The sequence below is a fragment of the Chiroxiphia lanceolata genome, chromosome 7, assembly GCF_009829145.1.
Source record: "Chiroxiphia lanceolata isolate bChiLan1 chromosome 7, bChiLan1.pri, whole genome shotgun sequence".
Lineage (NCBI taxonomy): Eukaryota > Metazoa > Chordata > Aves > Passeriformes > Pipridae > Chiroxiphia > Chiroxiphia lanceolata.
The window spans coordinates 21,083,522-21,194,487 of record NC_045643.1 but is presented as its reverse complement, the minus strand read 5'-3'; the positions used below and the strand labels follow the sequence as shown (position 1 = coordinate 21,194,487).

Below are 110,966 nucleotides of genomic sequence, written 5' to 3'. Positions count from 1 at the left end.
AACAGGGTGCCTTCTCTGCCAAAAGTCAGACTAGTTTAGATGGTTCTTTAGGTAACTGAGCTGATTGAGTAAAATAGGCAATGTCAGCTTTATTCTATGAATGAATCTTTCCAGACCTGCCATGGAACATGTCCAAAACCAGCTCAAGCAGATGCCCGCTGAAACTGTGTCAGGAGCTTATCTGCTAAAAGATATCAGGAAAAGTGAAAGCCAAGGAGAAGTTTACTGTTCCTAGGGAGGTTTGAAGTATGCATATTTCATTTCCATTTTCCCCTACAAAGTGCATTACTTTTATTTTTCACCAGGATCTGATATGTGCCTATCTCTAGTTTTCACGTGGAGTCAGTTGGGAAAAGGGGAGTCTAGCATAGCATCCTCTGATAAGTCTCTGCCCTGTTTAAATAATGTTGTTGCAGCAGTTACTGTGGAAGACTTCAGTGGAGGGCTACGGTCAGTGGCAACCTTGTACAGAGCCTTCACCCCAGAGCCAACCCATTGCCCGTGTTCAGTGTGCTACAAGACAGAGCAGCGGAGGTGAATTGATGCAGTGGGTCCTCATACTTTTGTCATACTTTGGAAGTGAGGCAAAATTGTATTCCTCTGCAGAGGCAATCAACACCATGGGAATAAGTGTTTGCTTCCTGGTCCTGCACAGGATGGGAGAACAGCTGAAAGACAGTGTGTCTGCATTTGGTATAGGTTCCCTGACCATCTCTTTGTCTACCTCTGGCAGACTGATGGCATGGTCACTCTTCAAAAGCTCTCTATATATGCACTGCAAGTGAGTCATGGATGTGCTAGGAGGGCCTTCCAAATCCATGAGAGGTGGTGTGGTGTGACGCCGCAGTGAGGCAGGCATTGCGGAGAACTCTTCCGAGTCTGCTGCACAGATGTGGACAAGATACTCTGACCTAAAGAGGTCTTCTGAACTGCTTGGCAGCAGTCAGCTAGAGCAGGTGAGGTATTGCAGTTGTTCCCAGAGTTCAGGGAATTAATGCATTTCCAGTGTCCAGCTGCTGCATAACTAAGGAAACAGAAACAATTTAACAGCTACTCCAATTTGATTTCATATTAGGATTCCATTTTTCAGGGAGCAATAGTGAGAATATATCAAATTGTTGACCCTGTGCAAGCAGGTTTCAACATAAATTAATTGTCGTGTAAAAAAATGAATTTTATGTTTACAGTGCTATTTGTCACTGAAATGGAGGCTCAGTTAGAGTCTCAGTGATTTACTAAAGACATTTTAAACATAATGTCCAAACAATGGTACATAAATTAAACATGATGTAATTGAGTGTAACACTAAGTGGCTCATCACTGTTGATTCATGTGGAAATCAGTGAAATTTTACTGATCATTATGCATTCATTCAGTATTAATGTAGATACCATATGTGATTCCATAGGGATTCTACTGTTACTAAGCGTTCATTAAGTTTTAATGTACCATTAAAAAGGCATCAAAAGACCCATCTAAAAATACTGCCACAAAGGTAGTTCATTTAAAGAGAGTTAAAGCAGCATGTTTCACTTTAACATTGCAATACAAAGTAAGTTGATAATGAATCAGCAGAAATAGTTCAGAAGAAAATAGCATTTAATTGCAAGCCAGACTAGAAAGAATGTTTGAACTAAAGGCAATACATTCTCCCTGTATTTCTGGACAGATACCTGTATTCGTAGGCAAAAGTATTTATCATGCAAGTGCATGGTCTCTAAGTTGAAATTAATAAACAAATATCACAGTAAACTAAGCAACCTATATATATCATATATATCTACATATAGCAACATATATATAATATCCTTAAGATTTTAAGCTCTTTTGTTCACTGGCCAGAGAACTGAAAAGATTGCCTGTGATTCAGATGATCACATTTGTGAATAAATAGGACTTAGCAAGATTCTATTCAGCTGGATATTTAGTGCTTTAGAAGTGTGACCACAAACTTCTCTCAAACTCTTGATCTTGAACACGTGTCCTGCAGGTGATTTGCTACAGCTACAAAAGGAGGTAGATTCAAAAAATAAATGTGTCTAGGAGAAAAATACTCTCTTCCCAAGATATTGAGATAAATGACGCATAAGGCATGCTCAGACCTATATCTTTGTTTTGATAAACCTTGATGACATTTAACTGATTAACTGGCAAAAGTGTATAAGTTTCAAATGCCTATGGTACAACTTCTTACCTTATGTAAGGATATGCGTGGCACAGAGAACATGAATGGCGATTGATGAGTTAATGTCTCTTTCAGAAGAACAGTTGGAGGGGATTAAATTAAGCTACAAAGTGGAAGTTCACAACAAACAAACAAACAAAAAGAGATGGTTCTTCAGACAGCGTGTCATTAAGTCAAAGAACTCCATGTCACACTGTGCTGTGCAGCTGCTCAAAATTTACAGGAGTTGAAAGAATGAGTTGCTGAGTTTTGAACAAGACTAATTCAGACTATTAAATACATAGAAACCATCTTCACTTTAGCATTCTCAGAGCCAAAAATTGTGGAAGGTTGAGCATGCTTTTTATATTTTAGAATCTTATGTTTTTCCCTAGGCATAAATTTTTCATCCTTGTCAAAAGCCAGGTAACAGGCTAAATGAACCCTCAGTTTGGCCCAGTATAGCTTCAAGACTATTGCTTGAAGATACAGTGATTAATCTTGCCTCTGTATAGCAACTTTTGTTTTCAAACATGGTTATGTCATCCTGATCAGTCTTCCACTTTTGTTTTTTACTCTAAAGCAGCCCCATTCCTTTAATCTTTCTTGATATGGTTTCTAAAGGTCTTATAACTCGTTTTATTCTCTCTCGCCCAAATTGCCTTCCACCATTAGGTTAGCACTCTAAGAAGTCAGAATTCAATTTAAAATATCTGCTGCTTTTAACTGTTTGGGTTTTGGTGGGTTTTTTTTTCACTTGGAGATTATGTTGCTTTTACTACTGATGATCAGGCAACTCACATTTCACATCACCACCAAACTATGTTTTTAAAGTAATGTAATAGTTACACAAAACAAGACACACCTTCCTTTTCCTGACAATATAGTCTAGCAGACCCTTCCTTACACCTTCTTATACTTTTATCTTTAGTTGGTGCCAAAGACTACGCCTTTTACATCTACTGAACTTCCAAGGACATCTGACAGCCTAAAATATTTCTTTTCACCATGAATTTTTTTTTGAAAGGCATTAATAGCAGACACAGTTTGAATAAAATAAAAAACAAATTAAACTCGCCATTAAACTCACTAATTTCCAGGCAGAGCCCTGAAGCCCACTTTTCCCCAGACCTCGCTCTCTCAAGGTTCCTCTTCCTGATGGGCCAGCCCCAGGTGAACTCCATGCATACAACTTGTGCCTGTATCTCACAGTAGCTTCTGATAAAGCTCTTAACACAGCTCACTGTAGAGCTCTGGTAGAGGTCTCTTACACAGATGTGTAAGAGGGGTGCCATGCACTTAACAGCAGCTACACAAACTGGAATGCCCTCCTCTTTCTACCCCTCAATTGTCTTGGTAAAGGGAGATTCAGGTAAACGGTCCCTCTGAGACCTTTCTGTCCTCAGCATGCTGGAGATGGTCAAAACATGCAACTCAAAGAGCTGGGACCACCAGCAGCTTGACTGCCTGTGGGCTGTATCCCAGCAGACCTTCTGACCACTCAAGAATTGCCCCTCGTACTAGTGAGCTTTTGATAAGGGGTAACAGGCTGATAATCCTAGAAAGTCCGGCACCTAACTGCAGCTGCCTGGGTGCCCATCTTTCTCCCAGTCCTCTGCAATTTAAAAAGGAAGTCTTCTGCATTTCACTTCTTGAGCTTTTGCTTCACGTAGGTGCTGGAATTTAGGATTGCAGCAGCTTGACACACATACCATAGGGATTTCCTGGTTTGCTAAGTGCACTTTGTAGCTGCAGGTGGCCAAATACACTTCAGTTTGAAAAGCACAAGTGCTTAATTAGCTTTTAGCAATTGAAGAAATTAAATAGTGTCTGCTGATGGGACGAATCATGCTGTTTAACAAAGGTGACCAATTGCAGCTCTTCCTGCATTCCATCTCCCTATTCAGTTCAAGTATTTAATTTAGAAAACTGCAATCAGCTTAATTATTTAAAATATTATTTTTACTGTATTTTTGATAATTCAGAGCTATATAAAGCCTTAAGCAACTGTGAAATAAATTCATTTTTCCTTCCTTTACCACTTCAGATTAAGTGTGATTGTAGCTATCGTGTCTTACTTCTTGCTCAGGATCACACAGGGGAAAAAAAAGGAAAAAGAGAGATTAAACTTAACAGGCAGACACATATAGCTGAGGAGAAATAATGAAATTCTGAGTCCAGCTATAGTCATTTTTTGTTTGGTTTTTTTTTTAACTAGAAATATATTAACCATTAGTAAGTACTCTCGTGGTTAATGTACACCAGCACTAGCACACTAAGTACACTAGTACTTGCAAATAGCCCCTGTTGGCCAGATTTCTATTTTAACAGCTGTTGCAGCTGCAGGTTCTGTGGATTTAACTCTCCCTCTGCCCTGAGCTGATTGTACACTTCAATGCCTTTACTGCTCTGGATGTTCACTATCACATACCCAAGCCCAGTCTTCAATATTCCTCTTCTTTTAACTATTCTGTCACTTGTGAAGATTGTCTTGTGTATACTGTCTTTTAGCATATTCCTGTTGCTCTGGCTATGATGATATCAGTATATCACAGACAAAGCAAGGTCTGCCCTGCTGAGTACTTAGGACAACTGGCAAAATAGATGAAGAGGCTGAAGAAAACTCTATCGGTGTAAAAAACTAGGAATTTCTGAAAAATACATTCTAGTCTTCTCTTACATGATACGTAGGGTGTCATTGTTTTGTTATGTGTATTAATAGCAACCCAACTCTTTCTCAGTAAAGAGTGGACATCAAGGGTATTGTATCAGTAGTTCTGAGAAGTATTCAAATTACTAAAGACAAACCTAAGAATTAGCTTCCCACCCTATGCCTAAACTCCTATGCCCAAACTCCTGTTTTAAGCATTGTTTCGGAATGCCCAGATACTCATGGAAAGCAATGCTTTAGAAATCACCAAGCAGATAATTTGTTGAAACAGAAGACAATTGTAACAGCTGCTATCATCAAAACAGCTACTAAAAATATACTCATTGTACAATCACAAACTGGTAACTAGTAAACACCACTGGCATTTCTGTATAATGACACTGCTGTGTTATGGGCAAAAGACTCTTCTCAAAGCTTAAAGGTTCACAGAGGAACTTGCAACTTACATCCAAAGTCAACTCTTTGGCATTCGTTTTGGCACTAGAATTGTATCTATTTCTGTTGGGAATAATACAGCCCTTGTTATTTCCAGGTTCATATATGCACAATCACTCTGAAATAACATTACCAATACAAGTAGCTGAAATTTCCTAACAGTTTTAGTGTCCTTTTCAGATACAGTTCTTTCTCCTTTTCCCAGTGCTAAGAGATTTTCTTCCATCACTATAAGAGCAAATGCAGAACATCCTGTTCTGTGCAGGATTGCATTTTCATCTTTGTGCCAATTACATGAATGGCTATCAGGAATTATCAGGCTTTCAGAGTTAGGCTTTTAGTTTCTGGCTTGTCCCACATGCTTCAAAAGGGTACAATGTCTGTAGAACCCTTAAGGTAAAACAGAAAACATAAAACATGAGGTGAAGGGAGAAGCAGCACTGCCTATTGTTAGACACTGATGAAGAATACCAAATTCATTTAACATCTTCCAGTGGGAAACAAGTGAAATAATTCCTCAACTGATAATTTGCCTTTAGATTACTCCTTTGCGTAGAAAACAGGGGAGGAGCAGAAATATGTTTCTGGCTGTCCTCAGAGACGTGCTGATTCTCCAGATCAAAAAAAGCAAAACATCTTTTTCTCTACTTTATCCCTTCTCCTTCCCCCTCTCATTATTTTTTTCCCCTTAAGTGTCTTGAATAATTTAGGAATAACTTAGTCCATTAACAGTCTTGGTGGTCTTTCCAGGGTGATGGAGGGACGGGAGAAGGAAGTGCTCATCTCTTTCACTTAAACACTAGTAGTTGTGAGGCTTAATTCAGTTAAAAAGAAAAAACTATACATTTCTTCCAAATATGCTCCTTGAAGACATAAACCCATAAACTTAAAAAAAAAAATGTAAAGTGCTTATGTTAACAAGTAGGAACAGCTGACAAAAAATAATGCAGCTTTACCTACAATATATCGCAACAGACTCTTGACAGAGTTCCTGTGTTAGTTCCCATGCCACATAGCTCTTTCAAGGGAGACAAAACAAAATTAAGTATTTAAGTTTGTAACAAGTGTAGTTTCTCGTTATTTGCAAATTTCATGTCATTTTAACAAGAACACCTTCCCTCTCACAATGCTACCTAATCAGAAATTTTAAAGAAAAAAAAATCTCTTATCTTATTTTCAATTGGATTGTATAAAATAATTCACATAGAAAGCATCCTTTTCAAGGTTTATCATCAAAATAGACTTTATAAGCAATCTGTCTACAACAAGTGATGTTTCATGTACCCCATCAGAGGCCAAGCACTAACACAATGTCACAGCTTCTGAACCTCAGACCATTCACAGCACCCACAAACAGTTGTCATGCCTGTGATTACAGCAGCTCTGGTCCAAACACACTATTTTGACTTCAGCCTCACATTCTGTTACCACAGACAGACAAATTAAGACACATGTTCCCTTCTGCAAAGAGCTCTGTTTGGATACCAATCCATGTACTTAGTCATTTCCAGTTAGTCTCCTGTCTAGTTGTAGTTATCCAACACCTGATAGACACAGCCTGGCCAAGAATTCAAGGAAGTACACCCTGCTGCTCAACAGCATCTTTCCTTTGTTTCTATGTAATAGAAGTCTTCTCAGCAACTGTATATTAAAACAGGATTCTAAGCAGCTCCAACTGAAAATGTTTGCTTTAGCTGGTAACAAGTGCCTGTAACAAACCTTAAAGTATTCACAGAATCACAGAATATGCCAAGTTGGAAGGGGCCCACAAGGATTATCAAGTCCAACTCCTGGCCTTTCACAGGACCGTCCCCAGGAGTCACACGATGTGCCCGAGAGTATTGTCCAAACACTTCTTGAACTCTGTCAGACTTGGTGCTGTGATCACTTCCCTGGGGAGCCTCTTCCAGTGCCCAACCACCCTCTGGGTGAAGAACCTTTTTCTAATATCCAGCCTAAACACCCCTGACACAACTTCAGGCTGTTCCCTTGGGTCTTTTCACTGGTCCCCACAGAGCAGAGATCAGTGCCTGCCCCTCCTCTTTGCCTCACAAGGAAGTTGTAACTGCAATGAGGTCTCCCCTCAGTCTCCTCCAGGCTGAACAGACCAAGTGACCTCAGCTGCTCCTCATACGGCTTCCCCTCAAGGCCCTTCACCATCTTCATTGACCTCCTTGGGACACTTTCTAATAGCTTCTTATATTGTGGTGCCCAAAACTGCCACAATATTTCAAGATGAGGCTGCCCCAGTGCAGAGCAGAGCGGGACAATCCCCTTCCTCATCCGGCTGACGATGCCCCCAGGACATGGTTGGCCCTCCTGGCTGCCAGGGCACTGCTGAGTCAACATGCCATCAAGCAGGACCTCCAGGTCCCTTTCTACAGCACAGCTTTCCAGCATCTCATTCCCAGTCTGTATGTTCATCCAGGGTCGCGCCATCCCAGGTGCAGAATCCAGCACTTTGCCTTGTTGAACTTCATATGGTTGGTGACTGCCCAGTGCTCTGATTTGTCGAGGTCTCTCTTAGCTGCTTTTATGTTATATTTTCATCCTTTACCTAGTATGTGTGATACACTGCCTCTTGGTCCACATCCACATAATTTTCATGTCTTCCTTAGAGATCTTCATATTGCCTGCTAAAATAATGCTAAAATTACAAGCAGCTAGAAAAACTAGGGCACTGATTACTGAATATATGTCCCAGAAATGGAGACATCAAGTTGCTTAACATCTTTCAGCTGCAAGTATGAGAGTTCTTGCCTTGATCTTACAACCTCTAGTCACAAGAATATTTCCAAAAGTTATCTGGCAATGCTGCCCCAGCAAAACTCTCCCTTCTGCAGGGTACATCTGTAGTCTAAATTTTATTCTTCTGTAGAATAAATTAAAAAAAGAAATCTTCTATAATAACAACTAACAAGATCTCTTTGCTTTTCTAGCCCTCCTTTACTTACAAAGCCCTGGAATGTAAACTAGATGAAGATGGCATTGTGCTACATGGATACCTGCTGCTTCTTCAAAGAACTCTTAACAGTAAGCCACAGTGCACCTTCACTGGGGTCAGCTGTTTTGTTCAGACAATTACACTGACTATCACTTACTTCAATATCCTGACTTTCCTTCCTAAACATTTTGACTGCCATGCAAAAGGAAGGGGATTATAAGAAGTATGGCATAACTAATTGCCTCCTGTTGGAAGACAGCTGTGATACATGTTGTGCAAACTGTAAGTATTCTTGGGCCCAAAACCAAGTCTGTTTACTGTGCATGTAAGGCATCCATAATAAAAATTTACTGCTGTCTAACCTGGGCTTGCAGTTACTAGAAACACTTACTTGAACAAACATGTCAAGTTCACCAGCAAGAGTTTCTCTAGCAGAATTTAATAAAAGAGTATAAGAAAAAATGAGTCTCTAAAAATACAATAGCAAGATTTAAAAATGTCTTACATACACATGTTGGAAGAAGAGGGAAAGAGAAATTTTTGCTAAACAGTATCACCAGCTACTAACAGAAAGTCTCATTAAAGAGTTTCATAGTGCTATAGCATGTGTAGACATTTCAGTTATAAAGCAAGTTCAGTGACACAGACAAGAAACCTTAAAAATCAAGCGAGGTGGTTTTAGTTTAATCTCTGATACATAAGATGATATTTACCTTCAGGAGTTCACATGAAAAGGTAGTTTATTTTTAACATATGAGACTAAGACACATATAGTACAGTTTTGTGTTCAAAACCAAAGCAAGCAACAAAGCATGGTTATTTGAACTTTGCCCAAAACAAGAATAATTGGACTCTACTGATTTGGTTGAAAAAGTGAAACATCATACCGACTTGTATTACCACAGATGGAGATTAAATTAACTTTATAAAATAACTTTGGTCACCTTGGCAGAGAATACCAAGGTTTGAGAAATAACCTGTAAGATCCTTGCAACCAAAGTACAATTAAGGAGACTCCTTTTGCAGTGCAACCTCTCTCTGGCAGTTACAGATCCGCATGTTGTGTAGGAACGCTTAAAACACAGACTACAAATACCACAACAAACACAAACACTGGAACCCTGGGAGTGAGTTACAACTTTCAAGTCTGTCCCTCAGGATGCAGTGAAATCTAGAATGTAAGTCCCAGCTGGAAACTAGAAAAACCCCCACACCTCTTCTATCTCACTGTTTTCAAGTGAAGGTTGAAGTGTTCTTTCGCAGTCAGATCCTGAAACAGATCTTTTGAACTACCATGTGGGTTCCCCCACCCTTGGATTAAGCCCTTGATTGGAGGCAAAACAAGGAAGAGATGGAAGTGGTAACACACACTGACGGGGACTAAGATACAGGAGAGTAAACAGGAGAGAACAGCAGTGAACAAATGTCCATCAACCTTCTTTATGAATTTTTATTTACTAAAATGTTCCTTAAAGAGTTTCAGCATTAACACTGTTACTTGTTATCAATAATTGACTCTGTACGTGGAAAGTAATTAGACCTCTTTGAGATTATTGCACAAAAACCTGGCAGCAAACAATTAATAACCCTTTGAAATGCACATATAGATCAGTTTCTGAAATTCAGTTAGAGAATGTTTCTAAAGTACAAAATATATTGTTAAAGAATAGAAACGAAATACAATTACTTTTATTTTAATCAAGTCCAGCAAGAAAATATTTTAAAATGGCAAATACCCCAGCAGTTCCTGCATGCATCCATAATCTAGCTATTTTATCATGGGTGTTATCATATTTCCACTCCCTCCCCAAAATGTATAATCTTGACAAGAAATTCAAAATAGGTAAAATATAACACAATGCATTCTCTTTTAATATATATTCCCAAATTGGTATTTAATGCTTAACCTATAAATAGACAGTCTCTGACACAAGCATGATTTGTAAGTGCGTTATTGTGCTGTTTTAAGATTAAAATATTTCACATGAATAAATCCAAAGCAGTTCATTCTTTAGTTATACTTCAAGTGAAAAAAAATAAATTTCTTCTATTTCATTAAGTATCAAAACTGGAATTTGCATTTTATCAGTATGTGAGTATCTGCTGATGACTACTTCAATATATATGTAATTCACAAAAAGCATTGCTCATCTGAGTGCTAGGTAAATACTATATACAGATACCCAAAGAGAAATGTCATGCGGTGCTACTGTTAATAAAAGTTTTTAAGTAGTACAAAAATTTTCAATAATTTATATCCTGATTTTTTTGTGTGTGTGCTACCAGGAAAAAATTACAGGAGAGTTAAAAAAAATAATCAAAATATGTATCTCAGTTACTCTCTGCTAAAGGAACAAAACCATCTATTTTTTAGACAGATACAAAGTATTGCATTTAATTAAGATATTCTAGTAATTACAATTTTAATTTAATAAAGGAATATGGAGGCAGCATGTGGTAGATTTAAGTTCTTACAGTCTGTTAAAGTAATACACAATTGAAAATTAATGATATGATCTAGAATTCTTAGGTTGCTTCCAATCTGTAATTTCAGCATAGTGCTACATATTGTTCAGTCTTGAGGCTAAAATCAAGAATCTTTGATTCTCTATCATAAGCAAAGCTCACCTGCATCTTTTCTTAAACCTTTTTAGCAGCATAGTCAGCTTTATTAAGAGGAAAAGGCAAAATATTACCATAATTTACATATGCTAATAATCTTTCCAAGGCATCAAAAGACACAGCTTGAAATCCTTATAACTGCTGACAAAAATATATTAACATACACTTGCATTTACACTTTCAAAAATTTGTAGTTAGTGTAAAGTTGGCCTATGAAGCAGTAGTAAAGTGCAAAATATTTGGTATAATATCTACTGATTAGCTTTTGCTTCTGTGGAATACAAAGGATTAAGTCTGGCTCTTCCATTAACAGCTATGGTGTTTGATGGAGGACCAACCTGGAGGCAGGGGAGAGAAAAAAAAAGAAAAAATATTAATGAAATATTAGCCTAACTTTCTATATCTTTCTCTCTACAGTATGTTACACAGTATTACTTCAAGGAAACAGAAATACTGTTACTTCAGTTAGCATTTTTCTCATTACAGTCAATGACCTCCAATATGATTTCCGTACAAAGCATATATACTACAGAAGTGGAAATATAAGACATTACTTAAAAACATATTTTATTAAAAACATATTTTATCCTATCTAAAAATTCCATGTATAACTACTCAAAACATGAATAATTTTTAGTCCTTCTCCAGACCCAGTTGCAAAGAAATACTTGAAAAACATCACTAAACTAAACACTTTTTATTAACTATTGAATAACTATTCTTTCTAACACTCCTTTATACCATGGTAATGTTTCTTTTATCAAGAGCAAACCATATCTTTTATGATAGATAGCAAAGGCCTGACTTTCAGTGGAGCTGCATAAACCAATGATTCCAACTGGAGTTAATGGGAGCTGTGGAGGCTCCACAGCCATGAGAACCACATACCAAAGCACAGTTTACTAAACACAATGAAAACATTCTCAAGAGAAAAAATGGTTAAAAAGAAACCTCACTTGACCCATTTTAGGTTAGTAATTACTGAGGGCCCTATTGAACAGGAAAGACCAACAACACAAAAGGCCACAGATCTCAGCACTGCATACTCACAACATATTAAGTAAAACAGAGGGTGAAAAAAAAATTAAGGAATTTGTCTAGTGGTGCCAGGATTTTATTTTTAATGATTCTCACACAGAGAGAAGCAAGCACCTGACAGACCTCTCTCACAATTCAAATGGATCAGATTATCACTCTTCTTCCTGACTGCACTACAATACTGGAAGATACGAGGTGAATGCATTTTAAAAGTCCTTTCAATACTAAAAATCACTTTTATGTGAAAAGGAGTTATTGATACAAAAGGTTTCATTCCTCCATCCTCCTACTGCCAGTTCTCCATGTTAAACATAAAATGAGACCAAGTTTTTGTTAAATTTGCCATAGGCCAAGAAACTTCTTTCTGCTGTCAGACATACCTGTACCACAGCATATGTGCTCTGGGTGAGAGTGAGAAGAACAGCATGTACAATTTTATGTTTGGCAAAACTTCAGTGAGTTCTTCATTACATTTTGTTTGTGTTCCAGGGGGTTTTTTGAGGCCTGTTTCAGGTTTCTGTGCTGCAGACTGCTCTTCTTTATGGTTACGGCTTCTTCATTATTATAATTTCTCCTTAAAAAGTACAGCCCTCTCCTCACCCCAGCCTCAACACATAGTACACTGACAAAGGATATATCCCACCCATAGAAGAGAAAGGGAGGGGAAAACTGACTTCAGTTATCATTTCTCTCCCTTTCCACAAGCCATTCTTGTACCTACACTGATAAAGGCTATATGGGTCAAATTTACAAGAAGGACATTCGTATTAAAAAAGAATTAATAACTACGTAATGAAGCTTTTCCTTGTTTTCTTTCTAGTAGAAATTGTTTTCTTGAATTTTGAAAAGTACATTATGGACTTTATTTTTTAGAACAGTTACAAGCAACTGGGCCAACAGCCATGCCTATGCATATTTCCCATAGAATCATAAAGCAAAGGTGACACACTACGAAAAATGAATAAAGTTCTGTATTATTCAGAATGTAATTATGCATTGGAGGAAAAAAAAAGACTTGATGAAAATACATGCAAACAAAATCCAAACAGTATTTCTGGTAGAACAGACAGATTTGACCTCTAACTGATTCCGACCAATACAGCATTTTCTTAAATCTTATACTGTTTTTAAAGTGGCTGTAGTTAGTGACATGTAGTTAGAAGTAATACTACTCGTATTATGTACCATTTTTACTGACTAGAGATCAAAAACTACTTGAGTATGCCTGTAACTTTTCCAGGAAACTCAATATTCCTGTTCAGTGTAGAAATCATGGGGGGCCTATAAGCCTCAGAGAGGCTGTTGCACCACTACACTGAAACAAAACCTTATGTATGAAATGTTCCAACATCTGACCATCCAATGAAAGAATTTGACCCTTGAGGGTATCAAAGACTTCCATAAAACAAACAAACAAAACAATCCCTTGTATCTACCCACCACACATCATTTGTTTCTTTCAAGTTTCAAGCGGAAAAGGGAAAAGAAAAAAACTACTGAATTTCTTTAACCTTCTGCAATGGGAAATTATTTCTTAATACAGAATGCAAAATACTAATGTAAGATCAAGAAAAGTTTGTTTGAAACTATGATTGTCTGGTTGCAAATTTAAAACAGTACAGATTTTTTAAGTGTGCAATGTTTTATCCAATGAGACATTTATAGGTTAATTTTAGGAAAGAGAAAATAAAAATTAAGCCCCAGTTTTAACCAGAGAGGGTGGGGGAAGATGGTCCTACAAGGACTGTTGACAAAACATTGAGAAATGTCTTAGTAATGATGCCAAACAGCAGCAGGAGGCTTGAAGAACATTTAAGAATTATCTGATGAAGTCTAATAAATAGGAAAATAGTCTTCAGAGCTCTGTGTTATCTGCCTGCAAAAGATTGCAGCCACTTCATGTCTAGAGTGAAGCTGCTTAGCAGTTTTCTAAAGCCATACACTCTCAAACATAAGTCAGATATTATGAAAGATATGCCTAATTGATAACCTAGAGAATTGTTTCATTTCAGAAAGATTTGACTACATTTGTACTGTTTGAAAATACAGACATTTGAAGCTCTGCGTGTGCATTCACCAGTTTATTCTGAAAAACTGACCCCTCTTCCTCACCTCGTTTCCCATTGTTAAGAGACCTCCTGGTAGCACTTTGTGCCAAAGCTAACTGCTTTTAGTGTCAGGCATTAGTATGGCAATTTTGGAGGAAGTACCATGAATTCATTGTTATGGATGCAGTGATGAAAACTCACCCTTTTCAATTTGGCAGCAGCTTCTCCAGAGCGGATTGCAGCCAGCAAGCTCTGGTGGATCTGTTCTGGGTCAGAGCGCGGGAACGTCATCGCGGTTTGTCTCTTAGTGACAGGGGGTGGGTGGTCAGTGGAAGCACCTGACTGCGCCTGACTCTTCTGCTCACTATTCACATTGCTGTCTTTCTATAAAGGGACGAAGTGGGAGGAAAAAGAAACCAAAAAATTTTAATCTGAATTAGTTATAAATGGAAAACTGAGTCAACCTGGCACAAGGTTGCATAGCAAACTGCTGCCGTTCTAGTGTTTGGTTGATTCAAGATTTCAGAGACCAGCCACATTCCCACTGGAATAGTTTCTCCCTCAAATAATTATGCCAGCAAAATTTTATGCCTCCGTTCAAGTGTGTTAGTGGCATGATCACTTGAAGCCAAACTAATCACACCACTCAGAATTAAATTTAAGAAATTAACACACAGAACCATAAGGAACAAATGATAAGCACTCCAAGCATAATAATAGGTATACACAGGATAAATGACTATTTAATTTACAGTTCTTTAAAGCAGGGGAGGTTGATTATGGCAAGAAATAAACATTTCAAATCATCTGAATTATATTGTTCTCATTTTTACCATTCTCTGTATTCATGTACTTCATTATAATGCTGTGCTACTGCTGAACACCACTGGGTGTTTTCACTGTATGAATACAGCGCTTTCTGACCAGGAAGTGGTTCACAGACAAGCCTTTAGAGTGGTTGCACTAGATGGCAGTGGATCAACAGTCAACCAGTATTAGAAATAAAGTTTACCTTGTCCATTAGACTATTTTGTGGCCCCGCTGTTAAGGTCTGTAAGGAAGGGCTTTTCACTTGAGGCATGGAGGTAGCTGAGGAGAATTCAGCTGCCAAAGTGGCAGAGGAGAGTTCAACAGGAAATTCCTCTCTAGGTGCCTGGCTAGTGATTGTACGCGTCTTATTGAATGATTGCGACCTTTTGACTGCAGAGGAGACAGCAAGAGCAAAAGGGGATGGTCTTGAACTGGAGTATGGCTTTGGAACTGCAAAAGTTCTTAGAGTTTTTAGGTTCAGTGGTGCTGGAGGACAGGGGGGATAAATTAAAGGTTTATTGCTTTTAACAGGAGACGTGGAAGATTCAATGTTTTTTCCATCATCAACTTTTTCTTCATCTGCTGGAGGAGAGGAAATACTTGTTTTATGTAAAGCCAAAGAAGTCAGATCAGGTGATGAGGTTTTTTTCCCCATCTCTGTATTCTTAGCTTCATTTTGAATTGAATTAGGAGCACAAATGGTACTTCTGGCAACTGCAGATGTCACATAATGACCTGAAGCTCTTCGTTGCATCTGCAGATAAAAAGAACTAGGCTTTGTTGTAGGACTTAATGCATTTGACTTGTCCTGAGTCTCAGAAGAAGCATTTGTATTATCCAAGCTTAGCATCAGTGGGACCCGCTGCTTGAAAGACTCCTTTTCCATTTGGTTGCTCTCAGTAGTAATCTCAGCTCCAGAGGTCACAGTATGTTCAGAAATGCTGTTCACTCTCTGCAGCAGATCATTCGCTGCTTCAGCTTCATTTTGTGAAGCAACCTGTAAATGACCTACACTTTTTGACAGATGAGGAATTTCAGCTTGCACTACGAATTCTTTGGGGTCTTCATGCTTCAGAGAATCTTCCAAAGTAGATACCTCTTGATCCTTATGATCTGATGGAACTTCTGGTTCCCAGCTCTTCATTATTTCTAAGAATTTTGGAGGCACTATTTTATAAGTAGTCATGCCAATTTTTGGTATGTAATCCCTTGTAATTTCATTAGCAGGCTTGGGTTTAGGTCTGGTGTCCTGTCTATAAAAAGGGTGACCTTTTACAGAAAAGTCATCTGGAGTTTTTGCAGTTGTTTCTGGTAAAACAAAATTACTGCCATTTATACAGACGCGACTCTGGTCTTTTATGGGAATTATATTTCCATGGGTAACTTCTTGTGTCTCAAGATTTTGTTCTATTGACGTATCTTCATCCCCTTGCTGCGTTCCATGCATCACTTGAAGAAGGGGGTTGTTTGTATCTGTGTTATGTTGAGGGACCAGTTCTCCGAATGTGGATGATTCAACACCCTGAGGAACAATAATTTCTTTCTGAGTAGACCTTCCCAAATTGCTATCCGAAGGACCTGTCTGGATTGCAACATCCTGAGTTTTTACTGTATCCAAGCTGCTTTGATTTGTTTTGTCATCTTGCTTTTCTGACATCAGTTGAGGATAATTCCTATGACTTACAGAGGTGTCATTTTTACATGCCTGGAAGTTTGATAGTCTGTCAACTTCAAGCTTGTTATTTTCTGTAAAATCTACTGGTTTAATTTCAGCTGTCTGAAGTTCTTTCCCTTCTTCTTTTGTTGGAAGGAGTTTTGTATCGCTGTGATCTTTAAGTTAAAGAAAGATTCCAAAATTAATACAAATGCCAAAAAGATTCAATCTTCCTCCTTACATCAAGAAGCTCTGCATCTAATGTATTTAACTACAATGATTGGCTTCTCACTGACATTAAAAATTTCCTTAACACTTACTTTTAAAAGTTATTTAAAGATATATTTGACTAATATTGCCAAATAGTAGTATTCTAACTCACGTATTCTTCCTTAATAAACAAGCTACTGGTGCAATGCATTGATTTAATAGAAAAAACTATTCTAGAATCATTTAAAAAATGCTAATGAATTTCAGTTGATTATATAGGCATTGGTGACTCAAGAGCTCAAGGACTATTCAATATCACGTTAGATACAGCTTTTATTTAGTTCCACACATTTGTGGCTTCTGTTCTTTAGTTTTAATGTCACATCTTATTTGTCAAATTCACCTTATGTATTTGTACATGGAAACAACTGAAAAACATATGGACAAGAGCAATTTTCCAAAACTATTTTTCCTACTCTTTAGTTGGTCTGATAATTCAATTTTCTACCCCTGGACTAAACACGTGATCGTCTCCAAAACATGGGAATATTTGACTCAAATTGTTTTAAACACAATATTGGGAAAAATTAAAGTCTTCAGGAATAAGCATTTGAAGTGGTTATTTTGTGGGGGGAAAAAAAGTCCTCATTTCAAGTACGTTATAAAATGGAGGGTAAAATTTATATCACATATAAACAGGACTCATGCAGTGTTGTTATGATTTATTAACAGAGCTGTACTGAGTATAAAAGACTATGGAAGGCCTAATATATAAATCTGAAAATCAGTGTCACAAAAGGGTAAAATAAATCAGTCAGGTCACTAAATCCACAGAAAAATTTATGATCTATTAGATGCACAGGATGTCGTCATTTCATTTCAGATCAGCGTGTCACTTTCTTCTATTTGTGCTTAAAAATATTTGCATTTTCATGCAGAAAACTCACACTAATTTCATAAGCAAAGACCAAATGATGGCCTCTTCTTCTCTGCTGGACTATGGTACCCATGTGGCAGGATAACCTTTGTGTCCAGCCTTCCCTCTCCTTGGCGCTGTCCCACCCATCCCGCCCTACAACAGCATGACACAGCTTTGACTACTGCTATAACAAAAATATACCAAAAATACCCACTCCCAAAAAAAACCCCTGCATCCAATTCTTGCCACCTCATCTCAAAGAGAATACACCAAAGCTAGAGAAAGTGTAAAGAAAATAATCTGAAGATAACAATTCAAGAGTTGACTGTATTGTCATTTCTTCAAAGGAATAGAAAAGTTCTCTTCAACCTTGCTTTGAAGTATTAAAAACGAGTGGGAACTACTCACCATTGGTTTTATTTTGATCTAAAATTTTAAGCTTCCTGTCTTTTTCAACTCCAGCATCCTCACTGCTTATCTTAGTCTGTAGTCCTCTGCAAAGCACAACAGTACATTAAATATGCTGATATTATTCATTTCAGTAAACACGAGAAACGATGCAAGAGAACTGGCAATATTCTCCAAACACAGATGGACAAAACAGAATTGCTCTGCCAAACACTGGAATACTCGACAGAATAGATTATTTTATTTTTTATAAAACAAGAGGAAATGCTGCCATGATATTCTACCAAAATGACAAGCAGCTCCACTTGCTTCTGTGAAAGCAGATGATCAGTTTTCCTTTCTCTTCTCCCCCTCCTTTTGCTTACACATGCAGTTTGAACAAGCCCCTTTCCAGTAACAACTCCTTTTCAGTGAAGCCACAATGGTTTATCACTCATATAACAACATTAGTGTGAAGTGCTCTGTCATCCCTCACATCTAAAACGTGCCCTTGATTGTGTCCACACCACAATACACAGGAAGCTGCATGAGATGCTGACTGTATGAACACATGAACTGTGCAGTACAGACTTTTCAAAATAGTCCCTTTCCAGAAATACTTGGAGAACAGCGAAGAAACATCGACCAAGCATATTTTTGCATACTAAATATTTTGCAAATGCATATAGTATCTGTTCCCCTCACATCATGGGGGACAAGGGAACTGCACAAATGTTGAATAAGGGAGGTGGCGGGGGTGGGGATATTAAGTCCTTGGCTTAAAAAGGTAAATGAAAAAGGCAAAAATACTTAAAATTTCTCTACAAAAAGTTATTAGAACTTCCACCTTCCATCTTTGCACTTTCTGTAGTTAGAAATACTGGCATTATGAAGATTCCAATTCACTTGCCACATCAAATGCATTAGTTGTCAGAAACCAGTGCCTTGAGCTGACACACCTGCTTTGAATCATTTAAAATGATAAATTTCTCAATAACCATCCATGCATATGCTGCTTTATAGTACCAAATATACTGTAAATGTCCAATAAACCACTGAACAGGAGTGTATGCCCTCAAAATTATTGTTGGAAGAAAGTTAAAGCTCAGCCCAGCACTCTGTACTCTTGCTTATCTTCATTCCTTTCAACACAGCTGAGGGACTGAGTATAACTATTAACAACAGGCTGAATTGGTCTTTTAACAGAAAAAAATACAATCAAAAACCACCAAACCCAAAAGCCACAAAGCACCACAGAGTATCATTACAGAAATTAGTGGTTTTGACTGGAATATTACACATATTTCCCTGCTTTGATCAAAGAAAGTACTTCTGAAAGTAACTAGATCTTATATAAAAGATCTGAATTATCAAAAGTTTTCCAGAAATATAATGTCAGAGAAACCCTAGTCCTCATTTTGGAGTCCCTGTGATATTTCAGGAAACAACTGCCAAACTCTAAAACCGGAGCACAGTACAGGCTTAATGATACTCACCAGGATTATAAGGCGTGAAAGGCTACTGCAAATTCATCGATAGGGTGGGGAAGAAACATCCCCTGGACAACTACCCAAACTGGTCCAATAACAAAGGTCTGACAAGTTCAAGACAACTTATTAGATCCTCATAGAGGAGACACACCTAAGCAACTGGGACAATATTTGTCAGGACAGAACATCAAAGATTTTTGCAAAAAAGTCACATTTGGCCTTGGACTGACAAAAAAGTCCCTACAGATACAAGTCAAAGCACTCCTTACTGCCCTGAAAGTTCTTCAGTAGTAGGGCAGTCACATTTTGGCTTCAGTACAATAATTGAAACAGTTCTTTCAATTTAATTTGGGAACAGTAGCCAGTTTAGTTGCCCCAGGGAACAGAGAAACAGTGAATTACATTAACACAATGGGACTTCTCTGGACAATCAACATTTATTTCAAGCAGGCACTAACTCATGTTGGGAACCTGCTGAGTCAGGTACTTTAACAAACATGCTGAAGGGCAAAGGTACAGCATCAACAGAAGGGAAAAAGAGCGGTTAAGGAAACTAATGTGTTTATTCTTTAAAAAAGCAGAATTAACTTGTTTTCCTGAGAGCAAATGGATTGAGACAGGTCAAGACAACATATAAGGAAAAGAAAAACTAAAAATTAAAGCCAAAAAAGATGCAAGCAATAGATAACCATGCCCAAAAAACCAGAAATGGCTGATCTACCCGTTTTTCCCCATCTGTAAGAAAGAATTTGTGTATTTTTATTTAACTAATCAATCCCAATTTTTTTTGCAGCATACTGCTGTAATAAATAGAGTATTTTAGAGCTGGGTTCAGCTTTTCTGGGGTCCAGCTGTTTGAGTAGTAAGGAAAGGGAGGTTTAAACAGAATAGCCTACAGAACACTTCATTGTCATTTTTGTTGAAAAGCTTCATGAATTACTGTGCACAGAAGAGTGCTGCAATGAAAGCTAAGCATATTAAAGCTCATCCCTCTCACAATTCTCTATTCTGTGCTCCACAATAAAACAGCACTGCGTTTTATTTGCCTCCCCCATTGCCTCCCCAGTGCTCCTTTCTTTGTCACAAAACGTACTTACTTGCCATCTGTGCTCATATTTTCTTGTTTTTCTTCCTTGAAGCTTTGTGAGTTGTCTACAGAAACACTGCCAGGAACAGGAGTTGATGGAGCAGGATCATTTTTTTCATTTTCCAGTGGTACCTCAGCAGAGCTGAAGGCTACAGTAACCTCTCCTGTCCTGAGAGAGGTATTGGTACTTTCACTGTTCTCTTGCTGTTGCACACTTATCTCTTCCCTTTCATCAATTTCTTCCAGGTTGTGTTCTGAGCTCCTTACACCTACACTCAAAAAAGAAAACAAAAAAGCAAAAAACCCAAAACCCAACAAAACCCCAAACAGCCCACAGCTCTCAATGCAGGGCGTAGACACAAAAGGACTGTTGAAGGCAGTCTAAATAGTTTGAAGAGGGAAAATTGACTTTTTTCATAACTCAGGTAAGTTAAAAAAAAAAAAAGAAGGAGGGGAAAAAAAGAAGAAAAAAAAAAAGAGAGACCCATTCAGACTTTCAACTTCACAGTATTCTCTAGTTCTTTCCAATTCTCTCTTTTTACACATCTGGTTTTGCATCTGTAACTATTGTATAACATTTTCCTTGTTTAACCCAAGTACTGGATTAAGATACATTAAAATATATTTAACATTCTCATAATCCCAAATTTCATGGGGGCAGACAGTTTCATTTCCCCAGATTTCTTATACTTCCATTAGTTCTCCAGTGAGTTTTAAAACACATAGTTTCTCTATAATAGAGCAGGAATGTTAAAGAACTAAAGAGCAAACCAAATATCAGTGTTACCTGTGGTTTGAACAAGTTTCATCATCACTATCAAAAATTTCCCATAACCATCCTAAGTGTATTAAAACACAGTTGGAAGTGTCTTGTGCAGTGTCTCATGTTACAGTAGGAAAAAAGTTCATAGAAAAGTGTTAATCCATAAAAATACTGACATTTTGTAGCCAGAGCATAGTTAAACTAAAAGGTTTAGTTACTGGATTAGGACACACGTAAATCAGCGTACTTGAAATTGAACTGATAAATGCACCTATTTCGATTTCCAGAAGGATTAACCATCACTACCTTTACTTCCCTGCCAGCAATATATTCCTGTCACAAGATGATGATTCACATTTATCAAATATTAGTAAGTACGCCATTCAGTAAAACCTCTTGGTTTTTAAACTTACGTTCTATATACAAAGATAGTAATTCCATCCATATAGTGCAATATGGTGCTGTGGAAGAGTAACGGGAACAACCGAGTGCGTTTTGCCTGACCTGTCAGCTTTGGGTGCACTGATACCTGTCAGCTACAGGCTTTGCACTTGGGCAGTTACGTTTGAAACTTTCCTAAGTAGTATCAGTAAATTTCCAAGTGTGAACCAAGCCAACAATCGAAACAAAAAGCAAAGAATACTGGAAAGTCGCAGATTCCAGAACACAAAAAAATCTTATACTCTTTTTTTTTGTAGTGGCTAAGATCCCAGTACTTCTTGAGAAGTACACTGTTGTAGAAAAGTAATAAGAGAACTGTCTATATTAAAGAAAGGCTCAGTACAGAACAGAAACTTTGATTTTCCCAATAGGTTCATTAATTAAGAGGTCAGTAATACCAAAGTTACTCATTCACTGTTACAGGGCAACTACAAAAGCCAAACACTTCACCATTTAATTCTTGGTATTATATTACATTTTTGTAATAATGCTTTGTAGTTACACATTAAGCAATGTGATGAACATGTGCCATAGTGCTGAATGCAGAGGTGATTTAGACCCCCAGGGAAAGAAAGGCAAGACTGTAAAGTGGTGCACGTGAGCTCCTTCCATGTGGTTTCAACACAGGTACATACAAATATGCCACACTGGTATTACAGGGACTCTTAAGAATTTACTAGTCACGAGGGCCTTTTCTGCCTCTTACCTGCTGACAACCCCTTTATCTTCACCTAGGGAAAAGTCATACCCAGCAGTCTCATACTTAAGGAGATCATTTTATTGATGGCAGCATTACTTTATGTGTGCAAAGATAAATATATATGTATATCAGAATGCACAACAAAGCATAAGAGAAGGTGAGCAAACATCAAACCTGCTAAGACTATTCCACAGCCCATAACTGGCTCTCAGGAATAGTCTCCTTCACTGGTGAGAACTATTATGCCATGGGCCTGAGCCATCACCACCCACAGGAACAAAGACTATGATTTTCAGTCTAAATACTCTATGGAAACCTGAATTATACAAACAAAGCACAGCCAGGACTTCTGACAAGAGAAATGGAAGCATTCTCAAGTTGCTATGGCTTTGTGCCCAGGCACTGTTGTCATCTCTCCACTGCTTTTCCTCTGGAGAGGAGTGTAACAAAGGCTCAGTTGTATCTATACTCATGGGATGGAAACTTTGCTTGGGTTGGTAGGAGACATTCCTGACATTCCTACTATATGAAATTCTGTTCTTTGCTGTGCTAGAAGCACTTCCAAGCTTTGGAGTGGACTAACCTGACCTACAAATGGATAATACCAAACAAAACCAACCCTCACACTTTTTCCAAAGTGCTCTACTTCATTTGCCAGTATTAGATCAGCCTTGCTTGCTAGTGGGTTTTCATCTATTACTGGATCTCATTCCAGGCTTGGGCCACCACTGCTGCAGCAGAATAAAGTCTGAATTCATTTGATACACAAACAACATTTAACTACCATCCTTCACGTACATCATGCAGTTAACTCCCCAGGGGAGCAGTTCAGATTTTGACTTGTTTCCAAACCCTCAGCTTTTATATGCAACATATCGCTAGGAAGAACTTACAGCAATACTGGCTACACACCGTTGCCTTATTGCTTATACACCCTATATGTAGTTCCATATGCAATATATATTGCATTTGTATCTGCATATAGTTTATCCTCTCTGAACATTCGTCATTGGGTTTTAATTAGCCCTAAAACAACATTGTTAAAGCCTCCACTGTGACACTGATGATATACCTGATGAGATGACTGACAAACCAACTGCAAGTCTCCTTTGAGTAGTAAGAACAGTCTTTGCCTTGCAGAGAACAGGCTGCTGCTGCTCTGTGAGCTGTTATGCTCATAAACACCGAAGCCGGAAAGCCTGACTACATCATGCAAATCTGCTCTTGACTCTATAGCCCTTAACAAGGTTCTTAAGAGATACTGTAACCAATAGGATTATAGCAAGGGTTTTGTTTGATGGAAAGTTATTTAAAAATCTGTAATTTCAAAATATTTTTTTTAACACCATTTTACCTTCTTCTCTGGAAAAAAAAAAAAGACTAAGCATTAATTAAATTTTGGGAAGGGGAACAAAAGTCATAATGGAGAAAGAGAATTGTTGTTTATAATCCCAAATGTTCTAATTAATTCTCTGTCAAGGTTTATTCTAGTAGATGTGTGCCTTCAAACTATTTTTGTCAAGATACAGGCTTTTTACACCATGGGAAAGCTGTCATTTCACAACAGAAATGTTGCCTATTCCATATTAATATAGTTTCACTTAATGTATATGTGTCTAAATAGTGCATAGCTAATAGACACCAAATTGAATATTTGTAATGGTTTGTTTTAAGGTAGAAGGTAATACTGTATTTGCAGCTTAGTTTTTTTTTTTGCTTATTTGCAGAAGTAGCAATGGATAAGAGAACTACTTTGGAATGCCAGTCACAGCCAAACAAAACCTCACAATGCTTCCCAGAAGCCCAACAATTAAAGCAGTATTAATCCAAATGGAAGGAACTGCAGGCTTTTTGTAAAGTTAAAACTATGTCCAACTTGACAATTAAAGAGATATTGAACTATTTTATCCATTTAAAACAATACCCAAATGTGTATAATTTTCAGACCAGGCATAGGACAAGTGTACTGCAGCTGATCGTGCCACAGGTTAATATGGCTTTCAAAGCAGGAGGGGCTTTGCTAAAAGGACCCTTTATACATAGGCCTCAGGACAGTTTCAGAGATGCCACCAGAGAGCAGCAGTATCCCATGAGAAAAAGAAAAAAGAGGCAATGAAACTGTGCTGTGTGACTTGTATCTACATTTAAAAAAACTGCACTACATTAAGTGTTCAGCAAAGGCCATTGCATGAAGACAGCAGGAGAACTAGAGAATGACACCTGTCACTAATTGCAGAGGTTAGAGCTCAACATAGACTGTTTAAGTCCAGTGAAGATAACTACATTTTTCTATTTCTTTCCATTACAGCTTAAATTGGAATATTTAATTACAGGACTCAAATGCCTCAAGTAGATGTTCCTAAATCTATGGAAAAACAAACAGCCATTTCTATGAAGTTCAGGGCTGTTTATTTACATAGCACTGGAACATTACAGTGATGGGCACTGCAGAAATTCTAGCACAGATCTATAATCTTAAGATAGAAAAAAGTACAAGAAAACCAAAAAACTTAATTTTAAATCACAGTATGATAACCTTGCTTATCATCTTAGACCCACTGCATGTAGATAAACAGTTTCCAACACAGAAAATTAAGAAATAGTAAACATAATAAACATAACTCACTTAGAATTGATTACTCTCCTTCATCTGCTACAACTAGGAAAAGGAAAGGTTACAGCTTCATTACATCTTCAGCTTCAGACTGCACAGTATAGGTTCATACTCTCACGTATTACGTTATCTATTCTTTCTATTTAATGTCTTTTCTGACAATTTAAATAAATTGCCCTAAACACAAACCAAGCCCAACTTTACTGATTACTGATCTTCATTTTTTATCCTTTGCCAGACACCTAGCATCCTAGCAGGTGACTTTTTCAGTTTTTGTGGTACATTTGTGTTTTCTTGGTCCAACCAATTTGACTGGTATCCTGAATAAAACAACTGGAGAACTAGCACAGAAACTGAGTGTTTAGCCTCATATAATGCCAGTGGCACTCCACAGGCTTAGCATTTATAGATTTCATTCTTAGTGTAATGCATTGAAGAGCGATTTTTCCAGACTGCACTGGCACTGATTATTCTAAAAGCTTTTAAAAATTTTAGAAGACTTTTAGATGCTGTACCCAGTATCTGAACCCTACAGTCTGGTGCTTACAAACAAAAGTACTTCACAGCACAAACTGCCTAAATTAAAAAAGCATTATGTTCAGCAGCTAAATAATTGTATTTTAAACAGCTATACTTTATCACATTTTTTCCATAACACCCAACAAATAATGTATGAACAGCTATTTATGCATTCAGTTTATATTTACAACTTATGTTTTCAAAGGCTGTTCAGATGACAACCAAAAGGCGGGTGCATATTTGCTCCTGCCCCAGGTTACACAGGTCAAGGGCAGCACAAGGCAGGGTTCTAAAAACAAGACTGGGCTTTAGCTTTTGGGAGATTTGTTATGAGGTACAAAAAAATCATATAAATTATGTCTAGTTCTTCTCTACAACTTGTGAGGGAGGTGGAAAAACAGGGATAACATTTAGTTTATTAAATGTAAAGCACAGATACCAGTACAAAATATATTGTATGTGTTTCTGTAGATATTAAAAGTAAAACATCTTTAGTTTAGAAAGCCATATTTGTACTTCAAGGGAAGAATTAAAATTAGTTCTATTCTTATTACACATCTGCACTATAGTAATTTATTGCTATGAATTATCATAACTTGCTATGAAGTAGATTTTGTCAATGCTTTTGGAAAAAGAACCAACCTGTTTCAGGCTGCATTTCGGTGGTTCTTCCTTCCACTTGAGTGGAGGTTGATTCTGTTGTCTCCATTACTGCAAAAAGTGAAGCAACAACCTCTTTTTATTTCCTCTCAATTTCTGCACCAACAGAAGTTCTAGATAAATGGTTAGATTATGGTTTTACAGACTACTGAGTTCTTCAAGAAATACATCTTCTCTTAAGCAACTATTGCGCACTGTCACATTTCCCAGATATTTTAATCTCAATTCGGTATTTTTGAACCAGAGAATTGAATTTTTGATCAAACAGAAGAATCACAAAAAAACAATATAAAACTTATCTCTAAGATTCTTCTTGTCGGTCCATTTCCTGTTATACCCTCTCTGACACAGAGAAGCTAATCTTTTCTCCCCACCCCAAGCAGTCCATCTGAACAACACAAACACAACTCTATACTTAACCAAACTATAATTAATTTGACATTGTCTGTGTTTTCCTGATCTGCGTGCTCTAAATACCTGCCTTTCTCACACTTGTGGGAAAATAACAGAAGACTGGTGAGGAGGACTGTAAACATGCTCAAGTGATTTGCAGCAGGGGTGCAAAAAACTACATCGGTGATACTAATTGTTGTTTAGCCTTGTGTGTTTGACAAGCAGAACACCTGCGTTTAGATAACATAGGCCTGCGATAGATTCACAAGGCACCTTATTGAACATGCTGGAGATCCCTGCCCTGCTGTGGGAAAGATCAAAGCACAGTGGTTGGTAAACTCCTCCTGGGCGAACCCCTGACACAGAGGGAAAACAGCAGGTTTGTCAGTCCCCTCGCAAAGACTGAGCTCTGCGTCCCTGCTCCGGTGCCTCTGCCCAGGTGTGGCTTTGAGGTTTTCCCTGTTGGTGAGGAAACAAAAATTAATTTACCCTTTGCATCTGCAGTTCTGTGGTTGCTCCTGTGTCCTTCCTGTGCCAGTTCACACACACTACGTGAGCCAGTCCCATAAACCAGCTCCTTACCACATGAAGAGGTTTGGCACTCATATTTTAACTTGAAATTCTTGTCTCCTAAGGTGGCATTGCTTTAATGTTTAGCCAAACAGCTATACTTTCTGTTGCCTTCCAATTAAACAGCAAAAAAGATTACCAGGCTCATTACTGCTTTCACTTTGATCTTCTGGTGCTCTGGAGGGTGGTGAGGGCGCCTTGCGCTTCATCCTCCTTAGAGAGGAGTTCACGGAAGCAGTGTCACTGAGCGGCAGGGAACCTTTCCGTACTAATCCTGGAGGGGCCTGGGAAGGGAGACAGGGGAGGAAGATTATTAGCAATCAATGAAAAACAGCAAAATAGCTTTAGTAATTATTCTCCAGAAGTATTTATAATATACATTTGGGAAAGAGAGAATATATATCTATTACCAAACGTATTATGTTTTTCATCTTAATTCCTCCAAGGAGTTGTTTAAAAAAAAAAAAAAAAGATTTTCTACAGTAATTGAATATATTCACAGAGGTGCAACATAGATCAGTGAAAGAAAATCAGTTGTTACATATAGTATAAATGAGAATTTGAATTCTTTTATGCCCATAGGCTATTCTACAAACCCAAAATAATTCTTTTCTAAAAGTAGCTAAAATCATTGTAGAAAGAGGCTTCACCTACACTCCACTGCAATGACAGAACGCAATGTTTCCTTCTCCATTCCTTCAACAGCAGTCCTAACTGGGCTGTATACTAAATTATTAGAAATTTATTTCCCCTCTTTGAAATACTTGAACTTTCATAGAAATTTTTGGAATGCCCAATTTTGAAACTCATATTGGGAAGTACAACTCTCTTATAATACTTATCAAAGTTAAATTTTAATAGTTGCAAAACAATAATTATAGTACCTACTGATGTTGCAGTGTAGTAATGTCCTCTCTACTGTAGCAAAAATAAAAAAGTTCTTAATTCGTAAATAATAAAAACCATTAAAAATGGACAAAGGATACCTGTTAAAGACCTTATATTTTTATGATATAGCAGCCCAACTGCATTTTAAGTTGTTGTAAAAACACATTCTGTCTCACAGTGGTTGTAAATTTGCCTTATGCTGAAGAAACCTTCTATATCCACATCTATTACAATGACAATGTTCAGGATCCCAGCAATAAAGGAATGCATTTTGCACTAGACACAGCTGTCTTTTTCTGTAGTAATTCTAATCCCTATCACTTTCTACTCAACAATATGATAAAATTCAGCAGTAACACTCATTTCTGGCTAGAAGGATCCACACAGCTACTGGATGGGGGGGTCATCTTCAGAGAACTTCTCTGTGCTTCAATTAACTAGCCCACTTCACAAAGCACAATATCGAGGAACAGAGATGGTATAAAAACACCTACAAATTCTTGTTTCACTGGCAATCCTTTTGAAAGCATCACAGACAAGAGAACTGTTGACAGTGTTAATTTCCATGGAATAAGATGCTAATATTTAGAAAGCTACCACTGAACAGATACATATCCTACAGTAAGCAGGATATTAAAGAGCAAAAGCTAGAGTATTTGATTGTACACAATCAAATCTATAAAGAAAATTACAAGAGAAAAGATACTGGCACAAGATGTCTGTCGGGCAGTGTTTGGCAGTTCCTGTTAGATCTCAATAGAATACTTGAATGAATAAACTGGAATGATGAAAACTATCCTCTGAGCCACCCTGGGCATGCTCGGTCATTTGATTTGTCCCACCTTGATACGAGGTATGAGAGATCCATAGATATTTTACTGGACTGTAAGGAGCAACACTGTCCACAACGTTCACACAATTCCTCCAGACATCACTCCAAAAAAAAAAAAATCACTTGCCAAAGCAAGCAATTCAAACCTTTTACAGCAAAGCAAAACTCAGGGCTTTAAAGAGAAAACACAAAGCACAAGGTGAAATGTTCTTTTAAGAACACCAGAGGATAGGGACATACTCTACTCCTAATTAAAAATACTTGCATACTTGAATAGTCTTTAAACAAGTCAGTTTCTTGATTAAAATGTCACACAACAAAAATCACTTTGCACTTTTATAGTTTCATATTCACAGTTCCCAAATAGTTCTTAAAAAGAAAAAACAATTAATATTCAGCCTTTGAATTTATTCAGGAGATGATGTCAAATACAATATTATTTCCCCAAATGAGGGGTTTTTTTTTGCTAAAGTACTTCCTCCTTGCATTTGGGCAGCTCTATTTGTCTCCTCTCTGGTAGCTGCTGGCTGCAGCCCCTCTGTTCTGCACAAAGACACGTTTCTCTGCTCAAAGGTCTCACCCTCGTCTGCTTCACACAGGCTCCCTCAGCTGACTCGGCTGGCTCAGAGCTCTGCACACACTCGCTCAGCCAAACAGATGTCACCAGAGTTCCCTTCTGCACAGAATGAGTGTGTGTGTGGGGGGGGGGAATAATGTTCTCAGCATAAGAGCACAAATGCTACTAGAAGATTTTTATAAGCCTTTCTACTGCCCTTTGCATCCAAAGAAACAAACGACTTGCAAAGAGAGATTTCAAGAAAGAACTAAATGTTCCAGTTGAGGTTCGAGTGCTGAACAGATTTTCTCAGGAATTATTCAACATATGAATATTAAGAGCTTTCAAATCCTAACAAAGGCTGTAATGTGAAAATAGTACTTTAAACAGATGGAAAAAAATTAAAATAATGTTATTAAGACATATCTGACAAAGTTGTGGAATATATACATCTGGGTATTCATGTGTCATACCACCTGCCAATAATAACCAATGCTTTATCAGTTACATTTAAATTAAAATTCTTTTTAGAATCATTAAACTAATTAACTATGCTTGTGCAGAAACACCAGTGAACGCTGTCATAACTTCCACAATATATGCCAGAGTTCTACTTTTAACACTGTACACCCTCCTCATCCTGGAACAAGCAAGGGTGAATATGAAAGTTTTTAGTCTCAAATATGTACAGACAAATTTGGCACCAAATGCCACACTACCCCAAGCAGACATATATCAGTGCTTCCCAAGTTCTAGCCTCTGTAGGCAGTGGCAGACGTGGTCCTTGCCCTTCTTAGCAATTCAAAAAACAAGTAAAGGTATTTAAGCCATAATAATTTTGCAGCTGGAATGGAAGAAAACATAAGTATTTGGGAAAGAATATAGTAGTAGCGGAGCATTTCAGTGTGCTGGAAACCTTACCTCACATACCACCATTACCTACCTCTTTTGCTCCATACATATCTTAGTTTAACAGAGGACATAAAGCCAACTGTATCAGGTATGGATATCAAAGCACATTGCTAGCCATATTGCTAGTATTTCTTTCTCCCCTTTGTACAAGTATGCAGGCAAATGGATGTCCAAGGTGTAAGAGCAAAAAAATGTATTTGCTCCTACATTGAGTGTATCCATGCTCTCAGTTTCTATTGCATGACTTAAGCTTCCCAAAATAATTAAACTTAGACAAAGTACTATAGAGGAAGTAATATACCTCTGATCTATTGGAAAGAAAGTACATACAGAATTTATTTGGAGCAACTCAGCTGGTGATATTCTGTCCAAACACACGATATGACTATTATCACCTAGGATTTATCTGCACCCTTGCTGGTACAGAGGCAAATACAATAAAGGGACAGGGTTATGCATTTGATGTACTGAAAAGTGGATGCATGCAACATTCAACCACCAATTCTGAAACATCTCAGAATAACAGCAAATGATTCTCATGCAAACTTCAGTACAGGTAGTCCTGAGCATTGTCTTCTCCGAGGTAGCCCTGACTCTACTCAAAAACTCCCTGATGTCCATCGTACTCACTGCCTCATTGCCCAACTTTTCCTTTAAAGGGCTGACCATGAAGCTGAAGGCAAGAAAGGCTCTGGTTTAATTTTTTAAGCGTGGAACTCATCCCTCCCAGAAATCCTAACTAAGCTATTCTGTGACAGTGGCTAAAAAAAATCTTTTCAGAAGTACTTTATTGTTTAGCTGGTTCTCATCCTTTCCCTATTCTCCCATCTTCTCCCTTGCCTTTCTTTTCCAATGGGTAGACTGGAGATTTAAATTTCTTTAGGGTTAGGGTTGTGTAAATAGACCACTCTTGTGCTGCAGGAAGGTCTCTGGAAATGTCTCAGCACTCTTTCAAGGAGGAGCTTTATTATCCAAGGAAGTATCTTATAGGATCCCCCTCAAGAGTTCCCTTAACAATATGTACCATTCAGTCCAAATTCATTAATTAGATGATATTTATTGGAAAGTGGATACTAAAAGACAAAATATTTTATTTGAATTAATTCAAAACACAGAGCACATTTAAATCCCAAGCTCTGTGTTTTCTGATAAATCACTGTGCAATCAAGTCAGAATGAAACAGAAGTCACCTTAGAAGTCTTTGGCATGCATTTCCTAAGGGGGCTGCACAGAGTAGTACAAAACAGAAAATCCGCACAAAAATATAATTTGTTCTGTCCTCTCTTTGTGAGCTATTCAACTTCAGCCAAATCACTTCAGATGAGTAAGAAATGTCAGTACAAAATAATAAATCTAAGCAATTTTTTGAGTGACAGTCAAGCAGTCATACCTTACTTTTAGACATAATAGGATATTAATCATTTAAAGTATGTTGACATTAATAAATTATTTTCAAAAAATTTGAATTCAATTAAAAGACAAACATAGTGAGGTAAAAAAAGATCATTATTTTATTCTCTCCCCCAGGTTCCTTTTATTAAAATTCAGAAAGAAACCTTTGTCTTCTTCAAATGATAAATGATAAAGCTTTTCAGCAAGACACAATACACAAAGACAGAACTTCTGTTAAACAGTGCTCTCTTGTGGTTCTGTGCATCAGTGAAAGACTAAATCATTGTATAAAGATAAAGGAAGTCACAGTCTGAAATTTGTCTCCAAGTCTAACTCAAAATTAATCCCTCAGACTTGTATTTTAGTTCTGCATTTAATTTTTCTAGTATGCCAATAACCTCACATCAAAAAATAACCTTTAACTGTATTCACAGCAAAATATGAAATAAATAAACAAAAAAATTTTAACCTTGTGCAATGCCAGGATATGTGCAATGCCTCAATTCTACCAAATTCTATTGGCAGAATTTTTTCAAGTCATGGGATATATAGGTTACTTAAATATGTAGCCCACATCTCATAGCTTCAATAAAATACAGCCCTATTTGATTAAAATAAAAACCTTACTTTGACTTGTTGGGAGCACAACAATGTTTAGACCGCTCCTCAAGATGCCCACCTTTTTCTAGCAACGTAAAGAACAAACTACTTATTATCCCATGTAACTAAAACATTAAAAATTAATAGAAATATCACAACATCAATTACTAGATATGATAAAGCAAGATAATGTTCTCACATATAAGTATATGAGAACAAAAGAACAAAAAGGTGCTTACAAGACCAACTTATACAAGAAGTTGGGTTTACCTTTTCAAAATACAGCAGCTATTTTGGATCTGAAGTTTAAAAGCAATGCATCTTTCAATTTCTATAGTTATTTTCAAGCTAAAGTTTTTAAAAGCAAGTACTATACTTTTATTTCCCATTTATTTCGAGCCTCATCATATACTAACAACAGGGTTGTCAGGATTATTATGTCTATACCTATGAAGAGAAGTGAAGGAAATGTAACTAACCTGTGCATTCCTATCAAAGCTGTTGGATTTCACAATATCAGGTGCAGGTCTGACTTGGGCTTGTGAGAGTTCCTGGGGAGCACTCTGGGAGTTTGGCATAGGTGGCAAAGGAGCTCTCCGTTTCTTCGGCATTTCTGATGGCAGAGTGTTGGAATCATACTGCTTGCTGACAGTGTTAGATCTAGTGACAGATGCTGGCCTTGGCTTGCTCATCAATGGAGTTGCCGGGGCACTGGCAGCCTTGAAGTGCGGGAAATAAAAAGAAATCCAAGTTGCATATACTTTCTGGAAAACAATCAACAGTATTGATTGTTCAATATAAATATGTTTCTAGAAGTTTTGCTGATACAAAGTTACACCTTACTTGGTCTCTTTTCTTCTTGTTTCGTTGAAAAAAGCTGAAAAATCCTTTGTTTTCTTTCTCCTTCAGAACATCTATGTTTTCAGATTGGTAGGAGTCTAAAATAGAAAACAAGAGTTCTACATGTTATTTCATGAGGATATTATTTCTCCTGATTCTTCCTATTTCACTGAGTCATAAACCTCCTGCAGTGATACACAAAACACATTGTAAATCACCTATACTAATATTTTTTCTAGGTGCTGCAAAATGAAGAGGTCTCCCACCATCCATGTTCCTCCTGTCCTTCTCAGAACTCAGGTCAGATGAGTTTCAGCAGCTCTTAATACCCCTAGCACTTACTCCAGCCCATCCCGCTTGTCATATGTTATGGTTCATACAACAAAGGTTGTAAAAGGGAAAAAGAGCACAGTCTTTTCAGCCCTCCATTCCTGACAGCATAAATTCCTGGCAAAGTGTCAAGTGGGACAACCTAGGCCCCAGCCTGCACACAGTGTGAGTATGGAGAAAGATCACCCAAAGCCTCGATCGGTCCTGCACACATAACTAACTGGGTGGTAGTCACATTCTGGTGGCTTGCAGAATTTGTCCTCCTGACATTTTTTTCAGAGAATAACAGAATATTCTGAGTTAGAAAGGACCCACAAGGATCACTGAGTCCAACTCTTAAGCGAATGGCCCATATGGGGATCAAGCCCACAACTTTGGTGTTTTTATCACCAGCTGAGCTCATCCTGGGTTTTATTCATGCAGAGGATTTGTAAATGTAATAGTTGTCTCTTTTTTAATTTTTTACTGGAATGAACTTTCTTAAAGAAATCCCATTGAACGCAAATGCAATGAGCAACAGAAATCAGAAAAGCTGGTACAAGTATCAATATAAATGTAATCCTTAATGTAATAAATTGATCTAGGGTAAAACTATAAAAAAATACTTTTTATATAGCTGGGCATATCCATTTCTGCACTATCATTTTAAATATGCATTTAAGATAGGACAGACATATTACTGGTGTCACAGTTAAGCAGATATTACAATAGGAGCGGGTGGTAATGTCACATAAGTGCTACAGTTTCACCGCCTATTTCAGTAAATCATACCTTGCAAAGACCGTAAATTTAAATCAACTGGTGATGTGGCTACAGAAAGACAAAAAGAAAGACAGAAAATATGAATCTGAATCAAGGATGCAGTTACAAGTTATAAACACAGAAAGCCAAGCTGAACCTTCAACATTAACTGGCTATTTTGCTGAAATAAAAGGATGTGTATCTTTACTGCCTAATACTATGAGCTATTCAAGAACTTGAAACTGGAGACATGCAACACAGACTGGAATCTTGTTTGTAAGGAGGGAGGCTCCACTTATATTTCTGAAGCAAAGAGAAAAATCAGTACTTAGAATATTTTGCTCTGTAAGTTTTGGATTGTCAGGCAGTCCAAACTTGGAAGACAAAGAGGAATGTAAAATCAAAATGTGTTAATCAAATAAAATTTGAATTGAAATTCTATTAAATAAAAAGTATACCTCACCATTTACTTTTATAAAGATAACTGAATATTCAGAACTTTGAACCTGTCTGCAAAATTGAAATGCTGAAACTACTTTGTATTAAGAACTGAAGAATATCTAAATTTCCTAGTAGGGCACTGCCAATATATGTCCTTGTATGCCATCCTAAGGATTTCTGGCTGTTGATACAAGTGAGGCACAAGTCATATTGTGCAAAATGCAGCTTTGCCAGTCTGTAAATGAAAGCAGTAGGTAACCAGACAACAAACGAGACAATGCACTATGGGCACATGTAGTCAAAGTAACATGTTTAGACAACTTAAAATACATTGTTTTCCACTGGGGAAGAGAGATGTTTCATTTTTGTTTTCTCTACAGAAAATGGACATATTGCCCAAATCTGTCACTCTGACCTTTAGGAAGTAACTGAGAGAACTCTTAAAACTGTAACCATCAAAGAGTAACGTTACCATATTTAGGTAAAAAGAGGGGTAAAGACACAAACAAAACCCCAACAAACCCCCCAGGTTTTAGAGCAGAAATAAAGTGAAACAAATACAATAGTGGTCAAAACCCGGAGTCAATCAATACTACTGCTTTCCACATTGAGGTAAAATTTCCTGTAAGAAATGTCTAAAACAGATCAAACCACACTGTACAGAATTCTTAATCATAGTACAATAAATCTGTCATGAAAAACAGAGCTGTCCAGCTGAAATTAAAACCTGGACTAGGAATGTCTGTACAAAGATTAGGAAGTTCGTTCATTGTGCCTGTTGGACCGCAATTAAAAAGACCATTATTATTCCTTCACAACCTATAAAATTAGCAAGCAGCACTCAGAAATATACATAAACACCATCAGAATATTCTAACACTTTTAAGATTTTAAATAGTTTTAAAGCAAAACTCATTTCTCTAATGTTTCTGTTCATTTTAGGTTATCATGATCTTATGTCTATGAGCTAAGGGAAACAGAATGTGGTTGCATTTTTTGGGGAAGGTGTGAGGGAAGAAAAAAAAAAGCTTTGCTTTTAGTGAGGATTTGTACTCAGCTACCTTTGTTGCTATTTAACACTTGCTTAGAAAATAAAACTTCTATACAGCACTTCCAAAAACAAAAGTCCAGGTAAACCTGTCTCAGTTTCAAGTTTGTGGAAGACTAATGAAATATATATTAAATTGCTAGAAAATAATTTCTTCATAAGTAAAAAAAAACCAATTAAATGTATACATTATTAAAATATTAAGCAAATATCTTTTATATAATTGCAATTTAGAAAAGTATCTTACCTCGACTGATATCCATGGCATATAGTTCTCTTAGTCCAAGGTCATTAAGAGATTTTGTCACATCAAGGGGTTCTTGAGACTGGTAATTCTTCAACAGCAGAGTGTGTGAAGGATCAAACTCACATTTGCTACAGATAATTGGTATGAGTTCTTGAAGGGGTGAATGTGGACTAACTCTTACGACTGTCTTCTGTGTCTTCTTGTAGTTTATCACTACCCTTACCGTTTGCTAAAGAGAAGAAAATTCCAATAAATACCAGTACAAATTCTGAATGAACTGGCATTTTTACAACAGCCTCAGAATAACCACAGGAACTCCACTTATGGCCAACTTCACCAGTGTTATAGGTTCAGAGTCACTGCATGAGAAACTAAGAACTATTTTACTATTCCCTGTAATGCAAGGAAAAGACACGTGAAGCAGTCTGCTTCTCCTTTAGCACCTGCCATGTGCCTGTGCAGCAGGGTATGCCTGGGGTGAAGTGCCCTGTGAGGTTATATTAGGAGCTGCAGAAGTCTGGTGATGAGCCAGGAGTGAGTGTGTGCACACATGTGTAGAAGGAAGGTAAAAGTGCAGGAGAAGAGCACTTCTAGCCCTCTGCTCAGTGCTTTAGATAAATTACAGTATTCTTCTATACAGTAGAAGGACAAAGTTGGAAGGAAAGATTTAGGCAACATTCAGAAGTTGGTTTAGTACTTCTAAAACTTTCTGCCTTCTTAAGAATATATAAATAAAGCCAAGTAACAAGAGAGTACAGTATGCATTAAAGGAAAATGAACATACAGTCAGAAGGGCACATATATCACAGCATGACAGATTGTACAAGATGTTGATTTTCAGTCTGTGGAAGGCTGTACTCAGCCACACTTCATCTGCAGAAATTTTCAAAATGACAGTAGGGTGGGGAATTTCAAATAAGATTGTAATATTTCCTTCTTTTAGCAGCAAAGACATTTGCTGCAACAAATTCAAATATATTTTACCTAAGAGGAGGTTATCGAGAACATAGAGCAAAGCATTTCCCAGCGCTGCAAGGTGAGAGGATGAGACAACAGGAAAAGCTGAAACAAGAGGCTGAGCTACCAGTTCAACATGTTGAATACAACAGTGACTCTAATTTCTCAATATGCTTTAACTTTAGTTCTCACCTCTGGTATAACTGGAGCAGGTTTCTTCTTATCTATTTGTTTTGGCTTTAAAATCACCTTTTCCACTTCAAGCATTCCCACTGGTGTGTTGGGTTTGAATTTAATCTGGCTACTTTCTGCTGATACCAACTCTATAGTATAACTTGATGGATTTAAATGATACTGTGCACAGAGAAAGACCAGCAAGTCCATCATCGGCTTCCTGTAAAAGACATATGGAATTGTCACAACAGGTGACAATTAAGCAGGTTATAACAATAACATGCTGCTAAACATTTAATAACATGCTGCTAAACATTTAATTTAGCTCATCCCTTCTCTTCCATGATTAAATAATTACTGCCAGGTACCAATTCTAAAAATCTTCAAGTTTTAAAAAAATGGAATTAAAAAGAAAAAAGTCAATCCCCCAAAAAACCACTAAAAGGAAAACAAGACCAATTTGCACAAAAGTATGCCAAGTGCTTGAGCAAAGGGAGAAATTTTTGCTTGTGTGAAGCAAAGCTTTCCTGAGGTCAACAGGGACATGTGGATTAGCCACCTCATTTGACATTTAGTGGGAACTTTAACAGTTGTGATAAATGCCCTGATATTCATTAAGAACAGTTCTCTCCTGAAGCTTGAAATTTTTATATTTGTTCAGAGTTACAAGGGACTTTATTTTCAGAAAGTCCCTTGTATGAAGGGATGAGAATGAGCTTTTTGGAAGGAGCAGGAGAAATAGAGTTTGAGGAAGTCACCTTTTCAAGGAAGTTTTGCATTAGGGATCCTAAAATTCTCTAGGTCTTTAGTACAGACAGAGGGAAAGAAGTTAAATGACAATACAGCGGGTGGATACAATTTCTTGAGAAGCTCTGTATGATGCATCAGATGTCCTTTCCACAATGAAGCCTGGCAAACTGAATTTGTCATATGTAGTCAGTAATTTTATGTCCTTGTTCTCACAGTGCTCAAGGAAGAACATGCAGAACAGCATATTAAGACATGCTGAGCATTTCCAGTTGCTATTGAAATAAATTTCTTAAATTGTATTTTAAAAAGAAGTGTCATAAATGTTTAAATAAACCAAAGGTAAGGACAGTATACTAACTTTGCATGTTACAGCAACTGAATAAGGTTATAGTACTATCAGATCATTCCTCAGTAATTTTTTTGAGTTGGGTAACCATCTGTAAGGACAGTTTCTTTTTTACATTCTCTGTATCTCTCAGTTACAGCTACAAACACAGAAATCCAGCACCTGCTCTGTCTTACAAGTATATTATGAAAATAATTTAAAAGTCTGTGAAGCAATGAAACGGTATGTTGAAAAGAATGCTGAAGTGTCTATGAGAAAATTAATACAGGGTTTGGCTGGTATGGCTTTATCAGAAATCTTAAACTCTAGATGTAATCTCATAACAGATGCAAGCATCCTGGTAGCATAGCCAAATGTGGAAATAGAGAGCTCCTACAAAGAGGACTCAGGCCAAGCAGAATTCTAGATAACAAAGAACATGAATATGTTTATTAAGTAGAAAGTTAAAACAGACTTTTCCTATTATACAGTTCTGTAAAAAGAATTAAGAATGTCTCAATGTTAGAAATTACTGTGAACACTGAATTTTTCCTCCCTTTAGTTTACCCTAGAATATCATTCCTGTTTTCACTTCGTCTTTGAGATCAAGTGTTCCTTAAGCAAACTGTCTTCTCATCTCTGGCAGCAGGGCTGGACTCTGGTGCACATGCTGCACTTCCAGAAGATGGAAACTGGAAGCTGACAGATACAGATACTACAGACATATTTTTTCCAGAGGAAAGCCTGCTTTAGGGGCAGAAGAACATTTGCCTCAGGAGACAAAGGCAGAAGGAACAATAAGACAAAACAAAACATACAGGAATCATACTCCAATGTATCAAAAGTAGTTATCAGATGGTTTGAAGAGGTACAGAAGAATGTCATATATTCCCATGCTTTCATTTGGATGATATATATAGTAGTCTGAGAAATACCATGCCAAATGCAGAATAATACCTACTTCTCCCTCTTCACATAGCTAAACCAGAGAGTTTATTTCAATTCATTTCCTGCTAGAAGAAAGAAGAAGGAACTCCTCTATTTCTTGTACTTCTAATCCTTAATAAAACAAATACATCCATCCCACCCTAAAAAAGGGCTGCAAATGCAAATCATATCATTCCCCCATCTCACTGGGGGCTGGGCACAGCCAGGGAGGAGAGAGCCAGAGGTGACTGCAGATACTACTTCTGCAGTGACCTTTCTGGTTATCAACATATCCAATAAGCTACCCATTACTTTCTTTCTGGTGCATTTTTATACACTGACTAGCTTTAAAAGCTGCTCTTCAGTTATTGGAGAACAGTAAGAACGCCAAAGATGACCAGTGTGAGAATTCCCAAGCAAAGATCACAGAAAGCCATCCTATAGAAATTCACCACAGTGACAGGGGCAAGCCCTCACATTAACCAGTGACACAAGAAGTGACAGAATGATAAGTGAGAAACAGTTGCTCACAAACAAGACAGGTACATGCAAATTAGTACATGAGAACAGTGAATTTAGTGCAACTTTAATTTCCATTGGTACTTCCAGAAATGACCTGCTTTACTGGAAGATGATGGACTTTAAGTACCCCCATCCTCCAGTGGAGGCCAAGAAGTCTTCAATGACTGCTTTAGAAAGGTATCCTACGGTGGTACAAAAATCAAGTTTTTCTTGTAATCACATCCTCCAAAACTTGTAAAACTATTTTTGCTAAAACCTTCAAGGATTGTAGATAGGAGAATACATCTATCACAGTAAATTTAACAGCTTCCATAATTAATATTTAGTAAAATGCCAGAAAGTGGCCATCAGCTGCCTCAGACTACATCATCACTTTGTCCTGCTTTATCTAATTTCAGTAAAATACTTATTTTCAACTTAACTTCATTAAGTTACTTAAGTTCTGGAAATCTCTGATTTTAAATATATTTACATATTCCCCCACCCCTTCATCTCTCATCCATTTTCCTCTGGTTATTCCTGCCTGACTAAATAACAATAAAAAGTGTCTAAAAGCAGCCTCTCATTACATAACATAGTTAAAGGATGAACCTTTACCAGAATGTATCAAACCATGTTATGTTTGTGATCAAATGTATAAAGGTGTACCTTCAAATACTGAATCAAGTGTTTAAAGGAAAAACTGCATCAAACTTCCACACTCCTCTCCAAAAACAAGGGCTAGAAACTTGCTACTTAAAAAAAAAAAAAAAAAAAAAAAAATTAAGATTCTGATACAATCAAACTTTAGGAACAAAGCCTTTTCATCGTGAAACTTGCACTAAGCACCACTGAACAAAGAAAATTGTCAATAATCACCAAAAGTATTCCTAGGTAGGGATGGAATATTAAAAAAAAAAAAAAAGAGAGAGAGAGAAGAAACCTACACACACTGTGGTCTGCTATAGATCTCCAACTACTTAATTAGTGCGGCTTCATGGTCTTCCTTGAAAAAAATATTTACTAATCCTATTCGCTAAAGAGAAAAAGACATTTGTTGTTATGGAGAACAAGAAAACCCACCAAAACTCCCAGAATTTGTTACAAATCAATTTAAGTACAACAGGTTTAGAAAAGTAGGGCAACACCACAAAGCTTGTTATTCAGTAGGTAGCTATACAGAGTAAACCAACAGTTTATTAATGACTGAAAATACTCCAGAATGGATCAAATGAAAACTCACAAAGGACTCATATAAAACAAATTCAGCAAAGCTAACGTCTCCCTAAAAGGCATCTGAAACTGAAGTCCTGAACACACTACCCTGCAAAACTGTTTGACACACTGTTTCCAAATTAAATGAATGTCACTATCATATTGGCCCTTGAAATTGCCAAGTTAATTTACTGATGCATACAACTGAAACTAATTACCCAATTTCAAGAAAACTTTCTCAAACTCTGCATTTCTTCCCTGTGGGAAAAAAAAAAACTAAATTAAAACGATTAGGTTGCTAAAAAAAAAATTAGTTTTTAAGTTGATTTGTTTTTTTTTCTTCTTTGGTTGCTGAAAATTCTTCAGTCATATGCTGTAAACTCACTCTGAAAAACATTCCAATTAAAAAAAAAAAAAACAAACAACTTCACTCATTTCTCTATTCCTGTCTCAGAACAGTGTATCTTCACTTCCTCCCACTCATTGCTCTTACCATGTTTGTGGGGGGGGGAGGTTGGTCACTGTTTTGAGATAACTGTTTGCCTGGATCCCCCTCCAGGAATTCTGATGTTAGGAGAGTGCACACATCACTGTCAGATTCTGAAGAGCTGAACTGAATCCCTGTTGCAAACTACTACAAAGTATAAATTGGTGTTGAGGTTTAAATAAGAGAATCCACCCATGCCTGAAGTTTCAGAACGAGGGATGAGTTATTTCAGTTCTCCTTCTTTTTCTCAGTCTTTCACTTCAGTTATTTGACATCAACACAAGAATCAAATATTCTTCTATCTTGTAATCTTTTCGTCTAAAATTCCTTCTGAATTTCATTCCGATCCTCTTTTGCTTACTCATACATACTCAGGATTTTGATCTCTGTAACACCTTGCTTTGTGCTGCATAGTTCATGCTATCCATTATGCCAAAACAGAGGGAGCAAACCAACTCAACTTTATCTGAACTAGAGAAGTTTCTTCTAGTGGACTATAGAATTTGAACAAATGGCTGTTCAAACTCACCATTTTGCTTTTTCTAGTACAAGATTTAAAAGGTATTCTCTCCTCAGGACATTCGAAGTTGCTCATCTCCAATTATGAACAGGAAAGAGACAAATTACCAGTTTGTCTGTTTATGTCATTTCTAGAGGGATCTTGCCTATTTTTTCACAAAATATTACTATCAAGAGAGAGCAAAGTTAGACTAAACGATATGCAGGTCCTGCATAGTATCTCCTGTCATTCCGAGTGAGCTTAGCAGTGCTAATATTGGCTCTTATTTGCAAGAGAGAGATTTATGAACTCAATCACATCCAGTATCTGGATTGAAAAATCCCTGTAACTGCGGGATAATAAAACTGATTGGGAAACATATGCACTTCCTGATAAGCCTGTGAGGCCTGTCTTGAACACTGAGTAATTATACACAAGGTAATCTGACCAAGTGAAGATACATGCAACACTCCTTTCCAGCACTTTGTTCTGAGCAAAGCACGAGGGAAGGCCACAGTACTCATCAGTGTGGACAAAGGGAGAGAAAAGAAGAAAGAGAAGTTCCTGACAGCGTACACATGGCATCTCACCTTTAAGAAATTTTAAAAACAAAGGAAGGTACTGTATTTCCAGACTCCAACATTCCTTGTAAACATGCTGGCAAGAACACCATAAAGCATCAGGTAGTCTCTAATTATTTCAGAAAATTTCTTCTGGGAAATAAAATCTCAGATATAAGTTATCCTGAAAACCACACAGAGTCAAGGGGAGGTGTAAAAAAAAAACCACAGAAGTTCATCCACTGCAGCTCTGGTGAACAAGCTCACATTTGATGCCTAAGCAATGACCTCATGAACTCTAGCAAATGACACAGTGTACAAACTAACTCAAGCCAGACTTTATCTCTCATTAAGAAGTGAAGTAGGTATAACCACACATTTACATCATCTGGTTTGAATGAATAAGTAAGTAAATCAATCTTCTTGCTTTCAGTAGCAAAGACACGGTGATACAGTAGCACAAGCACAATACACAAACAGGTTTGTTTATTACAGCTTAGGATAGCAACAAACTAGCATCTGAGTTGATGTGATCCATACACAGCCTTGAATAGCAGCCTCCTTAGTAGACCTGCTATGATAATTAACACAACGTTTTAAGTCCCAGGATTTATGATTTCAACCTAACAGTAAATGTTTTATCTGGGAAAATTCAGTGCATCATACAAAACAGTATTTTATAGAGATTTGTAGTGACCAGAAAAAACAACAGTTATGGTTACACATCCTGAGGGGTGCCACACAGAATTTCTGAATCTCAAAAAAACATTCTTCCCAAATGGTAGATAAAAGTATAAAGTAGATGTTTCCATATCTACCCAAAATCATAGCAGAATAACAGAATCATTTAATTTGAAAAAGATCTTTAAGATCATCGAATCCAGTCATTAACCCAGCACTGTGAAGTCCACCCCTAAACCATGTCCTTAAGTACCATATCTTCATGCCTTTTAAATACCTCCAGGGATGGTGACTCAACCACTTCTGAGCCACCTGTTCAAATGCTTCATAATCCTTACCATAAGCTAATTTTTCTTAATATCCAGTCTAAACCTCCTCTGGCACAACCTGAGGCCATTTCTTCTTATCCTATCATTTGTTGCTTTGAAGCAGAGACTGACCACAACCTCACTATAACCTCCTTTCAGGCAGTTGTAGAGAGAGAAAAGGTCCCCCCTGAGACTTTTTTCCAGGGTAAACAATCCCAGCTCCCTCAGCCACTCCTCATAAGACCTGTGATCTAGACCCTTCACAAGCTTCGCTGCTCTTCTTTGGATGCACTTTATTCTCAGGCTTACTTAACTCAAGTATTTTACCAAGTGATTAAAACCTGGATGAAGGTTGAAGTAAACTTGAGAAAGAAAAAAAATTAAACAAAAATTCTGTGTAACATACCTCCCGTTAACTGTAGTGTACTTGATCACATCTCCTGGCAGGACCACTGATAGTTCAATATCTTTATCGATTACATTCTCTTTCTGTTCCATGATGAGGTTGGTTGACTCTATGCTACCAAATGGAGAAACAGCAGTGGGTGTTGCTTCAGAAGGAGGAAGTGGGGCTTTAGATTTTCTTCTGAAATAAATGGATAAAAATTAAAAGTCAATTATGTATTTATACATATGATTCCATACTGACAGACTAGCAATTCTCAAAACAGGAATGAATCACACTTTATCCACAAAGAAAAAAAAGGAAAAGAAAAAAAAATAGGCCAATAAACATCAAGCCCAAAACGAGAGTTTTTTATATGTACCTTGAAAAAAATAAATAAGTTACTTTTTCTACCTCCGTTGCATTATGCAAAGAACCCTAATTGTGTATTCTCCAAACGGACTTACTGGATTAGTATAAACAGAAATACTGTACTATGCAGTATGAACCCAAATTGCAGTGCCAGTGTACTTAATATAGAATAGATACGGGAGGAAATAGTTATATTTTTCCTCCCAAAATTTTTCTTTTTATTATTAAAATTATTCAAACAAATCCTACAAGCTCCACATTATTTACCTCTATACAGTAATAAAATAACAGTATAACCAATTCTACTGTGTTGTAATATTTATTGACATTTCAGTCACAATCTGCTTTCACATATTCTCATCTATGCTGATTTCCTATTTTAATTATCTTGATACCTTTCCCCATCTTAGTGACTAGCCAGTGTACTCTTGAATGCAAAGAGTGATAACTAAATAAGTTTCACTTTAAAAAAAGTCCAAAACAGCATAAAAGGAAAACTCTCTACATCTCTTAATATATTTATGTTACAGTAAATTCTGAAGGCAGCACTCTCGTGTCCTACGACATAATAGTTTCCATATAGTCTACTATATGGAAAAGATACTATTATTAAGAATTTTACCGTTAGAAACAAAATCAAACCACAGTGAAGACGCATTACCTCATGAGACCTTTTTAATTTCTTATAAGCATTCTTTTAAAAAGCTTGAATGAAGCCACATTTACAGAAAGTTAATATATTTCAAACATAATACACAAAGTTTCCAAAAATACACTTGTCATTTAGATTCTGGAGCTGTACCAAAGTTTGTTTACTTTAAACCTAACAAAAGAAATTAACTTCTATAATTGTCTGACAGAATTAAAACAAAGGATCTAGCGTACAGCAATTAGAAACACACATCTTTCTTGGGAAAACAAAGTTTAAAGTCACTCACAGTGAAGAGCAAACAAGGTCCAGAGCAGCATTGCAAAAAACGACTGAGTACTGAGACTTCACATGACTGACCTGTTGCTGAAAGTGCTTAGAGTTTTGAACTTCAGAACTCCATGCTGAATAATTAACTATTCACAGCCCCTCAGAGCTAATCGAGAGCACTCACAGGCCTCCCAACACACTGAATGAGGATCTGCATTCAAAATTTATACCACTTCTCTGTTAATGTTTTAAATTAGTTTGGTGTGCTCCACATACAATTCAAGACGTGCAACATGAACCGAAAATTTAACTTTGGCCTCTAAAGCAGCTTGCCTGTGTTGTTGCAGGCTTACGCAAACATTGTAAAAAGCATGAATCGAATTTCTTTTTACTCCTCCCCAACTTCCTTAGGGGTTTTTTTGTATGATTTTTAGCTTTTGCATAACTGCTAAATATAAATTATTAGCTAATACAAAGCATCAATACAACTATTAAAAAGAAATAAAACCCCCGGAACATAAAAACTCACCCTACAGCATCAATACCAAAAAAAAATCCAAACCCAAATTGAACCAATACTGCTTGTCCCCTTCTTTACTCTTTCTCACATCTTTAAGTGACTTCAAATGACTGTCAAAAGGTATTTATCACAACTGAACTCAGAATTTAATCTTTGAAGAAGTGTCACAGAGAGACTTGTTTGCAAATGCTAGTAGACTCTATTTTCCATTGAGCAGACAAATGCAATTTTATCACTGGAACTCTACTATTACTAGAGAGTGCTTAATGACACACAGCAATAAATGCATGGTACACATCAGAAATATGGCTTTACTCATACAGTGTCTAACTTACACTGCAGAGAGCTAAAAACTGACCAAATATTCTTATCAAAATATGTGTGCAACAGCTCCATGCATTTATAAAGAACACATACGCACATGAGGTCAGGCAGTCTAATAATATTGCTGAAGCCTCACATCCCCCACTGTAGAGCCTGGTGCCCCACCTATCTCTAGCACATCTGCATGAGCTTTATGATTAGTTATGCTTATGTCTTCCACCCCAAACAAAGGAAGAAAAATCCCCAAGTGTACTTTCTCAGAAGTCACACCAACTGTCTGGCAACCTCTTATTAAACAACAGGGATTCCAATGCTTTCGTTTTCTGTTTCCAGATAGCATGTCTCTTTTTACTTCCCTTCTCACCAATTCTCCCATCTCTCTTTCTTAGCCCAAAGTACTTGCATTTGGTCTTACAGCTTTCTCATTATTTGAGTTTGTCTCTCTACCTTCCCAGAGCAGCAGCTGGTAGGCTGGGCTGCACTCCCAGCCCCAGAGCTGGTACCAGATAGCAAGAACAATTCAAGTGACCATGATTACATATACGGGTGATGGTGGAAATACACTTGCAGGGACAGTTTTAAACTACAGACCCCCTCCTCTCCCTATTTTGCAATTCAAGAAGCTGACACAGGTGGTTTTCTCACCAAGGCATTCTCCACACATCACTTTATTCAAACACCAAAAGTAACTCCAAGTCTACACTATCATTTCAAATACTTCATCATAAACAACAAACAAAAGCCTGGTTCTCTCTTGCTTCTTCACCTTTACCAGATACTCAGCAAACCGGGAGAGCAGTTGATTTGTAATGATTTTGTTAAAAAGACAGAGTTGTTAAGCTAGTTTCTTCTCATGATAAGGGAACCCATTATTTTTAGTAAGACAAAATACAATCGTAACACAGAGAATAATTCCCAGTCATATGAAAACAACACTTCAGAAGCCAGAAAAAAAGTGTTCAGTAAATAGTCTCACTGACATCACCTTTCATGTTCAGATAGCTTCCAGATGTTCTAGGACCTAAGCAGACCTGTTCTAATTTTCAAAGTAAACCTTAGAAGAAGTTAGAACAACTAAAAACCTGCTATTAATTTTCATGGCTACTACAGAATTAAAGGAAAGCTGCAGGAAGAATCAAAGTGCAGTTTATTTAGCTACAACAAAGAAGAAGTTAAAAGAGAAATTTTAATCGAATGAGGCCACAACTCACAATAAGAACTCCTCTGGGAATTGTGCTGCAGTATCCTACACAATGTGGGTCCTCACGCATTCCTTGTCCCCAGGGGTCCCAGCCCCATCAACTGCCTGACCATACCTACACTAGACATTCAAATTGCCCAGTCTCAACTCTGTAAGGGATGTGCTCCCCACTGTTTATAATCAGATAAACAATCAGAGCGACATATTATCTTCTATGTAAATCTTCTCTAAACAACTGCTTAAGACAAAACAGAAAAATAAAAAAATAATTAAAGGTTCTTCCTAGTCCTGGAAAAGGCAGCCAGAGGAACACCCACAATGCTCTCACAGGGACCCATATAAGGTGGTGCAGCCTGGGCAAAGTTTCTATTTCCCTTGTTACCAGAGCACCTGGAGGCCACTGTTTATGCCAAGTCTTTGAGCTGGCCCTCATCTTGAAGAGATTATATTGTTCTCCAGAGAACTGATTCACATCTCTTAGAAATTCACATTTCTGAAGTCCCACCTGCAATTCCTGCCGTCTTTTTGACAGAATACAATTCCTATATTAAAGAATAAATGTAGATAGAAGACATTATCATTTTGTTAAGAAAAACAGTACATCTTTTTAAATCAAATGCAAGGCCACAAAGTCAATATTTTATCTGCTTCAGATCCCACTTCTACAGAATAAAGTGTCATTGCTGTATCTCAACACTTTTGTTGCTTGCCAAAAAAAATAAAAAAAATAAAGAGTCAGTGATCTGAATGTGTGGAAGCCCTTTTTAAAATAAAGGTCTGACACAGTAAATAAATAATGCATCTATTTATTTGATTTTCAAAAAATTCCTGTTGTTAGAAAGTTACAAACAGTATATTTTTAACTATCAGTAACTAGAAAAAGTCACTATAAAATAATGAGAAATACTTGAACTGACAGTGACCTGGATATCCCAGTTGTCACCAGCATTTCCTTTCAATAAGAAACACTTTCCAGAAAAGAGAGGAAATCTATCTGCTGTATTTGTGTACAACCAAAGGCTATAGCATCAAGCAATATTACTGTTTACAGTGCTTAACTTCCCATTTGGAACGCAGTTACATAAGACCCTACACAAAGACAGCTTGATAGCACTCTCACTGAAATTATTTTGAACCTAATCTCCAACATCAGAACCTTTTCTCAAGTTTTCTATAGCAATCACCAAGAACAGGAAAGGTCATAAAGATCTCACTTGCAATTCAGTCATCTCTAAGGTACTGAAATAGTTCATTAAATATAGTACAATAAAAAGTTTCTAAGCACAACAGGTAGAGTTCAGTTGATTAAGTTGATTTATGGCAACATCAAGAACACTGGCTTATACAAAAGCACTTTTTTTTTTAATCAAACTTTACAAAATGCCCCAAGTACAAGCAAAACTTAGTGTTATTTTCACTCAAAGTCAGAAAAGGATCTAACTCTACTAAAATTACATCAAGAGAGAAAAAAGGCCACTGCAATAAAGCTTCTTCTAGAGCTTTGCTTGTCTTTGACCTCTCACCTCAAGCAATTATTATAATGCTTTTGACTATTACAATAATGCTGCTTCACTGCCACGCCACAGTAGCAGACTGCCAAAACCTCACACAATCTTCTCAAACAAGAGTTCAGGCCTACATTAATAACATCAATTTGGGATTTTTTTTTTACAATGATACATCTGTTTTTTTTTTACAATGATACATCTGTTTTGGCCAACAGGTGTACAAAATATTTAGGCCCCTAGTTTCATGCATAAGCATTCCCACACCAATACTCATTTTTAATACTCACAGAACAAATTTGTCTTCTACACTAAGTTTATTCTGTTCCGTGTTTGGGGTTAATGGTTTCAGTGCAAGTCTTCAAAATCAAACACTACTTGCTAGGAAAAACCTTGGAGACAACTGCAGCATTACTCTCTGATCTGCTTATGCTTATCATAGTCCAGCAAATGACTGAAGTTATCAAGGCAAGTCACTCAAAAAATCACTGCTATATATTTCAGGCATATGAATAGAAGACCTCTTTAAAAATAAATTCTGTTCATCTTGACTAAATTATTACCTGGCACACAGAGTTCTATAGAAAATTTGGGATGCCGTAAGTGCTGCAAAAAAGGTTACTTTTAACTTAAACATACTGTAGTATTCTAATATTTTTCCTTAACATTTAGCAGCCCAAATATTTTCTGTACCAGTGTCATAGCATCTATATAACATGACTATCAGCCTTGACACTGGGTTTTTATCTCAACATCAATATCACTGCTTGATATACAATCTCTCTCTTTATTTCTACTATAAAAGCACCAGCTAGATGTTAAGATCAAGCTATGGATCAATGAGCGTCAAACACTGTCCATTCTTAGGTTATCCCTTCAAGCCAGGCTTATGATACATGTAGGACAAAATAAAGGAAAAATACTTGCTGTACCCGCTCCTTAGAGAATTATGATCTTTCAGGTTCTAAACTCATCCTCTCAGTTATTTGGGCAAGACTCTGAGGTCATATTGTAAGGATATTGTGTCTAGCAGGTGGTTCAATAGGTATCAAGGAAAAAATAGTTCAGAAACACATTTTAATTTCAGTTTCCAGGTAGAGGAACAAACATAGTCAATTTGTAAATCTTTTGTAATACTGGAGTATTTTACAGTGCATTTCTCTATACAGATTCCCAAGACTGAAAGGATATCAATATTGTAAATAACACCCGTATTTTAAAAATAATAGGTAAGAGTAAGATGGCACTACAAATAAGGCACTGGGTATATAGCTCTGCCAACAAAATAATTCATTGTACAACTGATAAATAAAATTACATGGCAGTAGTAAAGCTATGAGTGATAATAGTATTAATAAAGTGATCTTTGAAGATTATCTCCATGGGTTTACTCAGAAAGGTTCCACGAAACAACAAACCGTCTGCAGATGTTCCCTTACTCATGCCTATATTCAGATGACTGCTACAAAAAAAAGAAAAAAAAAAGTAAAATGCATTTCCACTGTCTTTCCATACATAAATTGGATCAAGAAAATAAGGCATCCCTGGAATCAGGACACGTTTTCAAAGGTCTTACTAGAGAAAAGGTTTCCCTAGCCCATGGGATGTGTGGATTTACCCCCTAGATAGCCTCATTGCTCTGAAGAAAAGATTTTTTTTTTTAGGAAGTCTTATACTAGAGAGAAATAAATCACAGAACTAGGACAGTAACCATGACAGTAAGGTGAAAGCTTAATGGAATCTTCGGATGTCTGGTTCACACTAAAAGCGAGAAAGGAGCAAATGAATCCTTTGGTTCCCGCCAGACCGTTTGGAACAGACACTTGCCCCCTCTGATTGTCTGTCCCCATGGCAGTGGCAGTCTTGAAAACAGAAGTGACTGTATTTGAGTCATTATTCATGCAATGTTTCTCTTATTAAAAGGAAAAAGGGGCAATTCAGAGGCAATGTAAACACAGATCTGCATGATGGGCATGTTTTCAATTGTGCCCCTCGTAGCATTAAAGGGGCACCACCTCCAGTATAAACACATAATTAATGAAAGTACAAATCTAAAACTTTTCTAGAAAAACTATTTAGTCATTGTCCTTCAAAGCCAAATTATAACTAATATTACAATGATCTTTTCAAGTTCACTTAAAGCATACGAAAGACTCAACTCCTGAGCACAGATCTTGTACTATCCAAAGAAACATGGTTAGCTCCTCTCTAGGCATAAGAATTGCCTTGCTGTTAGGAAGACAAGCCAAGAGCTTCAGAATCCTAGCAGGCAACAGAGGATAAAAAGATACTTTATCCTATAAATTAGCATAAAGTTTATTATTACTATTGAGGGATTACAGAAATGTGTTCTGATACAAAAATTTCATTACAGTACATCCTGTTGCACCAAGAGAGGTAACTATTTTTCTCCTAAAAAAAAAAAAAAAAAAAAGAACACAGACCAAAAACAACAAATGAAGAAATATTGTGGAAAATTATTTCTGATGACATTACTTCAAAGGAGGTTAAGAATTTAGATTTCTGAAGTAAATAGGGCAAAACAAAAATACATAATATATGTATTTGTACTACATAAAATACAAAATAGGACAAAATACAAATACAAACTGGGCATGTCTATGTGTGACATACCTCTGCAGTAAGCAGATACTCAAATCTATTTGCAACCTTTTCATAAAGTAAAAAAATGCAAAAAGGAACCCAGATTTGCTACCTAAAGAAAGAACAAAAAATCTGAATGGTATTCAAAACTATTAAAGCCTCCTATGACTCACTTAGCCTTTATTATATTTGCAGTTATGAAAACAGCCTGCCAGAATGGAAGGAGTGCAGGCAAGAGAAAGCAGTAAATCTGTAACAGTAATTGAGTAATATATAACTGGTTGAATAAACAGGAAAAGAAAACAAAGAGCAGCTTGATCTGAAAGGGGGAGCTTAACCTTTGATACACTAATAAATCTAACAAATACTTAAAACTCAAGCAAACACATGTCACCTCCACTAGGAACAAACCCTCAAATCTTTTTCAAGAACTGCTAAAAGGTTGCTCATACAGATGTTTTTCTTCCATGACTAGTAAGAAAGTTCAATCAGGGGCTCTCAAATAGAACAAAACCTGAATCTGTCCCTCTGGCCATTATCTCCCAGCCATGAAAGCAGGTATAAGAGCACTGTCTTTTCAAAGCCTGCAGATGAAACACCTAGCTCCACTCATGGCTTTTTCAGCTGCTATTCTGAACATCAATAGATGTAAGAATTGTCAATTTAACTGAGCTTTGCTGCTGCTGCTTTCTCTCCTGTTCAAAATCATGTTTTAGAAGTAACACTGGAGGCTGGCACTGGATGGATTTTGAGGCTGGGAAAGGTAAGGAAAGAAAAGCAGAGCAACTCCGTATCACAGCAAAAAGAGGCTAATATGGACCCCTCCCTTTTCCCTCACATACACACAGGCCTCCAATACAGGTACCTGGGTACAGGTACCAGTCACTCTCAAAATCCCCTGTATCCATTTCTTACTGGATCCTTGCAACAGACAAGGAAGAAGGTATTTATTTCTTCGAAGAAAACTGACTCCCTGCATGATGGTGGTAACATGACCCATGACTTCCATTAGAAAGCCTGTGCCCTTTCTGTAAAAAGGTACAGAACTTCAGCATTAAATAGAAAGTAGGAAAAAATTCTTATTTATATACTAATGATTACAATTATCAACAGTCTCCACTGGGGAATGTAAAGAACCTCTCCCATACAACTATGCTGATGAATAATTTGCTCCAACTGCTACACTTCACTCCTGTATTCACACTCACATCCTTTTCAACTTTCACTACCACAAGTTTACAGCCAGTAGACTTCACTGCTGAATTTTTAACACGTTAACAGATGATTTAGTGTCAGTAGCACATAGACTTCTACAAGAAGTTCAACTGAACTCTATTTCTTAAATTCTTTCTTTGTTGCTGTTAGCCAAGTGCATCTTGGCTTTGTGCAGTTATGTAGGTACTTAGTCCATTTAGTCCACAAAACTGTTATAATGCTTTCCATGATAAATGAAAGTGATATACAATATCCAAGGAATACACAGAATACACAGCAAGGACTCTTATATTAAACACTAAAAGAATTGACTTTTACAAGTTATTACAAGCAACTAGTGGGTTTTTTTCCAAACAGATTTTAGACCAAGATCAGAAGAAAGCAAATCAAAGAAATCAAAAAAACCTTACAATCTGCATGAAATAACAGCATTCCTCAATTAAAATAATCTCAATAACCTCATTTGAGTTTCAAGGCACCAATCATCAATTTAAAATAAAATATACAAGAGCTCCTCTACCCAGAAATGTACCACTGAAATTTCAGCAGTCTGTACACCTGGATAAATTTATAGGTCTTTATACACCCTCATCCTTGAGCCAGAAGTGGGATTTTAAAAAGCTTTTGTATCTTTGACTAAAAGAATCACATGTTTTGTCTGAAAAAGGACAAAGACATGAATTATTCTTTCTTCTTACAGGCCTGTATTTAAGTTCTGGCAGTTTATGTACTGCCCTACACAGGAATTCTGCATTGCCTCAAAGAGCAAGGACTTGTATGTTGCTGCAGGTATATAATTATTGGTAAATATTTTTGTCACAGCAAGTGTTAGGAAAAGTAAAATAACATAAGTATTACTTTGAAGCCATTCTGCTGAACATCTAAACAAGGAGAAGGAATAACAGCTAAAATTGATTATACCACTACTGCTTACCTCCAACATAGCACAGGTTCTTCTTCTCCATTAATATGAGGTGAGTTTCTTTCAATAGCACATGGAGGTAGAAGGGAGGGACTGTGTGTGTGCATGGCAAGCTCACTGCTTCCTTCCGCTACTGCTGACCTCAGTAAGCCTACCTATTTATAATCCCACCACCTGACCAAACAGCCTACAGAGTACATCTAGAGATTTGTATAGCCTGTAATCCTGACATATCTACTTCAGCCAATTCAAAAGAGAGTATTAAGTAGCTTTGTTATGTCTTCTGTGGCTTTATACCATAAAAAGAATCCAATCCTGTTTTCCGCACCCCTTTTATTTTTGCAAAACAAGTTTAATGGGAATTTTTAGAATTAGGACTCATCCTTCTCTCCATGCTTTTTAGCTTTCTCCATTTCTCTGCTTGTAAGATACCAAACTAAACAGCTCAGGTGAGCAAATTTTAGTGATTAGTAGAATATTCATACAGCAAAGGTAAATACCCATTTACATCCAGTTAATTCGATCATCAGTACTACCTACAAAATTATTGAAGCTTAAGATCTTTACAAATCAATTTCACAAACAAAAGCACAATACTTATGCTATCAGGAAAACAAACAACCAACTCTGCAGTGTTTAAAGTAGGATAATTTACAGAAGCCTGACCTCATAGTCAGCTAAAACCAGAAGATGCTTAAAAGCAATTCTCAATTCAGTTACCTTTCCCAAAGTCAAACCTAATGCGTACAGCCATGTGAGGACTGCTTACAGCTCAGTCTGCCCAGGGAGTGGGAAGGAATGCAGTCAACAAACTCTTTGGGCAAGTGCTGCCATCAATGGCAACATCCTGAAGGTTTCTATCACTCGTAAACGTTGCTTCTAGATCTTTATCAGGCCACAATGTGTTTCGAAGCAGGCTGAGTACTGCTTCAGTGAGAGGATAACATCCGCCTGAGTGCATGTGTGCTGAGTGAACAGCATTACTGACAGTTTCTTATCTAATCTTTCTTACCTGAGAAGTCCTGTCACCCATCCCAGACAAAACAGAAATCGAAGTCAGCTTTGCCTAAACCTGTGTAAAGTTGAATGAAACAATCGGATCAATTAACTGTGTTCAAGTCAACGGCCCTCTGCAACCAAACTTCAAAAATTAACAGAAAGAATAAAAATCCCTGAAGCAATTTCACTTGCGGATAATCTGGGGAGGGCAATAATGCAGATGCAGCCAGGCTTGCAGGACAAGACTGCCAGTAGCAAAAGTGCCAGTGCAGACAGGGTACCAATGCTGGCTAAAACACCAAGGTATTGCCTACGGCCAGTATGTCCTACCCAGGACAAAACATTGAGAATTTCACTTGGAGGTATTAAATACTATCTGGGTCTAAGGGCTATAGCTAGAAATATATAATTAATACAATAATAAAATACCTGATTTTTTTTAGTCCTGCTGTTATTTTGCAGTACTAAATTTTACATACTGTTTACCTAGTTAGCAATTTACTTTTTATGGCTTTCACAGATTAAGCAGTAAATTTATCACTGTTAAAAAATCATATGGCTTTCATTCAGGGAGTGACCAATGGGATTTTATATTACTGACCACAATAAGCAAGTGCCCAACGTTTCAGATAGCCTGAAAGGAAAGAAAGGTTTTCCACTTCTACAAGTATGTACCTGGCTATTTCCCCTGCATCTCACACAGATTACTTTTACCTTTTCCCCCACCAATATCACTCAGCATGGACTACTGGGGGTTTTTTTTGGTTGTGTGGTTGGAGCTTTTTAATTTTTTGTTGTTGTTGTCATTTGTTTTAGTTCCTAGAACACTTGTGGAAGGTAAAATGTTAAGAATTTTAAAAGATGGGGTGTGAGAAGAGCTTATACAGGGTATTAGAAAAAAAAAACCCCAAACCACCATGTAAGGAAATGGAATTTAAAAGTTTGATAAGAATTTGGATTAGAATTTTAAACTGCTTCTCATTTTTTCATAAATCATCTACTTAAATTACTCATTATGGCATTGCTGTGTAGCAAATACCTCTAAAAATGAAACATCAACTGAATTGTATCAGCAACAAAAGGCAATGCATGTGAATGGACCATAAACTGAGACTTATTTTATTTCTTGTGTGTATACTTTAAAAAAAGCAAACCATCTAATTTTGCTAAATAGAATGATGCTGTAGTGCTAAATACAAAACACTTTCTAAAGAGGTCCCTGTACAGGTCATATTTTACTACAGATGTTTGATGATCTATAATCCATATAATTGTTTCCAAGACCAAAAGGATATGAAGACTTGTATATACCAGTGAGGAAAACAAAACAGAACCTTCCCAATATTCGTTTTTAGATCTTTAATACCTTCAGATTCACTTGTCTGTGATCACCCAGAGCATTTAGTACTTTTGCAAAGGGGAGAAACAAAAAAAAAACAACAAAAAACCACAAAAACCAACCAACAAACAAACAAACACACACAAACCACAACTCTAAAAGCCCAATAGGCTGTTAGACCCCAGATAATGTGTACCAATTATCTGCATATGGAAAAGCTTCTCAGACTTATATGTTTATAAAAATCCCCAAGAGAGACATATCTGTGAAGCTGAGAGCTCTTTGAACCTATTGTCTCTCTTGTTATAAACAAAAGACTGTTTTTTAAAACTATCTGAGATTTCATCTAACCCTGAAATAGTAATGATTATTTTTTTTAAATAATATCCTTAGAAACTGAAGTCTGAAAGCAGCAAGAATAGCAGGAAACCTAGATTACTAGGCTAAGAATGGGCATTCCTCCAGATAAAATTCCTGCTTTATTAAGTTGCTTTGTACCTACTGAGATGACATCTCATCTGTGATGGACCAACACAGCCAAGTCTCCAGGGACAGGCAAATAGTTTTCTTACATCAAAAAGAATTGGAGAAGAGAGCATAGACAAGAGGCTTCCAAATGGCTTGGAAGCAGACCAAGAACTTGTTTTTCTATGCAAGTCACACATCAACAAGGAAAGTTGATTTTAGATTGTATAATCACTCAACATTAAGAGGGACTTAATTATTTTACCATTAGTTAACATTTGGTTTAAGTATTTTGTGTATCATCATTAAACAATTCTGTTGTATGTTCTCTTTTCACTTACTTGGAACAGTTAAAACACAACAAATTAGTACATGTACAAAAGGTAAATCTAAGAACATAATGACGTGGTCTCTCAGCTCTCATGCCCCTTATATGAAAGCCACACCTTTGACCATCCCTCTTGATTCTCTCTGAGTCTTCTTCTGTTTTATTATATCCTTTTGGAGATGACAGAATCTATAACCATACATTGGATTGTCAGTATGGACTTATACATTGGCAAAATCATATTTTCTTCTTTCTTCTCTATTCCTTTGCTAATGTGCAAGGCAAATTGATTTGTATTGAGTCTATCTAAAGTGAATTTAACCTCATTTTATTATCCATTTATTTTTGTAAAATCCTTCTGCAAGTCTTCAGTCATGTCTTCTCTTATTACTATGAATAATATTTTTTTTACTGTCAGCAAAGTGCCACCTCATTATTAAGCTGCTTTTCTAGATTATTAGCATGTAGCATGTTGAACTAAGAGTTCCAGCACAGATACCTGTGGAACTCTGAGGTGGCAGCCCTTCACCTTCAGAGTAGACCATTTCCCATATCTCTGTTATTATTTTGGATCAAATTATTTAACCTTGCAAGGTTTACCATTTTATGCCATGTTTCTTCAGGTTTCCCTAGAAGGGTGTGGGCTTTTGGTCTTTTGAAAGATGAGCACGACTATGCCAGCTGGCTTTTCCTCATATGTTTGGTCGTCAGAGCCTTTAGATTCTTTTTATATTTTTACAGCCTTAAGACATTTACACTGTAGATACACTGCTATATCAACAAGTTCCTCATTTTATTCTAACTGTGGTTGTTCCATCAGTGTGCAGAAAAACAGATTTTGTTCTTAAATTCAGCCACCAAATTTATAGTTTGCCTTGAATACTAAGGTAGCGTTTAAGAGACCTCACCAAAGTTGTCCTAGTTGTTGTGCAAATTCAGAACAAAAAGAGTGTGCCTACTCGGAAAACATCTGCAGACAAAAGGACAAACCCATATTTTGGGTTGCCTATCCACAGCATAACTTCCCTTAAACTGGTGCCTGACCCTTTCACCCCTATACCTCAATTACAACTTTTTATCCTCACTTTCACATTATAGATCTTCTCTCTCTACACAGCACAAAAAGTAACATGCAAACATTAGCACATTTTTTTACCTTCCTGAGTCATTATTTCATCACAGCTGCTAAGAATCTGCCTCGCTATCTTAAAATTGTTTCAGTATTTTCTTCTGTGCCAATTCTCTCTTCCACCCCTGAGAGCAATTTTTATAACTTTTTCCATGGGATCACCTGAGGCTCCACTACATCTACAGACATCTGACAATTAAGAATCCATAATATTTCTTGGTAAGTACATGCTAGTACATTACAACTTCCCTCATTTTTAGGGTCAAAAAAACCCCACAAATCAAGGGACTTGGGAAAGTTCGTCTTGATTAAGCTCTATAGAGGAACACAAGGGTTAAGAAGTGGCAAAAACCCCAGTGTCCGATGAGCAAAATGCTTCAATTCATGCTCACTAGGTCAGAGAAAGAGAGAATACTAATAGAAGTTATCCAGAAGCTTTATTCACTTAAAACCAAAAAGAAATGCAAACTGCAATACAATCTTCAACTTCTGAGTTTTGGTGATTCAGACATACTTGAGAATATGACTTTCACTATGACACTGAAATTAAGGGGTCAATAATCACTCAGAAATTACCATTTTGAGAAGTCAGCATCTCTTCCCCCCCCAAATATGGAAGTTACTAAACAAAACTGAAACTGAACAAAATACACATTACGACATGGTGATAGTACTGCCATGGGGCTAATGGTTGCCAGAAATAAAAGATAAGAAATAAGAGACAAGAGGGATTGTAAACGGGGGGATTTTTTTCAAATATTTTTTGTGTCAACTTGATATAGCTAGGTAACAGATGGTATATTATGTTTTTCCTGCCTTGACACAATTTAAAAACAAGCTACAGATGGCTATAATGAAATACTCATTAACACACTTATATTTTCACAGTTCAGTATGGCAATAATGAAACTTTCAGGTCTGGAATTTCCTGTTGGTTAATTAGCGGTTAGGTTAATAGCCTGAGGAAGTGCACAACCCAAAAAGTTTCCTTGTTGTTTAATCATATAATTACTATATTCATATTTCTGGGAAAGCTCTCAAGACAGATTTAATGTCACAGTAAAGTTACCTTTATAACCCTCCCTGTTTGTGAAACAACAGTATTATTTTATTTAGCAGAGCGTGTAGGCAGGAAAGCCATGAACAGGCCTAATTCAGCTGCCTCTGGGAGGTTTCAGCTTGTTTTTAGTTTAGAGATACCAACTTAGAGAAGTCTTCCAATACATATTACAGCAAACACATTGTACAGAAGAGCTGGGATCAACAACTACTGGTCTACAGCTACAATGCCAATTTATAATCCTCTGCAAAAGCTTGAAATATGATATATGCTTAACAGTACACCAAGATATCCCTAAATCTCAGATCTAGAAAGAGAACAAAAAAAACCAAACAGAATCACCGCAAATCTTGTATTCAGGTTATTTCCATAAATTAAGCTGCTGCTATAATCACAAGGTGGCACAATGCCAGCTGCAAGTTGCATTATTAAACACTATGATTACAATAGTAGTCAAAGATGTAGAGTTCAGCACTAAAACCCCCCTGGATTTCAATAGCCACAAACTAGTTACCAGCTGATGACAGGGTGCCTTCATTACTGTGCTACTTATGCTGTAAGATTAAGGTTGCAGCCCAAGCCATCCCCCCCAGCCGTGCCTTCTCTGGGTGGTGCAGCCACACCCCCACACAACCGATACCCGCACTCGGTGCTGTGGAACAAGGAAAGCCAGTAACTTGGCAGAACCAGGTCCCAAAACATTATTGAATGTTGCTGTTGAGTTTTTTTTCTTTTTTAACTGCCATCACCAAAAAACTACATTGAGAAAGTGTGACACCCTTGTCACGGGGCACAGATCAATGGAAACAACCACACAGCTTTTTGAAGCGCTGGAGGTTCAAAAGAGGATAGCCACTGCCAAACCATCCTCAAAGGAACATAATGTGGAAAACTTGAGTTGTGACTGAAGTTACACAGTCAAAAAGAGACAGTATCCAATTATTTAAAAGTTGTCATGCTAAAAATATCTTTTAAGCCCACCAAACTCACTTATGAAAGAGAATTTGGATTCTCTAAGAATCCCATTATTTTGATGACTACTCTGTAAGATTCTGGAGCCCTCACATTTCTTTAGATAACAATTTATTTAGGCAACATTAAGGAGAATTGAAACTATTATTTTCCTTAACCAGCAGAAGCAGGAGCCATGCACAACAAAGACTTTCTGGAACACTAAATGTCACTATGGGATTCACCAGTCAAATACACCCAAAAAAAAAAAAGTGAAAAAAATCTCTATGTTTTTAGAGATCTGAGAATTACAGCTCCAAACTCAGTTACTTTGCTTCCTTAAATCACTCTCAGAGGCCTAGAAAGTTAATCAAAAAATGACAGACAAAACTCCCTCACTGATTTTCTTCTGGAAAATCCCATGTTTTAATTGAGAAACTTTCAGATCCAGTTTCACATACAAGTTTTCATAATAATATCCATTCCCTGACAGAACAGTCTGTACTTTGACAGATCTTCTTATGGCACTGGTGCTGTGAAAAATTTAGCTGTAGCTTTAATGAGAAGTTAAAAAAGTTTCTTGTTCTGAATATTTACACATAGTATAATGCTGCCTTTAAAATCTGTACCTCTGGTCAAGTTCAGTACCACTTGCTCTTCTCCTTACAAAACAAAAAGTTAAAAATAATTGCAGTGTTTCAATGCTAAACAGTTTGTGAAGCAAGGACACCTTGTGTTTGCTTCATCCAGCACTCCCTCGCTCCATTCTTCAGAACAGTGTATCTGGTGGTGTTCTCTTAATCTTTCGAGTTCCTGTGCTTATCAGATGATAAAAAGAAAAAAAATAAAAATAAAGAAAGCAGCAAACGTTCTACTACAGTTATAAATTTTGTCATGTAAGTTTCAGGTATTTCCTCAAGCTGAAGTAAACACAAGACAATGGAAAAATTATACATTAATTGCACTGGGGTAAGTACTAAAATTATAATGAAAAGTCCCCCCCTTTTAATTATGATATCAAACAATTCAGAGCAGAGTTTGGTGTACAGAAGCTGAAACTGATTTACAGGAGGGCCTTCATTCCAGAGGGGTAAGAAGTCATCTGAGGAGCAAAAGCCCATGGTTGGAATTCAGACATTCAAAGACGGCATGTGGGAAGGAATATGCCTCAGGTTCTCTACTACCAGTAAGACAGGAATGAGGAAGAAATACAGTGTTCTTTCTTACTTACTATGCACATACATAAGCTAATTCAGTTAAGCACGTATCTTTGGAATCATTATCACAGACAACTAAACTGGGATCGTATCACACCAACTTAATATTCAGAAGTACAAGTGCTCCAGTCATACTCAGTCTCTATTACATGTGTTTTTTATCCAGCACAGAGTACATCCATCCAAGCCATGACCAGTCACAGTTTCTCCAGGAGAATGCTGTGGGAAATGCTGGCAAAGGCTTTACTAAGGTAAACAAATTAAGGCCCAGGTGAACAACATCCACTAGGCCTTGTCATAGCAGTACACTGGGTTGGTCAAGTCCCATGCTGGCTGGGACTGATCCCCCCCCACAGTGGTCCTGTATATCCTGCATGATGGCACTCCAGATAGTTGCATGGCTATACAGCTCACCACACGGTGCTATACCACTTGTGCAGACTGTATTCTCTGTGCAATAGTACAAAATATGCTTAAAAAGAATGTCTATATTAATATATCCCAAGTTCTTAAAAGCTCTTCACATAGCAGGACTGTCAGCTTGGTTTTCTACCAACTCAGAAAAGATTAAAAGAAGAGGTGATACAAGTATTCAAACACTTCTATTTGTATGGACTACAAATACTGAAATTCTATCAAATTAAAACTCTTGCAGAGAAAAAAATGAATGAAAGCAGAGGAAAAAAGAAATTCCAACAGCACAGTTTAAAGAAGCTGAGCTCTGGTGGACAAAAAAAAAAAAAAGGAAGAGAAAAAGGAAAATATTTCCTCAGTTAGTAAGAGACTTCTGATGCCATAGTAAGTTCACCAGTGTTTCTAGGAGTTTTGTCTTGATGTGCTGCTAAAAAAGCATTATATTATTGTAGTTATATACCAGCCACAGAACATTTGGTCTGCTCTACCTGATATTATCTCCTTTGAAATTTAGGAATGCAATACACCAAGTTTTTATGATTCAGTGTTTTACTTTAGCCCTGTAAACATCGCAAGCCTTCAACAGAAAGGTGAACAGTTACAGTAAGTGCCTATTTCTGGCAATATTTTCTATCAAACATCAAACAGTCCAAGTTAGACACAGCATATCCCAGAACCAAAGGAGCAGTATGTATCAAAACTGGGGGGTTTTGTTTGGGTTTTTAGCTCTGTTTTCCCTGTCCCGTTGTGGGTTGTTTGTAGAAACCAAAAAGCATCTTTTCATAAAGGTTCCTAAAGACAGAAAGTTTTACAAGTGAGTTCTTGGGACAATTTTTTTTAATTTTACTTTAAAGAAAGACATAAACAAAAGTACCTGTCAGAAAGATATGGCAGGGCTTACAGCACAGTCACGAATTTCACTTTCACAACAGCGAGCAGAGATTTTCTTTGACCATGAAATGAAATATCATCACAAACACTAACAGGCTTTTATTCACAGGGCTGAGACTTACAAGAACTTGATACAAAGTATACAAGTTTTTAAATGCATTTTCTTAAAATAAAATTGCAGTCCTTTTGTGATCTGAAGTCTTGAACTGAGACCTTCCACCAGGTAAAATTTTAATATAGGAAGGACTCAAGTCAGGACCTGTGACACACAAATTCTTGTACATGCATGTGTACATTTCAACATTTCAATATTTTGTCTTCTGTTTTAAGAAAGAGCAATCAGAATTATCCATGACTTACATTTGAGTCATTTGAAAAATAAACTCCAAAATCTAAAGTACAATTAACCTGCTCCTTCCACTGCAATTTATAGCAGTTTGAAGAGTTTCTGCAATAACCACCTTAAATTACAGACACATTAGTTTACACATGCCCAGTACTGCAGAAGCCTGATGCCGGGTAGAAAGAGCAAACAAGCTTCCTAAATAAAGACAAGTAATCAAAACCTTCTCTGTTGCTTTCCCTCACATCCACTTCTTCTACCTTTGGTTGTTCCTAGCTGGAAATCCAGACTTCTAAAAACATGTATTTAACTGCAGGTATTAACCACTCATAACTGTTTTACAATAGTAAAATACAGTCTTTAAGCATTTTCTTTTTAAGCCTTTTGTTCATAATTTTGCTTAGATATATACTGCATTTATAATAAAAATAATACAAAAAACCCACAACACTTCTTTTCAAAGAATGAAAATCTTCCTGCCAACACTAGAAAAGAAAATTCAATTTCTAATTCTCACTATTAAAGACTTTCCATCTTTAGTACAAGATTTTGCAACAAACAGTACAACCTACAGGTATGGACATTAATATCAGATATGTCCACTGCTAGCTTTAAGATTCTGCAAGAACTCCGACCCCAAATTCATACACCTCTACTTACAGTTCACACGCAAAATATGTGAATTGGGAAAAAGAAACATTCACTTTCCAGAAAAGGCCAAGTATAACTTTTGTAATTATGAGACAAATGTGACTGTAAGCACCTGCTTACCAGAGAAAGCCTAGACACATTAAAAACAAAGCTTGATACTTACCAAGCTCTTACATTTTTCGTTTCTACCAGAGAAAAATACAAAGCCCTCAGTGAAGACGCTGAAGTCCAGAGGTGTCTCAATAACACATGCTGAGGCTTTGCCAGTCCAGACTTGATTTGTCCCTTAGTCACTCATCCTGCCTCTGCTCAGCAAGCAGCTCTGGGGCAGAGGCAGCAAGTGCTTGTGAGAGCGAGGGAACAGAGGCAACACCGTCAGGCCAAGAACAGGGACACGAGCGTGGGAAGCGCCTTTTGTTAAAATAAACACTTTTGCAGGAAGAAAACATCGAAAGCATGGTCAAAGTATTACAATAAAAACTCTTACAACACTGAAAGCACTGATTTTAAACAGTCAAAAATGTAATCAAACACTGCCCTTGGACTACAGAGTGGCAGGCCAGGTTTTGGGGTTCTGGGGAGAGGTGGTGAGCTGTGGCAGTAAGCCCAGAAAACTGCTGCTGATGCCTGCACTGAGCTGTGATGTTACTGCTCCCACCTGGACAGAAAGGGCAAGAGAGAGACTGTTCTGCTGTTCCCTGACAGAATGACAGTAAGAAAATATAGACAGATAAAACCCTGCCTTTCATTCAGAGACGTTAGTTATCCTCACAGCTAAGCAGGCTGTAAGGAAGAAAACAGGTTCTCCTCTCCAAGACATGCCAAACAGGTTCACTGCTGAAAAGTTCCTTACTGTGCACTTGCTTGGCATGAAATATCCTCAACACTGTATTACTTCCCATATGTGAAAGCCAGTCTTGAACACATAGGTACTTACCCTGCCAAGGCAAAGCACTACTACCTCAAAGCATAATGCTGTTTTTGAAAGCACAGTCTCTCTGACATCCTTCAGTTGAAGTCAACAAAAATGCAGATGTCTAAATGCAAAATAATATCAACTGTCTCCATAAGCAGTGCTGTGCTTACCTAGACAATCTAACTGTAAAGGTAAACCATCTTCCTAGAAAACTGACTACCTGGAAATAAACTATCTGCACACATAACATCACTGCAACTGATGAGACCAATTAATGCAGTCCTTCAAGTTACTGCCGAGAATTGACATGTTTTACTTTCCAGCTCCAGTGTGATATTTCCTTTTCAATGACCAAACCAGCCATTGCTCAGTGATTTGATGTGGTAGGTGAATAAACTGGTATTGCTCAGAAATCCTTTTCCTGGTTCTCCATCTAAGCAAGTTTCAGCAGGAATAAATAACCCTGAAGTTAGGCAAAAAACTGTGCTGTACTATCCCGATGGTTAGACCAGGTCTGCAGCCAGGAGCACAGACATTTTACAAGTCCACAAGTAATTTTACCTCTGGGGATGAGGCAAGAGAAACTGGTTGGTTTAATAGAAGCCATGAAAAAAGAAAGCCACAGGGTGGCACTGCAGGTAGGCTGTATTTTGAAACTACTTGGCTGCTTATTCTTTTCTGGGTAAATCAGAGTTTGTTTAATCCCATCTGCATAAAACAGGAGAGTGGTTCATTAGTTTTTCTTCAAGCATTGTACTGTCCAGCAAGAAATATCCCTAGAATAAAAATCACATCATAAGAGAGACACCTACTTCAGAATTTTCAGAGTATTTTATAAATTAATGAAATGGTATTTAAGAGCATTAAGACAAGACTGCTATTGTAAAGAGAGGTTAGGAATTTATACCTATTTTGGGTTTGTCAGTTCATTTTGAAACAATTTAAGAAGAAAATCTGCATAAAGCATGTGCATTTTCATACAAAAGCTAAAGAATTTTCTTCATACCGTGATTTTTTTATCAGTGTTGCGATGGAAAAATCTCAGATAGTTCTCTCTTCCTCTGAAAGGAAGGACAGTATTAACTTATGGAAAGCATATGAAAAAGTCTTAACACTGCACTCAACACTATCACATTCTTTTAAAACATTTTCACTCTCGTATATAAAAGAATCATACATCATTTCATCCAAAATAGACAACTTATTACAGTAATATTTCAAAGCTAGACTTCAGAGTCTATTTAATCTGCTTTGTTGGCTGCTTTCCCCCCAAATTTCAAATCCCTACTATTTGAGTTAAAAGCAAAAACAATTGCAAGAAGAGCAATTCCTGTTCATTTAGTGAAAAAACTAATTTTCAAGGGAGATTTGGAGGTCATCCAAGATTGCAACAGTTACTTTCTACTTTATAAAAGAAAAGTCCCTTCGAGGTATAAATTTCATATTTAAGTAGATTCTGAACCAACAGATAATATATGACTATGCACAACCACTTCAGTTGCCGAAGTCCTCATTCTAAGTTTTCAGTTTGAAAGTATGATCAGTAACAGTCTTCCTTTGATGTTGCTAGTAACAAATGAAAATAAACAAAAAGTTGTATTTTAGTTCAGTTGCACCATAATATAAATTAGAACATCAATTCATCTCCTGTCATTTTTCTTACTCCAGAGGGCATGAATTCTAAAAAAAAGAAAGTTTTATTCCCTCAGACAGAAGTTCAAGAGTGGCCTGGTAATTGTTCCAACTGCCAAGTGGAACATAAGCCATTCTTTCTGCTACAAGATTGCTCCCTGTATGTTTTAAACTGTTTATATATGGTGATTATTTTGCTATTAGATAGCATGACATTAATATATTGGCAAAGAAATATGCCAATATAGCTGTGACTTTAACATTGGATAAAGTAGATGATTATGTAATAGCATTGATTGCCAAAGCTATACAAATTTGATTTGAGTATATTATTTACCTACTTTGTGGACTCTTACACTAAGGCACTCTATGTGCTAGTAAATGGTTTCAAAACATATGCCCAACAAATACTAAATTAAAAAGTTAGTGACCTGGTAAGATAAACTGATTTTGGTACCAAAACCTCAGTGTTTGGTGTCAATGTCGCTTAAAAATGTAATAGAAAAATTTAACAGAAAAGTAATTAAGGCACCTCCTCCTCAAAAAACACAAACAAACAAACCCACCAGCCAACCACATAACACAAAGGAAAATACTACTGTACAGACTTGTCTATTATTATTTCCTCTGCTTGGATTGGGAGAGCAAAGGCTTCTGCGGAAGTGTTGGCATGTAGACACTGCATAACCATACTCAGAACACTTCATACACTAACTTCCCAGTTCATCAATTATATGAACTACGACACTGTTTGCATATAACACTCCAAGGTCATGTGCTGATGCAATTAATGGAAGTGAAGTCCATTAATTCTAAATAAAATAACTATTTAAGGAAAAAATAGACACACTGGAGCAATCTAAAAGTGCTTCAAATAAGCTTCTCTGTTCCCCTCTATTGACACCTATACCGTTATTAATAGAAAGCTAAATCAAAGTGGACAAATTTGGGAAGAAGGTGCATTGCTCATCAAGGCCATAACTTGAAAAGTATGGGCTTCGAGAAAGCTGTGTGTAAGAAGATACATGGAAGTAACTAGCATGTCTTCTGTTTGAATTCTGTATTCTGCTTTTTAATTTCCTTACTTAAGACAGAGAAGTGTTCATAGTTAATTTGTACATATTTTGCACAGTTTTGGAATAACGTCTCTGGACAGCACTAGGAAACTTATGCAATTAAACTGTTAATTTTGCTAATCGTATTTCTAAAAATCAAATTGCTAATCATAACTTTGGAACTAGCCAATGCTAGCTCTCACAGTTTGTCATTAGTACTGGAACGGCATTTGGTCTACGATATGCCATCACAGAATTTTCAGTTCTAGATGGGAGGTCACACACACACAACATCTCCAAGGGAAAAATAAAATAAAAAATCAAATACTAAAATTTTAACGAATAAAATCAAATACCAAACAAACTATTCTGCCAATCCTAGTCCTATCTCACCCAATGTAGAACAAACAAACAAAACAAACAAATATAATCTATGTTTTCACATCTCAGGTATCTGAAAACTTCTTATCTATTTATTTATGCAGATGACTAAATAGTTCCTTCATTTTTCAAATATCTTTGAACAGAAGTATTTGTTCAAGAACATAAAAGACAGAAATTAAATGGCTGCATAGCTTTTGTCACTGCAATTCAAAACATTTATGTCCAATTCCTAACAACCACAGTACCACACAATTTTACACCCTTCCTCAAACCGCAATCAACATTTAGCCCAAATTTCAGCACAACGCACAGGAATTCAGATATAAGAAATTTTAAAAAGCAAAACAAAACCCTGCACACAGCTATTCTTAGCCAGCACTGTGAGGCACATTCTTACATTCCCATGGAAAGTGAACAGCACAAGGAGCACGGCTGCATGTTCCCTTGAGGCCAGGCACAACGGAACTGTTGGAAAGAACAAGTTCTGGTCCCCACCACTAACACATACACACAGATCATGGGAACTTATTTTCTCTGGGTCACTTGGCTACACAGCTGCGTATGTGTAATTTGTTTTTAGAACACAAATGTCTTCCTTTAAATGAACAACCAATTACTCCATGATCAAAAAAAAATCCAGAAGAGACAAAAATATCTGTATTGCTAGTATGGTATACCTGTTTAGCATAAGCTAAAAATACATACAAAGCCTGTTTCACTGAACAGTACACAACTATCTTATGAGTACAAATTCTGCCACGTTAAAAACTTCAGACAGGTGACTACTATCATGATATCAGTCCCAGGAGTCCAAAAACAATGATGCAGAAGCCCCATCACATATAACAATCTTGTCTCTGTCTCTTGCTGGCATGACTAAAACTTATGCTTTCAGCATTTTTCTAGCAGAAATAAATTGATTTTATTATCTATTTAAAAGACAGATTAATAACAGCTACCAATAGTATCTAATGGATCAAAAAGCTACTTCCACTCCTGGACTTCTACTCAGTTTCTACTCAGAAGTCACAAAGACTTTAACAATTCCAGTAGAACTAAGGAGTGAACGTGGATGGAAAATTGTTGTAATCATGTAACTGCAGCTACCATAATAGACAAGTGATTCTGTGTTGAAAGTTCTGGGACAGCCACAAATTAAGTTTGTTAGACAAAGCTGCTCTAGTATTGACTCAGATATATTAAGAGGGACCAGAAAAATAGGCTACAGCTCTATTTGTCACTTCATATATGTATAGAGGCTCAAACAAGCTGTGACTTGTTCCTAGAAGAGACCAGAATTCACCTGTCAAATTAGGAGTTACAGTAGGTAAAGACAGAGGAAACAGATTGAGTGATTCTGGATGCCTTCACCCTCCTCCTCTTCATAAGGTTCACCAACCTCTCACCATCTTCTCCAAGGATCAGCCTTTGGCTACACAACCTCACTGGATCCCACTGCTAACCACAGTACGAATTACGAGGCCACACCTTCTAAATACTCACCAGCAGCCTGGCTGCTTTGCTAAGCAAGAAACAAAATTAACATGGCTAAATAATGGATGTTCATAAAACACCTCCCAGCAGTGCATTATTTCTGTGCATGTGGTCACGTGGTTACTCAAGCTTGCCATCATTGTCTCATAATTCTATTTTCTGCATATTTGCTGATGTGCAACAGGGTTGAACAGGGAGTATCTCTGTCACGGTAACATTGCAGACTACGGGAAACAGTTTTTCAGACTGCAAGTATGATCCAGTAGCCTTTAAAAATATTTTATACTATTAGCTTTCTGGTGTCAAAGGTGGTTAATTAGGATACCAGGTGACTGTTAAAAACAAAGAATCAAAACAATGACAAAAGCTTCTGAGAAAATTGCAAGAAATTTTACAGCTAGGCTGAGCCATCAGTTGTTCTCTATCTTCAAAATTAGTAATTGAGGCCTTTTTTTAGCCCCAATTACATGATGGCATAACTTTATCACAACTGGTGCTAAGTGATGCAGCTAAGTGACTGCATGAAGGAAACAACAGAATCATAGAATAAATCAGGTTGGAAAAGACCGTTCAGATCATCAAGTTCAACCATAAACCGAACACTGCCAAGTTCTTACCTTCTTCATTGGAGGGATGAAACTGCCTTTTCAGGTTGTCCACTCCTGTTCATATTCTTTTAAATTTTTTTAAATAGGAAAAGGATCAAAGGAAATTGGCTTTTCCATTTTGGAAAAGGTACATACAAGCTTATTTGCCAAAGGACCCAGCTGCAGGCCTTGGTAGCCTATCCTCTTTTATCGTGTAGCTCTTTCTGAAAAATCTCAGTATTTTATTGCCAAATTCAAATCTGAAACTCCCACTTACAAAAACTTAAGGAATGCAAATCATCTCCTTCCTTTCTCAGCATCCTGTGCCTCTGAACATGACACTGTTATATGCAAATCAGACCAGATTAGCAAGCCTAGACATTTGAAGTGGCACTAAGCAGACAACATTGAAGTCAACCCTTTCAATTCTTTGATATGGCAGTTTTATCTCTCACCAGTCTTGTTCATTTTCAACAAAATTATAATAATACAGTTTATTTCACTGGATTTGCTAGATATGATTAAGCTTAAAAGCAAGCTGAATGATCTCTTATAATTACTATTATTTTAGTATTGCACTAATTGCAGCAGGAATCCTTACACCAGCTGACCAAATTAAAATAGAAGTCAGTGTATCAGCTGGGACTGTGAAATGCTATGGTGCAATGCAACTATTCTACCTAAAAGTCAGCTAGTCAAAACAGCTCAGATCAATAAAAACAGGTTCAGACCAGGTTAGAGCACCTTCTGGAAAATACTGAACTTTTTCTGTGACAAAGCCAACGTCTAACAATAGGAACCAGTAGTATCCCTGACTCTTGTAGTTTAAAGCCTTACATGATGCATCAGAGGTGCTACAAAAAACATGCTCCTTACAGGGTTTTTTAATCTTTTTATTTATTTTTATTATTGAGGACCTTTGCATGCCAAAACAGAAGTTTGATAAGTGAAAGAATCCATCAGAATTTTAATTTCTTCTTGATTTAATTCCCAGGATATCAGTTATTTTTCTGTTAATTGTAAGGTCAAAGAGGACCCCATGGAAGCAATAAGCAGCAGGAACTAAATAAACAGAAGGCCGGATCTTCAATGCAAATGTGTTTCCCGGAGGAAAGGAGTAAATCAGTGCAGATAATGTAGTACAGAAGCAGGAAAAAAAGTTTAAAGAAAAATAAAAATCACATGTTCTAAAACAATCTGTTCAAAAGATTTCTCACTGGAACATAAGTAGCTCTTCAAAACCAGTGCCCTGCTGAGGAATTTACACACTTGCCAAGGTTTTAGTTACTAATCAAAAGCAACAGTTATTTGCTTTGTGGATGAAAAGTTGTAGTACTTGCTCAAAATTAAAAGGAAAAAACAAACAAGCAAACAAATCACAATTTTTTTAAGGTACAATACAGATGCATAGTGAGAACTGTCTGTGAGAGTGTGTAACTGAGACAAGCACCCCAGAATACATCCCATTTCATTAGAATTTTTAAGAAAAAGAATACTGGCAGTACAATTAAGAGGCCTTCAGAGTACTGAACCAGTTCAAATAATGCTTAATGCTGTTCAAATCCACCAGTTACAAGGTCACACCAGGGTAATTCCACAGCATGTCTCCTGATAACCATGCTTCTGGCCTGTTAAAGAACACCATCCATTTATATGAACAACTAGAACTTAAAATTTTTCTTTAATAACCAGAGGGGAAATTATATGCATTTTCCAATATCACTGGTCAACCCTAAATCATTACCTATCCTTATTTAATAAAGCACTGCTACAGACACTAAGATATCTGATAACTAACAAATATCTTTTTAAAAAGTAGTTTCTGGCCCCAGAAAAGGTTCCCCTTCATAGAAATTATTTATCTCTACATATAAAAGAGTATCCTCCCAACTACATCTAATATAACCTGATATGTACTACAAAACTCCTTGTGCTTCAACAAAAATACTTCACTTCCAATTAATACCTACAACTGTTTAGTACAGAAATTAAACAAATTCAAGATTTTGAGACTTCCTCCTATTCTACCCTTGTTAAAAAGCAGAAAAAGGCAGATTAGAGAGGCCTTACTTCTTCAAAAATACATCCATTAATTGTTATTGGAAAACAGTCAAATCCCAGTTTTAATATAAAGTTACTTTAACAGTTATTCAACATTTATTATTTAAAATATAATGAAAAGTAGGTATAATAAGGAATCAAATTATGAAAAGGGGATACCAATAGGTACCCCGAGAGCCTCCATAAGCCTAAAAAGTTCCTGCAAAATCCTTCTCTCACAGAACTTCAGCAAAATGTAGATGAATGATGGTAAATAATGGAATGGTCATGTTCAATGTCAAATTCATGAAAACTATACATTTGAAAGATGAATTTATATTTCAGTATAAAGCACAATTGATATTAAAACAATATTAAGTTTATGCTGTAAAGCTTTCAAGAGTTAAGATTCTTTCAGGAGTGAAGTACATCTGGTTTCCTGCACAGTCCTGCACAACTGACTCACCATTGCTGCCTTCTCCCTTTCTTATCAGGCTCTTTGTTCCTCTGCTTCCATCAGCAGCATGGACTGGTTTCCAATCTGATTCATGGTCAGGATTCTTACTGCAGGGAATCTAACTGCACTTGAGTACAAATACTAAGAGGCTGCCAACTTTTTACTAACCAGCGTAAACTGCTATGCTAAAATCACTCTATCAAAACAATTCCAGCTTTGAGGACTTATAAAAAAAATTTCTATAAAAACATATCTATATTATAGGAATATCAATTTAACCTTTGTCCACGTACTCATTGTTGTTCCAGATTCAGCATAAGAGAAATTTACTTGTATTTCCTTAATAACAACCTAGGCTACCCTACAGTGTACTACAGATCTACCATGGGGGCTGGACTAGACCATCTTCAAAGGTCGCTTCCAAGCCAAACAATTCTATGATTCTATGATTTCCCTGAAGAGAAAAAATAAACTGATGGAAATCAAAAGCATAAAAGCATTTTGGCTTTCTTCCTGAGAAGAGAAAGTGTACTTGGCTGTAGTGCTTAGAAGCATAAAAATTATTAAATTAATTTTAAAAACAAAGGCAACACCATTCCAGTCAGCATTAAGACATAGTAGAATAGTACAATGAGTGCAATAGGGGCAAAGAAGCATATTAAAAGAGAACATGAGAAAAAACAAAAAATGGCTTAGGTTATCAAACAAAAATTTAAAGGGGCTATAAGTGAACTGTTCACAAAAACAGTGAGTAGAAGGAAAGGTGAGACCCTGCAAGGGGAGAAAACCACCTGGCCATTTTCAGATGCCTTGACTAATAGGACGCAACTTGAACTGACGGGGTTTAACAGGCACTGGGGAAACAATTCACATACCTCTCAGTAAAACCACCTTTGACTTGAATGTGGCAAAGGGGTTTTCTACTTGTTCTAAGTACCATAAAGAGATAAAAATAACCACATTCTGTTTGTCCTATTGAATAGAGGATTAAAATAACTGGCAACATTTTAAGTCATGAGCTAGAGGTGGATTCACCAGGTCACAATTGGAAAAGGAGAACTGCCAGTCCTTGATAAGCTTAGCAATTACCATTCTTTTATATACAGAACTACTCTAAGGGAGTACAGCTTCCTTAAACAGCAATAATAGCATATCCTTTGATTTATACTGCAGTTCTCCAGCAATACAACCAACATCCTGTTTTCATCTTAAAGTACAGCTGGGGAGTTTGTCTATGGACTTTATTTATCAGACCCTATAACTGAGTGCCTTGTCATTATAAGAAACAGCACCCTTCAACTTCGCAGTATTTTATCTTCCTAGTTCTTTCCTTATGAAAATTCTTACGTGATACCAACCCAATCTACAGAGCACATGGATGTATACCAAATGCTCTGAAACAATGTTACTTAAGTTTATAAATGTTAACTAAAATAGTAACACATTTCTCCCACCCAGGAAGTCATGTAAAAAAAAACCACCCAAGAAAATTCACAGAAAAAGGAATTTCTTACTTTATGGATTTCAGAGAAAAGGACAAAAATATTGCTCAAATTATCTAAGCTGTAAGATCTCCTAAAGCCTTTAAAACACAAATTCCTAATATCTTACACCATCTCTGTAAAGTTCTCCCTGGATTTACAAGTTTTCCCTGAATATAACAGCAAATCTTTGTAAAATGCCTAAAGGAGCATATGTATAAAACATTTGATTAGAAATCTCCCAGACTATTCTGTGTATTAAATAATTCTGTATCTTGTGTTATCGCAACAGTCAGAATCCTGTCAGAAATACAGTATTTTCCACATTCTTACCCATGAAAGTAACCAGCCAAATAGCTTTTTGAATTATTTATATGCTCATACTCTGTAACCATGCAGTAACTCATGAACATGCCATTCATATGTTGTCACACTTTAGAAATAGAAAGACCAAGAGTGCTTAACTGTTAACCACTGGATTTGTTCAAAACAGTTTTAGAACAAATTGGTGTTTGTTGAATACATTAAATCACTAAAAACGTATAAAATGAGGAAACTTTTGTTAGCTATATCTACAAGATCTCAACATTTTTCATCCATTTATCCTCAAGAAAATGGTAAGCAGCATGTCAGCACAAACTCAGTGAAAACAAAAAGGCAATTAGTAATACCAATATAGGGCAAACTTCTTATGTAGTAACTAATGACCCCAAATCAAGAGCAATAAAGAACCTATGATTTGTCTACACTGGCCAAAAAAGGCCGTGTGGTAGGGGTGAAGAATAGGCAAAATTACACCAACACTGCTACAGCAGAAGAAGCCAAAGTGACAAGGTATGCAGATCAGAACATCACCTAGACCAGAGCTTCTACTCCTGTACTTAGTGGTAGAAGCTAGGTCAGGGACAAGCTGTAGATAGTTCATTTCCTAAAATCTCTCCAAAATTTGTCCTGATTTCCCTGATTTTAACTGCAGTAGATCAGTGCTTTCACAGAATGTTGTCATAAAACTAAAGTTAACATGTGGAAAACCAGAGGAGCCAATCTGGATCAGAACTACATGGGCAGCTATCTACACAGATCATAGAAGCAGAACAAGACACAAACAAGGGAGCATTAAAACTGAAAACTCTGAACTTTTCAGAAGTCCACCTTCACCTTACTGAGTGAAACTATAAGTGAAACTATAAGTGCCAGTAACCCAAAGCCCATCGACGTCTCCTAAGTGCCACTAAGTATGGGTTGGATTTTGAATGCCGTCCAAAGGAGGAAATCCATGGAAAGAACACTGTCTTCTTATCAGAGAAGAGACTCAAATTGTGGGTAATGGGCATCTAGCTGTTCTTCTGACACACATAAAATGACGATGATCAGAATTTTTGAAACTTTTATTACATGGATATAAAGTCACTAACATAATGCTGTCAGCTTAAAGCAGAAAGGCTCTCTTTGGATCCAGAAACTCAAAGGTGACACTTCAAAAACATCCCAAACTACAAGAATATCCTAAGACGAATACAGGAAAAGGAACAAAAGCCTTGTCTAACTTTAAAAAGAGAAAAAGGAATTACCCCAGACTTTCATGATGACCAACAGTTTATCACTGGCTTCTTCTGACTGAAGAAGAAGATATAAAGAAGCTGCAACAAACCCACTCTACCAGTTCAACAGCAGCAGCAAACCTATTCAGTTTAGAACAAGACATGGAAACTTCCTTCTACCTAGATAGGCCATAAGGGAGGTAGAAAGGTATGCAACTGCTGTTAATTATTCAATGACTACCAGAAAGCAATCAGCCAAAAAAAAAAGGCAGAGGAAAGAGGAGGAATGAATCTCCATATCCAATGTCAGATCTCTGAATGAATTGATCTTTCTCATAAAGAGTCACCAAGCCACTTCTTTCTCACTTGTCACTTCAATATTTCAGTGAAAATATTTGTTAATTGAGTGATAAACACAATGGTACATAACATTGGTATAGCTACATCAGTTTGAGGATGTGATTCACCTTTTCTGATGGATTTCATTTTACCATCAGGAGCCAAAAGTATTTTTAATGAGTTGAGCTAAATGACTGAATGTTTACAATTTCAACCAATGCTATGCCATATTTAGCTATGCCTTCTTATCTTTGAAAAAGCATCACATGCTCTTTTACAAACAGACTGGAGATCTTTCTACCATGTTGAGCATTTATTCACATGATACCACAAACTGACTCAGGCAAACACTCAGTGTATGACTGAGATGTGAAATATGATGTGACAGGATGTGGGAATAAGAGTAGATAGAGTTTTCTAGATCTCATTACACTTTTTTAACTATTTTAAAATGAAAGTTAAAACATTATAAAATATTACTTCTAACCTTGGAGCTTTTGATTCCATGTAACAGAAGAACTCTTTATATACGCAACCATTTTTCCTTTACAGGAGTATGTTGTTAGCAAATAAATTGCACACTTTTCAACTAACTAGGGTAGAATTTTGCAATGGTATTTCTATCTTAAGTTGCTAAAGTTCTCCCAGGTGGCTCTGACAAACATTTTTACAAAATAAACAATTCACTGGACACTTCATTTCCTACTGCAGATCTCTACACCATGAGCAGGAAGAGGCAGCATCAGCTTGTCTGAGAATAGACAGATTTCAATCAGGAAACGTGCAGAAATATCCAGTTGTTCTTCTCTAGTGAAGACAGCAAACAGGACAGCAGCCTCTTACGCAGAGGGGCAGAGTGGTGACTGACACTATATAGATCTTTCCACAAGACCACTCAGTCAGGGTGCCAAGTAATTTTACAATTTCCATCTACACTCAACACAAACGAAATACTGCTTGGCATTGTATAGGATGACATATCAGCATTTATGTTATGTGTCATTATTTCCAAACATTCTCAATTATAACATAAAATCTTATTCTGGATTAAGTGCTGGCAAGCAGTCTTAAGAAAAAATAAATCCCATAAACCTGTTAGCTGGCAGGCTTTACATATTGTAACTACAGTATCCAGGAAAATTTTGAGCTAAGTGAAAGTAGGAAGAAAATCTAACAACAGGAGCCTATAAGCGGTATCTTAAAGACCACCACCAGAAAGAAAAAAATAAAAACCTATTGATTTGCTTGAATATTTCTAAAACTATCGTAGTACCAAATCTCCATTTCTTTTTTTAAAATAAACCATTGAATATTTTTAAGGTTTCATTTAACATTTACAATTCATTGTGCTTCTTTCCTCCCTTACTCATTTGAGATTTATGGATAAAGATGCATTAAAGTAGTGTATTTTGGGAGAAAGACTGGAAAGTTTGTAAGAATGTTTGGGCAGTGGAAAAATGAGAACAGTCAAAGATGCTTAGCAATAAGACAGAGATTCCAGCAGTTCAGACAGTGATGTCAGATCTTTATTACTTTTCCAAAATAAGCCGCTTCAGATTCTCTCCTATACCCCTCACAATTGCCAACCAGCTCTGAAGAAATGCTTATGAAATGCTTTGGTTTTCCATATCTTCTACATTTTCACATTGCTTTTCTACAAAAGTGAACAAGCATTGCCTGCCATGTTGAGCATATCTATGGGGGAGGAGGGAATATGTGTCCTTCACTGCAAAAGAACCATCAAAACAAAACACACAAATTACCTAGATTTCAAAATCCTCTGATCCCTGCAGTTATCGTTTGGCAGAAAATCAGACCCTTCTCCCTACCTGTCCAAAAAACCCCAATCAACCATCAAGAAACAAGAGAAGCATTAAGAAGCTAAAGGAATAAAGACACATTTAACCCAGTTTCATCAGTTCATTTCTACAACAAACATCTTGATAGCCTGTCATGCAGACGTCAAATTAAACATATCTAATTCTGAGGAACGACAGCATATAATATATTAATAAAATTACTGCTACCGGTCCAACAAAGTCCTAAGCAAATTCTGATTTAGTTGAAAGAAGAAAAAAAAAAATCCTATTTCATGTCTCTAGCTATCACTGCCTGCCTTAAGACCTCAGCTCCAAATCCTGCAATGTCCAAGGCATTACTCAGCTGTAGATAAGAGAGCAGATAAGATCAACAACTGCAAAGACAGTCAACGACCCTGCTTTAAGTGCCATATGAAAGGGCCTGGGAAACCCTTCTCCCCTTAAACACTCTGGCAAAAATAGACTCCATGCCCATATAAGTACAAGGGAATAAGATGCATTAAGCTTGGTAAAATGTGACATGCAATATTTAAACACAAAGCCACATTTACAAGAAGAATATATAGTTTCAGAGTGACCTTGGGGAGAGCGGGACACACGGGGGAAAAAACCCACACACACACATCAAAAAAAAAAAAAAAAAAAAAAAGCACCTCACACTAGATGGAAGGCCCAAGCTGAAGGCCAAAGCTCCTCTTAAATATGAAGATTTCAAAGAATGCACAAAGCCAGAATCTAAAAAGGTCCAACTGTCATGCTGGGTTGTAACCCCTTGAAGCAAAAACAAAGTACTTTTTTTACTAGTAGCTGTGGACTTATAAACTTACTTGAAGTTTAAGATTCAGCAAAAAGGGACTTTTTCCAAGCAGTGAGTACTTTTAAAACTAAATGAGGTAAATATAGCTCAAGGAGGGTGGAATTAGTGAGGCTGCTTTGTAATGTGGGTGGAAGGAGAGGATCAAAATTGCAGGCAAAGGGAAGTCAGAGACCATGAATCAGAGACCGTTAGAGAATACAGAAAAGTTTATGTCTGGAGACTTCAGAGATTAAACATAAAAAGTAATCATTCTTAAAAAATTCATAAGTTTGGAAACCTAGGGAAAATTTTCAACACACAGTGGTACCTGGTTTCTGAGGAATTAAAGTTTCTGAATTGAAAAATTTAAAAAAAAAAAAAGAATAAAGTCAAAGCCCAGATTTCTGGCATGGGTTGAACTTCTGATTTTACACAAATGCCTGAAAGTCATCAGAAATTCCACTTCTGGAAATTCCACCTACAGCACTATCATCATCAACTAACACACACCTTGTGTGATGACTTACTAACTAAATAAGTGAAAAATCCATCCATTCATGCAAATCATTTCTACTCTCTCAAAGCCAAAATGGTTACATATTTAACTTTGCACAACATTAATTTTTAATGAAAAGGACAAAATGTTTAAATCCACTAGTAAATAAAGATGTACTTCATCTTTGCTTCAAGGGGTTACAATCCAGCATGACAAGTTGTAAACATTTGTTTTCTCAACTTTGTTATTAACAGACATCTTGGCTCCTCTTTTTTTTTTTACTAGATACAGAGACAAAACATTGTTCTTCCCAAGCAGAAAGAGCTTTCAACATTGCTGTCACAAGAACAGTTAAACAACAGCTACCTCAAGAGATTACCTTCTACCTGCAATATTAGGTTCAATTCTTTTGTCGGTCTAGTTTGACAGTACAGAATAACTGATCTGGGCTTTACAAAAGTCAAGAGCAGTACAATGATAAACAAACAACTGGTAAATAACTGAATGAAAAAAAAAAAAAACACCAAAACAAAAAACACAACCCAAATTTGGCACACCATATTCTTCCCTATTGTCCTTCAAATTACCTTGATACCTATGTATAAAAAGTTTCAGGACAATAGTAACACAAAGTTGCCATAGCTACTCTACTGATGGTCCCACATCCTTGACGTTGCTACTTAATTCACTTTATTCGGCAAAGCTTCCAGCAAATCAAACTGGAGGGCATGGAGGGGACATAGACAGACAAAAAAACAAACTAAAGAAGCAAACGAAAAGTAAAACTGAATGAAACATTAAAAAATACAATTCATTTTGTAAAAAGAATAGAAGAAACAGTTCCTCCAGATAACTTCGTCAATAGTAAGTCTGTATTAAAGGGACAGATGAAGATGCTTATGCTCTTCCCATAGCAAAACATTTAACAGTTACCTGCTAAACCTCATGTATAGAGCATCAGTCTTTGGAAGAAAATCCATCTGAAGATCGGACATGAAAGTCAGACACAATATCAAAAGAGAAAATTAATTGTCAATAGGAAACCAAGGCGGCCCATGAAAAAAACAAGACTGTTAAATCAATACATCAATTATTCAGGAATATTAAACTGAAAATTTATTTAATTTTAAAGAAAAATACCTACATTTCTAGTGCTGTTCCTTTGAGATAGAATGGTGTTTTGATTGTTGGGGAGGTGTTTCTTTCTGTGAGAAAAATTCAAGCTCACTACATTTCTTGTTTAACATAGAGCGACCATTTGCATTGTTTGGGGAGGACGAGAGGCTTAACTGTTATTAAATAAGATTGATCTATAGTTTCCAGAACTCTGTTTCTAGAACAGAAATGAAAATGAAAGAAATATGCAGAAATTGTTTTTAAAACACACCTAAGAAAGCACAGCTTGGAAGCTATTTCTTCAATGAGAACCTCCGTAAAACTAAAGCTTCCAACAAAACCAATGCATTCTCACAGGAGAAAGCTTATGCCTAGCTAAAAATACTCATACTCTATTTTCTTTAACTGAAAATAGCAATCCTGACAACCCTAGTCTTGCAGTCGAGTTGACATTAATGCAAACTCTCAAGGGAGACATTTCATAGATTAGGGATCCATCCTTTAACCACCTATTGCACTTTGATCATTTACAACAACCAAAAGGTACAAACAAATGTACATGCCCCTTCTGAACTCGATAGCCTCCTAGAAAATAAAAAACAAATCCAGGAACTCTGAATTCTGTAAGGATTCCCATGGTATTCCACTTCTGCAGAAAAAAGCATTTCTTGAACCATGAAAAAAAATTCACTTTTATCCATCAGTCTATCACCATGGAGATTTTAAGTCAGAACACATCTACTGGAACTCTAGTTAGTAAATATTTAAGTCTACTTTCATGAAGAGTTGTGTTTTTAATTGTGCATCCTTACATCAGGAGAGAATTCAGGTGAAGCGTTGTCATGTTTTTAATTGGTTGTTACAGCTCAGAACAGCAGGGGTGGTTTTCCCCCTTGAACTCTCCATTGTCCTATAGTGCACAGTAAGAGTTTCCTCTTCATTGTGCTAACACTGGGCACAGCCACAGAACTCTACAGGAATCTAGGAGCCAACATCTTGGCTTCTTGTCATCTTCTAATGCCCTGACGTCAGCTCTGAGTTTTAAGGCAGTACATAGTGACAGCAAATACCTACAGTGAACAGCAACTCTTTCTCAAACAGCAGGCAGCTATGTGAACTTAAGTCAGAGTAGCAGGTCAGCTGTTGAGGAAGCAAGTGAGAGCCAGGTGAAAAGAAAATGCACAATCAGATCTGTTTTAACTTGCAAGCATCCATAAAAGAGAACACCTGGCATTCCTTATATCCACTACATTAACAGAGCAACTCGTCATACTGACTTGTTAATTTCTAGGAAAAAGAATAAATATTTAGTTGAGCATGATAACCTTGCTACAACTCCAAGGGCTGGCTGGATAATCTGGCATCTGCTGCTCCCCAGCACACATAAAACTACAACAGTGGCAGAGAGAAACAACAGCAGTCAAGCTAGAAAAACTTGCATGCTTAGAATTTTTTTTCCAAGCTACAGTTAAGATAGTCAGAAGCAGTACTGGACTTCATGAGACCTATTTATACATTGCCAGATTACAGTAAAAAAAACACTTATTTGAGACTTTAAATATTCTGAGTGAATTATTTTATCTGTCAGATGGCAAGAGTCCCGTTAAGACCTTCAGTTTCCTCTGGAACCTAAGCTTTTGGTCCCCTGCAATGAACTCCTTTCTTATTCCACCCAACACAGATGTGCCCACTCAAAATAAACAGCGATCTTCAGGTTTACATAAACACTGTGACCTCATTTAAAGTACACAAAACAAAACTAAAAAAAAAAAAAAAAAAAAAAGAAAGAAAAGAAGCTACCCTAAGATGACACCTAAAAAAACCCACCTTCCAGTCTCAAGCACCTTTTCCCCTCAAATGCTTTAATATCTCATGATCTAGCTCTCGCTTTTCTTTTTTCACAGGATACCATCACACTTGGACAAAGCTTTGCAATAACTCTGCTGATTTCTCTATTTGTGTATTACGCTTCCACATATTTTTTCACCCTAGTATCCACATTCCTCAACCCTCTAATATTTTCTTGATATCATTCCCACAGCAACACACTCCAACAGCGAATATTAGCACTAACTACTCCATAGGCACCCAGCTATGACTTCAGACTTGACTAAGTTCCAGTAATCAAACCAGCGTTTAAACACAACATTCAGTTCATGGCACCAGTGTCATGCAACTATTTGATGTTGCCTTTATTAAGGTAGATGCATTAAAAAGAGCAACATAATCACCTCAAGAAGTGTACACTCGGAACTCAGTTGGTAAATTGGCCCCTGGAATGATTAGTATTCAAGTGGCTCCTGATGGGCATCCACCCACCAAGGAGCTAACTCCCTGCTTCAAACATCCAGCAATCTCTATGGTCACAAATTCTCAGAATTCTTTCCATTTTGTTATTGCTCCATTAGTTGTTCTTCATCAAGGTCATGGGGGTAAAAAGAACATACTATTATCTTTAAGACCTCAGTCTAGGAGATGAAGCTCATCTGAGATGGAACTACTTGTTAAGCCCATGATAGCCTAACCCATGTAGCACTACCATTTAGTAGCATAAGTACAAAAGGTCTTGCTTTTATTGATAAAAGTTTATACAAGAGTACAGCATACAGAGCACTAGCAACAGATAATTCATTGCAAGAGAAAAATGTAGTTTCAGTCCTGACTTAAATTTCACTAAACTGAGCAAATTCAGACACACACCCAACCCCAGTCTGCTGCTGTGGCTTGGCCACAGAATGCTTGGTTTGAAGCTATTGCTATACCTTCTGTCTCTCCCCACACTCCACAACAGGGAGGACTTTCATTTATACTTGAATAAACCTGTGGCTATGTTGTGAACTAACTCAACCAAATAAAAGGAAGAGAGCTCAAATCAGTATTTCAACCTTGATGCCAGACACTTGCCAACACTTCACCACAGCTGATGTCTCCAGAGACTGAAATTATTTGATAAAAACTCAACAATTTGCAAGTGAGAGAAAAGGTAAATTTCTTGTTCTTCCTGAAAACATCTCTCATTTCCTGAGACAGACCTGGAAACCATGGGAAAAAAGATTTCTCTCCTGTTCTCCTTACTAATTTCTTCAAATACATTCACTAGGCCAAGCAACAGTGAATGGGAGCATGAAGACACACACGAGGAGTGTTTCTGGCAGAAAGCAAACCAAAGCTCTTTGGCTCTGCCCCCTCCTCCATACAACCACGTCTATCTTCAGCCCCTGGAGAGCAGCTCTATCTGCTAAGCATGTTTTCCTTATTCTCGCAATGAAAATGACAAAACAAAGAGAGTTTGCCGGGCTAAAGCAGGTCCGAAGCTGTTATTTTGTAAGTAAGACTACAGCTTTAAATATGACTTAAGGGAACAAATGAAATAATGTGAAATTCTCAGAAACTGATTACAATTGAATTAAAGGTGGATCTCAATGTGCATTCTAATATTTCAAAGGATATCAATCTTCTGTTTACCTAAATCCACACTTGCTCCAATATTTTAATGGGCTATTAAGCTATAACACAGTTCTTCATGGTAAAATCCTGTGTCAACTACTGACATCTACTTGTAATGTAAAAATTTATTTACTCCAGGGTATAGAATATCCAGCAACAGCAGGAAAATTGTGTTCAAAAGGTGGGAAACCAACTACAGCCACTTTTTTTATTTGCAAGTATGAAATCACACATTTTCCTATCATCCCATAACACAGACAACACATAAAGCCAATTCAACTCTGTAATGAACAGCAGCAGACTGTGTCAACTGGCCTGGCAGGAGCACACTGTCATGAGTGCTACTCAGGGTAAGATAGATGAGCTATAAAAATGCCTTAAAAGTAGGTCCAGCCAAGTTTCTTCTGCTAAAAGAAGAAACTATGTGTCATTACCAGCCAGTAACTAGGCACACCTCCTATTCATCATATTCCAAAAAATTCCAGCCAGTTGCTGGGCACACTTTCTATTCACCATTTAAAAAAAAAAAAACAAACAAAAAAACAGCAGAAGCTGTTTTTTTAAAAATTTTTCCTGTTTCCCGTGAAGGTACAGTGAGAATAACAAGGCCGTGTTTTTCACCAAATTCAGACAAATATTTTTATCCACAACCAGTTTTAATAAAAAATTTTTCAATAGGATAGTCTAATCCTGTACTTAAAAAAAAAAAGTCTTCCAAGATATGACAGGATCCTTTCCCAAAGCTTATTCCCATAGATCTGATAACAAAGTTCTATATTGAAGAGCCACCAATAATTAAGTTATGTAGGAGTTTCAAGACTAAACAAACATCAGTGCTTGAAAACTAACAAAACACTTTAAAGGCCTCTAGCCTTCTAAGCAGTGAGCATAAATAAATTTTCTAAGCTGTGAAGAGTTAGCAGTAATTACTCCACAGAACTTCAAATAGTGATTTAAGAACACATTGACTGGTAAATAGTTTTCAGCTGCAGATTATCAACACTTTCAACCTGGCTAGACAATTTAAGAAGATTTATAATGCAGTATATCACATCATTTGGTAATACATTTAAAGAAAATTGCTATTTCAACTGAAATTCTTCCCAGATTGGACAATTTTTCCTATCGTCTCAGAGAACAACATAACAGCTTACTATTCAAAAATGTATCCATGGACCATTTTCACTAAAACTGGGAGTTGCCATTTTTGGTATAACCAAATTTTTTTCCTCAAATCCAGAGTTTTGATGAGCAAATGAGACCATTTCCAGGAAATAATTAAGACTGCCAATAAAGAACTCTTGTAATAAGAAAGGCATAGTAACTTGATTTTCTAAGTACCAAATTAAATGGGAAGAGCTGATAAAAGGCCTGAAAATACACCTGCAGGGCTAACACAATGAGCATTGCTGTTAGCTACATGTTTCTCACAACTGAGATGTGGATGCTGACAGATGCTTGAAGTCACATAAAGGGAACAGACTACTTTTCCTGACTCAGATGTCAAGCAGCAGCCAAAATTCACTATACCCAACAGCATTATGGCAGGCAACAGGCCTAGTGAAACTGTCAGAACAGCTAAAGTTTTAGTTGTGTCTTTTTGCTTGTGTCTTTTTCATGTTTCTGCCCACACGTAAAACTGAGGACCTTCAAGACATACTGTTTTAGCCCCTTCCTAATCTGGAATCAAGCCCTATTATCCTACACTCAGTCCTTCCAATTGTGCTTACATACCCAGAGTCTTAAAAATGCAGTGATTATCTATAAAGTTCATTTCTCAATGGCTACATATAAATATGGAATGGTGACAAGGCCTTAAGTGAATAAGTACCCCTCCCTTTTTGAGTCTTCTATATTCACTACAGCCATGACTTCAAACTGATTTGGTTGCTGCTGCAAATACTAAATTGCCATCATTTGCATCCGTTTATCCTATAGACACTTGGTCAGAAAACCAAGTAATTCATTTTTGCATATAGTATGGAAGCTTTAAGAAAGTCTTTATATTAAAAAATACACTCACCATGTATTTTGTCTCTTCTATTTACAGATAACTCCAGCAGTCTTGCCAGTAGTTCGATTCACTCAAATTCCTACTGAAGTTATTGAGCAAATTAATTTTCTTCAAACGTATCTGACTACTTAAGGAGAAATTATCCTCCTCCTGATCTATAACTGTGGTAGTTTTACTTAAGATTTAAAAAATATATTCTTTAAAGTTACATTTTCTGACACATTATAAGTAAATGTTCAGAGAGGCCTAATATTTAGAAAGAAACAAACCAGCCCTTTTACTAATCCCAACAGATGCCGCTTATTTATTTTCCTTACCCCCCCAGCGTGGGAAGTTACCAGAGCACCGAGGAGGGCCCAGCGCTGCCACGCCGCCGCCACTCTCACCCGGAGAGCTAGAAGCTGACTTCGCACACCTAAGGATGCTCCGGCAAGTGTTGACCCGAGGATATTTCCCCGGCAGAGCCGCGCACCTAGCGGGTTCCGCGCTGGCAGCGCTGCAGCCCGGCACAGGCACCGGGACGGCGATGCTCGTCCCTCGCCCGCCACTGCTCGGCCGGGCACCGCCGAGGAGGGCGCCGGCGGCCCTGCGGGGTAGTCCCGCAGCCCCGGCCGGGGGAGCAGCCCGCGCTCAGCCCGGAGAACCGGCCGAGATGCCGTCGAGGCTCCGGACGCGGCGCTCCGCCCGCTCCCGCGGCCGTTCAACGGTCGCGCCGCTCCATCTGGCCCCGCTGCGAGCCCGCCCGGGGCTCCCGCCTCGCCCCCGCCGCAGGAGCCCCGGGCAGGGGCACAGCTCACCCACCCCCCGGCGCTGGGGAGCCGCCTCTCGCCCCTGGCTGCTTCCCAAACACGCACCTACGGCCGTCCGGCACCGCACCGGCCTCCCAGACCCGAGCTGCCCCCTCGCTCTCACCTCACCCAGCCCCGCGCACGGCCGCGCCTTCCCGCCCGCTACCCCTCCGGAGCCGGGGCTCCCGCCCGGGCCGTGAGCTGCGCTTACCCGGAGGGCGGCGGGGCGGCTGCGGGCCGAGCGCGGGCGTCCATGCCAGCGGCCGAGGGAGGGCAGGGCGGACGCAACCCGGGGACCCGCCCGCACGGCGCCCCGGCTCCCCGCCTCACCTGCTCGGGGCGGGCTGGCGAGGGCGGCCCCGCTGCGCTGCCCCCGGCGCCGCCTCGCCCCCGAGCGCGGGCATTGCCCGCTGTTTACAGCGCGGACACGGGGCGCCTTCCCGGGGCGGCGGCCGCGCTCAGGGCTCCGCCAGGCTTCTGCGGCTCACGGAACCACACCTTGGGCGGAGGGGAAAAAACACACACACACACAGAAAAAAAAGAAAGAAAGAAAAAAAAAAACTTCGCGGCGAGAAATTTGAAACGCGGAACCTTCCCCGCTCCGGCACGCGCGAAGACACAGAGATTCCCTGTTCCCGTCCCAGCGCCTCCCTCCCGCCCCCGCACACCCGGCTGTCCCTCCGAGGGCGGTCGGGCCGGGGACTCCGCTCGGCCCCGGCCCCGGGCTGTCAGCGGCCAGCGGGGGCAGGGCCGCTTCTCTCGGCTGGAAAATTCCTCTCCCCGAGCGAAGCGTCCCGGCGGCTGCCTCGGGTTCAGCTCTTTCCCATTCCAGCCACCAGGGCGCAAGGCGAAATCCCCACAGGTGGGGAGAGCCGAGAGCGGAGCCCGCGGTGGGGACTGTCCTGCCCGGCCACCCGGGCTGTGCCACCCTGTGCCACTGACGAGGGCGCCCGGGACTCGGCTGAGCCGCGACCTACCCGTGTCACGGGTGATGAGCTACCGGTATTAGGAGCGGTTTCAGCCTGATCTTCACTTTGCTCGTTGAGCATGACAGCACCCAGGCTTTTCTATGCAATATCTAGTGAGCAGATCTGGCTGTTACGTGCTGCTTACCTGTGTCAGCACAGACTGCCTTTCCTGCTGTGCACTGGGACCAGGAGATGATATTGCACAGTAAATACAACTCTTTATGCAGGTAATATTTTGGCCAGTGCTTAATAGAAGTTGAAAAACAGTCAACGCAAAGCATTTATACCTTTGGTTTTTTCTCCATAGGGAAGAAATACAAAGTTGCATTCTAGTATAAATGTCCTTTTTCTGACTATTTCTAAGATTATATATCTTGAAAAAAAATAATAAAATTGACCAACTGATTTTAACATTCATAATATTCGATGTTAATATTAATAATATCTACTATAGTACTGTATATAGCACAGTACAGATATTGCACTTTAATAACATTTTACTTCTCCCTGTATGCCCTTCTGATTTGTACTGTGCTTCTTCAAAAAATATTTTTGTCTGCTTTTATTTTTTGCTTCTTCAATGGAGACTAAACCTGAAGTCACCTGTTTTGACAGACCCTAGAAGTTGTTCACACCCTGAATAACCACATCCCATTATCAGGCACGCCCCTTTAATCTGTGTATGTTTCTTAAACCAAAAAATTAATCACTGGTGAGTCAGATGGGATTTCCATGGTCCAGTTTTCAGAGAGACAGTGTTCAACAAATTGATCAACTAAGAACAATCTCACTGAAGACCTTATGTAAGTTTTGGATCCGTTTTCTCTTTTGACAGTCCACTTTCTTTTCTCGTGGTCCTCAAACTGTTTGGCCCTTTCCTAGGTTAGGATGAAGGTTGACAAATTCTTTTGTATGTTGACTGTTTCTGCAGTCAGGATACAGTAACTTTCTGCATTCAGTTTGTAGCCTCAGTTTAAGTACAAAAGAACTTCGCGTTTCTAACCAGCTACTTTTTGGGCAAAACCATTACATGACAATATCTTCTAAATGGTAAGGAAACTCACAGGTTGCCAAGTGTGAGATGATTCAACACTATAGTGCTGTTTTGACTGAACTGAAGACTCTCATAGGTGATTCTGTATTAGTTAGAATAATGACATACATAGGTGTCATGTCATCCCTTCTAATAACCTTTGCTGCACCACCAGCAGATAAGGAATGGTTGTAGCAATCCCTTTGCAATCCCATTTGAAAACCAATATATCCTGTAGTCTAATTGTTTTGGCAAGTACTAACGCCACAAAGATTGCAATCTATAGAATAGCTCACATGGGCTAAAAATAGAAATTTGGCAATGCCAGGCAGAAAAGTGACATCAGAGGAATAACCTAAAAAAAAATTACTAGTGGTAACAATTTCCAATACAGCCTGGGGGATTATCTTAAAAAGCAGTTCACTGAATAATGGCGATCTCACTTTAAGAGGGGAGAGGTTATGCTTATTTTCTTACATTACCACATCTCTTACTCTTATCTTGGTTTTAACTAAACACATCTGAAACCCTGATCACTAGCAACATTGTAGGCTCTAAACTTAAGTGCCTGCAGGCCATGTTCTGAAGTGACAGTATTATGGTAACTAGGCTTAAAATAGTTGGGTTTATGAGATACTAGAGATACCATTTGTCTTAGTTTTAAGAAACAGATTCTGAACTCCTATGGTATTTTGTTTCTTTATCAATAGAAAGTGAGTTCTGTGTTTGAGTTTCAAAAGATATTGATGGAGACAAATTTTCTTTTTTTAATTTTTCTATTTTCATAAAGTTTCCAACTTAGCCCTGACCTCAAGACATTTTTCATATAAAACAAACATAACTCTCAGACACAATAAAAAGAGGACTGTATTAGAGAATACCAAGTAGGATATTAACACACATATTCATTGTCTCTCCTACTGAACAGTCAAAGAAAAAAAACCCACAACAAAACATTTAAAGTTCTCTAGATTTTCCAAGGTAATCCATGAAGATATCATTAACAATTATTGAAGTGGCAGGTTATTAATTGCGCCATTGCAATAATGTCACTTTTTTGTCGATGGGTTGAGGTAAAACAATCTTTTATCTGGAGGCATTAATCCATGTGACAAGTCACCACCCACTGCACTCTCTGAATGTACTTGGTGCCATTGTATATTTAGTATAAATGTTTGCAGATTAATACCGAGTTCTGATTACTGTTAGCATAACCTTCAAGTTATGCATGTCATGAGAACTGTTAATTGCAATTGCTATTTGAAGACGAACTTTTTTCTTCAGCACAGACATGAAGTTCCAGGCAGCTTACTAACTACTGGATTTTCATATAACTTAACATACTAAAAAGAAAGTCCTGCCTGTTCTGAAAAAGCATCAGTATCCCATGGCATTTTTCATAACAGTCAGGAGTTGTCCTAGAATGCTTTAGTGCTGGTGGTTGCTCTCCTCTGTTCAAGAGGTTGCCAGAAATCTGGATACAAATATTTTTGAATAAAAGGTGCTGTAGAAATGTAATAGACAAGATCTTTTTAAATTTCTTAATATATAACAGGTTATTAGTGTCATTTTGTGATTTAAAGATGTAACCAGAATGTACTCCTAATGTACTCTGGAAATCATACTGTGTCACACAGAAATTGTTTTGAATAATATTGTGCAAAATAGGTGTGAAATAGAATATGGAATTGAAAGGTAATTTTTGTTAAATTAATTTTTTGATGCATAATTCAAATATATTAGAAAGCTGAGCTGTTTTATTCTGCCAGTATAACAAACATGATAAAAATCAGGGTTTTACCCTTGTAGTATAAAGATAAAACAAGGAATTATTACATGCTCCTTCCTTTTCTTTAATGAAAACTAAATCTGTATGTAATTTTTTTCTACAAGAGCGAGCAATCAGCTTACATCACATCCTGTTCAACAGTTACCTTTTTTGTGTTTGCATTCCAGAATGTGGGTTAGGTTTTGGGAAGCATGCACACACATGTATATAGCTACTGAAAGTATTGCTGTAGGCACAAGGACAGGTTTTTGTGCCCATTTAAACTGTGCGCTTAATTGAAGAACATTGTCCCCCCCGTACTCGGCACTTGTGAGGCTGCATCTTGAATCTTGTGTTCAGTTCTGGGTCCCTCACTACAAGTCAGACATTGAGGCGCTGGAGTGCGTCCAGAGAATGGCAACAGAGCTGGGGAAGGGTCTGGAGCACTAGTCTTATGAACAGCAGCTGAAGGAACTGGGTGTGTTTACCCTGGAGAAAAGGAGGCTCAGGGGGACCTTACTGCTGTCTACAACTGTCTAACATTACAGCCAGGTGGGAGGCGGCCTCTTCTCCCAAATAACAAGTGACAGGACAAGAGGAAATGGCCTCAAATTTTGTCAAGGGAGGTTCAGGTTGGATATTGGGGAAAATTGCTTCACAGAAAGAGTCAGGAATTGGAACAGGCTGCCCAAGGAAGTGGTGTAGAGTCACCTTCCCTGAAGGTATTTAAAACCTTTAGATGTGGCACTTGGGGACATGGTTTAGTGGTGGATTTGGCAGTGTCAGGTTAATGGTTGGGCTTGGTGATCTTTGAGGTCTTTTCCAACCTAAACACTTCTATGATTCTGTGATCTCATCTGTAACTACACAAGAGGAGTAGTAAGCATTTTGTTAACACCTTTCTTCTAAAGAGCGGGGGGAACATCTTTAATTAGTAAAACGTTACCATCAAAGAGAAGTTAAAAATACAATTTCTATTTCTCATGTTAAATAACCTCAGTGCCTGGACATTACACAATTTGCTAAAATCATGTCTAGTTAGCAACACAATTGGAATAGCACTAATTTATGTCACTACTATTTGTATATAAAAAGAATTATTTCTCTCATCCCACAAAAGGAAAAAGTAGAAAATATATCAAGTTAGAGCTGTCCTATCTGTGTGACCCAAACTAATATTAAAATTACCCTACAGGTGGGTTTGTACAGGTATACAGTGCTTTGCAATGGAGTCCAATTACAGTAATTAAAGCGCCACAGATGCCCACAAATTCCACTAATCTAAATACTGTTACACAGACAGTCCTATTTAGTCCTTATGTTTAATGCTATTTTTAAATAATTTATACATAGGTCATATCTGTGCTGGCCATCTACACAAAGACAGGCTTCACCCTGAGAAGTAGATGGATCATGTTGTTCTAAATTGTAAGTAATGGAGTTGTCTGTTTAACGCTTTGGCCTGATAGTTGAAGTACAAATAAGTCTACAAAAAGGTACGCCATATACTGTCAGATACAGGACTAAGTAATTTTTGCCTTTCATATAGGGTTTCCCAATAGTCAGTACTACACAGAAAACTGTCCCAAATATTTTTTGCTCCCAGTGTGTATATTACAGGCACTTACTTTCTCAGAGATACATTGTCCTTTTAGGTCATATTTAAGACCAGCATGATGATACCATGATGCATTCCCATTACTACCATTATGTTTTCACTCTGCTAGTATTTTATTTTTGCCTTCGGATCATCAAAGCAAATGTTTCACCACTTATGTGTCATGATTTCTAAGTTATTTTGTTTGTTGAGCAGTATTTTGGGGATGGATTAAACAACAATTAGTGAGTTTCACAATTCATGTGGAATAACTTTGTACTCGAGTTATATTAGAAAGTTTCAGACAATGCTGAGTAGTGAGTGATTTAAGATATAGAATCACATATGCTGTGAAGTGTCCTACTGCAATGCTAATTTTAAAAACAGCTTTGTCTAAAGCTTTCAAATCATGTTAATCACAGTAGTTGCAATGAAGGACAGATATTAATGAATTTAAATGTTAGTCTTAGCTAGAGTTTAGAAGAAACTACAAGTTCACTTAATTGCTACCATGCACTAAATTTCCAGAGTGTACATATGAATGTACATATATAACTATGAAAGTATGCTGTGCAAAAATCCTCAACACTAAAGTCTGTAAACTCTAAACAGTAAAAAATATTTCTGAAGAAAATCACCTCCAGGAAAAATACATTCATAGTATCTGTTCAATTGATTAGTAATGCATTAGCTATAGCTTATTGTATCATATATCATCTCACTACAAGAAACATAATCTCCTTTTTCTAGTAGAAAAATACTCTTAGATCCAAAAGAGATTTGGGAATTTCTTAAACAGAGATACAGAAAATGTAGCAATAGCTAAGCTAAAGGAGTTATCTTAGGTCCTGAAATCTATATTGCTGTGGTTGTACTGTGCCATGAAAACAAGATGTATTAGCCAAGGAGAAGCCTTATGCTGCACAAGTATGTATCTCTTGGTACTCAGCCAGCTCGTTCAGAACTAGCCTGGGTAACTTTACAGGGCTAACGCTCTCTGGACATCCTTGGAGGTGCTACATACATTTAGTGAAATCTAGTGACACATATGAAGCTGCTTTTGAAGCATGGAGAGGGAGTTAAACACTTAACTTGTACTTTATGAACTGTGTGCTTTGATTAGACAACTGAATAAATGGGGAGATGAGAGGGAAGAGATGCTCCTCCTCTGCAGTGCTAACAGGAAAGAGAAGCTGTTCTATGTGCAGCATGCTTATTCAGGTGTGCTTTGGGGACCTTCTGCTGGAATGGGCCCAACAACTGAGCTCCAAAGGGAAGTATTTATCATGTCTATTTTAAACACAAGATGGTACTGAGACATTCAGCACAGACAAATCAAAGATAATTTTCATCACATATATGCATACAGTGAATTCTAAGGACATGGAGAAATTATTTTTTGGGAAAAAAAGGCTCATTCCACCTTCATATGTTGAGAGTTTCAAGAATACAACACAGCACCAAGTTCTATTTAAGTCACACTGTAGGCACATATGCTGCTTCATAGATCCAGAAATTATTAGCATTCTAAGCTTTTGGAAAGCTGGATTTTTTTCCCAATAAACCTATGAGTAAAAGTCATTAACAGATATATGAAGGTTTGAGTCAGAATATGTGGCAGAGTTTACCAACTGTGATAATTCCCACAACCTTTTCAAACACATTGGACAGGAGCCCAAGGCTATGTATCACACGTGAATGTGGCTTTAAGTCTAGTATAAGCCTCATCAGAGGGAGATGAAACCTAAGTTGCAGAAATTCTTTGAGGTTTTCATCTGATAATTATTAGTGATCTGAGTTGAGAGTTTGCATAAATAATTTCAAGTAATTTCAAAGCCCAGCTTTGACTGCTTTTTTTCTGCAGTTTGCCAGTGTCTCCTTGCAGAAGTACCTCGTTAGTGAGCATCTATATGTAGTCAACACAGCTTGTGCAAACTTGTCAAAGACAGTTTGAAACTAGCAGCTGTGTGAAGCTCAGCTCGGGCTAACAACTCCATTTCAGAGCCAGGTTTCTGGATATGTAGAAGTGAAGTTATTTGTCTCCTTGGATATGCTTAGCAGCAGTACACAGGACAGGATAGTTCAAAGTTAGCACAAGTTTATTCTCTGGTATGTATCCACCAGTATATATCACTGTATCTGCCCTGTAAACAAGAAAATGGTAATTAAGCAGGAAAGTAGTCTCACACATAACAATAGGCTGCCAGCAATGCAGACTGAGAAAGCTGCCTTGCTTGCTTGTGTGTTGTATAAAAACATAACTTGTAACCATACCTATTTGCTATTGATTTATCAAACTGCAGTGTATATATTTAGCATCTTGAAATGCTTGTAATTTAAGAAGCTAAGTTTTAGCTAAGATTAATTTTGTTTAAGAAATGTCTGAAGCATTTTCTAGCATTAGTTTTTGCATTTTTTTTCATTGAAAGATTGTGTCTATACACCATAGGAAGCACATTTCTTGGCATCAGAGATGCTGTTCTTTCAATCTTCCTTCCTTCCTTCCAAATTGCTGTGCTAAAATCACCGCTTACTCTCCACTGAATACGTCACAGTTTGGAAAATTTCATTTCTATCTTGACACAGTCAGGAGGGAAAAATCTAGTTTGGATTTTTTCTGATATAATGATGCTTAGAATCCTCACATGCTCATTACTATGTATACCTGCAGCAGTTTATGTTGCTTTTTACTCTACATTAACGTCTATTAGTTCCCTCTAGTTAGGTACTGTGTACTAATCAGAGACAAAGGTTGCATGAAATTGTCCAAATATTTTCATTAAAAATAAAGTTAAAAAAAAAAAAAAGCGCTAGACTAGAGCTTTAAATACTTTGTATGGAATCAGCAAAAGAAATGCCCTTAGCTCACCCAGTATGACTTGGGCATTAGACCAAATTTAGAAGACTCTGCAAAATTCTGTTCATAGCAGTACAACTGCACAATTAAAACATCCAAAGATTCAGCTTTTAAGTAGCTAATTAAAGGTATTTTTAAGGTTTTTCTTTGGAAAGAAGAACTCAATTAAATATGGCAAAAAGATTTTGAATGCATCAGTCGGTCCCACTCCATGACCAGTGTGCAGCTCCAGCATCACACATTTATTCCATGAGATGTGAACTTGCCATTGTCATTCTACCTGAAGCCATAGTCCACTGAGCTGCTGTAACAGCACTATAGCTATTTCTGACTTTGTGGAATAGGTCCAGTGTTTTTCTCAGAACTAAAGGTTAGAAAATTAAAAGAGCACTTATTTTATCTCCCCTATCTCTTCCTGGAGAAGACTGGGCAAGTTAATGGGAAAGAAATTCATCGAGTTCTTAAATACAAAGCACCATCTCTGGCTCAGGAAGTTCCTGAACCACATACTGCTTGATGATAGGAATATTTATGGAAGTATACATGCTTTCCCTTCATTTATAGTGTTCCTTCAACATCCATTTTTGGACATTGTCTGAGACAGGATACCAGGCTAGATAAGACATTCAGTCTGACACTGAAAGGCTATTCTTATGTTCGGTGGTTCTTTAGATATATTTGGTGGTCTGACTTGAAAACAGAAAGGCCTCATTTTTTAATAAAGGCAAAAGAATGCTATATATGTATGTGGTTTCTTTGAACTTACTGTAATTACTATTTCAAGATTTTGCCTTCGGTCTTGTTTTTTACATTGTAATGTGCCACACCTTTCAAGCACTTAAGCATTCAAAGAGCTGGTAAAGGCAGTTTGGTGGTGTTAGAAGGTAAATTACAGCTCTGGTAAATGACTTGCTTGGGTACTGACTTTAGAAGCTCCATGTAAAGTGGTGATCTGAATGGCCTCATTAACAGCTTTGAGGTCAGTGTGCCTGAAAGTGAAGGCACAAGGACAAGGAGATGTTTTATCTCTCCCTAGCAGTGTATGAAATGCTTATTGATTGGGTTGATCCTTAGAAGTCAGACCATTATAGTAAAATACAAGTTCTTGGGCTTCATTCCAGGCTAAGATTCACCAAAATAAACATGTATATGCTAATTAAATGCATCAGAGTCTATTTAGGCCAAACAGTTAAAGCGAAAAGACAGAAACAGGGTTGAGCTGCCCAGATGTAGAGGCAGGATAAAGGGGAAATAAAATGTAACCTTAAACGGCTTATACTCTTTTTTTTTTAAATCATTTTATTTCTTATGAAACTACATTTGAGAAATAGGCAGCTGTTGACTCTGATCAACATGAAATCAATTTGAGCTGAGTCACACAACCATTTTTTAAGTGAACTTGATTTTACAGACAGAACCCTGCTGCATAACCCATTTTAAGTAATTCAAGATGCACCCTAGAAGATCCTTGGCCCAAGGGCAGAAAATTTTTGAAACATTTAAAGAGAATGAAAAAAGAACAGGAAGATAAAGCTGCACAGTGGCTCAGACGATAGGTTCCTGTGAGGGCAGAAGGAAATTGTTTTAAATCATAGACTGTGATTATCAAGGTTAAAAGGAAACATGACATTTTTCAGCATAAAATATGAAGACTGAGATGAGAGGAAGAGAATCAACAGGTAAAAATGTCTGGCAAGGCCAGATTGCATGGTTAAGGAACACAAAGGTGCGGGAACAAATTCATAGCACAAGTAAAAATAATGCCCTTGGGCTGGACAGAGGGTTAACCTTGCTTACTGAGGCTTTAATCCCCAAGTCACTCAGCCCTCTCTAGATCACAGTGACTATCAGGATTGACTGTATAACTATTACAATAGTTATATCAACAACAACAACAACAATAATATCTGTTACTTCTTTTTAACTTTTCCAAGCCACCTTTTTTCCACTTCATGTGCCACTGATGAAAAAAATGCAGAGTGGATAAAGAAAAGTGCAATATGAATTTTGCCACAATCTCATCCTTAGTGAAGACTAAAAGAGTTTAGTGATGGTACTTTTCAAGATCTGATGACTTTGACCAACAGTCTGAGTCAAAATATCAAATTTGTTACTGTCTTAATGTAGGAAAAGAACAGAAGTGATGCAGCTGCATCAAGTAGGATCATTCCTACATAAACCTGAAAGGTAGTGAATGTGAATCAGAATTTAGGTACTTCAAACCGAAATGGCAGAGACAATTAAATTCCTAATTGTCTAGACAACTGCAATTTCTGGTTAGAATTACTGAATATAAAATTAATTTTTTCTTATGTCTTTCAATAAAATAACAGTTTTTAAATCCTTCTTATGATAAATTATATCTGTTACAAAATAAATTTTCAGCTGACAAAAAGTAAACTCTAATTCATAAAGATTTAAACTGCTGTTAGTTAACCTGAATACATCTTATACAGTTAATATGATGCTTCTGATTTGCAGATCAGACTATATGTTCTGTTGAAAGCAAAGCAAACAACAAAAGTGAATCTGTTGTATTCTAAGAGTCACATCACGGAAACACGTATTGCTTCTCCAGTTAAACATAACAGAAATTACTCTCTAGAAAGAAGAGAACCTATTCTACTCTATTCTACTGACTCAACAATGCAGAACACACAGACACAATGGACGTCACAACCTACTGACTTCAAGGGCAAGATCAAAATGCTTTGTGATTCTTAGGGTTGCAAATTTACCTGATGTTTCAAGGTTCAAGCATAGGTGATTTCAAGGTTGTTAAGGAGTCTCATTTTTCAAAGGTCATAGTTATTTAAGTCTCCATTTCTCTTTAAATTACTTCACAAAAGCAGGTAAAGACTGGACTTAGAGGGGATCACTTGGATAGGGAATAATGAGTAAGGGGGAATTATCTTAAACTATTTTAAATTTATGTGGAAGCTTTTTAATTTTTTCTTTCTTTTTTCCTAATAGATTTATTATTGTGGACAATATGTACCTTGTTTTATACATGATGTAATACTATCTTGCTTATTTTGTATTTATTAAGACTTTATGTCCTAATGCTACATACAGCAGGTTTTCTCTTGCATAGTTGTTGCTGAGACTTCAATCAGAAAATCGTGCCTGTTCATCTGCACAAGGCAGACAGCTGAGAACTGCTGTCCTATCTTCTGAGCGAATTCGTACCAGAATTTCCATCTGTGCTATGTATGTGCCTGGAAGGATACCAATAAAAATTACTGATCATTGCAAAGATCACCCCTAACTGATGGCTCTTTCAATATAATTTCTTTCAACACAGTTTTAGTTCAGAGAAAGATTTGAATCACAATGCTGAAGGAGAAAAAAAAGCCAGGAGGCAGATTTCAGAGTAACAGTTTTGTAATGTATTGAAGTTCTGCCCTTACAGATGTCCATTTTTCTAGTTTTAACTAAGTCTCTCTTCTGAACTCTAAATTAAATCATGAGATATATTTTGAAAGTTACTTCTGTGAAAGAATCCTAGACATCTGGGGCTTATGATAAGAAAAGAAGCCCTTCGCAATCTTCAGCAAAATAGAACATGGGGGAGATAGCGAGGGTAGCATTCAGAATTCATTATCACAGTCACTGTAAAGAAGATCTTCTCTCAAGAGCTGTAGCAACTACGTGTAGCTAACTGTTAGAAACAGGAATCTATGTTGTACACAGTAACTTTAAAAATGACTAAAATCTGTAAGCTTTCTGTGATGACCATGCAAATCAAATATCATCCAAGTAAAAAAAAAAGAGTAAACAGAAAAGGTATCCAAGTTCAGTATGATATGACAGAGAACACTACAAATCTGTAATGTGCTTAAGCCATGAGAAATTTAACCTGATGCTGGGGAGAAGAAAGTGAAATAATATTTCTTAAATCCTTCTGTGCAACAGAGCTTACTCCTTGTGTTTACCCAGCAAACTGGCCTTTCCAGAGATCTCTCCAGGTTGCACCAGATACCAGCGAGTATCACACATTGCAAAATGCCATCAGACTGCAATCTGATTAGAACTGTAGCATTTCATTTCCAAACAGTCTACATCAGTTACAGATTAACAGAAAAGATTTAAATTATTGAAGGAGAAAATTAGTAGCTAGTAAAAGCAAGGTATGAAAAAAGCATGCTGGAACTTACAGAAAAACCTCAGGACATGATTGTACTATATGTTTTAGCTTAGCGTAAAGTTTATCATTTTTTTGTGAGAATTCTCATCGAGACTAAATATACTTTCCAGAGATTATTTATTTGTCCAATGAAAAAATACAGAGATTCTACTGAATTGTAAAAGTCATTTCAAAACCTCTGAAGTCAACCCTCAAATTTACATAATAGGCATGACAAAAAATGTGACCTATTTGGACTAGTGGAATTATAATCTAATCTAATCTATTTAACTTTTTATGATTGGCACCATGGAACTGGTGGAAAAGGCACAGGGTGGTAATGCCTTTTCCAAATTCTGCTAGAAATCTCACCTCTCGTTTGCTTCAGGATCTACTTCACCAGCAGATCCTGCCTGAATAGTACTCGTGTTTAATCTGCAATACATGACACAGAAAATAAGAAGATAAGATCCCTTGCCAAATTTACAACAAACGGCAAGTTCCAACAACTCCTCCAGTCCTCCCTTTCACTACCCAAGGGCATACAAAAGTCAGTTAACTATTGCAATTTAATCTCTCTAGCAAAATTTCATCCAACTGACCTAAGAGTATTTTTTATGTTCCCATACCTAGATATATGCACTAGGCACCATAAGCCTAATATAATATAGCCTGTTGTAAGGATGGATGGATCCTACAGAAAGAGATTTCTTTGTCAGTCAGCAAGAAAAGTTTTCCTGAATTTCTTCCACCTGGCAATCACTGTAACCCTAGTCACATGTAAAATTGTTAAGGCTCGTAAACCCTTTTACTGGAAGTGTGAATAAGCAGAAAGGCCCCTGTATTAAAAATATGATTGAGAGCATCAAGTCTTAGCACACCATCTGCAGTGAGTGCACTCAAATATTTATTATGTAAGTTCCACTAAGGAATAGTCAATAAGCTTTGTCAGAGAGCTGATGAGAGTTCAGAGAAGAAAGCTGTGTGTCAAGCAGCTTGTGACAGTATAAAGAGACTACAGAAATATATGCATCTAAGGGGAGCACTATCAGGCACTGAGAAGTTGGAATATAGCATTCAGTCACTCTCAGTTTCATGAATACACGCTGGATTATTGCATGAAGGGAAGCTGCAGCTCTAGCAATACTGTGTTCTGCAATACAGGTGTGTCTGCTGCCAAAGATGACCTTCCTGACAAGCACTTTATTCTCATCTCAGTGCCCTGGATTCTCAATTATATACTTCATAGTCACTTTGACATAATGAATACAGACTTCCTAGAATATTGTCTTACACGTTGTGATAAGAATGAATCCACAAAAGTAGAATGCCTAGTCTCAAAAAGAGGCAGACTCCTCTTGTTCCTGTTTCTTAAAGCTCTATTTTCAACTGTTAGAGACTGCTAACTTTCTAACAGCCATCTTCACTTCCAGAGCCATCCAAGGATCAACAACTACCTCATGAATAGATTCTTAAGTGTTCTGTGCTTCAGCTTGTCTCTTGTGCAGAATAATACTGCCCTGCCAGTGTTTGTTCAGCAGTTGCCATTGTCTGATACAATGGGCCTGGGTTACCATATCTCAGACCTGTTCTTCCAGCTAGTCTACATTCCTTGCCCTTGCCACTTCCAGGATGGGGAGATCCTTTATGAAGATACTTCCTCAGCTGGCCAAAGAGGCAGGCTCCCTCTTCATGAACAATGATAATTTTCATAATAAATTTAAAACTGAAACAAATACTTTGAAAAAGATTTGATTAATAGCCCTGATAAAATTATATTTTTCCTCTTATGCTTCTTTGTTCCAAGAAAATAAAATATCACCTTTCTACATTCTAGACTGATTTCATTATGTCTTTTCCAGAATTTTCATATTTGTAACTTTTGTTGCTCTGTGCAAGTGCTGTGCAAGGTTTGTGGCATAACTTTATTAAGGAGGAGTTTAAGAGTTTTGCACTGGGCACAAACTATGCGTAAAAATTATTAAAGTGCAAAGGTTTAGAAATTAATAATAAGAATAACTTAAAACACTTCATAACTAAAATGAAGAAAATAGTTTAGCAACCTTGAAGTACTTTTGCTTAGAGAAATGTCTAACCCTCTCTTACAACTCTTCTCACAACTGCATTTTTCAGCTGTTTCATATACACGCAGCTATAGGTTCTCAGTGTCTTCACGGACGTCAGGTATGCTCAGTAAACCAAGTATCATAAAGCTCCTGATTCATGCACCTTTAATTGAGATAACTGTAAATAATCCCTTCCCTGTCAATTGGATAGGAATGATGTACTGAATAGTATGAATGCCCTCTGCAGGTAGAACGCAGAACTGCTATAGTTCTGGAATTAATTTCAGCCTGTCTATTAAGAAGGAACTACATAAACAGGTCTATATTAGTCCTTATTAGCCTGTTGTGACATTGTCTGAAAACTGTAAATGGTACAGAGGCATCTCCTGGTATTGTTGATAGACAGCTGATCATCTATCCCACACTTTTCACCAGTCACAAAAGCAGACTGTGTCTATATTGTTGAATTAGACAGGAACCTGGAAAAAGATCGAACCCTGGTGTGGTTTGACTGTACTAACCAGTATTCTTTCCCATATCCTCTGTATAAAGCTATCTATAAGTCTTTTACCAGTCCCAGGAGGTGCTGTGTATCCTTCCCATAGTTCTAAATACCTTGAGCTCTCTCACACACATGCACGTGCATGTACACACAAATTATGCCTAGAGCCAGAGCAGTATTCTATTTTATCCAGGTGACATATAGGGCCAACTAATGCATATTGTGGATATAACTAGTTCTGTGCCATTTGACCTCTGATCTAGAGACCAGGCTACTCTCTCTAAAGCCTCAATAACCTACTGCAAGAGCCAGGTTTTGAGATAACCAATACTGCATTTTCCTGAAGAGCCAGTTTAGTTTGGGGGCATCATATGTTAGGTGGCCCACAAGCATCAGGTGAAAACAGCTTTCTGTTGAAGCTATTATCAAAACAGGTGCTAAACCACTGGGCTTATATAGGTCTGCTCTGAGCCTGCTGCTGTCTTTGTCCACTACATATTGCCAGAGGTTTCAGAGCCTCTGTCACAGCAATCTCCTATTCTTCACAGAAAAACAGCAGTCAGCAACTATTGCATGCCTGAACTATGTGACATTCAGCCCGATGACCTCCATCTCAGCATATTCATGCTGGTTTTCTGACTGACCAAGTCTACTGTGGATGGATCAACAAAAATATAAATATATGCACTCTGTTTAAGAGAAGAATGATCTCATCCCTTAGCCAAGAATGAATGTGAATGAAACTGTTTGAAGACTATTACAGATTCAGAGCAGGAAACAAGGCTTTTTAAACAGTGTCTTTACTGGAATAAGAAGGCTGATGGACCCCATGTGAAGTGCAGTACAAAGCAACAGAAGTACTAAAAATCAAACCCAAGAAAGGATGGCAGTGTGATAGAGAAAGACTGCTTAACTTTAATAGTCACCATCATTTTTTTGTTTTCCACAGTAGCTCCTGACCATTTCCATGAGAACATGCCCAAAGCATCTTGTCTTGGGGTAGACTGACTAATAAATGGCCTTGACTTCAAGCTGCACATGAGCTGCAGCTCTAACTTCATGTACAGTACAGAGCAATAGCTGTATTCAAAGGCTCTAGATGTATAGATAAATTACTTGCTTGTACTTGTCCCTAACTTGGCCATGGAAGTTCAGGTATTGCATACAGTACACAAAATCAATACACACCGTTACAATGCCTGTCTGTTCACTGAAAACATGAACAAATTATTTCATTCCTATATTTGAGAAAGCAAAGAGAAGTGTTCTGTATACAAGAGGCTCATCTATCCTCAGAATAAGAACTGAGGAATAGAAAACTATTTGATCAGCTTTGAGTTCAAAGACATGTCACAGCATACATAACTTCCAAAATGGATTATTGTGACACTGGCAGTTAGAACAATAGCTTACTTTTTCTCTTCATGCCTACAGCATACCTGAAAGTCAGTCAGGTCCACATGCATGGCTTTGGACTTTCTGGGTAGTCTGATTCATTCTCAGTCTATCAGAGGTCTGAAGACATATACTTGAGGTCCATGAAAATCACATTGTATGTATGTGCACACAATTTTGAGTTAAATCCTAATTAATATTTTAGTAATTTAATTTTTTTTTCTGCTGCAGATGCAGCAATCTCAGTATCTTCCAGCAGAAAACTTAACAGAGACAAATTTCTCATGAATACTGCAGATGTGCTGAGCACCAACTGAAGAGTGTGCAGATCAACTATGGGAGCTGTGATTACTTGAAAATGCTTTTCCAAAGGTCCTGTATTAAGGTGTCTCCTTCTATGTGCAACTTAACAATAAATAGATAAATCTTTTCTTCTCTGATGCATCTGTTGAAACACTAATGGAAAGTTTATTTTAAGAGTAAGTCTATGACAATAGGCTTAACAGCAAGAAACAAAGACAGATACCTTGTTTTATTTGCATATTGTTCAGCAAGTTTTTCTTGTTTCTAAAGTGCATTTTCTCCTTTCCAAAGAATGCACGGATGGTTTTTGTTTTGTGCGTATGCACATACAAAATTTCTACCTCCCAAACTCCACTGTAGTGCACACTACCTGCATTTTCCTGGAATTTATGTATCCCAGACTTTGTTACTTGTCACAGACTTCTTTTATTAGTAGTGACTTGTGCAGCTGTCTGCCCTGATATACAAGTTTACATTTGTATATCATATCCCTGTCCTGGCCAAGACCAATCTAAATCATCCCTCCCTCATAAAATGCCACCACCACTACACTATTTGTCACTTTTTTGGTGTTTTGTCAAATCTCTCTCTCCTTTCCACCACAGCTACCTCATGGCAGTTACTGCCAATGTTAAGCTTTTACTGTTCAAACAAACTTCTTCATCAACTTGCCAATATATTTAATTAAAAACAGACTATCCATCTTGGGTGGGGCTTATACAGCTCCCAAGTTAGGTTCATTTTCACACTCTGTTGCATAAACTGAAGTGGACATTTATCAAGGTGTCTGCAAGTGAAATATCCAAGAAAGCAGGGACTGTAAAGCTGCCAAGTTTCAAAGTACCTGGGCATACCATCTGCAGAATCTAGAATATAGCATGTCAACAGGTTGTCACAGCCATAGACTGGGACATAGCACGATAGCAGAGCATGTTAAGCTTACTGCATTTTAACACAGGCCAATGCTTACTTTCTGAATATCAAATTAACATTGAATCTTCTCATTTGCAGAAGGTTTTATGGTTAATGTACTGAGTATAAAATTTCCAAGGCTCTTAAGATTATTTTGTATCATTGGAGCTTAACTTCGGCTCGAGCAGAGACTTTATTCAAAAAGCAACCAATAACTATCATCTGCATCTACCACCACTGCTTAAATATTATCACAATTATGCTTAAATCTACCAGACAAACCACCTCAGTTTTAAGCTAAAACTGTTAGCATTTGAACTGAAACTAATTAATATAATAAGATAAAAGACAAAATTAAAACAAACAATTATTGCCAGGAAAAAAATAGTAAGAATTCAGAGACTGATTTCCAAAAAGTGTTGGGTATTCTGTTCTTCCATCCTTATTCACACTTCCATTTAATTCAGAAATATGTGTAATAGTCGTACTATAAAGAACAAAAACAGAAAAAAAATGAACTGAAAATTCACCATGACAACTCAGTTATGCTGCGACTAATTTTCGAGCACCATCTGCTGGTCTGCTTCTAAAACAACAACCGAATTTCCCAACTGCTGGTATTTCCCGGATAAATCATCAGGTCTGTATTGACTTATTACGTATTTTGTTACCTATGTATTAAAAGATCTCACGAGTCATGCACTATCATTATACTAGAGGAAATAACAGAATTCACGTAATAATCGATGGCTATAGAGGAGATGTGTTGGGAAGTTAAAATGGCTGATCTGCAGCTAACATTAGTTGAGACAACCTTGTCACAGTGGGTTTTATGCTGAAAAGGTTTCTAAAGTACATTGAAAATGAAAGCAACTTGGCCACTGTTTTCTCTTAACATACCATATGTCACCCTTACCACAACTCTTGTCAGCAAGAAGAGATATCACTGCAATCTTTTATTTCTTGCAGATTCTCAGCACTGCAAAGAGTTTTAGAGAAACCTACAAAGACGGAACATCATCCTCAAATTCATCATCATGATTATTTCTTGCTCACCTCTTGTTCCTAGCAATACAGTGCCATCTGTTTTTCTTGTCTTTCTCCTTATTCCATTCCAGAAAGAAAAAGACTTCACATTTCCTCTAGGACAGGATGAAAATGTCCCATGTTAGGAGCCTGGATTATGACAGGACTAACTGAAAAAAATTTGGAGCTCTATTCTTTCCTCCTTATCCCTAGGAGAAATACATATTTGATTAATTTGCACGTATGAAAATATTTTGTAATATAAAAAAGCTGTAATTACTTTTTGTTAAAGATAATCAATTCCAGTTTGAATTGCCTTGTAATGTCCAGTTTAAATGAAGACATTTGAATCTTACAACTTTATTCCCACACTTCTGACAATATATTTAAATACCACAAAAACACATAATGCAATTAAAGGGTTTTTTTTAAAACATAAATAAAATAAAAATAGTTTCAGTATCAAACTGACGATACAACTTGCAAAGGCCTAGATATAAAACGCTATTGATCTGCTGAACATTTACTTATCTGAGTGTCTCATTATTGAACAGCCACTAAAATTACCAATTGAATTATTTATTTATATCCTACGAGTACTTTGTCTACTGCCCAAAATATTTTAGCCAGTCTAGATTTAGTCTGTGTAATGATCAATATTTCACAATAATCAGAATAAAATCTTGATTCCTGCAATATTCCAACACACACTTAAACCTTTCTTCTTATTTTCATGTTGAAGTAAATAGGACCACTTCTGCATTTTTAGTTAACCATATATGTTCATAATTGAGACTTTGGAGTCCTGTGGAGGCTCACACAAAATTTAAATTCAAGTAAAGAGCATGCAGAAGGCTGATGTCATGAACGAGTCTTTTCAGCATTGAAATATGCTTAATACTTCAAGCAAAATTAACACTTCATACAGGAGAAAAAAACCCAAGTTGTTGGTCTGGATCAAGATGATTCTAAAAAGAGAAAATGCAATCAATTCTTAATATCCACTGATAATTTGCAGGAATCCAAGGACACTGATACAGATTTCATTTACAAAAGTACTGGTAGTAGAGTTATCCAAAAGTGAAGATCCTGGAATAACAAGTAGAAATGTTCTGCAATTCCTTAAGACGTTATTCCAATTAAGACATTATTTTTGCATTTGCAAAAACAGCACTTTAAAGGTTTGTTTGTGCTCTTTTCACAGTAAAAAAAAGGTAGGTATACTACAATGAAAATACACAGACAACTTTTATTTATCATTGTTCTATAGAGAAGGAAAATTTATAAACATTTTTAACACAACAGCTTATCCAGTTTCCTGTTTGTATCAAGTTTACTTCATCTTCTCACACTAACAACTTCTTTCTCGTGGGTCACAGTGATATCCTTCATAAATTTGTACCAGTCCCACGATACTCTGTCTAGCACCTACTGACATCCTGACACATGGGATATGTTATTTTATAATTCTACACTAGCACTGTTTCCACTTTTTATAGTAAATGGATAGAAGCTGTTGCACAAGTTCTTTAAATCTCATCATAAGCAATAACCACTTGTAACACATTCTTATCTCAACAATTTAAAAACACCGTCCCACTGTAATGTAATTTACATTGTTAAAATACTGATGTGAGTTCCCAGCTTATATCTAACTATAGCACAACAAGCACAATGTTGGGGTTTTTCTTGGCTCTAGTTTTGGAAGCATTAACCACCAGTTGGGAATATTTGCGAATTTTCAACAAAGTTCCTTCCTCAGTTCTATGACGCTCCTCTTTTGATGCCCTACTGAAGTTTCAGGATGTTTTTCTTTTTGCATCCTGCTTTAGTTCCAAGATATAAGCTCTCATGGAAGCACCCTACAAGTTTCACCAGTCTTCCAAGGGAAAAAATTACAATAGAACATCCATTTAAGGAAGAACTGCACCCTAATAAAAGAAGGTGGGAACAGATTACCAGCAATTAATAATACAAAGCAGCAAGTAACAGAACTCAGAAACTCTTTTAGAACAAATTCTGTGCCAAGAAGTCCACAGTTCTTTACTTTTACAGATGGAGTTATGTGTATGCTAGAGGAAACAGTATTTCTATCTATTAAAGATTTGCATTTTGAATGCTATATTGATTTCCTGGTTCAGCTGGTGTTTGACAGCAGAAGCTGCCAAAGTGAAAGACTAGTTTCAAGCTTCCTTTCATATTTCTGCATTTCCCCTGCCCTTTCAGTCAATAGTTGCTGTGGACTTCACAGCAGATAGAGGTGGCTAAATCAATTCCAGAAGCTTGAATTGGTTTATAGCAAGAAGAATTGTTAATATCCTTCCATTGTTATTCTTAGACAATATAAGACTGCATATTCCCAGAAAGTACATAAAATATTAGTTCTTTATTTAAAACAACAAGCTCTCTAGATAAAGTATCTGTATTTTTCATGTGCAAGAGATGAAATTTCTTCTCTTGTTCAGTTTCACATGAGTAACCTCCATGAAATATAACGGCACACCCGCAGATCCACAGGATCCACAGCTACACCATTCCCTCTGTTAAAGCTTCTCATAATCTCGTCTCTACCTACAAAGTTAGAATATTGATCCAGCTCACTCACTCTCATGGTCTTTTCCCTTACAATGCCCTGTAAAGCACTTAATGCAATAGATGGGAAGCACAGAGCTGAAAGAAGGAACTGCGAGGAAGAAATGTGTGTTTGCCATTGATTCCCACTTGCTTTTTGTAGCTGACCTAAATTAGAAAATTGACAGTGCTTCATACCTCTATGGTCTAGATCCCCTTCCTCTCTCCCAATGTGCTGGTTTTAGGCTACTGCAGGCATATGCTTTTCCCACAGCTGGGACAAGTACAACAGAGACCACTAGAAACAATTTTGATATGCCATCAATTATATATTTGCATTTCACCACTGAGGCCTACTCTTCTAAAACCTAAATGAAATTACATCCGATTTATGAAAGAGTGGAAATGTCAATTATCCTATGATAATTGGCTAACTGTACACTTGCACTTGTCCCACCATTCCAGGATGGCTTCATGGTGGTTTATGAAGTCCCTGGAAGGACCAGCACCAGAATAACATAATATGACCAAAGTTTAATAATTACCGCTTACGTTACTACAGCACCTAGGAGGCCCTGTCATCTATGAGAAGCCACTGTGTTAAGCAGTACATGAATACAGAGAAAAAAAATAAGACAGCCCTTGCGTCTAGAAACAAAATCATGAGAGATGGGTACAACATACTGCCATGCAATCTCAGCAGTCAGTCTTGTCAAGACAGCACCCTCTCCACTGTCAGCTTGTCTGCCTCACTCAATACAAAGGACACTGCTGAAGAACCTGCTAAGTTTACTGCTTGTGGCAGGCATAAGCTTCCCAACCTAAAGATAATTTGCACAACCCCATCTAAATGCAGGTTTTACAGAATGACATCTGTAATTTATTCCTTTAGTGTCTAACTTTCTTTTGTCTTCAGCTCATTATTCTGTCTCTGTATTAGTACAGTAAGTTCATGAATCTTATTGGGAATTTCCAGTGTTTTCGTGGTGGCCACTGTCTCTTTTAGGAAACCACATGTGAAAATTCAGACTTTCCTGTGGTTTTCTTCAATGTATGTTGCATGTGATTTTGGAATTCTGTACAGTGACTGTAGCTTTTCCATACAGTATGTCTTATGAAGAACCTAGAATTAGCAATTACTTAGGAGGGAAAAGAAAGATAAGCAGAAAGAGAGAGAACCAAATAATCTAATTTCTCTCAATAAAGAGTTTTGAGTCATGTTACTAAGCATGTACCTTAATCTCATCTTCTCCAGTAGCACGGAATGGCAGAAACTGGAAAGCTCCTACTTATTTCCTTCAGTGGCCTGAATTAAAACCCTGTACATTTTAGAATTTACACCAATTAAAAAAAAATCCAAACAACAACTGATGCAACACATTTTCTAGGCTGAAACTTGAGAATTCCTTTCAAAATTAGATCTCCATGTAATAGAACTGCTATAAGAATATAACTCTTCTGTGCATTATGCTTGGGTTTTGATTCTCCCTCATTCCTCTTATGGGAACGTGTTCAATCCTATGTTTTTCACTCACAATACATTTGTTTAGTCTGCCACTTCTATGTCTCTCCCTAATGTCTACTCAGTGTTCACACCAGTGTCTGAACAAAATCATCATGCTACATGTAACTTTTGTTTGCCAATGAGTCGCAAATACTAAACAATCTATTAAATAAATATCCTTCCCCTATCAGATCCAGATAATGTGTGTAATATGAGATATAAAAGTGTCGTGTGTGAGAAATATATAGACTATGTCCATTTAGCAAACCTGAACCATTTTCCTCCCCCCTCCACAGAGATTCTTGAGGAGGCAGGAAATTCTCTAGGAGTCTAAGTAGTTACATGGGGTTTGGTCATCTGACAGACCTTCAGGAGGAAGTATGTCGTGAATGTGCAGAAGTCTGTGATTGGCAAGAAGCACACTGCTCTAGAAAGTCAGAAACTGTCTGCTTAGCTCCTGTCAGAATGGTAATTGTACATCTGGTGACCTGAAATGCCTTCTCAGCTGGAGAGAAAGACTTTGGAGAAATTGTGAGTCCAGTTGTTCATGCAAAAATTCTGCCAGCAAGCACTTGTGGAACTTCACTGTTCTCCCTCTGCATGGACTCCGTGATGTTCTGTCACCACAGAGCATTTGGAGCTGGGAATACTGCTGCTCCCAGGACTCCTTCCACTCCACTCCACTGTGCACAGCACAGCTCTGCTTGTAGTATGATTTTGGTGAGATACTGCATATGCTAACGCCATTGAGAGTTCCCAATGGATTTTACAAAGTTACAGCAAACCCCAGTCTGCAATGTTAACCAGACAAAACACATAAAAAGCTGAAAATTACTGAGATGAAAAGAAAACTTTATTGTACTGAAATATAAAGAGCCAGGGGTTGTGATTTGTTCAGTAATTAAGCAATGCTACATACCTCCAGCTTACAACCAAACCTTTATAACTACAAACCTAAAGCAGACTCTTCACTGCAAATCTGTCCAATAGTACAACTCAGGGAGTAACCAGGTTTCATTCATTCTCAGTGAGCTCTGCTAACACTACCAGACTGTAAATTGCTGCTTTTGCCTTATATTTTTTTAGTCACAGAAAGACACTTTAGCCTAATTTAGTATATTCACTAGTAGTTCTTTATTGTGGTTATACTCTCTTGCCATAATGTTTCCTGTTAAGTTTATGTGTCTTTCTTTTCTGTATCATCAAGACTTACTGTCATATTTATAACAGCTGTATTTTTATATCCTTAAATACTGCATTGCTTTAGTGATATCTACAAATTTATTTTGGGCTGGCTATCACACTGGCTATCACACTGGCTATCACAATTTTTATTGTTAAACAAAAAGGTGCTTCTTTCTGCATTCAGACCTCCTAGGCCTTAAGAAAGCATAGAGCAGGTTGCTGTTATTTGTCATTTCAATAAACGTAAGTTTGCACTATGCAATACTGAAAGGAAGTGACCACAGCTTTATAAAGCCATTACCCAAACAGCATTTAACTTTATGGTATCCATGACATCTGACTTCCCTTTTTCAATATAGTTATGGCTGGGAGAGCCCTGTCATCACCTGGAAAATTCATGAGTGAAAAGCACCAAGCATATGATTACAGGAATGCAATTATTTTTAGCAAAAGAATCTTCTAAGAGCAAAAGAAGCTTTATCAGCAATGAAACATTTAATGGACCACTACTACCTCTAACTTTACACTTTACAAAATAGAAGAACAATGAAACAAATTTTCTTTAATTTGCATTTGTAAAGTAGAAAAGCGTAGAAAGACTCATCCTTCATCAAGGACATGGAAACACGACTTAATATCAACACGGCCTCAGCAGAATGTTTAAGTTGAACAGGCAATACTACGACACGTTATAAATTATTCCATTGACACACTAAAGCAAAGACTGCTTATAATTAATACTTGAAACAAGGTAACACACTTCACAGTGGAAAAAAATCAGAAAAAAAAGAAAATAAAGCTCATGAGATATTTCTGATTCATCAGGAAGGTGTCATTAGCTGTCACAAGGAAATATTATTTAAGTTTAACTCCATTTGGCATAGAAGAAAGTGAATCTCATCCACAGCTAAGACAAAATCAGCTATTGCTGGATCTAAACTGGTGAAAAATATAGTCTGTCAACTGTATCAGGTACGTAGACAACAGAAAAATTATCGTCCTCAAAGCTGACTCTATATAGGGAAATTAAAGCAGAATAACACTCACAGTTCCGTGTAATTGCTTTAACAGCTTAAGAAAAAAACCCAAACAAAAACAAATAAAACAACCAAAACAAACAAAACAAACCCCACCATTCTAAAAAAACCCCCACTGATACTTAAACATTCATTTGGAAACACTACTTTTAAAAAGTGTATTATTCTTACAAGTATTATTGCCATCTATTGACTCTTGCTTAAAGATCTACTTAGGTAGAAGTCTTGAATGAAATAGCTTTGTCATGAAGTATGAAATGAAGACAAAAACCATCCCCATTAGCAGCATAAAAGTGAAATAGCCTTTTACATCTAGTTGGCAAGAGGAACCACAATGACCACAATAATGCAAAAAATTAACTCAAAGTATACAGTTTGATTTCATAACAAGACATTTCAAAATCCCAGCATTGATATGACTGAGGATACTCATATTACTCAACTTCAAATTACTCATATTCTATAGGCATATGTGAGTCTATTTATAAATATATATATGTATATATCTACATAAATACACACATACATATATATATATACATGAATCCTTGATGTTACATAAATTTTGGAAAACATAACAAATCACCAAAAGTTGGACAAACCATGACA

At 37.3% G+C, this 110,966-nt stretch overlaps 1 protein-coding gene across 3 annotated transcripts; it reads right to left on the bottom strand.

The window, feature by feature from the left end:
* Nucleotides 1-8,877: 8,877 nt before the first annotated feature.
* COBLL1 (cordon-bleu WH2 repeat protein like 1) lies at nucleotides 8,878-85,781 on the bottom strand. 3 transcript variants are annotated; one of them, XM_032693218.1, is made up of 14 exons: nucleotides 85,719-85,781; nucleotides 43,757-43,936; nucleotides 37,116-37,317; nucleotides 35,967-36,195; nucleotides 34,261-34,299; nucleotides 33,163-33,257; nucleotides 32,799-33,038; nucleotides 27,279-27,423; nucleotides 26,159-26,227; nucleotides 20,490-20,748; nucleotides 17,924-18,009; nucleotides 14,935-16,562; nucleotides 14,124-14,306; nucleotides 8,878-11,174 (listed from the first exon to the last, which is right to left on the bottom strand). In XM_032693218.1, exons 1-14 carry the CDS (start codon nucleotides 85,760-85,762, stop codon nucleotides 11,088-11,090), a joined length of 3,486 nt encoding a protein of 1,161 aa, XP_032549109.1. In that variant the 5' UTR covers nucleotides 85,763-85,781; the 3' UTR covers nucleotides 8,878-11,087. The 3 variants fall into 3 exon arrangements, with proteins under 3 accessions (XP_032549109.1, XP_032549111.1, XP_032549110.1); XM_032693220.1 differs by lacking the exon at nucleotides 85,719-85,781 and adding an exon at nucleotides 63,268-63,442; XM_032693219.1 differs by lacking the exon at nucleotides 34,261-34,299.
* Between the last annotated feature and the right edge of the window lie 25,185 nt (nucleotides 85,782-110,966).

Excerpts from the sequence above, each read along its gene's own strand:
- COBLL1 (XM_032693218.1), bottom strand. The coding sequence starts at position 85,762 with ATGGACGCCCGCGCTCGGCCCGCAGCCGCCCCGCCGCCCTCCGG. Across the intron at positions 37,318-43,756 it reads TACACTACAGTTAACGGGAG|GAAGCCGATGATGGACTTGC; the intron begins GTATGTTACACA and ends TGTCTTTTACAG. Across the intron at positions 36,196-37,115 it reads CTGCTCCAGTTATACCAGAG|CAAACGGTAAGGGTAGTGAT; the intron begins GTGAGAACTAAA and ends TCTTCTCTTTAG.